At 43.2% G+C, this 144,179-nt stretch overlaps 1 protein-coding gene across 4 annotated transcripts; it reads right to left on the minus strand.

Annotated features, from left to right (window-relative positions):
* Positions 1 to 1,717: 1,717 nt before the first annotated feature.
* On the minus strand, positions 1,718 to 75,555 carry PIK3CG (phosphatidylinositol-4,5-bisphosphate 3-kinase catalytic subunit gamma). Of its 4 annotated transcripts, none has more exons than XM_063448098.1 (11): positions 75,511 to 75,555; positions 40,078 to 42,093; positions 36,541 to 36,606; positions 34,221 to 34,446; positions 32,425 to 32,528; positions 18,907 to 19,053; positions 14,551 to 14,641; positions 13,317 to 13,447; positions 9,037 to 9,148; positions 6,229 to 6,386; positions 1,718 to 3,152 (listed from the first exon to the last, which is right to left on the minus strand). In XM_063448098.1, the coding sequence occupies exons 2-11, from the start codon at positions 42,079 to 42,081 to the stop codon at positions 2,871 to 2,873; spliced, it is 3,321 nt and encodes a 1,106-aa protein (XP_063304168.1). In that variant the 5' UTR covers positions 42,082 to 42,093; positions 75,511 to 75,555; the 3' UTR covers positions 1,718 to 2,870. The 4 variants fall into 4 exon arrangements, with proteins under 4 accessions (XP_063304168.1, XP_063304169.1, XP_063304167.1 ...); XM_063448099.1 differs by lacking the exon at positions 75,511 to 75,555 and adding an exon at positions 69,015 to 69,086; XM_063448097.1 differs by lacking the exon at positions 75,511 to 75,555 and adding an exon at positions 52,620 to 52,706.
* Positions 75,556 to 144,179: the final 68,624 nt, after the last annotated feature.

Here is a 144,179-nt window from a genome sequence, read left to right on the forward strand (position 1 = left end):
CATACCCGACAGAAGCGCACCAAAGACCGACACAAGCAGCCCTTTAGCCGGGCATCAAACTCCTGGCCCCAGAAATAGTCCTAGCGAGACTAACACACACTGACAGTGAACACCTAGTCGACTGGCTCCTAGCAGGTACCTTATCTGACGAACGAACCCACATCTGTGGCTAAGAAGAATGAGATTAGCTGTCCCGATATCACCCTCACCCACAGAGCTTATGGAAGACACGATTTTCTAAAACTGTCATATAACACCAACAGCATACCCGACCCATCAGTCACCCAATATGACCATTGCTATGCCACGTATGCCCTATTTGACAACACAACGTCTGACTTATCTCTCTAAAATTAAAAATTGTGTGCAGAATTATTGTTAGCCACGTTGAAACTGTATATGATTGTTTTGCCCTGGACTGCTATTGTGGCACCAAGGGCCCGTTTGTTGTTAACCGCACAGCAAAAATAAAGAATTAAAAAAAAAAAAAATCACATATTTTAACAAATATGGTGATTTGATTACACTATATGGCCATACCTTGATGAGCTCACCATTTCATCAAACTCCCCTTATATTGGTGAGAGATAAAATGCTAACTAGAATACTTATAGTGTAAAACTGCTTCCAGAGGCTTATAAATGATAGTTGTACAGCGTAGTTGAGTGCAATACAATTCTTACTTAGACAATGGCAACCAGTCCGTTACAGTGTAAAACAAACATGATAATGCAATATTCGGGCATTATATAGCACATTAGTACCTGGCTGTAAAGGGGTCAGGCTACCAATAACATATAGAGCGAAACATCCTATCTACGGCTGACCATTACATATTGTCATATTGTTGTAAATGGTTTTTCTTTTTACTGAAATGTAAAAGCAAACCAGAATACACCTCCTTTTGGGTGTGTACTACAAAGTGCTAAAATAGATAAACAACAGCAGCTCTATACACTTATGTGGAAATATCCTCTTATCCACATAAAAATCCAAAAATATGTGAAGTGGTGTAAGTAAGAACCTACACCTTTAAGTGGAGCGCTAAAAATGTGCATAAGTGAGGTAAACTTACCCCACATAACCTGGTTAAAAGCTTTGCTTGAAATACATATAAAAGAAAAAAAAGACAAGAAATACAATATAGTGCAGATGGTACATGGAATGAGATAAAGTAAGTGATGGTGAAGTCAGAGCACTGACATTTAGAGGAGCCTGTGTATGAATACTGGCTCAATAATAAAGCTTCTATGCTTTTATGGCAGTGTGATGGACCGCCTGGCACCCCGACCCGGTACCTCTGCCAATCGATGCTCCTAGTGCTCACCAAGGACTCCAACAGACACCATAAGCACCGTCGACCCCACGAACCGCCGCAGCTTGTATGGCCAGTTTAATGCTTTTACTTGCCAACTCCGTGACTTTTCAGGTCAGCCGGTAGGTTGAGGGTCATATCTATCACCATGTACTTGCCCCTATCAGAAATCTTTTACACTGGCTTCCAGGTATATTAGTAATTAGGCCCTGTTTGAAAGAGAGAGAGAGTGTGTGTGTGTGCACGCTCAATTAACCTGACTCTTTTTACTTCATGCCCCATTCCTAATTTTATTAAAAATTATCAAGTCACATTTTTTAAATAATATGCATTCAAAGGTAGATCCCATTCATATTACGATTGTGGTGAATGTATTGAAAGGAAAAAGAAATAAAAATCATCCAACAATTCCAATATTTTATTTTATAATGTAATTAAAAAATACAATCTGAATAAATTAAGGGTTGCAAAACATTAAAATACAACATAGATTTTATGGATTAGATAATAATTATACAGTATGTTCACCTGCATTTTATTACCCATCAAGCTTTGCACTAGGTATAAAGAAGGTTGCTAGAAGAAGGGTCAGGCAATTATTTTCATCAATGGAATATTTTACATTCAAGTGGGATGTTAGTATAAGAAAAATCAAATGCATGTGACATTTTGTTCTAACAATAAAAGGAGGCACTTAGAAAGTAGCGAAGCAGGTGGAAATATCTGCTATGATTTAGTATTTGAACACTAGATGAAACACAGACATAGGTAATGTGCACTGTAAAAATTGGAGTCATCTTTTAAACAAAAGTAGATTATTATGGGTTGAGGAGAATGACGCACAAGAGCAAGTGTTCAGGAAATGAACATTTCGTTCTTTCTTTTTAACCCTTTGGGTGTCAGTGGTGTTAGAAGAATCGAAAATGACAATTCTTTTCAAAAGTTAATTCTTTTCAAGCACATACCTTATGCTGCTGTGAATTGCCTTAAACAAACAACCGGATTGCCAAAAAGTGTCTGAAATAGGTCAGTTGAAAAGGGTACCCATTTTGGCTAATTTTAGCATGTTTGTGGCCTAAATTTAAAGTTGGTAATAAATTCATCACTGTTTACTGTTTATTGAAGAAATCCCCAGATTTTACCATAATTGAGCAGGGCCACCTACAGCATGGTATGTTGTCTACACCATTCCCACTGCTATCGACTACCTCATACACAATATTTAGTCAACAAGATGATTATACAGGAGATGTCCATTCCACGTATAGGTTTCAACTGGATAATATATTAACCGTATTAATACCAGATAGGTTTGCAATATGTTTCAAACCATGTGCTGTATATTTGCCCGCTCGCAAATTCTAGACAGCTTACCAAATCTGTTTGCTTTATCAACAGTCACGAAAAAGTTAAATACCTTCTTGCTCTTTTTCTTGAGAAAACAATACAACAACATTTTACAAATAAGTTACTGTAACAAAGAGTTAGAAGTAAAACGTAAAGTTGTTCTGTATGTTTTAGATCTCATTTGTGTTGGTAATTGTGCCAATCTGCTTTAGGCAGAGTGTTTTTCCACTCCTTGTTTAATGCCAAGCACAAGGTGAAGGAACCAGTTAAATTGCACTGTCCAGCCTTTATCCCTGCAAACCTCTATTTGATCAAGAAAATGTTTTTTCGCACTCTCTTCATTTTTTCCAATAGTCAGTGAGTCTCGAATGTATTCAATGTCCTCTTTACTTGTTAGTTGAGGCATGCCGGTCATCAGCATCATGGAAAACAGGATAATCATGAGGTTTGAGTGATGTCGAAGGGCCAAGTAGGCTTTTACACAAACATCCTATAAGACAGAAAATTTAATTATTGCAAAAACAATTTTCATTTGTGTCATTTATGGGGGTTAAGTCAAAGTGATATTGCTGACTGTTGTTATAGCTGGAAATAGAATTTAACAGTAACAGGAAATATTGAATAAACCAAAAATAGTTAGGATCTGAATAAGTCATTGAAGCAATAGCTAAAATGCTTTTTTTATTGAAATTGTGGCTGCTTTATGGCTACTTTGTGCTACTAAATGTTGAAATTGTCTGGTCACGTCTTGGTTTAGTAAATTATCATATGTTTCATATGATCTTGCCACACTGATAAGAATAGTGGAATGTTGGATAGAACTATTGCTTTCCATTCAGTTTGAGTGCCAGCTGTCTTTGTCAATCTAAGCTATATTTTCAGTTTTGCTTTCATGCCCTAAATTTGAAATTCACTTTGAATTCCGAACAATTCACACTTAAAGGACAACATGAGAAATGCTCTTGTGTAAGCCGAAACATTGCCATTGCACTCCAGTAAAGTCTGCATTTTAGACATCCTGTGTGTGCCGGGAACTCTGTTCTCTACACTTAAAGGACAACTGTTTTACATACAAAAATGAGAAAAACTCATCCCTACGTTTAGTATATGACAGGATCCTTCAGCCACATACACATTGGGTCAGACAGTGTTTTAAAACTGACAGTTAATCTCTATGGTCTTCCCTGCTTCACTCCCTGCAGAGAAGCAAAGCATATCATGGAAAATAAGCTATGGGTTTTTAAAACACTGTCTGACCCAAGGTGCATGTATATGGCTGAAGGATTCTGTCGTATACTAAAGATAGAGATGAGTTCTTCTCCTTTTATTTTTTTTATCCTGCTAATCTTATCTGTAACTGGAGGCTTTCTACGTGGTGAAATTGCATTCAGTGTTTGTGTGATGTGCACTAGACTGTGTTGAGGTTAACAGAATACTTTTAACCTTAGTTTGTTCCTTTATTAATTTACTAAATTAGCCCACCTTTTAAAATAATAAAAGTTATAATAAATAAAAATATAAAACAGGGGCGGGGCCGGACCGCCAGCTGGATGGTCGACAGCGCGACCAGCTCCTGCAGCCTAAGTCTGAATAGGCTTAAAATAACATGATTCTGGGCTCAAAACCATCCGGCAACGGGGGCCCTCAGCGGGCAGAAAGCCCTGAATCTAGGGTGAGGCTGGCCGAACGGGCTCCAGTCCCCTAGAGGAGGATCCCTCACTGACACTACCGAGGCCTACTCCGGCGGTGTGCGGGGCGGACGGCCGCTGCCCTGCCGCCTGCCGTTCAGCGCTCAAAGTCAGGCCCGCGGTGAACCGGCCCCATACCCCCCCCCCCCCCCATGGACCGGGGGGGTGATCCCGGTCCTCACCCTCAAGAGCCGCAAAACCAGCAAGGCAAAACAGCAAGGCCGCCAAGAGCCGCACTACAGGCACTGACGCCAAGATGGCGGAGGCCATGTGGGAAGGTGCTGAGACCAGGGCCTGCACAGACTTCTTACCCGCAGCGGAAGTCCATCGAGCGGACCGCAAACACCTGCAGCACAAATCCTTACTGCAGCCATCCACCCGCAGGTACCCTCGAACCCCAACAAGTCACCCACCTTCGCTAAAGCCACCCTCAGAAGCCTCCAGCGGGGTCCCGGTATTTCCTCCCTCCTCAGGGCAGGGAAACGAAACCTCACGAACAAGCTTCAGCAGCACGCAACCACCACTGCACTGGGGAGCTTACCTGCACAGGTAGAAGCAAACAAGCCATCGCCCAAACCCCTCTTGGATCCTCACAGGCAGCGGGAACACAGCAGAGAACCTGCCCTGCACCCAGCACGAGAATAATACCAGCCGCACTGACTACCTCAGCCCCAACAAGGCATCGGCTGCCCCCCAGGAGGAACAGGAATCAAAGCCAGGCATGGTACCCTATGTCACACAGCCATCTGTGCCCCATTTGAACTCTCACATATGTATGCTGGACTATTTAAATCTGCCTAAATTGTGGGGAAAATATGCTTTTAAATTTCTCTAAGCAGCCTACACTAGCTAATGTTGATTACAACTGTACGCAAGACTAAACGTTTGTCTAGCTTTTTCACCTATATCTCGATACAGAACGAAATTTTGCAAGACCCAAGTTTATTCTGTCTACCAGATAGAAAAGCATGTTTAGCTATATAGACCAGCAAATAATGTTTTTTCACTTACTCTTTAAGCCATGCTATATACTATGTTTATGCATGCCATATACATCAATAATCATAAGTTACTGGCTGGTTGTCTATCGACAGTATGTGCAACTTCTTAGCTTGATCAACCTAGCGATTGTATTAAAAAAAAAAAATTGTGCGATTATGCATGCCACAGTCAAACTCTTATATACGCTGTTTTACGTTGATACACGCTGTTGTGGCATTTGAAATAACTCTGTACCCACCCGCACTACAAAAATAAAGAATTACAAAAAAAAAAAATATATATATAAAACAAAACAATAAACTCACCTACAATTCAGCACCTGGACAGTCTCCTCTTGGCAGCCACTCTACCATTTCTGAATGAATCAATTGTGATGATATTGGGCCAATCCAATGCTTCTCATAAAGAAGCATTAAGGACCTACGACACATATGATCACCACACTTCACCACTCAAATTATTCTCATAGAGCAGCATGGAACCAAGTGTTTCTCATAGAGAAGCATTGAGAGTGTTTGGCATCACCATGCTGACTGTGATGATGCAAAATGTGATGATCTTTCAGTTTTTGAAGGTCTCCATGAGAAAGTGCCTTGTGGAAGCTGTCAATCAGTTTTAAAATGCCAGAGAAAAAGGGACATTCTCTTTGCACCAAAACTATGTCATTAAGATGAAATAATTGTTTTACTTAAAGGGTCCCTGAAGAAACAGAAGATGTTTGTACTACATTCTATCGTAGAATCTGCACACATTACAAAATATATTTCCTTGCAGAAAAGAGAACCAATCCTTTCTTAATATTAAGAATAACTTTATTTCAGTCTAATAACAAGCCACACACTGGCCGTTTTGCCAATAAAAGAAAAATGTCCATACCTGGAATTTATGAAAATATAGACTAGTCTTCTTTCCAGAAGTTCCCATCACATAGAGGAAGTCTGGGGTTAACACAAATGGAACTCTCTCTTTGTTAATTCCTAGGAAGCTTTTGTAGTTGCCAAGAATGTGACCGAAGTCTATATGGAAGAGGTTGCCTGAAACAAATGATGACACAATAATCACAACCAGTTTAAGTACTACCTTAATAAATTGTTTGCTACACAATAATACTTGCATCACAAAACTCGCTCATGCGAGCTGAGAAATACATAACAATCTGAAGTAATTTCTACTGCTACTACTGTCAGAAAGGTTTGTTCTGAGGTATTTCCAGTACATAAAGATTATGATTACACCCATCACCCAAATACATTAAAGGGTTGCTCCAAGCATCATAACCACTACACTATGCTGTCGTGTTAACGATGCTAGGAGCACCCTGGTGCTGTCCTTCAGTAATGGAGTTCTCCCTCTTACTGGACCAACCACCAGAGGCGAGCCTCCTGAATCCGAGTGACGTGTTCAGATGCCAATCCCATGGGCCATTCATTTACTGAGAGGATCAGTTGAGCACTTTCAGCCAATGAATTACACTCTGTGCAATCTAGAATATTTTGGTATGTGCAGTGATTCAGACTGAAACACTGTATGTACAGATGCCAAGCACCATTACTACTTCAAAACACTGGAGTAAACTACTAGAAGATTTAATCTGACCTAGAGTTCTGAATTTCAACCTTTATTCTTAGACAACTCTATGTCCCTGTCTGGATGTATCAGACACTAGGTAAAATGGAAGGCCATTTCCATGATTTAGAATGGCTTAATTAGGCTCCCACACAATCACTGACTCACTCACAGACACACACTGACAGACACACACAATGACGTAGACACACACAAACTCACTCACTGACACACAGACACACCCACTCACAGACACACACACTGACAGGCATACACAATCACTCAGACACACACACATTTACTGACAGACACACTCACTCTCAGACACATGCTGACAGACACACACAATCACCCAGACACACAGGCTCCCTCACAGACACACTTGAAGACACACAGGCGCCCTCACAGACACACACAATCACGCAGACAAACAGGCTCCTTTTTTTTTGCCGCCCCCTGGAAAGTGCCTTGTTTGCCTTGCAGCAAATACGTCACTGCACACATACACACAGTCTGCTGAATACTCACACACATACACAGACTGCTGAATACATACAGACTGCTGAACACATAAAGACTGCTGAATACACACACACACATACTGCATTGAGGGGTGCAGTGTATGTGTTTGTGTGTAAGGGTGTGGAGTGTGTGTGGAGTGCTGTGTGTGTAGGGTGCTGTGTGTGTCTGAGGGGTGCTGTGCGTGTGTGTGGGGGGTGCTGTGTGTGTGAGGAGTGCTGTGTGAGAAAAGTGATGTGTGTGTGGGGGGGGTGCAGTGTGTGACGGGGGTGCTGTGTGGAGGGGAGGGGTGCTGTGTGGGAGAGGTGCTGTGTGTGTGGGTGGGGGTGCTTTGTGTGTGGGTGGGGGTGCTGTGTGTGTGAGGGATAGGGGTTCTGTGTGTGTGGGGGGAGGGGTGCTATGTGTGGGGGGGAGGAGTGCTGTGTATGTGGGGGGGGGGTGCTGTGTGTGTAGGGGGTTGTAAAGATGCATAAAAAAATCTTTACCCCCCCCCTCTCTTCTTCTTACCTTTGGTGAAGGAGGGGGGGGGGGGACAGCACGCCCTGGTTGTTTGGTGGTGGTAAGTATGTGTCTGGCTGCAGCTCTCCTGTCATCCCGCGCAATGCTGTGTGGAATGTTGCCATGGGAATGCGCGGCAATGCTCCACACAGCCTGCTCATGGGAGGACAGGAGAGCTGCCTCCCAGGTCCTCCCGACACGAAAGCAGAGTAGGCGCCTGCCGTTTTGGGCATTGATGCCGACCAGCGCCAACCAGCCCCCCCCGCCCGGCAACCTATGGCTGCGTGCCCACAGAGAGGGCTTGTGTCACGCGTGCCATAGGTTTGCCATTACTGCTATAGACGGTAAGCTCGTTTGAGCAGGGTCTTCTTCAACCTTTCTTGTAATTTTTTGACCAGGGTCTTTCTTGTAATTTTCCTATTTATAGTTAAATCCCCCCTCTCATAATATTGTAAAGTGCTACGGTATCTGTTTGCACTATATAAATGGCAATAATAATAATAACATAAGATATTAAATACCAAGAGTGGAACATAAATACTGAAAAAATATTATTGAAATGTCTATAAAACAGACTAAATTATAAGGCCTTTAAATAAATAAGCTGCCCCCACACATTATTCTAGGTTTATAAAACATCTAGATTTTTTGCACCATGTTTTTCTCACATTTCTTTGAGCTCATGCTCCCTTTTGACCCATATTTAATTTTTGTGTGGTTGTTGCTTTAGAAACAGTGTTACACAATAGAGCAATAGAAATATGTCATGTTGCAATCCGTCACTTTGGAGATCCCATTAGAGAAGACAGATTTTGTTTATAAAAAAAAAAAAAGGAAATGTAGAATATTTATTCAGTGTTGTAGTCAGAATTCCACGATCAGCTAGATGCATGTCACTCACCCATCACCCAACCTAGAATTTTAAATAATTTATCATATACTATAATTTATCTTAAATATTAAACAATCTTCTACTAGAAGGCACGTGTATGAGAGTATCGATTAATACATTTTATTTTCCCAAAAATAGGCCTGTCTAGTAACATTCAAGCAATAAAAATGGGTTTCAAACACTATTTCCATTAAAAAGAAAATTCTTACCTGTTTCAGTTATCATTATATTGTCATTGTGTCTGTCACCAATTCCAAGCACAAAGGTTGCAACACAGTAACCAGCACACGAATAAACAAATCTCTCGACTGCTGCATTAAACTATTGGGAAACATAACATAGACGATATAAGCATGAGAAACCAGCCTGAAATGGATGAGAATCCAAGCATGTTCACTGGTTGAAACGTGCAACAAATAATGAAAACAAAAAGCTGAATGCATCAACTAACTTAGTACTTGATTTAATATTTCCAAACAATTTCATATTTTTAGATAAAACAAATAAATGTAAAATAATTTTTTCATGTTAACATATCAAAGAAATGTCAAAATATTAAAAACATTTAACATTTAACTAAACACTAAGAACACACTCTGAACCACGACAGGGTGCTGCTTAAAGCAGCGTTTTATGTGCGAGGAGTATCCCATCTAAAAGGCACTTTATATCAGTGCCAATTTCTATGAAAAATCTGCACTTTTATAATGAAATAATGAAACACTTCCCTGGCTGTCAATCAAGCTGCCAGGAAGGTGTGATTCTGGATTTCTTTAGCTCCCCTGAGCTAATGGTAATGGCAGATGTGCTCTATCCCCACATACCTCCCCTCAGATCTCAAATCAGAACAGCATTCACTTTTAACGTCTGAACGCAGTACTCATTGTGAGCACGCGCACTGACGGAAGCGTTAGAGGCTTCTCAATGAGAATATTTTCAAGTGAAGAGACTGAAATGGAAGGGCTTGCAAAGGATGCATTATTTTTTTTTGACCCCCCCAGATTACACTATGGAAACAATCTCATTAGAATAATGCATGTTAGTAACATGATGAACTGATTTAGTTTGGAAGCTTCCGGAGTCAGAATTGATGCAGTAATAATGCATCATTAGGCAGCATGAGGATTGGGGACATGTAACAGGCACAGGTAACGGGACATTTTTATCCTTACTATTTGATATTAATTTGCATTTTTATACTTGAAAAGCAATCAGCATGAAATAATGATTGTCAATGTCCATGCATTTTAATAGCCGCTCTGTTCAGAATTGCTCTGGCTGTGCATAATGAATGTGAAAAGCTTTGCTGTTTGAAGATCTCCAAATTCAGCATCACTACGCACAGCATGATGACGCAGAATTCTGCTAAAACATGTGATACAGAAGCATTAGATAAGAGGTATATTTATGACTATTTTAAAAGTTTTCTATAAAATAGGGGGGCTGAAAATCAAAAACAATGCGTTACAACTTGCTGATTCCAAGAAAAATATACCTTTCTGAGTCAACAAAGTTTTATTTCCCTTTCTTTGGCACAACTGAAATTAGTTTCAATTTTTATTTTTGTAATTCTTTCAGTTCAGTAGCAGAACGTGTTGATGGCTGAATTGATGAACATACCTCTTTCACTCTAAATTACTATGTAACTAACTACAGAGCCATTGGTATATTAATTATTATTATTATTATTATGTTATTATTTATATAGCGTAACCAGGCAAGTTGGACACACAAGAACAAAGGGGTTGAGGGCCCTGCTCAATGAGCTTAAATGCTAGAGGGAGTGGGGTAAAGTGACACAAAAGGTAAAGATAGTATTAGACTAGTGACAGCTGCAAGAGAGGAATCTGTCGGGAGCTGTTAACAGTTTAATTGATATGCTTTTATGAAGAAGTGGGGTTTTAATTATTTTTTTTTTTTAAGGAGTGGAGACTGGGTGAGCATCTAACGGAGGAGGGAAGTGAGTTCCACAGGAACGGTGCAGCCCTGGAGATGTCTTGAAGGAATCAGAGGTGGGAGTACGGACAGAAGATAGACGTAAGTCTTCAGCAGAGCGTAAGGGCCTAGACGAGACATATTTGTGTATTAGGGAGGATAGATAGGTGGGAACATTATGTAGAGATTTTATACTTGAAAAGCAATCAGCATGAAATAATGATTGTCAATGTCCATGCATTTTAATAGCCGCTCTGTTCAGAATTGCTCTGGCTGTGCATAATGAATGTGAAAAGCTTTGCTGTTTGAAGATCTCCAAATTCAGCATCACTACGCACAGCATGATGACGCAGAATTCTGCTAAAACATGTGATACAGAAGCATTAGATAAGAGGTATATTTATGACTATTTTAAAAGTTTTCTATAAAATAGGGGGGCTGAAAATCAAAAACAATGCGTTACAACTTGCTGATTCCAAGAAAAATATACCTTTCTGAGTCAACAAAGTTTTATTTCCCTTTCTTTGGCACAACTGAAATTAGTTTCAATTTTTATTTTTGTAATTCTTTCAGTTCAGTAGCAGAACGTGTTGATGGCTGAATTGATGAACATACCTCTTTCACTCTAAATTACTATGTAACTAACTACAGAGCCATTGGTATATTAATTATTATTATTATTATTATGTTATTATTTATATAGCGTAACCAGGCAAGTTGGACACACAAGAACAAAGGGGTTGAGGGCCCTGCTCAATGAGCTTAAATGCTAGAGGGAGTGGGGTAAAGTGACACAAAAGGTAAAGATAGTATTAGACTAGTGACAGCTGCAAGAGAGGAATCTGTCGGGAGCTGTTAACAGTTTAATTGATATGCTTTTATGAAGAAGTGGGGTTTTAATTATTTTTTTTTTTTAAGGAGTGGAGACTGGGTGAGCATCTAACGGAGGAGGGAAGTGAGTTCCACAGGAACGGTGCAGCCCTGGAGATGTCTTGAAGGAATCAGAGGTGGGAGTACGGACAGAAGATAGACGTAAGTCTTCAGCAGAGCGTAAGGGCCTAGACGAGACATATTTGTGTATTAGGGAGGATAGATAGGTGGGAACATTATGTAGAGATTTGAAAGCAAGAACCAGAATTTTAAATTGAGCCCTATATCTTACAGGAAGCCAATGTAGGAACTGACAGAAGGGTGAGGCGTGGGAGGTGCGGGCGGACAGGAAGATGAGTCTCGCTGCCGCATTCATTATGGACTGTAACGGCGCAAGTTGGGAGCACGTAAGACCACTGAGCAGCGGATTACAGTAGTCAAGGCGAGAAAGGACAGTGGAATGGACCAGCACCTTAGTCGCATCTGGCGTTAAGTAGGGTCGGATGCGCGCAATGTTTTTGAGATGGAAATGACAGGATTTGGCAAAAGACTGAACATGAGGTGTAAAGGAGAGGTCGGAGTCAAAGGGAACAGCTAGGCAGCGAGCCTGCGTGGTGGAGCTGATGACAGCACCGTTGACTTGGAGAGAGACAGACACAGGAGTAGCAACAGAGGCAGTCAGAGACACTAGTCAAGAGGGACGGGGAGAGATCAGGAGAGGACAGGTAGATTTGTGTGTCATCCGCATAGAAATTATATTGGAAGCCAAAGGCGCTAATGGGTTTACCAAGGGAGGCAGTATGGATAGAGAACAGTAGGGGACCAAGGACTGAACCTTGGGGGACACCAACAGAGAGGAGGTGGGGAGAAGAAGCAGAGCCAGAGAAAGAAACACTGAAAGAGCACTGGGAGAGGTAGGAGGAGCATCAGGAGAGAGCAATATCATGTAGACTGATATTACGGAGGATGAGAAGAAGCTGTTGATGATCCACGGTGTCAAAAGCCGCAGACAGGTCAAGGAGAATTAGGATAGAGTAGTGACCACGAGATTTTGCAGCGAGTAGATCATTGGATACTTTTGTCAGTGCAGTTTCCACAGAGTGCTTAGCTTGGAAAGCAGACTGAAGCGGGTCTAGCAGAGAGTTGAACTCGAGGAAGACTGTCAATCTCGCATACATAACTCTTTCTAGGATCTTGGATGCAAAAGGCAGTGAGAGGTGGAGAAAGAGAAGAAGACAGAGTAGGGATGAGATGCGAGGGAATTGGATCTATGGAGCAGGTGAGAGATCTCTTCCCTGATTGTAGAGATCTTGTCAGTGAAGTGAGTTGCAAAGTCTGAAGCAGTCAAGTTAGAAGGGGGAGGAGGAACAATAGGGCGAAGAAGAGAGTTAATTGCTGTGCTCCATGTATTATGCCTATTATAAATCAGTACTGTATTTGTAAGTTAGAAATATATTTATAAAGAGTAGCTAGAAGAGTAAAAGACTAAAAACCGCTTGTATTACGTGATTGTTTTTAAGTGACTTACTGCATATAACAAGAATTATGTTTAAGTATTCAGAAATGAAATGACAGATCTCTGTAGTATGACAGCGTGCAATCAAACCTGACAGGTACTCAGTATAACACTAACTTCTCAAACAGCAAGAGTGTTCTTTATAAATAGCAAGATATATCCAGTTACCTTATCTTCTAGAGGACATTTTTCTTTTAACCATTGACTAAGAACTTCATCTTTAAATGCCCCAGTGTTGCCAACTGTGCTCTGCTGAATTTGGGCAATGGTTGTGGCATCCTTTACTATTTGGATCATTCCTACAAATTAGAGAAATATAAAAAAATGACAACGGACAAGGCAAAAGGCAATTTGTCATGTTTTAACTGATACATAACATAGTTCTCAATTGAGGCATTAAAGCACAAAGAGATGTTCCACAACAAACCTAAGTAACATAAAAACAATGCAATACAGTTAATGAGAACAAAGCCCTGAGGCCAGATGGTATTCTCTCAAGGGTACTTAGGGAGTTTAGTGTGAAAAGCATTGGATTAAATTCCTTTATGAGAAGCACTACCAGCTTATAATGGCAGTTGCCACCCATGTGAATCTCTCAACCTGCTGGGTTAGAGGTAAGTAATCTTTTTTTTTTTTTTTTTCTACAGTAAAGAGGACCCAGGACCCTAATTCTGGGCTGCGTAAGTCACATGTGCTGGGGTGCAACTAGCCACCAGCACATAATTAAGAATATGTGCAGTGTTTCAGGCTGTAATACGGCACATCCAGACTCCAAAGTTTAACAAAACAAGTGAGCAGAAATATAAAGGGCGTTGAAGCAAATTATGGTGCCAATATAAATCACATAAAACGTTAATCACAAATAAATACTAGGTTAAAACGTGTTTATTTGTTACTAATATATGTTTTAACCTGTTATTTATTTGTGATTGACTGAGTTTTTTTGTGATTTATATTGCACTCCTTATTTTTATATATTTGTTTTTTTATCAGTGAAAGTAATGGCTCACTTGTTCTTACTAGCATTGTCAGCATTATTTCAGCTTATGTATTATTTTTAACAGATCACAATTTAATGAGATAATTATTTGATACAGTTCCACACAAAAGGTTACTGTACAAACTAAAAGTAGTTGGTTTTAATTATAAAATGTGTTCTTGGACAGAACATTGTCTTAAAGATGGAGTGCAAAGAGTAATTGTAAATTGAAAACGCCTTATCATTTTGTTCTGGGTCCACCTCTCTTTAATCTGTTCATTAATGATTTTCCCAACAACACATATTGTGGTTACACAGCAAAGTTAGAAAATGAAAAATATTTCAATCTTTAATATAAGAGTTAACTGAGCAAAATTAATGCCAACAAGTAATAGATAAGTATGAGCCATAGGTAAACAGTACCGATTTTATTTCCGGTGGAAATGCAGCCATATGGCAACAAACAAAGGTCCAGTGATTCAGCTTCCCAAATAGATCCCATGATTCGAAGAATCTAAAAACAGAAATAATATGTGATTTAACTGGCTAAATGTAACTACTGAGAGATACATACTCATCCTGTTCAGAAATTACTATGTATGCACAGTAAATATTTTTTCATAAATATCCATCCATTCAGTTTTAGCCTTTAATATTTTTGCTTTTCAAATGATTTGATATTTTTGGATAAACGTAAGAAATAACGTTTTCAGAATATTAAAATATCAAAAATATATATCTCCCCAACTGATCAGCATGCTCAGGGTATGGATTTCCTAAAAAATCTGAACCTACCTCACTTAGACGAGAACTCTCAAGAACTACTTGTCGCCCCTATCACTGAAAAAGAAATTCATATAGCCATTGCGTCTCTTAAATCTGGTAAAGCTCCAGTCCCGGATGGATATACCGCCGAATATTATAAAACTCTAAAACACCAAATCAGTCCCACACTTAAAGCCCTTTTTGACCAAATCTATGTGAAGGGACTCTCAAAGGATTCACTTATTCAGGCACGCACTGTGCTGATACCAAAACTGGGTAGGGATGTGGAGGATTTGGCGTCGTATCACCCTATATCGTTGCTCAGTTTGGCCCTTAAAATTCTCACTAAACTCATAGCCTTAAGAGTTCAATCATTTTTGCCCAGGGTCCTTACGGGTCACCAACTGGAGTTTGTGGTGGGGAGACAGATGGTCCCAGGTGCCAGAAGGGCGTTGGCGGCTGTGACAGGTGTTATGGGGGGGGGGGGTGGGCTCTCCCTCACTTTCCCTTATCAGCCTTGATTTTGAGAAGGCATTTGATAGCATCACTTTCACACATAGGACGGGCCAATTTCTATAAACCAAACCAAATGCAATGGAGGACTTAATCTTCCAAACGCCAGTGAGTACATTATGGTGGGTCAACTCCGGCATGCGCTCGATTGATTCAATCGCAGTCAAGATCCTCAGATCTAGCCTTGGACTCCTTTCTGGCGCAGCCGGACTCCCTACCAGTACTTTTACACAAACCACACAACCTGCTTTCTGATTATATTCTCTCAAAACCCTCTCTTGGCTGTCCCGATTAAGGCCCGGAAGATGGCTCAGGCAAGCTTGGATGCTGTGTTGCATACACCTGCCTCTGCTCCGGAATCCTGAGTTCCAGGATGGATCCAACACAAATCCATTCACGATGTGGTCAGGGCAGGGTCTCAGGTCGTTGAATTCCTTTGTAGATTTTGACACAGAAAAATTTCTTACCATGGGTTGCCTGAGGGAGTGCTTCCCAGACCTTTCCATACCCTGGTTTGCATACTTTCAAGTACGACATTGTTTTTACACTATAAGTCAGCGCCTCATGGTCTCCGATTGGAGTAATTCTCTGGATCATCTTTTATGCACCACAAATCCAGCATTTTAGTCCATCTCTAACCTATATGCCCTTTTACGATACACACCCGATTGGAACACACTATAAACGGGTTTGGGGAAATGGAAGATTCACTTCCCTGATATCACACCTGAGAACATCCTAAACGCACACTAAACTCAAAGTCAACTTCTCCCCATGATTTCTTATCGAAACATGTTCCTGAAAACCACACATTACGCATATTTTACCCCGCATAGACTACATCTCATGGCAAGGCAAGGCTCATGGCTCATCTACATGCTTTAAATGCACCCACACCAAAGCGGATATGTATCACTGTCTGTGGGAGTGTCCCATGATTCAGAACTTCTGGAGAGAGGTTGCGCAATAACGAACAACAAAATGGCGCCCTTTACCATTAAATTCCAGTTTCCTATTATTGGGACTGTTGCCTAATAGATGCTTCTCTATAAACATAACAGCAGTGGGATGCAAAACCATTCTTCAGGTTTGGAGCCAGCCGGGTACTCCACCACTTACTTTATTCTTAACCAAACTCAAATTCCTTTTTAAACTGGATTGGCTTTATACCCTAGCCAATAAGGAACTTCTGGTAAAAAAAAAATTTCCTCACGTGGAAATTATATATTTCTACGCTGGACACCTTCTTCCAATCTAGAATTAGAGCAACTTTGGAGTACTTGGCATGGTTCTCGACCGAGGTCGTGGCAAGACGGGACCCATTGGGTGTGCTGCCCAGTGCTACTCATCCATAACTCCATTTACTGTTCTTGGGGGGGGGGGGGTGTTTAGTGGACCGGTAATTGTAAATAGTTATTGACTTTGGAAAAGTCTGGAGGGAGGGAGAGGAGGGAGAAAGGGAAAGATCAACATATATATATTCATGGGTTGCAGAACAATCAAAGCAATGTGGATATAAAGAGCATACTACTATTAGAAATACATATATAGAGCAAATGTATTAATTGTAGTAAAGTAGTTACATTCTCATGACATTCAGTATAAAACGGCATTATGACATGTAACGCTGGTTACTACTTTAATTGGTATACACGGTTCTTTACTCACTCAATGCATACGGATGCCGATCACATCTCACATGCATATTACATCCTATGACAACAATACACTACCAAAGTCATTGAATAACATTGCTACAAACACAGCCCCGCTCCTACATAGTATGTTAAATACATTACTTTCTAAGATTATTTATTTTCTGTTATTGATCTTCTTTAAAGGATCACTATAGGGTCATGAACACAAACATGTATTCCAGACTCTTTAGTGTTTAACCCACCATTTCGGGGGCTTACACAAATCACTGTTTATTTATTGTGGTCAGTACCCTGAGGACTAATGTCTGCTCCAAACATGGATTAAGATATGACTTATAAAGAGAATGTTAAAGGAACACTATTGGGAACACTATTGGGAATAAAAACCTGTATTCCTAACGCCATAGTGTCCCTGTCTATATAATCCCTTGGTGCTGTTTACCTCCCCACCTCCCACCTTCTCTATCTTAGAGGAGGCATGGTCCCCTCTGTCGATGTCAGTCCATTGTTCCTCATTGAGCAGCATTGGGGAGCTAATGCACAAACAGGGAAGCGCTGCACTCTCATTCAAGCTTCCTCGGTCTCAAGTTGCTGTCAGTATGACAGCCTCTAGCGGAAGCTTCTCTAGGTACTGTCATACTGTCATACTGATTGCCACTGCAAGTGGACTTAACTCTGCAATGTAAACACACTGCAGTTTCTAAAACACTGCAATGTTTTACTATGCATGGTTGAAAGGACAGACCATTTCATTGAGATGACGTTTTCTGGGTGACAATAGTGTCCCCTTAAGGGTTTTCTTATGGTAGCCCTGAAGTCTTCTGGTCAAACTAATATTCCTTATGCCAGCTGCAAGGTAGGTAAAAATAAACCATCACAAGAGTATTTGTTACATGCCACCCGCTGCCCTGTGCGAATTCCACATTAACGCTCACTATGCTGGCATGACTAAGGAAAAGAACAGCCCCACTTGTTTTGCTTTAGCTGTTTATGATCATTGTTAACCCCTTCACTACCCAAGCACATTTTGATTGAAACAAATATTATCAAAATGGAATGCATAACTAGCAAATAAACACAACATATCACAGCAATCTTGTGTATATATTGCTTTGAAGACAAACTTAAGATTGTAATTATGTAAATTTACCCCAATTTTTTTTTATTTTTTTTTTTACTTATTTGTTGTTTGTCATAAAAAAAAAATATTTGGGAAATAAAATTCAGTAGATATGACAAAAATAGATAAATAAAAATGATCAAAATCTATCTTGCTGATAGATATTTGTAAGGACACTGAAGGCATTATCAGCAGTATAGCCTACTGAAAATGGCAACAGAATGTAAAAATAAAGCCTGAATTTGAGCATAATGCCCATATACAGTAAGTACAGTTAATCATTTATTTCTAAAATAAAGGTATTTAACACTTCTATATCAATCTTTATCAATCTGGACAGCAAATGTAATCCTGACAATGAAATTGTAGCGTCCATTCAGTACTACCTCTCCATCACCGTAAGAATAACATGATCTTGTGAAACTTCCTTTACTGTTTGGAAACAGGGGTTCAGCTTAGATTTTCAGAAAATGTACAGGCATTATATATGAGTAAATAGTAGCTTTTGGCAGAGAAATTCCTTCCTCTACAGGCCGGTAATCATTACTAGAGTAAAAATGAGGGTTTGTAAGGCTTTATGGACTAGATTTAATACTGCAAAATATAAAATATAAAATATAAAAACATTTAAACTCGATTTAGGTACTGAAGGGATTAAAGTTACTAAAGTAATCTGAATTCTGTATGTTTCATTGAACCAATAACTTTAAAGACATACAATACCTGCAGAATAAGCATATCCTGTCGTAAGTCATCTCCATGCTTAAATATGATGCCAATGGTTTCATTGGTTAAAGCAGTTGCATCAGCACACTTGAATTCAAGCCACAGAGGTTTCTTTTTAGAAGCCATAACCTTGCACTTTTCTACCTGTGTAAACAAAATAATAAATGTATAAAATAATTTAAAATAACAATATAAGAGAGCGCATATAGGAGTGTAAACACTAAAAATAATAATCTCACAATCACATATAATAAAAGAATAAGCAGATACACATGAAAATATCCCTAAGTTTCAATTATCTTAAATGTCGAAAACTAAGCATCAGTGCTTAGGGAATAAGCCCCTAATTGTAAATCACCTAGAGGTTCCACAAGGTCAGATAATATAAATAACAGTATATACAGAGTCCTTTTCTGAGTTAATTAATGCTGAAAAAAACTGTCTAAAAGACCAGTGTGTCCACAAGAGGGTTTATGGCTACCTGCGCAAGCTGTGACGCAAGATAATAGGAGTATAGATTAGGTAGACCCAAACCCCCTCTATCCTTTCTCCTATACAGAACTTGGCGGGAAATTCTATGCCTCTTATTCTGCCAGATAAAGTCCCCAATCGATCGTTGCAAAGGGACCAGTTGGGTTTTAGTGATGCGGATGGGAAGAGCCTGAAATAAAAACAATATACGTGGCATGTTCATCTTGACAGAATGGATGCGGCCTATCCATGAGATGGGTCTATCTGTCCACTTATCAAGGTCACCCATTAGGGCTCTCATCATCGGGGCGTAGTTAGCGAGGTATAGGCGATCAGGGTCGGCAGTCAGGTGGATTCCGAGGTACTTAACGGAATGCGCCTCTATCTTGAGTCGATACGTGTCCTTGATCCGTGTGATCTCTGCGTCCGTGAGGCAGACCGGGAGAGCACTAGATTTCTGAATATTCGCCTTATTACCTGATAGCTCGCCGTATTCCGCCATGACCCTCTGTAGTGCCAACATGGAATCAATAGGATTCGTAATAGTCAGGAGGACGTCGTCTGCATAGGCTGACACTTTGTATTCGTCGGCTCCCGCCTTGACACCTGTAATATCCGGGTCTCGTCGGATGGCCTGCAGTAGCGGTTCTAAGGCAAGCACAAATAGGAGGGGGGAGAGAGGGCAACCCTGCCTAGTTCCGTTGTACAGCCGAAACGGAGTCTTAGGGGCGCCCGTTATTTGGATCTGCGCTCGAACATCATGATACATCGCTCTCGTCACCGTGACATATTCGTCTGGAAAGCCCATAGTCTTCAATACCGGGAAGAGGAATTGCCAACGCACCCTATCGAAGGCTTTTTGGGCGTCAATAGACACCATCAGGGTGGGAGTGCCGGTTGTCTTCTGTTTCCATATCAAGTCAATATTCCTCCTGGTATTTTCAAACAGCTGCCTTCCTTGAATAAAACCGACCTGATCGGCGTGTATTAGGGTGGTCAACAGGGGGTTCAGCCTGTCCGCTTGAATCTTTGCTGGGATCTTCAGATCATGGTTAATTAAAGATATGGGCCTATAATTTTCCGGGAGGAGCGAATCCTTTCCCGGTTTGGGCAACAGGACAATGGTGGCCAAAGACATATCAGGATCCAGCCGTCCCCCCTGACGTAGATGTGTGAAGAGTCGGGTCAATTGAGGTATAAGTTCGTCCCGAAAGGTTTTGTAATAGGTGCCATCGAAGCCGTCCGGTCCAGGTGCCTTATTCCCTTTCAGGTGCGATATAGCTTTGTCAACCTCATCTTCCGTAATCTCAGCAGCCAGCGCTCCTGCAGCATCTTCGCGAGTGATTGTATAAAATCTTATAGAAGTCTTCAAAGACCTTCGCTATCTCTGCGGGTGTTAGTTTCGTCGTGCCATCTGGATGCCTAATAGCAGTAATATGGGCCCTATCCTGTCTAGGTCGAAGAGTCCTGGCGAGAAGTGTGTCCATTTTGTTGGCGCTTTCGTAATAAGTTCGCTTGGACCATACCATGGACCTGGCCGCGTCATCCAGTAACAGCGTAAGTATGTGTCTCCGGACTGCTTCCAACTGCCTATATATTCTCTCTTCCGGCGCTGTCTGGTGTTTCTGTTCTAGGGTTCTCAATTGTCTCAGGAGCTTTTCCAGTGTCTGGTATTTCAACTTCTTCTTCCTGGTGGCCAGTTTAATTAAGTTCCCCCTTGTGACAGCCTTATGAGCTGCCCATAGTGTGCTCATGTGAATATCTGGGGTGGCGTTCAATTCGAAATATTCCACTATCCCCTTACGGATTTGTTCCCGTATCTCTTCATCTCGCAGCAATGACGCGTTCAGCCTCCACGTCCATGGTGAGGCCACGCATAAGTTGCCCAGTGTGATAGACACATCCGCGTGATCGGACCATGAGATGTTACCAATTGTGGAGTCCGCGATCCTGGACATGCCCGATGCATTGGCGAGGAAAATGTCGATACGTGAATACGTGCCATGGGGGGCCGAGTAAAAGGAGTACGCCTTATCTCCTGGGTGGTGAGCCCGCCACACGTCCACCAGTCCTAAATTGACTATGAAATCTCTGAGCAACCTGTCCTGACCGCCCCTGCCCTGAGACCTAGGGACGCCAGTGCGCGAGCTCCTGTCCGCGGCCGAGCACGGGGCAGCATTAAAGTCTCCACCCATGTACACTAGGCCATGAGGGAGTGCAAGGAGTTTATCTCGAAGCGTGGACCAGAAGGCAGGCTCCGGTTGGTTTGGTGCATATATGTTTATCAGGTGGATTACATGAGAATATATGGAACCTGAGACGATGACGAAGCGACCCTCTGGGTCTGCGTCAAGTGAGCTAACATTTAGCGGACAGCTGCGCCGGACGAGGATCGCCACCCCATTGCGCTTGCGATGGGACCTGGCTTCATACGATCCTGCGAAGGTGTGGTCCCTCAACCGAAATTGAGCCTGTTTGGGCAGGTGAGTCTCCTGCACAAAAGCTATATCGGATTTCAACCTATTCAACTCTTTGAACATCAGCCGGCGCTTGCGAGGCGCATTAAGACCTTTTACATTCAGGGAGTGTACCCTAACCGTCATCTCGCGGAATCGTAGCCCCGGCAAAATGCACCCTGTCCGTCATCCCTATGATCCCCGGCAAGTCATCAAACACATCCCTCCGCCGAGCCCCCACCAGCCCCCCTACAGGAAAAAAGATGAGAGAAAGAGGGGAAGGAAGAGAGAGAAGAAGAGAAGAGAGAGAGAAGACAGCGTCCAGACTCGGCCTGACGCCAAGAAACTCTGGTCTTACCAAACGCCAGAGTGTTATGGGAACGTGTTCCCACCTTCCAGCCACGGTCAACGTAGGGAGGAACAATGGGATATTGAGCCCCTAACCACAGGCGCCCTCTCATAGCTACACCAGCTTCAGTAAAAAGCCTTCCCCCGTTCGGTGACCTTAAAGGGTCCCCTGTCCCAGCGGTGACCTTGCCCAATTGGCGTATAAGAATCGAGCTTCCCCTCAGGGACGGCCAAGCCCTCGGTATTAAAGGCCTCAGGCGTCGGGAAAAGACGGCCTGCATAGGTCTTATATATGAGTTATCGTAGTATTCCCCGTCACCCCACCCTCCCACCCCCCAACACATTTGTACAAAAGAGACATCAGATAGAAACGGCATACCCCAGGGTGATAAACAACTTAACTGAAATCAAGATATACAAACTACAATTTGCAATTTACAGTTTACAATGTACAATAAGGACTATGCATGGTGTCCCGTGTCGCCGAGCGCGAGGGTCCAGACAGGAGTATCACACTCAGCGGCAGCGATACCACAGGGAAGAGTTAATTCACATTATGGCGGTGCCCCCCGCTATACCCCTTATTCCCCTGCTTCTCAATAGTACGGGAGGGAAACTTGACCGTAGTTCAGACTCACCCGGAATGAGCAGGGACCCCGGACCCCTGGCCGTATAGGACATCCCACGGGTTCACTAATTTTCCACAGCAAAAAGGGGAATATCAATCCTAGCTGGATAAGGCGAACTAAACCCAAAGACAGATACGGGCCAATCAATTGGCCCATATCTCCTCCTTAAGGTAGGGCATTTATGCCCCGGAGCAGGACATCGAGCCCAATAAAAGGGGTGCTATGCAGCGTTGGTAGCCTCGTCACCCAACAGCCCTTGTCAACTTTGTGTTCCACTCGGATATACAAGATACTGCTATCCCTGTAGGAGTCCCTCCCGTGCAATAACACTGTCTAGGGTCCGAACAAAAGACATATTAACAATAGGCTAGTCAGATAGACGGACTCAACATCCCCTCATTACGTTATTGCCCGCTTTATGGTGCGATGTTCGGTGAGTCTAGTTTCTTATGTTTTATTTTCACCATATTACTTTAGGTGTATTCCGAAGGTGAAGTGCAAACTGGGGGAGGGGGGGAGGGGAGGGAGAGGAGGGGGGGAGAGGGTGGGGTAGGAGGGTGGGGGAAAGGGGGAGGAAAGGGAGGGAGGGGGGGAGGGGGGGAGGGGAAGGTAGGGGGGAGACACATAGCGAATCTCCGCCACTCCCCGCACCATTATCCCCACAAGGAGGAAGAACATTAGGGCACAGACGTCAAATTGCAGTATGTACGCGTCGGGGAACCGGAGGCCCTCCCGGAGAAAAGAGGGAGGGAAGGAGGGGTGCAAACCCCCAGCCCCACGACCCCCATCCGCCGCCCATGTACAACCACCGGGTAATAATATTTAGCAAAGTTCACATAGAGGCCGCAGCCAACAGAGTCCCATTTCGCCATCAATAGGTAGCTCCTGAGAGGTGGGGCATTCGCCCGTCAGTGGCACCAGCTTCGGTGCAAGGAATGGATAAGAACCACAAAAAGCCAACCAAAAAAAACAGTCCCCTTTGAAATCTCCGGCCGCCACACCACATAACCATAGCCAAAGGGTCAGGGAGTCCAGAACATTAAGAGAAAATCATAGAACGTTGTCAACTCAATTTCCTTAACAAATTACGCAAATATGTTTTCGTTTCATTTTTTTTTTTTTGTAAATAATAACAATTTTTGGTTGTTTTTTTTTTTTTTTTTTTTACATTTTTACATTATGATTGTGAACTTTTTATGTTTCTTTTTTCATTTTCTATATTTGCATTAACGTTTAACTTATCTTTTTTTTTTTTTGTCGGATTTTTTTTTTTTTTTTTTACATTTTTCCCTTTTATAGTGTGTGGTGGGGGCAGGGAGGGAAGCACGTAAAATACCGGACCGACCCAGTTCCCGATCCCCATTCCCCAAAAAAGGACCCACCTACCCAAGGAAAAAGGAACCCTCAGACCCCAAACGTGGAAAAAAAACTCTCTCCGGTCCTCAGTGGTGGGATGGACATGAAGAACGTGGCTCACACGTGAGCGAAAACAGCAAGAAAAATCCCGAGCCCACCCAACACAAAGGCGGAACCCCCCCAGCAAAAAGGAGAAAAAGACCCCAGAGTGAAGGCCGTGGAATACGATACCAACGAGTTGTCGTCATCGGCGGCTTCGCGGGCCCACTTCACGCCAGTCTCCAGGCAGTTGTGGAAGCTCTCCCGGATACATTGCCACCGTCGGCAGATCAGAAGGTGTCTGGATCCCGAGACCCTGGAAGAAGCGTTTCGGATCTCCACCAGGTACGAGAACATGCGCTCTCCCCTCCCGAAACACCATCAATTTGAAGGGGAATCCCCAGGCATATTTAAGGCCTGCTCCCCGCAGCGCTCCAGTAATCGGCCGCCAGTCCCTCCGCCGCTGCAGAGTCGAAGGGGCCAGATCCTGGTAAAGGGAGATCACGGTCCCATCATGCCGGATCGGTCCCTCTCGGCTCCTCTTCATTAGGGCCTCCTTAGTGCGGAAATGGAGAAAGCTGAGGACCACATCCCTGGGGGTGTTTGTTTCGGCCCGCTGTGCACGCAGTGCCCGATGCACTCTCTCCACATGCCATTGCTCCTCCGGGATGGTCGGAAGGAGAGGCCGCAATATAGAGAGCACCAGCCCCTGTAGATCTTCCTCGGGTTCCTCGGGGAGTCCCCTCAAGCGGAGGTTGTTCCTCCGGGACCGATTGGCCAGGTCTTCTATGGCCAAATCCATGTCCACGATATGGGCCGTCATCTTATTAACCCTGTCCACCGCCTCGTTATGGGCCTGTGTGGTAGTTTCCATGCGGTCTTCGAGCTGAGCTGTGCGCTCATCCAGGGCTCCGATATCAGCCTGCAGGACGGCAGTCGATTTAGCAATTTCGCTGGCGAGGTACGCCTTTACCTCAGCCAGTTTAGTCAGTACTGCCTCCTGATCCGTGGCAGAGGCCCCTTTGGCAGCGTTAGGGGACGCGTGCGGGGATCCTCCGTCGCCATCTTGGCTCCCGGCCCTGCCATGCCGCTGCGCCGTTAGAAGGTCCAGAACGGAGCCTCCGGACTCCGTTGTCCTCCTGGGCTGTTTCTTGGAGATCCTCTTCTCCATAGTAAGGGGTCACAGGGGATATAAATTCGTTAGAAAAGGCTGCTTTAGTAGGCTTTGAGGGCGCCCTCAGGACGGAGCTCTAGTGAGACACGTCTAGTCTCATCGACGGTCAGACCACGCCCCCTCAACGACTTGTTTTAGAGACAATCCCAGTAGGGAGTTAAGAATATGTTTGCTCCTGGCACAAGTAGCTATTTTTGTTTTCCAATTCACATCAGGAAGATTAAAGTCACCCATGATGATAACTTCCCCCTTCATTGTCATTTTAGCTATTTCTTCAACTAGTAGATTATCTAACTCTTCAATTTGTCCTGGGGGCCTATAAATCACACCTACACGAGTTACTGTGTGATTACCAAATTCTAACGTAACCCAAACGGACTCTATGTTCGCCTCACTAACCTTTATTAGGCTAGATTTTATGCTATCCTTCACATACAGGGCCACCCCTCCCCTTTCTTGCCTTCCCTGTCTTTTCTATATAAAGAGTACCCTGGTATTGCTATGTCCCAGTCATTTTTCTCATAATACCGTGCCTCAGTAACAGCGACTAAATCTACACTATCAGTTGCCATTATTGCCACAAGTTCATGGATCTTATTCCCTAAACTGCGAGCATTTGTAGACATGACTCTAAGCTTATCATTTTTTAACACACTTGCTACAGGCACCTTCTGTCCTTGTTTTGGGGGACAATTGGATTGATGTTTTACAGCTTATTGTATTTTTCCTGGTGAGTATAATAATCCTATTCAGGCAGTGTTTACATTACAGCCTAGGGATACCTCCACTGGCCACTCCTCAGATAGCTGCTAGAGGTGCTTCCTGGGGCAGTGCTGCACAGTGTTCCCCTCTGCATGGAGACACTAAAATAAATCCTCATAGAGGTGCATTGATCCAATGCATTTCTATGACAAGATGCTGAATAGCCAGGGCTGTGTTTGGCTTGTGCGGCTCTGCCCCTGAGTTGCCTACTTGACTAGCTTAGTCAATCCAATGCTTTCCTATGGGAAAGCATTGTGATTGGCTCAGATCAACACTTCTTATAATGTCAGCCAAGCAAGCAGATCAGTAGCAGAGGCAGCAGCAGCAGACTAGAGTAAAGGTAAGGTTTTGCTATTTTTAGGTAGGGGCAAATGGGGGTCAGGGGAGCTAGATGGTGGTTTTAACACTATAGGATTAGGAATACATGTTTGCGTTCCTGACGCTATAATGTTCCTTTACGGGTAGATACTCCTAGAAAAACCATTTTAGATTTAAAAGGTAAAACAGGAGCTAAAATGGGGTCTTGTATGTTTGTATATACTTTTTTTTAGGAAGCGTGATAGAGTACAAAAGTTAAAAAACAATGGGAATAGAGAATCCTAATGTTTTATCTTTATTCTCAGAAGGAGTGAGAAGTGCTTGTCCATCTTAAAGGTTAACCTTATCAATGGATTACTTTAAAAGTTGATTATCAACATTAGACACTAAAAAGCAACTATTTACCTTTTTAGATAAAGGAAATTTGTAGGTATTTTAATTCAAAAAGAATTTGGTTTTGTAGCCACCACATACACTAGAAAATCAGTGTTTTTATTTTCTTCCTAAGGTGCACATTTCTCTGAAAAGGCAAAATTTGAATTTAAAATGAGATTTAGGATAAATGCCCCAGAACAATTAAACTGCAGTGGTTCTGGTGAATATAGTGCCCCTTTAACTCCTCAAGCCATGATTTTTATCAGTAATGTAATGGGAGCAGAAGAATTGCCTGTAGAAGGTTTCTCATGGTTTTCCATCAGTTCATTTTTAGCCTACAGCAGGCAAATAATTGCCTGATGGAAGACTTCTATGCTGAGAAATGATTGACGGATTAAGGGAGAACATTTCTTTATATAGATTTATTCTAAAAGCTGTATGGTTACCAGCACAATATAGAGATAACATTTTAAATAATTCAATTTTACACCAGCATTTATGTCAGGTAACCATGAGGCAGAAAAAATTCTAAGGTGCTCCCTGCTCCCCAATCCACAAAAATGCATATTAATAAGTATAATGAATTTATTAACTGGACATTGCAGGCCTAAAACATATAAAAAGCATATATTCATATTTAATGACTGTATGAGCATAGTGAGTATGTGCACCTGTGTGATTGCAAATACAGGGTAAAGGGCAGGGCCGGACTGGGGATACAAAGCAGCCCTGGAAAAAAAATCTATGCCAGCCCCATAAGTCATTGCGCCATATATTGTCGCAATATATATATATATATATATATATATATATATCTTTTTCTAATATAATATATTGGTCCTTTCAGAGTAAAACATTTAATTATACAGTAAGCATACTCACATGCAGACACAGACAATCTCACTGACACACACAAGCTCATTGATACACAGCCTCATAGACAAACAATTTCACTAATATACATAAGCTCATTGACATAAAAACACAAGCTCACTCACTAGCAGGCGCACACACACACACACACATACACATGCAAGCAAGCTCACTAGCAGGCGCACACACACACACAGCTTAATGTAGTGGTTCTGGTGTCTATAGCCTGTCCCTGCAGGCTTTTGAATGTAAACACTGACTTTGCAGAGAAAAGGCAGTGTTTACATTGCTTCCTAGTGACACCTCTAGTGACAGACACTCAGACGGTCACTAGAGGCGCTTCCTGTGTCAGTGCGGATTGGCTGAGATCATCAAGCTTGATGATCTCAGTCATAGAGGCAGAGACCAGCACGATGTTGGAAAAAAAAAAAGGTGAGTAAAACACTATTTTTAAAAACACACACAGACACCACGACTGACACACACACACACACACACCATGACAGACAAAGACACACACACACACACACACCATGACAGACACACACCATGATACAGACACACCGTGACACAGACAGACACACAGCATGACACATACAGACACACACAGACACACAGCATGACACATACAGACACACACACACACAGCGTAACACAGACAGACACACACACAGCGTAACACAGACAGACACACACACAGCGTAACACAGACACACACACAGCGTAACACAGACACACACACAGCATGACACAGACAGACACACAGCATGACACAGACAGACACACAGCATGACACAGACAGACACACAGCATGACACAGACAGACACACAGCATGACACAGACAGACACACAGCATGACACAGACAGACACACACACAGCATGACACAGACAGACACACACACACTGCATGACACAGACAGACACACACACTGCATGACACAGACAGACACACACATACTGCATGACACAGACAGACACACACACACTGCATGATACAGACAGATACACAGCATGACACAGACACAGACACACACACACCGCATGACACAGACACACACACACACACACCGCATGACACAGACACACACACAGCATGACACAGACAGACACACACACACCATGACAGACACACACACACACACCATGACAGACACACACCATGATACAGACACAGCATGACACAGACAGACACACAGCATGATACAGACACACACACACCGCATGACACAGACACACAAACAGCATGACACAGACAGACACACACGCCATGACAGACATACACACACACCATGACAGACACACACCATGATACAGACACAGCATGACACAGACAGACACACAGCATGATACAGACACACACACACAGCATGATACAGACACACACACACAGCATGACACAGACAGATACACAGCATGACACAGACATAAACACCGCATGATACAGACACACACAGCATGACACAGACACACACACACAGCATGACGCAGACACACACAGCATGACACAGACACACACACACACACAGCATGACGCAGACACACACACACAGCATGACACAGACAGATACACAGCATGACACAGACATAAACACCGCATGATACAGACACACACAGCATGACACAGACACACACACACAGCATGACGCAGACACACACAGCATGACACAGACACACACACACACACAGCATGACGCAGACACACACACACAGCATGACGCAGACACACACAGCATGACACAGACAGACACACACACACACACACACAGCATGATACAGACACACACACACACAGCATGACACAGACACATACACACACACCATGACACAGACACATACACACACACCATGACAGACAGACACAAACACACACAGCATGACACACACACACACTTCCACTGACATACATATTTTTTAGTACCTGTGGGCAGGGGCGTACCTAGAGCATTTGGCACCCGGGGCGGACCCTGAGTGTGGCAACCCCCCCCCCCCATAATAAAAATGTAAGAAAACACCCACATATTTTTTCAATGTTTTCAATAATATTTATTGCACAAATTTGTAAACTGCTTGTAAAATTTGTAAAATGCGCCAGTTTTGTAGAAGGGGGAAGACCATTGCTTTTGTAGAAAGGGGCTGGTGAGAACCTTCTAGAAAACTCCTGCCCTGCCCCTTTCTACAAAGCCCCTTGTCTCGCCCTTCATATAAAAACCCTGCACCCCGATCACATAAATTTCAGACACTCCCTACACATAAAAACCCTGCACCCCGATCGCATAAATTTCATTCACTCCCTACACATAAAAATCATGCACCCCCCCTTAATAAAAAACCCTGCACACCCCCTTAATAAAAACAAAAACGTGCACAACCCCTCTTAATAACAAAAAACCTGCACACCCCCTTATAAAAACCATGCACACCCCCTTAACAAAAAAAACTAAAATCTGCAGTGCACATCCTCCCTTAATAAATAGAATACTGCAACCCCCTTAATCAAAAAAACCCTGCACCCCCATTATGTAAACCTCCCCCTTTAATTCTTTAATCCACAGCCCCCTTTAATTAATCCACACACCCCTTAATTAATACACCCCCTTAATAAATCCTCACCCCCCCTTAATTAATACACCCCCCTTAATTAATCCTCACTCCCCCTTAATTAATACACCCCCTTAATTAATCAACACACCCCTTAATTAATACACCCCCTTAATTAATCAACACACCCCTTAATTAATACACCCCCCCTTAATTAATCCACACACCCCTTAATTATTACACCCCCTTAATTAATCCTCACTCCCCCTTAATACACCCCCTTAATTAATCCACACCCCCCTTAATTAATCCACACCCCCTTAATTAATCCACACCCCCTTAATTAATACATCCCCCTTAATTAATCCACTCACCCCTTAATTAATCCTCACTCCCCCTTAATACACCCCCCTTAATTAATAGACCCCCCTTAATTAACCCACACCCCCATTAATACACCCCCCTTAATTAATCCACACCCCCCTTAATTAATACACCCCCTTAATACAACCCCCTTAATTAATCCACACCCCCCTTAATTAATACTCACTCCCGCCTTAATTAATCAATACACCCCCCTTAATTAATACACCCCCCTTAATTAATACACCCCCCTTAATTAATACTCACTCCCCCCTTAATTAATACACCCCCCTTAATTAATACTCACTCCCCCTTAATTAATACACCCACTTAATGAATACACCCCCTTAATTAACACACCCTTAATTAATACACCCCCTTAATTAATACTCACTCCCCCCTTAATTAATCCACACCCCCCTTAATTAATACACCCCCCTTAATTAATACTCACCCCCCTTAATTAATACACCCCCCTTAATTAATACACCCCCCTTAATTAACACACCCCCCTTAATTAACACCCCCCCTTAATTAATGCAACCCCCTTAATTAATACTCACTCCCCCTTAATTAATACACCCCCTTAATTAATACACCCCCCTTAATTAATACTCACTCCCCCTTAATTAATACACCCACTTAATGAATACACCCCCTTAATTAACACACCCTTAATTAATACACCCCCTTAATTAATACACACCCCCCTTAATTAATACACACCCCCCTTAATTAATACACCCCCCTTAATTAATACACCCCCTTAATTAATACTCACTCCCCCCTTAATTAATCCACACCCCCCTTAATTAATACACCCCCCTTAATTAATACTCACTCCCCCCTTAATTAATCCACACCCCCCTTAATGAATACACCCCCCCTTAATTAATACTCACTCCCCCCTTAATTAATCCACACCCTCCTTAATTAATAGACACCCCCCTTAATTAATACTCACTCCCCCCTTAATTAATACACCCCCTTAATTAATACACCCCCTTAATTAATACACCCCCTTAATTAATACACCCCCTTAATTAATACACCCCCTTAATTAATACTCACTCCCCCCTTAATTAATACACCCTCCTTAATTAATACACCCCCCCTTAATTAATACACCCCCCCCCTTAATTAAACCTCCCTCCCCTTTAATTCTTTAATCCATTATCCACCCCCCCCCTTTAATTAATTTAGCCCCATCACATAAAATGACTACTTACATTTTATTGAAGTAGTACGCCACTGCCTGTGGGTGGGCAGACTGGTAGCTGTGCTGGCAGCCGCAGGGAGAACTTGAAAGGCGGCCGCAGGGGAAGCTTTTCATGAGGCCGGGAGCAGGCTCTTCTGGGGGAGCAGGCTGTTCTGTCTCTGCTCCCCCTCCCTCGCGCGCTAGAAAGACCGGGGCCGGAATATGACGTCATATTCCGGCTCCGGTCTCATTAAGCTGCGCGCGAGGGAGGGGGAGCAGAAATAGGCTGGTGGTAGAGGGATTTTTGTCAGTCTCAGCCAATCCTATGGGGAAGCATTGTGATTGGATCAGGCTACCACTTCTGCTGATGTCACCAGGCAGTGGGCAGGTCTTAAGAAAACCAGGACAAAGCAAGCAGCTCCAGACTTGAATACAAGTAAGGTTTTACTATAGTTATGCAGGCATGAGGGGACCAGGGTGGCTAGATGGTGGTTTTATCCCTATAGGGTCAGGAATACATGTTTGTGCTCCTTTAAGATTTACAAATGGGGGAAAAAAATGCATGTCTTAAAAAAATAAAAAATAAAAAAAAAAAAGATATGAAATGTCTTACCACCAGTAAACCAGCTCTAAGACCTGGATCATAGGGAACTCGAAAACTTTCTGGAAGCTTTGAACCTTGTAACTTTTCAAGCTTTTGTCGGAGTTGTGTAATAACTGAAAAGAAAGTAAAAACCATAGAGAGGAATAATTAGGTAGTGCAAACAATCTTGTAACTATATTAAAATGTCACTAATGTAAGTAAATTACAGAGGGGTTATATATTTAAGAACTCTCCCTGTAACCTGTGTTTATGGTATTATTGTCCTCCCAGTAGATAGACACTCTTGTGTACTGCAATCTAGCTGAGAGTGTATTCAAGTGTGCTTGCACAATATGCCAGTAGAATATAAACATATATTTATATATATAAACATATATAAATGAAACACTTTAGCTAAAACCATGCACAATAAACAAAATAGCTAGTACCCTAGTACTTGCTGGAATTTTGATATGACATAATATAGAAGAATATGACAATGAAATATAAATCTTTACGGCATATCCGTACCATGCCAAATAAACAGATTTAAGGATGTAATCTGTGGACATGTACAACATTCTTAATCAAACCGGGTCTTGGAAAGAGATAATTAAAATGTAAAAGTTATTGTTCCAAGAAACAAACACACAACATGTACACAAGGCTTGAGACTGCATCCCTGCATTCGGCTGTCCATCTGTCTGTCTATCTCAGGGCTTGGCAAAAGGTAGATCACCAGATATTGTAGAACTACAAATGCCATGATGCTATAGTACAGCGTTAAGGCTCTCCCTCTCCCTTGCTCTCCCCTGCCAGCTGGTGCTATCCAAACTCTGGCTCTGATGTGTGCCTTCACAGACCAGAAGGGAGATCAGAGAGCTCCCTCACAGGCCCACTAGAACTGAAATGCGTCAGTCCACAGGGGAGGGAAAGAGGACCCGGGAGCTCTAACTTGCAGCCCTGCCATGTGATCCTCTCAGGAACTCAGAGCATTGCCACAATTAAAATGGCAAGGCTTCCGCATCTCACAAGAGTGAACTCTAGCCACAGGAGCTGCGGGTTAGAGTTCACTCACCACTAGGACTACCAGGACTTGCCTTGTAATGTCCCCTCAACCTGAGTAAAGGTAAGAAGGGAGGGGAGATATAAAGATTACTTATTTAATAAAAATACAAATATACTCAGATATTTTATACATTAATTGCACAACTCACACACACACACACACACACACACACTGCACCCTTCAGACACACACTGCACTCCTCACACACAGACACTGCACCTATCACAAAAACACACACACTGCACCCCTTACACACACACATTGCTCCCCTCAGACACACTCATTGAACAAGTCACCAACAGACACTGCTCCCCTCAGACACACACATTGCACTACTCATATAAACACGTTGCTCCCCCCTCACATACACACACACATTGCAGAACTCGCACACACATTGCACCCCCCCCCCCCCCCCCCACACACACACACACTACAATCCCTATTCCAGGCCATATTTCCTACTACAGCCCCTATCCCAGCAGACCTCAGGTAAGTTGTTAAACGGTTTGACTACTTACTCTGGGAGGGCAACACGGCACTCCTGACACCACAACCAATACAGAGGGCTGCAGTGGTTATTATGCCTGGATTGTTCCTTTAAGAAGATGCACTACTACAATATCTGGAGATCGTCTGTTGGCCCTCCTCTGGTCTTTCTTAACTGTTTGCTGCATGACATGTCTATCTTAACTTCTTGAATCTTTTTCTTATTCCTACTAAGTTGTTACTTTTTTACAGATAGAACGGAGCATACCTTGTGAAGTTACATCATATTTCTCAGCAGAAACCAATTTGATCTCCATGGTGACTTTATGCAGAAGCTCGGTTACCTGAACCTGTTTCCTAAAGTCATTTAGCATTGCGGTGCCGCAACCTCTTAGGTATGCTTCCAGGATCACAGCAAACCGCTGCTGATAATGCATTGACTGGGCAATCTCACTTCTCAAAAACCAAAACAAGAAGTGGCCTATCCGTTTACTCTGAAAGAAAGAAACATGTTCAAATGGTCAGAATTGCTTAGTGCCTCAATAAATGTGTTATTTTAGGTCTGCAGTGCCACCAAAATTATCAAACTACAGCAGGACTGCATGATTATGTTCTATAGCTCACTATTAGCTGTTTTTTTAACTTAACAAATATTTCAATGTCATGTATATTATAGAAATACAAGTCACATATATCTCCAAAACTAAACAAATCATAAACACTTACTCGACTTTAGAAGTAGTAAGCTGAAAACTAAATGCACATGCGATGGGGAATTACACTAACTAATAATTTATTGCAATCTATTTATTATTGAGTATTGACAAATCATATGTTGTTACATGTCTACAATATATATTAAGAGATACAAATTGGATTATAAAGCCTTATTTAGCAAGAGAAGAAAACACCCCAAAAACTATCAACCGTCCTCTCATCCCGTGAAGTAATGTATAGGTATACCAGGTCCAGAAATACTTTTCCGTTTTTTTCATCTGTGACATTGACTTTATCCAGTTCATGCAGCAGGACTAGCTTATTGAAGTATAGTACTAGAAACAACATATTTAGGGCTTGATTTACTAGACAGTGATGTAGTGTTGGTTTTGTTTTTTGGGGATGTTGCTATAAAGGTGCAAAGTTTGTAAATCAAATATCTGCTAGCTGATATAAATTATCTGCAAAACAAAAACAATCTTAAAGTGAAAGTGAGCTATAGAAAACCTTAAAAATGGTCCATATGTACTAGGCAGTGTTGAAGTTTTATGGCTTTTAAAAAAAAAAAAAGTAAATTCGGCAAAGGTTATTATGGTTAAATATACCCTGTGAATTCCCCAGCAGGGAGCTGAGGAAATACAAATTTTCACTTATTAAGTAGGCAAGACGTTTTTTCCATTAGCTTTTTTCTTTTAATTTGAGTTTTTTTATTAAGGCATAAAAGTAATACATTCTGATGAGAGCATAAGTACCATAGAACAGTATGTCACAGGTAACACATAGTTAAATGATTTGCACACAGATGAACAAGTCGTCGTTTATATTATGTATGATAAGAATATCTTGTTGGATGTTGAAGAGAAAATGTTTAGACAATAAACCTAGTAATTATAGCATGCATCAGTAAATTCAAACTATGTATAGCACACAGAGGCTGCTGAGGAGACATAAACTACTCTGCGTAGGCCCAGGGCATATAGATATTTGGTAGAGAACACATAAAAGTAAGAAACATAACTAGGGTATAGGTTTAGGGCCAGAGGATAGGTCAAGCTACCAACACAAGGGGTTAATCAGGCTATACCAGCTCTAGGCAAAGCCGAGTAATTTATGGAAATAAATTTGGTTGCCCCGAGCCCCAGTAACATGAATAATGGAGCTGTAGGAGTTGGTAAAATGCCAGTTCCATCCTACGAGGCATCCTGAATGCCCCAACTCAGCTGCCTCTGTTCTCCAGTCAAGCAAGCTGTCTCTCCAGCCAAGCAAGCTGTCTCAGGTGCCGATGGAGCCACTCAAAGTTTTATCCGAGTCCAAAATACTGCACACACAGCCCGCTGATTCTAGTGAGTATATTCTCAGAGCATTGACATGGCTCCTCTCCACATGGCCACAAAGTCATCTTGTAAAATACAGTCGCAGAACACTCCCAGGCAGGACACTCACTCCAGGGCTTCAACCAGGTGTCTGCCAGTAACAGGTGAAAACTGAAGCATAACCACTTCAATCTAGTAAGAAATTGCGGAAGGAAGAGTAATATAACTCGATATTGACAGATAATCTTGTAGGAGCTCATGAGCCATGCAGCTGTCCAGCAGAGCAATCCGGATCCACCCCCTCCATTAGCAATGCCTTATAGAGGGGCGGGACATTCCCTAACTATAGAAAAAAAATCAGATTGACTACAACAGATTTATTTGTTTGGAAAAACAATTGTTATATATCATGGATATAATATATCAGAGCATAGTTTAACATATAGTTGTTGGGGTCCTATTTAGCTATGACAAGTGAATACTCTTTTACGTAGTACATAGTGTATATCTTGCTGCAGCAAAAATGTTACAATATATTTTTCTTATTTTGCATATTACCCTTAATGCACGTTTCAGCAGGAATCTGGAGAGAGCACTGTCATGATACGGTTCAAACTTTACAGCCTGAAAGTAAGAAAAAAATGGTTTTAGCAAAACTTAAATGAGAAGTCTTTCCAAGATATGTGCACTGTCAGCAATGACAAATAGGCTAGTAATTTAGATACCAATCACAGGTTACCTCTTTTTACGGAGGAATGTGTGTAACAAGGTGCTTAGGAATGTGTGCAACAAGGTGCTTGAGAGTGAAACGCGTATTGGCCATTTTAAAGGACTTTATTGAGGACTTTTTTACAAGACATATTCATTTTGTTTTTATTTTCAATAAATTTGTTACTTTTAAAATTCTACTCAAGTCCTTTTTTGGAGCCTCCAAGGAATCTTCATAGGGGTAGTGCCATCCCCATTTGGATTGGTACAAAATGTATATACCTAGAGCCGGGACCCATAGGCTCAGGGCCAGGTGAGCACCACATTTATTTACTCATACATGTGTTCTTCCATTGCCAAATCTACACATTGGCCCATTCTCTTTTATGTCTTTGAGAATTATTCCAAGCCGAAGTAGAAGGGTGGTGCTACCATAATAAGCACACAAGCCGCAATACGGAGCCAGTGTTTCCATATACAGGCTCCTTAAAATGTGAGTGTACAAGTTCACTACGATATCATTGCTATTATTGCACTGCCACGTTATATACCATCTGCACTATCTTGTATTTTTTTCTTGTATTTTTTGACATGTACTTTATACTGCACTATTGAACGGAATAACGTTTGGTAAGCCATATATGTGTTTGAGCGCTCCACTTATAGGTGTAGGTCTTTGTCACTTACACCGCACTATAATGTAGTAATTTAGATAATTTACAAATGGGCTAGTAACTTGTAATTTATTTGTTAATTTTAAGATTGTGCTTTTGTGGAGTGCTCAATTACATTACAGGTTGAAGATTACTTACAGACACCAAAGTGAATTGATAAGGATTGCAGGTGACAGGTGTGTCATTAACATATTGTATTCAATACAGACATAATCCCTTGTTGCTGTGCGTCCAATTTGTCTGGTTACAAATACGTGTCTGGGGCTGATACCAAGCAACAAAGTCACAATCAGAGGTCTATGTGAATTTTGCACAGACCCCAGAAGGTGACAGAGCCACTTTAACAGTGGGATAGTGATCACTTCAACATGGCTTATCAGCGGATGTAATATGTTGATAATGACCAAACATGGGATTTCTGTCCGTCCCCCCCCCCACCCCCCATTTTATTTGGTCAAGTTTTCTTTCATTTGTCTAATAAAATGCCTTTAATACTCACTTTATTAACAATCAGCCAGATTTAAAATTGCACAGAGGGGTGCCTGCTTTTTTAAAATGGATAATTTCTCATTGCTTTGGATGCGGGAAGGAAATGACAGCCTGTCACTTACTCCCAGACATAGAGAGCGCTGAGCTGGAGGGAAAGAGGTACAGGCATCAGGGTCCTCTCTACATTAGTTCCACCACTGACAATATTATATGTGATACGAAGATTATGTGTTTAATAAGACTTCAGTCGCCTCAATGTCTCCCTACTGGTTATTTTTGTGTAAATACTTTTCATGGTTTGATCTGTAGCAAAGTCTGCAAAGTTACTGCTTAATTTGTACATCTAGTGTTACTTAATTATTATTCAGCTACTCACACATATTAATATACCTGAGAAAAGTTATATTTAATCTCTGAGGAGATAGCACACTTTCAGTATTTAATTCTCAGTACACAATAGCCTGATATTTTTTGTAGATTCAGTGTTTACTCATAGAGCTATCTGTAAGTACTGAGGAAGTTGAAGACAGAACAAATACACAAGACAAGACCCAAACATAGCCCAAAAACTCTCCACTGCTTCTGCAAACTTCATACAGGGGTTTTCACTAACTCCACCTCTTCCTATTTTTGACTTCTAAAATCATCAGTCCCTATATCTAATGCACCATGGAAATGTAAGTTTGAAATGAAATATACAGGAACCAAAACTGCACATAAATTATTAAGCTAATTTGTGCAAATGTATTACGGAAGAAGATTAGGTAATGGTTATTTTATTATTTTGTAATACCACTGTTGTAATAAAGTTCACATTATCCAATATTTCTTGGATCATCCTGATTTCTTTGTGGAACATCTTCCTTGGTGGGGAACATACCACCTAAGCATTTTGGATTGACAAAACCATTGTTTGCGCTCATTAATGTGAGTATATATCCTACTGTTTTACTTGTATTTTTATATATACAGTAAGCACTATATTTTATTTTCTGTTGTTATACCTACGGTGAGGATTTTGGCCTGCAAATATATTTGGGGTCAATACAAACCATTGTCTGAAAATCTATTCATAAACAGGACTATGCATGGGACACAAGGGCATGCATTTAGACTAGATGAAATGAGATTTAGTCTAAGGCAAAGTAAAGTTTTTTTTTTACAGGAAGAATAATAAGGATGTGGAATTCTCTGCCTGAAGAGGTGGTTATATTATAGTGTGTACAGCAACTGGATGAATAATATAATATTCAGGGATATCATTTTCAATTAATGGGGTAATAGCTTCTTAATCCAAGGAGAGATCTGACTGCCCTTCTGGAGTCAAGAAGGAATTTATTACTAGTTTATTGCAAATTTGGAAGCACTTTTCAGAAGGCAAAAAACTTGTTTGTTTTGGATCAACAGCAAAAATAGATGTGAGAATGGTTACAGCCTTGTTTTTCAGTTGCTAGAAATACAGATGGGGGCTGTTATTGGGACATCTGATGCCCCCACCTGTGTGCATCTGATAAGTGCTCAAAAAAGGGGAGTGATCAGGTAACTTGTACTGCAGAGGTTTTTAATAAATGTTTTGTCCATTGGCTGCTAGCATTGACAGCAGGCAAATAATTTGGATTTTTAAAATGTGGGACCTAATTTTAGGCATCCTGACCCAGATTTTAACAATCTAGATCTGGTAGCTGTAATCTAGACGTATTTTCGATGATGGCCGAAAAATTGAGGTTAAATACAATTCCTGGTTAAGCATGCTATAGTTCCTTTGTCCAAAAAAATTGAAAAAAAAATCTGTAGTTATTATATAGGAGGGAAAATATAAACAGGCTTGCCAAAATATAGGTAATAACATAAATTATTTACCCTAGTAGTTCATAAGAGTTATACACCTGATATAGAAACTGGAGAGAACTCATTCACTCATGGTTTATTGAGTCTTATAATGATACTATCTGGGAAAACCACAGTGGACAATAGCAGTGTGAATTTATGAAGCCTACATATGGTTATCCATATGAATTGCAATTTATTGATATCAATAGTTGAACTGTGAAACACTTCCTGTTTAACAAATAACTCAATAAGGTGTTTGTTATCAGAACAATAAACAGAAGAAAGGGAAGTAAATATGAAAATAAAGAACAAGCATGTATTAAACACGTATAGTTATGGAAATAATAACTCTTGATGAGGAACTAAATATATAATGATGCAAAATGTGCTCTACCTGCACCAGCTGTAGAAGATAATGAAGTACATCGTCATCTGGTAGGCTATCCAACTTCTGAACAGCCATAGCTCGTACATTTTCATCCGAAAAATTGCAATCTAGAAGTTGAATTGTTAGTCCGACATCTAGGGAGCAGTCATCCCATGCTTCTCTTTTACTTAACAAATGGTATGTTTTTGCAACAATTTCCTGCTCCCCCCACTTGACAGAACTAAATAATTTGGGGTATGCTTCTGGATGTTTAATAATTTCATATCTGAAATGCCATAACAGTTCTTGATCCTCTGGTGACAGTGGATGCAATGGGTCAGTGGCTATAATCTCCTCTAGCTGCTTACGTAGTTGATTAGGCATTTCAGTTCTTGCCCTATCTTGCTCAGAATCAAACACAGGCTTGTGCTTAGGCAGTGCAACTGGGTGACAATATTTGTCCAGGCTTATGGAAATTGCCATAGATGTATCCTTGTCAGGATTTGTTGCAGAAGTAAGTTTATCAGCATTGATGCTTCCTTGCTCTTCCCCTTTACCTGGTATCTTCCACATGTGAAGGACATACTCTCCTTGCCTTAATAAAAACCTGTGGTCAATTAACAACAGGTTTACATAATAAAGAAGTTGATTTTTACATTTTGAGTCTGAACTGCTTGAGTCCGGTGACTGCATATTTGTCTTATTCGAGGGTGTAAGAGCCTTACCACAAAATATCTGTAGATTCAGAAGAGCCCCTTTTGGTAAGTCTTTAATTTTAATATCAAACTCAAGCCATGTATTCCAAAGAACTTCTTCAGTAAAAGGCTTGCACGTAGTCCTTCTTTGTGCAAGTACCTGTTGGCTATGCTGAATATTAGCTTCCACAAAAACAATAATCTCAGTATTCCTTGGCAAAACAGGGATATCAATTCCAATTATTTTTACCCTAAACTTTCTGTTGCAGTCCCAAAGGGATATTGTGAAAATTTTCTCATGATCTTTTCCATCAATGGTAAGTTGCTCATGATAACCTGTGACCCCAGTACAATCATCAACTAGTGGCCACTCTTCTTTATGGACCATGTCCTCTGTTGGATCAGGGGGGGTATCCAAAACAAGATGTATTTCGTCCCCATTTTTGATGCACTGTCTTATCCAGTGAAAATCTTTAATTGGGGAATTTCCTATGATATATTCATCTCTTCCACAAACCCGGAGGACAAAGTCCAGCTCACTGTGTTCTTCAGAAATGTCAAGCAAAGACTTCTTCTTGGCCATCTTTGTAAAGAAGCTCTGCAATATTACATCTGGTGTGTCGTCGATAGACACTCTAATTGTGTGACTTGTCATTCCTTTGTGTATAATTATAAAAATGCTATTGGAAGAAATCTTTCTGCATAAATACTCAGGAAGAGCTTTTGAAGTTACCCAAGGGTCCATGGAATAAAGCCGAGCATCTCTCTTTGCCAGTTCAATCATTCGAGGTGTGACTAGTCGTCGACGAGTAAATTCTAGTTCATCATCATGAACATTGCTTACGTCCGTAACGTCATATCCAATAAGATAATTTAATTGCTTTTGGTACTCTAGCGTTTCATCTGATGTTTTCTCTTTTTGGACAACATAAATCTTTCCAACAGTTTTCTGTAAAACCTTCCAGTACATTATGCAGTCTAATGTTTGTATTACCTGGTGCTTGTCATATATTTCATACCATTGTCCCTTTTTCTGATATTGCAGGAGGAACTGGTCTGGAGCAAGTCTGTGGTAAAAATCACTGTTGTGGCTTTTCTCAATAGCATGCATCCAGACTTGTGCTTTCATCTGCTCAACTGTACAGTTGCCTGCTATTTCTAGCAGTATCGTGTCCGCTGCTTTGTTATTTTTATGGTTAGTAGGTAAAATGAATTCTATAGGAATCAGTTCCATGGAGAATACGTTACTGGCTGCTGAATGAGGTCTCATTTTTCTTCTTCTACGTTTGTTTTCATCCCTCAGAACAACAGGCTGGTCATTGTTCTCCAGCTCCATGCCAGATGCAATCTAGGAATACAAATTAAGAATACAAATTAGAAACACAGTTTTTGTGAAAAAAACATTTTCATAACATGTCTCACCAATACATTTCCACGGATGCTAAAATTTGACACTATCATTTGCAAAGAAGGTGGCACTATCATATAAAGGAGCTGCTTTTGAACCATTCTGCACATGAGGTACTCATATGAGAGAGGTTGTGAGCGACCTGTTAAAAGTGGAACATGCTAGCATTAAAGGAACACTCTAAACACCAAAAAAAAACAAACACTGTAGTGGTTATGGTGACAGAGGTGCCTTGGCACCCCACAATTCAAAGATTTAAACCATTAGTGATTTGACTTCATACATTTGGTCTGGTGGGTGCAGCTCCCTGACTTCACTCAACATGAAGTGGGAGTTGGGAGCTTGATGTTGCTAGACTGAATTTAAAACAACAAAAATCAACATATTTGTTTTGTTTATTTTTTAGATAAGTTTTGTGTGTTGTGCTGTTTTACATACATAGTAATTATGCTATCCATTCTGACAAATGTTTATATTAGCAGGTAGAGTTAGGTCTACATGCTCCTTGGCAAAATTCCATGCTGATAATATTATGTGAACAAAAAAATATCACATGCAGGATAAAGGGAATCCCATAAACAGTCCACTTTAATCTTTGTATGCTTTTTTTAAATAAGCATATTTGCACATACATTGAAGTTACCTTTTTGCAACAAGATTTCTAAACATTATTCATGCATGTACTCCAGAAGTTTTATTTACCATGCCTTATTTTAACTGAATAGAGTCTATGCTGAACAATTGACTTAGTAGTAGGAGAAACACCTACTTTTTTTTTTTTTAAGTTTTTCTCCCAATCTATACATTTGCTAGCAAAATGTCTAGCACAATGTAAAGATGAAGAAGTGTCATTCTCTATCCGAAGAGCATGGGTGATTTGGGGCCTGAGATGTTCCCCTTAACCCAGAATGGTTTTGTTTACTGTATATGCCTACTATACCCACACTATGTTTGTTAAATTTATTGTCTATACTGTACTATTTTGACTCTAAAACTTTTAATAACAATTTAAACATGAAGAAAGCTAAAAATAAAACTCACATCCAAATTCACTAACTGATACCTTACCAAACTGATTGCAGGTCAACATGCAATTTCTCTTTGAATCTAATAAGGGTTTGCCTTATACCCTATATAGGCTACCAGAACTCATATCAGTTACAAAAATGAAAAGAGATATGAGAGTGGCTGTTTATTATTTTAATTTATTTTAATTTAGTTCTGTTGCTTAAAGGGACACTATAGTCATCAAAACAACTTTACCTTACTGAAGCTTTTTTTGTGTATAGATCATGCCAGCTACACCTCCCTTGGCTGTGACTGACACAGCCTGCAAGAAAAAAAAGGTTTAATTTTCAATTACAGATTTAATTTAAAGTTTTTGTATTTCCTTCTCTGTAAATTTAACTTTTGTTACATACAGGAGGTTCCTGCAGTATCTAGAAAGCTATTAACAGAGCAAGTGATAGGAAATTCTAAATTAAACAGACTGTGCAAGAAAAGGAAGTGTAAACATTAGATGACTCTTTATAGGAAATGTTTAGGAAGGCTGTGTAAGTCACATGCAGAAAGTTGTGACTAGAGCAGTATAAATAAAGTGATTTAACAATTAAACGTTAGGTAATTGAGCAATACTGCATGGGGCATCATCTATACAACAAAACGGCGTCATTAAGCTAAAGTTGTTTTGGTGACTACAGTGTCCCTTTAAAAGAATGGAAGAGCTGTCTCTCACGCACTGATGGTCTTTTGCTTTTGAAAGGTTTGTAGACGGTGAAAGGGTTAAAAACTACTACTGTTCTAACTACAGACATGAGTTTTAGTATCTGTGTGAATGGATATGCATGGTATGTGCAAGGTGCAAGAATGATGTCACTAAAGTGCTAAAGAATTGGGCCTGAAGAATATCATCCTGGACCATATTTCAAAGTGTGAATAGAAGTGTGATATCAGATTTTAGTTACTTGCCCGGCCCCAAATAATGAAAAGGTGGAGGCGGAAGCTATTCTCTGCTTCATGTCATATAAGGGCTAGCTGTCAGTGATAGTCTGAGAGCAGCAACGTAATTGTCCAGCCAATAGCTGCCCCAATCCCTGTTATGAATTGGAATGGCAGTTTAGCAGTGATGTAGTACCTTGCGCCCATGGAAGTGGTTATGTTACCTACAGTGTTCCTTTAAATGCTAGAGTGCCTGTCTGAGTTTGCTGTGCCCTTATTTAGAGCCTCTATTGACTCTCCCTTGGATGTCACAATGTTCATAATAAACCACTGAAATGAAACTCTGTGTTTTCTTTTCACTGTGTGTACAGGTAAAAAGTTACAAAAATGCACATCTAAGTTGACACTTGGAAGCAGAATTACACATTATATTGTTCACTAAGTTTCTGTTGGGAATGTAAAGGGTTTAATTCACAACTTTTAGGCCACAGAGTAAGGAATTTTAAAAGGGAGAGGTTTAGGATAGAGAGACATATCACCGGTCCTAGGAATGGCCTGGCTTATTGTACATACCTCAAGTGAAGTGAAATGAAAGAACTTACCAGAAGGGAAAAGAATAGTCACTAACATTTCAAAGGTCATGACATCACAGACATGGGCGGCACGTGTATAGTCATTTTGCCGCCCCTGTACTATTTAACTAGCCTGCTGTTAACTAGTCTGTATATATATATATAAATAGGGCTAGGGCTGCACTCCCCTGAACATGCATACATTATAGGGTGCTGCTGGGGCCAATTTATACAACATACAAAATACACAATCCGGCGCACTCGCTTATTCACTAAACAATGATTTAAAATCTCACAGATTGTAATAGTTTTATTTAAAAACACCTCACCTAGGCAAAAAATAATGGGGGTTTAGTTACATTATATGATCATACATTGCATAAGCCGGCCACGACAACAATGCACAACATTCTTGGCAGGTTCTATCCTAGCTGCCTAATGCCTGTCCTTATGAGATTAATACACTTACTTGGGAAATTTTACCTCCTGTATATATATAAGCATGCTGTGCTACTGGACCAACAGGGAATCTAGTAACCCCCCTCCCTGGCCACAGGTAATAAACATAATTATACATTTTTATAAAAACTGCTCACAGCCTTTATTCAGCAAACACAAACGACATGCACTACACAGACACTGCATTAACTACACACACTGCATTCACTACACAGACACTGCATACACTATACACAGGGCATCCACTACACATACACTATATTCCCTGCATCCACTACACAGGCACTGCATCCACTACACAGACATTGTGTCCAATTAGAGCAGGCACTACCATAAGGCGGCTTAAGGCGCACCCGTCAATATCTGGATTGCGGGTGACCGGCCGGAGGAGACTGAACAGTGCTCCTCCTCCTGCCTGTCTACTTCATGTAGCTTGGCCGAGTGAACCAAGCCACTGTAGAAGATCTTTATCCTCCTCATTTTTCACCTCACAAATACATATTTTTTTAATATATATATAAATAAGTAAATATAGTATACAAATCCTGGGAAGTGACAGCTCCTCTTTAAAGGAACACTCTGAAACACCATAACAACTACAGTGCAATGTAGCAGATATTGTGCCACTAGTGCCTTGGCAATCCCCCAATGTAGGTGATCAAAACATTTGCTAACGATTTGACTTTTTATCTGAGGTCTTCCAGGTGCAGTTCACTTCCAATATGGAGAGCTGGAAGCTTCCATTAGGACAGGAGTCCTCAAACTGTGGCCCTCCAGATGTTGCTGAACTACAACTCCCATGATTCCTTGAATTACATAGCCAGAGATTCACTGGAGTTGTAGTTCAGCAACGTCAGTGGGGGCCAGAGTTTGAGGGCCACTGCTTTAGGAGCTACCTTCAACTCTCTTGACCTAAGCCAGCGGTAGGCAACTTTCTTCAGTTCATGAGTTCAGTTCATGTCATGAACTACATTATTATTATTGCCATTTATATAGTGCCAACAGATTCCGTAGCGCTTTACAATATTATGAGGGGGGGCTGTAACTATAAATAGGACAATTACAAGAAAACTTACAGGAACAATAGGTTGAAGAGGACCCTGCTCAAACTTGCTTACAGTCTTTAGGAGGTGGGGTGTAAGACACATTAGAACAGGAAATAGTAATTAAATAAGGTGGGAGTGAAGCAGAGCTGGAGGAGAGAGTAAAGTGCTGTCCTATAGAAGAGAGCAAGAGACAGGTATGTAAGGTAGAGGTTACTCTGGGAGCTTTCCTAAAGAGATGGGTTTTAAGGCACTTCTTAAAGGATTGAAGACTAGGGGAAAGTCTGATGGGGGTAGGCATGCTATTCCATAGGAAGGGAGCCGCCCGTGTGAAGTCCTGTAAGCGCGAGTTGGCTGTACAGGTGCGAGCAGCGGTCAGGAGGTGGTCACAGGCAGAGCGGGGGGAACGAGGAGGGGCATACCTCTGGATCTGTGAAGAGATATAAGAAGGGCTAGAGTTGTTCAGGGCTTTATATGTATGGGTTAAGACTCTGAATTGACTCTTATAGGATACAGGAAGCCAATGCAAGGACTGGCAGAGGGGTGAGGTGTGAGAGGACCAACTAGAGGGGAAAATCAGTCTGGAGGCGGCATTCATTACAGACTGTAGTGGGGCAATGCGGTTTTTGGGGAGACCAATCAGGAGAGGGATACAATAATCCATGCAGGAAATTACAAAATCATGGACAAGCTCCTTGGTAGCATCTTATGTAAGAAAGGGGCGGATGCAGGCTATGTTTTTAAGTTGGAATCTACAGGATATGGCAACAAACTGGATGTGAGGCTCAAAGGTGAGGCCAGAGTCAAGTATGACGCCAAGACAGCGTGCTTGCAAGGATGGACTTATGTGGATATCATTGACTTGGAGGGAGAGTGAGAGAGGAGGATCAGTATTAGGAGGAGGAAAGACAAGGAGTTTAGCTTTAGAGAGATTGAGTTTCAGAAAGCGCAAGGACATCCAGTCAGAGATGGAAGAAAGGCAAGCAGTGACACGTTGCAGGACAGCAGGGGAGAGAACAGGGGAGGAGAGATATGTTTGGGTGCCATCAGCGTACAGGTGGTAGTGGAATCCAAAAGAGGCTATAAGTTTGCCAAGAGAGGCAGTATAAAGAGAAAATAGAAGGGGACCAAGGACAGAGCCTTGGGGGACTCCAACTGAGACAGGACGAGGAGAGGAGGTATCCTTGGAAAAGGAGACACTGAATGAGCGTTGGGAGAGATAAGAGGAAAACCATGAGAGGACAGAGTCACAGAGAGCGAGCGACTGAAAAGTTTGAAGGAGGAGAGCATGATCAACGGTGTCAAAGGCAGCAGAGAGATCAAGGAGAATTAATATGGAGTAGTGATTGGATTTACCTGCGATTAGGTCATTAGTAACTTTGATAAGAGCAGTCTCAGTAGAGTGGAGAGGGCGGAAGCCAGACTGAAGAGGGTCAAGGAGAGAGTTGGAATTGAGGACACACGGGTAAAGACAAGCCTTTCCAAGAGCTTTGAGGAAAAAGGGAGCAGGGATATGGGACGATAGTTAGAGGGGGAGGACAGATCAAGAGATGTTTTTTTCAGGATAGGTACTACAGTGGCATGTTTAAGGTCAGCAGGGACAGCTTTCCCAGCATTATAGGATATGTAGTCCACAACATCTGGAGTGCAGAAGGTTGCCTGTGGAGCTCTATTGGATTGCTTGTTTGCATAAAAAACATCTGCACAATATGATGCCAACAAATGTAATATAATTTTATGATGTATTCCCTTCACTATTCACTATTTGTTGTTAGTCTATAAAGTTGCTTAATAATACAGAACCTCAAAACAAGTACATATACAATTGAATCAGACTACATACATTCCATATACAAAAAGAGAAGTCCTGCGCTTAAGCAGCAAGGACTACAACACACATCAGCCCCAATATATAGTAAAAACCAAAGAAAAGAAAATGTTACTTGTGCTTTCTCCTTAATCCCTATGTATATTTAGACAAATGGAGGTCATTTAGTTGCTCCAATGGCCATTGGAGGGATGCCCGCCTGCCAACGTCAAGGCAGACCCCCCTAAGCGGGTCCTAACACTGACCCTTCACAGCATCCACTAAACACACAGCATCCACTAAACACACATACACATATTCTGCATCTACTATACACACACTGCATATATTCCACTTTACAAATACTGCATCCAATATACAAGCACTACACCTACTATACACACATTCTGCTTCCCTTACACCAATACACTGCATCTCTGCGCAACCCAAAGAGGAGGTTGTGGCCACGCCAAGGGAAATTCGGCCCTGGAGAAATGGTGATAAATTTGTTTTACTTATTTCATTTTTATTATTTTTTTTTGTCAATCTTTCTTTTATTAAGGCATGTGCAATAGGGTACAGAACAAAAAGAGGGGAAATGCATTAGTGATATACAGATAGGGGTTAATACAGCGTTAATTACATTTCCTGCTAAACAATGCCTAATTTTTTATTTTTATGTAGGTTAACGAGTTTAGGTTCACATTTGGTTTTGAAACGAGGCTTGCTATGCCACGACAATAAACACAGGCATCTCAAGAAGCGTAAGACTTTGAGGCATACGATAGTACTGCGCATTTTTTTTTTTTTTAAACAAGAAACAGGCTGAGACATATAATGTCACTTAACAAGAGAACAGTTAGATTGTGTGAAACATCTTGTTTGGATTGACACTGGTGTATGCAAATATAATAATTCAAAGTAAGGTAACAGACTAAACACTATGTAATTCCCTGAAACATTCTAAAGGCGAACAATCTGTTAACTGTGAGTTATGCCGAGTATCATGCTTATAGTGGGAAACAACCTGACCTGTCCTGCATAGCTATACTACAATGCTGGGTTACACGTAGAGTACAAAGAGTTAAAGGTATGAGCTAAGCAGTTCGTTATACAACTGTTACCTTGCGTTCTAAGCTTAAATATGAGAGGTCTAATCAAAGCAAAATCAAATAATAATAATCAAGTGTATCTACTAGCAGGTAGGTGCAAAACAAGGTATGGTTTGTTGGTCACAGTTCAGCAGGGGCACATGTGGCCAGGTAGGTATCTGGGCTGTAGGTCGTCGTCAGCAGTGATAATGTCCCTGAGGGTGCCAGGCATGTAAGCTGGGGCCTTGCCCTACAAGCTGTTGAAACTCATCCCCTTCAGCCTATGCCCACCGGGTGTACAGACCTGTCCATCTTGAGGGTGGCCTGCCCGGGGGCGTCGTTGGTCTGAGTGTGGAGCTTCGTGTGAGCTGGGTCATGAGGCTTCCATGGTGCCCTTAGAGGTGAGTTCTGTCGCGGGTGTGATGCATGGGAGTGTGGATGACCCCTCTTGAGCTGTGGCACCGATCGCTCCCGGTTTCCAGCTGGGTCCAGTCTTCGAGAGAAGTGTGGCTGGGGAGACTCCCGCTTTTGTCGTGAGGCTGGGTTGGGCTTTGGCACTCGGAGAGGTGTTCCTGAGTGTCGGTGGTGTCGGGCTCCGGTTAGCCGGGGGCTTCTCTGGCACGCTGGCGGGCTGTATAGGGCCACTGCTGTGCGGGTGCGGGGAGAGGTAATCCTCCAGCCCCAGGCTGGTGAGCAGGCCTGCATCACTGTGCCACAAACCCGGTGACTGCCAGAGTCCGAGTTTACTCCTCTTATGGGAGAGCCGGGGGGTCTGGTGTTGTGCTGCCGCTTACGGCGCTGGGACCTCCGCCGATGTGGGAGATGCGTACGGGCTTTAGCCCTGATGGCCTTCAGCCCAGGTGGGCTACGTGGAGTAGGGATTTTCGGTTGTGGGACCGCTGTGCCCGAGGACACCCTCCTCACTCCCTGTCGCGTGTGCCCCGACTCACCAGCGTGCAGCTCGGATTGTGGGCTGAACTGGGCTGACTGCATGCGCTGATCCAGCTTCTCCCAAAACCGGAGAAAGGTTTCTTCAAGACGTTGCAGGATGTCTGTGTGAGTACTGTGGCTGGGCATGCAGTTTTGAGGCTGGCTGCGAGTGTGAGGTGAGTCTATAGCCGCCATCTTGAACGTGCCACGAGGCGAGCTTGTTTAGGGCCTTGCTTCTCGCTGGCGGTAGAAGTTCTCCACTGCGGTTCTGAGTGGTCCAGGATAACCCCCACTGGACCGGGGGGGGGGGAGGTGAGTGGGTAAGAGGCTGCAGTCGCCGTACCTGTGCCCGGAGAGCGGCCGTCTCCCCGTGGCTCAGACCCTGGTAGGCCGCAAGCCTCGGTGTGTCCGTTTGGCTGTGCCGGAGCTTGGAAGAGGCACCGATCGATGCAGCAGCCTCTCCTAGTCTCAGTCGTCGCGGTTTGCCGGCTGTCAGCCACGATTTTCATGCAGAATTCCCCGTTTTATTGTCCCCAAACGTGGGAGCTCTCGCCCGACACGTCTGGGCTGCTTGATTGCTTAGCTCCGCCCCCCATTTTTATTATTTTATACAAGGACGGGGGCTAAATGACAAGGGGAATCAATGCTGTAGTGTTAAGAATACAGAAATGTATTTCTATGCTACAGTGTTCCTTTAAAATCACTGATTTTTTATTTTAGAAAAGAAGAGGGGGTGAGTGGGGTGTTGTAAATAGCTGAAAATTGGCCCAAAGTATATAATTTATAAAGTGACTGACAGTGAGTACAGATGGAGGCTCCCATTTGCTGGATAGCTAGGTATGTATCTTTACATTTCATTTTATTTTTCAAACCTCACAAATAAATATTCTTAAATATAGGATGTAAGGAATATAATATTAAAAATCTTTTGAAGTGCCAGTTCCCATTTAAGGAGATGATAAAATATTGTATTATTATAGTTTTTAGTATGTAAGATACCACGGCACAATATACACATGCTTTATTTACACTGACTGAAATCACATCCTAAATAAAGAAAAGAAGAATTGCACTGATTAAAATAATTTCTCTCCCTTTTCCAGCTAAAAAAAATGAAAATTACATGATCTATACATTCTGCCGTTTACATCTTCCTCTTTCTCTATATGACTGGACAGGGGCATCTTCCTCATTTTGTACGACTAATGGTAAAAAACAAACAAAATCTAGTCTAGATCCATATGTATAGGGCTTATTCGGTAAACTATGAATTAGCCAAAATAGCCATGCTAGTTAATTTTTACAGTGTGATAATACTGACCTTAAGTTTGTCAATTCTGCTAACTTTTGATCATGTAAAATAACCTCAGTATTGTACATTGCGTGAATGGCACGTCTTCGCAAAATGATATGTATTCATATTAACACAAACACAAAAATAGCATGACTTTCCTATTGTGGTGGTTGGACTACAACTCCCATTATTCTACAACATCTGGGGATTGACCAATTACCCAGTACTATTGCAGAGCACTAACGTTAATGTCTGTAGTGTCTGATAGCAGCTGTGAAGCTGTTATCATAGTGTGGGTGCATGTTCATTATATATTGTAATGTAAATAGTAATGGGGTAAATACCCAATTCTAGATCTCATAAGGTCTTTTGGATTTTAAGCCAGTTCTGCGTACTAAGTAAGTAACAAAGCATATATATATTTTTAAAATCCTCATTTAGAAGTTAATTAAGAATTTAGAACATGCTTCTGTGAATACCAAACTGCAGCGTGTATAGCTGCGTGTAGGACTGTATTTATCATATTATAATGTGTATGTATATATTTATAAAACATACATTAGAATTTTCATACATGCATCTATGTAGATCCACAGAGATCCATATTCAATATAATGCAAATATAGTTTAGTAAGTAAACACTATTTTTTTTTTTTTACTAAATATAAATTTGTCTATGTCTGGAAAAAAAGCAGTTAATTGAAAATCTTGGACAAGCGCAAATCAGTTTCATCAGCTAGTGACAGAGTATAATTAGCAAATTTATGTCGCTATCTTTCAAACAAAAGCATTCATCAGAAAGCAAGACGTGAAAGCATATTGTCTAAAATCACATCAAAACATAATCAAACACAACACTGAAGACAATGATCCAATCAAAAACAAGCATTATGCATCTTTTGCCAGTTAATATATAACTTTGCCATATTGTACTATAAATCTGACTGCAAATCATAGTAATGCCTAAATTGCAAAAAACAAACAAAAAATGTCAATACGCGTGCAAAAACACAATCTTTCCATTTATAAAATTAAGAAACATTATTTACATTGTGAAATACATTTTCTGTCTATGCTACATTTCAATACATAAATGTACTTTATAACATTGCTTTATTTTTATCCTGATATATACTTTCTTATTTTGCTATATATTTTTTTATTGAGAAATTCTCTTGCCAGGCATATATTGAAATCCTGAAATAAATGTTCTGGCAGTGTTATAACTTCATCTTGAAATAACAGCTGAAACCTTGTATTATAGAATCGGCAACAGTGTTTTAACACCCTAAGTCTCAGAAAGCAGGCCTATATGCATTAATGAAATATTACCTGCTAATGCGGAAGAGGTAAGGCTGCTGAAGAAACATTTGTTTAGAATTTGCAGACTACTCTGTGCACGTACTGTTCCTTATCAAAAGTGTGTCAAGGCTAGATGTTCTGCTTTATTTCTTGCCTTTTAATCCAGCAACAGAGGAAGTGTTGCTGCTGACAGGAAGGAAGCTTCAACCACATTGATTATTCATTTGATTACATATTTAGAAATGCCAATGGTTTGCTTCCCGTAGAAACAGCAGAAGCATATAGGAATAATTATCCATCAGTTTATGAATACTCTAAAGAGGAAGTTTAATCAAAGTATAAAATATTAAAACGTTAATGATTTCACTTAGTGTGTTTTTTGTTGTTGCTATCATTATACGTCAGTGTTGACTCTAGGGGCAATATATAGAGTGGCACATAACATGCCAGAGTCAAAACTGGGGGTACAAATAATTTCCACAGGGGGTAACATGCCACCATTGCCTGTATGGCATCAGCATGCTTACTGGCATCAGACACCAAATTTGCACAGAATTTAGATTAGAAGCTAGAACAGCACTGTGTATTACTGTTTCTGCAGGTCTGTTATCAAGCTAAGGTGTCAGACTAGGCTACTGAGCCAAGGCTAGTGGTGCTGGGAGGAAAGACTGGCTCTCTGCTATATTTCCCCTTAGGAAAAGGGACGGACACTGGATGGAATAGATCTTATATCCCAAGCTTTGAACCAGTCTTTCTGGCTCTGCTACAGTGTCTATCTTACAAGACCCACAACTCTAACCCCCTCTCTCCCAGTAATCCCTAGATCCCCCAACACTGATATTCTGTGAATTGGGGTGAAGGGGGCAGGACAGTGATGTGCCTTGTGTTTTGATCTCTGAGTTTACCTTGTGTATGCAGCTGTGCAAATGCATGGTTGAAGATAATGTTAGAAGTGGTTAGGGCAGTGCTCAACAAATCAGAGGTGCCAGGTTGCCATGGCGATTCTGAATTTCACCCTGGCGTCTGGGTGTTTGTCATCCCATTCAGCGGAGGCGGTCGGCCCAAGGAGCAAGGAGGCGGACAGCCCAGGGAAAAAAGAGGCGGCGAGGGAGCAGTAATATTCCTGCAGAGTCTGCGTGTGTGTCTGTCAGTATCAGTGTGTGTGTGTGTCTGTCAGTGAGTGTGTGTGTCTCAGTATCAATGTGTGTGTGTCTCTCAGTACCAGTGTGTCTGTCAGTGAGTGTGTGTGTCTGACAGTGAGTGTGTGTGTGTCTGTTACTATCTGTGTTTGTCAGTGAGTGTATGTGTATCAGTTCCAGTGTGTGTCTGATAGTGAGTGTGTGTGTGTCTGTCAGTGTATGTATCTGTCAGCATTAGTGTGTGTGTGTCTGTCATTGAGTGTGTGTGTGTCTCAGTATCAATGCGTGTGTCTGTTAGTACCAGTGTGTCTGTCAGTGAGTGTGTGCGTCTGTCACTATCTGTGTTTGTCAGTGTGTGTGTGTGTGTGTGTCTCAGTATAAGTGTGAGTGTGTCTGTTAGTTCCAGTGTGTGTCTGATAGTGAGTCTGTGTGTGTCTGTCAGTGTGAGTGTCTGTCAGTATTAGTGTATGTGTATCTTTCTTTCAGGGAGTGTGTGTTTGTCTCAGTATCAATTTGTATGTCTGTCAGTGAGTGTGTGTGTCTGACAGTGAGTGTGTGTCTGTCAGTGAGTGTGTGTATGTCTGTCACTATCTGTGTTTGTCAGTGTGTGTATGTATCTCAGTATAAGTGTGAGTATGTCGGTCAGTTCCGGTGTGTGTCTGATAGTGAGTGCATGTGTGTCTCAGTATCAATGTGTGTGTTTCTGTCAGTACCAGCGTGTCTGTGTGTGTGTGTGTGTCTGACAGTGAGTGTGTGTCTGTCAGTGAGTGTGTGCGTCTGTTACTATCTGTGTTTTACTCACCCTTTTTCACCAGTGGTGTACTTTTATGTAATGTTTGTGTTTGAATTCAGCAGTGTGTTTGTATGTAGAGTTGGCTTTTAACTCACATGATGACAGGAAAATGATGGACTGTTAGAGAAATAGTAGCAGCAAGAGCATTTGCAAAGAGAACAAAGCTAGCTTTAATAAATATTTGATAGCCAGTCAACTCAGGTTCTGTTTCCTTGCATCCCTCAAAACAAGCATATATAAATGAGAATTTAAAGAAACACTATAGGGTCAAGAATACCAAATTTGTGATGAAAAGTCATGTTAGGTGGCTGCCTTTCCCTGTTCCCCTAAATAAATACAAAACTCACCCTTATTCCAGCTCCGTTTCTGATCTGCCTCCCTCACTGAGATCATCAGAATGGACGTTCTCAGCCAAGCCAATGCTTTCCCATTGAGAGGCTATCATGCATGTGCGGTAAAACACCACACTGCTGTGCCAATCAGCATCTCCACATAGATATGCATTTACTCAATGCATCTCTATGAGGAAAGCTCAGCGCCTCCATGTAGAGCATGGAGACGCTGAACATCAGTGCTACACGTTGTGAAGCACTGACCCAGGAAGCATGTTTAAAGGACCACTCTAGGCACCCAGACTACTTCAGCTTAATGAAGTGGTCTGGGTGCCAGGTCCAGCTAGGGTTAACCCATTTTTTAATAAACATAGCAGTTTCAGAGAAACTGCTATGTTTATTAATGGGTTAAGCCTTCCCCCAAATCCTCTAGTGGCTGTCTCATTGACAGCCACTAGAGGCGCTTGCGTGATTCTCACTGTGAAAATCACAGTGAGAGCATGCAAGCGTCCATAGGAAAGCATTGTAAATGCTTTCCTATGCGACCGGCTGAATGCGCGCGCAGCTCTTGCCGCGCGTGTGCATTCAGCCGACGGGGCGGAACGGAGGCGGAGAGGAGGAGGAGAGCTCCCCGCCCAGCGCTGGAAAAAGGTAAGTTTTACCCCCTTTCCAGAGCCGGTCGGGAGTGGGACCCTGAGGGTGGGGGCACCCTCAGGGCCACTCTAGTGCCAGGGAAACGAGTATGTTTTCCTGGCACTAGAGTGGTCCTTTAATGGCAGTCTGAGTGACTGTAACTAATGGTGCTCCTATGCAGTAAAGTAAACACTGCATTTTTTTCTGAAAAGTCAGTATTTACATTAAAATGCCTGCAAGACAGACAGAAGACTTGAGTGCATTCAAAGCGAATTTCAAATTTAAAGCCATAATAAATAAACCTGTAATTTTCCATACTCAGTTACATCTGCACATTATAGAGTAAATGAGGAATGGCAAAATATATTTTAATAAAATCATTATTATTGTTATTTTTGTTTGTTTTGTTCAATTGACCTATTTAATGGGCAAAGGCTTAGAATTGAAGTTCCATTAGCCTTATGTTAATATTTCTCTGTTTGCATGGCAAACGTATTTCAATTGCTCATAGTTCTTTGAAGCTCCAGTATCTTCAATTTCCTTTTCATATTAAAATATGGTTTATTCATTGAAGGAGCTTGTCAGTACAAATTTAAAATAGAAAAAGTGGCAATTTTAAGAATGGGCCCTTCCTGCTTCTACTCCCTTCGTAGCAAGAGACTCCCAACACACGCTGCTTTTTTTCCTACTCCCTTTGTATATTATTTTTATGAACAATATTGTTCTGAAAATGAAATTCTGATCAGTATACTTACTCTTTTTGGTTAACTTTCCATTAATTTACTGTAATTGGCTGCTATATTTACTGTCCTCAATACATATATTTCAAAACCAAGACAAGCAAAGGACCAATGCTGTATCAGACAGACTCATGTTCAGTCAAATAAAACAAGAAGTACAGTTTTAGCAAAGGGAATCCTCACATGCATTTGTTTCTGGGATTCAACTTTTTTAGAAGACAAAACATTGCACTTATGACCAGAGTATGATTAATTTGTCTCAAACCAAAGGCACTGCACCAAGATCACTTCATTGAGATAAGGTGGTTTAGGCGCCTTTAAAGCATATTTACCAATATAAAAGCTTATTCATTTCAATAAATTAAATATAACTCATAGTTAGCTCACGAGTAAAAAAAAAAAAACCTTATTGACACTGATTCAAAATGAAAAGGTAGAATTCTTCCAAATTGAGCCCAAAGCATTATTGAGCTTGTGTCCCTTCTCCAGCACCGTGTAAACAAATGATACATTTCACATTGTTTTGCCATTGCCATGGATACAAAGAACTTCCTCTTTTAGTACTGTGTTTCTAAACAAATGCGTTACTGATATTTCCTGTACAACTTCAGCAACTGCATAGTTTTTAATATATTTTGCCAATCATCAAATAGGAACTATTTGGGTGAAAGGAATCTAAGAAATTCACACATGGTTGCTTGTCACGGGTATATGTGACCCAAAATGCAGAGTAAAAATAATAAATCTAAACAGAGAAACGCATATACCGGGCCTTAGAGTGGCAGGACTGAATGTTAAACAGAACAGTACAAGACTAGCCAAGGTCAGGATAATAGAAAGCAAAACAAACGAGAGAACAGACAAAGGTCAAGGACAATAGAAAGCAGAATAGTTAATGTAACGCCATGGTCAGATGAGCCAGAGAAAATCATGAAGAAATGCACTCTCAGATTAACTAGACACTTAGACACAGTGACAGGGCACAATACAAATACAACTTTGAGTTTAAACAGCCCTGAAATAGCCCTTAAATAGGATGACAATGATTGGTCAGAATTAACCTTGTAGCACCAAAACGTGTGTGATGTCAATGACGCATGCACATTTGCTTCACTAGCATCATAATCGGTGATGGGTTTATTTAAATGCGGTATTATGTAGCAGCCAGCCTTCATCTAAACGCAATATCGTCTGGGAGATGCAAGACGAACGGACTGGAGGAGAATCTGCCATCAGGTAAGTACAGTAGGAGGACTTCTCCTAGCATGACCGTGTCAATTGGGCACGGTCAAGTAGTTGCACCTAAAATTACTGTGACATTACTAAACTGTAAATTGTTGAAAATTCACCAAAGAACTGCAAAATTTCCGACTACAATAACTGAATTTTCACAAATTCTCCAAGTCAGTCAGGTTTTCAGCTGGGCTTTTCTGACCTTGAGTTTGTAATCCCATAGTGAATTTGAATCAATCACGCTTTAGTTCATATCCTAAAAGTATTATTTATTAGTTTTACAATCTCACATTTTTTTCTATATATAATTTTCTCTATATGATTAACTGTATTCACCCACACATCACATAAAGTTCACGGCACCATTGATCTTCAAAACATACATGAAATTTCCTTTCTGACCATTTCCTTACAAAGCATGCCTTGGGACCATGATGCTCAGTCCCCCTAATGGAAAATTTACTTCACAAACATCTAGGGTACTCACACAACTCTGCGATCTAAAAGCAAACACAGCAAAACTGTGTTTATCTTTATGAATCTCTTAAACGTGTTTGTCACTTTTAACTCCCACCCACATCTTCACTCTAGCTTAGACCAATGTTTAAAGATTATTCAAAGTTAAACAGATTTTATTACAGGAAAAAGAAAATTTACCGAAAACAGATGAAATAAAGAAAATATACTGGTTGTTAGCAGAAAAAAAATATGCATTGTTAAAATATTGCTTTATTTAACGGTGTGAATTTTGCCACAATATAATTTATAGAACATGTTAGGGTTAGGGCATTGTACAGGATTAATGACATTGGCCTTAATTTAATTCTATCAGTGAATCAGGGATAAACAGTAGATAATTATTGACTGTTTAGTAAAATTTATTTTTAAAGAATTTCGGTTTGATTTAATGTAAGTCAAAATTCAAGCACCCGCACCTAATTAACCGGTCAGTATCTCAAGAAATAACCTTTTTATATTTTAAATAATTACTTTTGACATTGGCATAACTAAGACCCAATTGACACCACCATCTGAACATCAATCTCACAGAAACCTCCAATGTCCTGCAACCTCCTTCTACAATTCCACCCTCTCCTCTCAACTAGACATCATGGCACCTCCTACATTTAAACACAGCAAGCACCCCCAACAACAACCTTGGCACACCAAGCTGACTCGATATCTTCAAAAATGCTCCAGAACTGCAGAACGATGTTGGAGAAAGTTTCACTGACTTTCTCCACTATAATTTTTTTTTCAATTTGACAATCTCCACTATAAATTTATGCTAAGCTCATACAGCTTGGCTCTTTCCTATGAAAAAGTAAATTACTTCAATACCCTCATAATCACACTCTTCCGCGAACCCAAACGACTATTTCACACATTTAACTCTCTTCTTCGCCCTATTGTTCCTCCTCCACCTACTAACTTGACCGCCTCAGACTTTGCAACTCACTTCACTGACAAGATCCCTACAATCAGGGAAGAGATCTCTCATCTTTCTTCTTGCCATAATACAGACAAGGGGCTGTTGGGGGCTGGCAGCGAGCGTTTACTTACCTCTCCTGCAGCTCCTGTCAGCTCCCTCCTCCTCCGCGCCGGTCCGGTCTGCTTCCTCTGCAAGTCCCAGTGTAAGTCTCGCAAGAGCCGCGGGGTCATAGCGTTGCCACGGGTTACACTGGGACTTGCAGAGGAAGCAGACCGGACCGGAGGAGGAGGGAGCTGACAGGAGCTGCAGGAGAGGTAAGTAAACGCTCGCTGCTAGCCCCCTCCTACACAGCCAATGTCACTGGACCACCAGGGAATGAGAGCCCCCCTCCTCCCCCCCCACCCCCCCGCCAGCTAACAAGCAGGGAGGGGGAAAGAAAAAATAAATACAAATTTAATAATAAAATATTAATAATAAAAAAATAATAATAAAAAAATTACTAATAAAACAAAAAAATAATATTAAAATAATAATTTAAAAAATAATAATAAAAATGCCCACCCCCCACCAAGGCTCTGCATCACACTCTGCATCACACACACACACTGCACTCATACACTCACTGCGCACACACACACACACTGCACTCATACACACACTGCATACATTCACACACTGCATACATTCACACACTGCACTGATACACACACTGCACACATACACACACTGCACTGATACACACACTGCATTCATACACACACTGCACTCATACACACACACTGCATTCATACACACACACACACTGCATTCATACACACACACTGCATTCATTATATACACACACTGTAAATAAATATTCAATTAATATAATTTTTTTAGGATCTAATTTTATTTAGAAATTTACCAGTAGCTGCTGCATTTCCCACCCTAGTCTTATACTCGAGTCAATAAGTTTTCCCAGTTTTTTGGGGTAAAATTAGGGGCCTCGGCTTATATTCGGGTCGGCTTATACTCGAGTATATACGGTAAGTTTAAACATTATAAGTGTTTAGGAAGGCTGTACAAGTCACGTGTAGGGAGTTGTGACTAGGGAACAGAGGCGGCTCTCTAATTAGGCGGTTTAGGCGGCCGCCTAAGGCCTCGCGCTGGCGGGGGCCTCGCGGCCGCCTAAACCACCTGTGAGCAGAGTGTGTCAGGTCCTCGGTCAGTGACCGAGGACCTGACACCAGGAGGGGGCCCGGCGGCTTGCCCGGTATGCCGCCGGGTGCGAGGCCCCTCCTGGCTGCCCGGCCACCATCGCAGACACTGGTCTGCAGCTCCGCAGTGTGCAGAGCTGCAGACCATGTGACTCGCGAGAATTGGCCAATCAGAGCGTTGCCGTGGGTTACCACGGCAACGCTCTGAAATCTCGCGAGATTACATGGTCTGCAACTATGCGGAGCTGCAGACCGGAAGCAGTGGCCACCGGACCACCAGGGAACCCACTGGACCACCAGGGAAAGGTAGGCTCTCCCTCCCCATCACCCCCACCACACTCAGCCTCACCCACAGCATCACCCCCCACCACCCTCAGCCTCACCCCCCACCACCATCACCCCCCACCACCCTCAGCCTCACCCCCCACCACCATAACCCCCCACCACCATCACCACCCTCAGCCTCACCCCCCACCACCCTCACCCCCACCAGCCTCAGCTTCACCCCCCCCACCCTCAGCCTCACCCCCCCACCATCACCCCCCACCACTCTCACCATCACTCCCCACCACCCTCAGCCTCACCCCCCACCACCATCACCCCTCCCCACCCTCACCATCACCCCCCACCACCCTCAGCCTCACCCCCACCATCCTCAGCCTCACCCCCCACCATCACCCCTCCCCACCCTCACCATCACCCCCCACCACTCTCACCATCACCCCCCAGCACCCTCAGCCTCACCCCCACCACCATCACCCCTCCCCACCCTCACCATCACCCCCCACCACCCTCAGCCTCACCCCCCACCACCATCACCCCCACCACCCTCAGCCTCACCCCCCACCCTCAGCCTCACCCCCCCACCATCACCCCCCACCACTCTCACCATCACCCCCACCACCCTTAGCCTCACCCCCCACAACCATCATCCCCCACCACCCTCAGCCTCACCCCCCACCACCATCAGCCTCACCCCCACCACCATCACCCCATCACCCTCAGCCTCACCCCCACCACCCTCAGCCTCACCCCCACCACTCTCACCATCACCCCCCAGCACCCTCAGCCTCACCCCCCACCACCATCACCCCTCCCCACCCTCACCCCCACCACCATCATCCCCACCACCCTCAGCCTCACCCCCCACCACCATCACCCCCCACCACCCTCAGCCTCACCCCCACCACCCTCAGCCTCACCCCCACCACCATCAGCCTCACCCCCCCACCATCACCCCCCACCACTCTCACCATCACCCCCCACCACCCTCAGCCTCACCCCCACCACCATCACACACCACCCTCAGCCTCACCCCCCACCACCATCACCCCCCACCACCCTCAGCCTCACCCCCCACCATCACCCCTCCCCACCCTCACCATCACCCCACCACTCTCACCATCACCCCCCGGCACTCTCAGCATCACCCCTCCCCACCCTCACCATCACCCCCCACCACCCTCAGCCTCACCCCCACAACCATCACCACCCTCAGCCTCACCCCCTACCACCATCACCCCCCCACCACCCTCAGCTTTACCCCCCACCACCCTCAGCTTTACCCCCCACCACCCTCAGCCTCACCCCCCACCACCCTCGGCTTCATCCCCCACCACCCTCAGCCTCACCACCCCCCCGCCACCCTCATCATCACCACCCCCCCACCACCCTTATCATCACCACCATCCCCCACCACCCTCATCATCACCACCACCCTCAGCATCACTCCCCCCACCACCCTCAGCATCACCCCCCTCACCACCCTCAGCCTCACCCCCACCACCCTCAGCATAACCCTCCGTCACCACCCTCAGCCTCACCCCACTCACCATCACCCCCTCCTTCTCACATTACCCCCTCTCACTCTCACATTACCCCCTCTCACTCTCACATTACCCCCTCTCACTCTCACATTACCCCCCTCACTCTCACATTACCCCCCTCACTCTCACATTACCCCCCTCACTCTCACATTACCCCCCTCACTCTCTCATTAGCCCCCCCACTCTCACATTAGCCCCCCCACTCTCACATTAGCCCCCCCCACTCTCACATTAGCCCCCCCACTCTCACATTACCCCCCCACTCTCACATTACCCACCCACTCTCACATTACCCACCCACTCTCACATTATGCCCCCTCACTCACACATTACCCCCCTCACTCTCACATTACCCCCCCTCACTCTCACATTACCCTCACTCTCACATTACCCCCCTCACATTACCCCCCTCACTCTCACATTACCCCCCTCACTCTTACATTACCCCCTCACTTTTACATTACCCCCCCTCACTCTCACATTACTATCACCCCCCGCTCCCTCTCGCCATCAACCCCCCGCTCCCTCTCACCATCAACCCCCCGCTCCCTCTCACCATCAACCCCCCGCTCCCTCTCACCATCACACCCCCCGCTCCCTCTCACCATCACACCCCCCGCTCCCTCTCACCATCATCCCCCCCGCTCCCTCTCACCATCACCCCCCTTTCACCATCACCCGCCTCTCACATCACCCCCCTTTCACCATCACCCGCCTCTCACCATCACCCCCCCCATACACACAACACACTTCAAGCAGCTACCCCATACACAGGGTCTCAGACAAAAACGCAAACATGCTCACAGAGACATACATTCACACACACAATGATACTCTCTGTCAGACACACTCTCAGGCACATACACAGGTAGACAGTGCATCAATGTGTATATGTGACACTTTTTTGTTAGTGGGGCCTCATGTTTGCGTTTCGCCTAAGGCCTCATAAAGTCTAGAGCCGCCTCTGCTAGGGAAGTATACCCAAATAAGTGTCACATTGGGTGTTGTATTGATGTGGTAATTGCATTTTCACATTTATTTGTTATTTGTACTTTTATGGTGATTGGGAACACCTGTATACACATACACCCTATATATCACTTGAAGCGCCTATACACTTTCTATCTCTTTGAGTGTTTATTTCCTTCCCTTGACCTGTATTATTCATTTTTTTACACTTCCATATCTTCAAAGAGATGCTCTGAGCATGAAAATCACTAAAACTTAATGTAGTGGTTTTGGTGCAAAGACTCTATCCCTTCAGTCTAAAAAATTTTAACATTGTAGTTTTAATCAAATGGCAATGTTTACATTGGTCAAAAAAAACGTCTTTAGTGCTCTAGTGAAACAATTATGGTGAACAGGCACTCCAAGTGTGTGACTGGGTGCAAACAAGTTACTTTTGACCTATTTCCTCAAAAAACAGCAATTAGAATAGGGGTGGGGAACGGCCAGGCCAGCCCTTGTGCCATATAAGGCCCTTGAACAGTGCCGGACTTGCCCACTGGGAGACCAAGACATTTCCTGGTGGGCCGCTGAAGCTGGGGCCGGCTGAGGGATGCAGGTGCTAAAATGTTTCTTTTTTTCTCTTTGCAAATTGTTTGAAAACTGTAAGAAGCAGTATCACAAAGTCGCTAATTATTATTATTATTATTTTATTATTTATATACAGCCAGAAAATTCCGTAGCGCTGTACAATCACAATGAATAGAAGTGCAGGCCGCCGAGATACCGTATGATGTCATATCCCAGTGGCTGATAATCATTGTATGCAGGAGAGAGAAGTTGAAAGTTCTCACCACAGCTGCAGACATAATGACAACCCAGGAAACCATTGGGCAGCAGCAGGTAATTAGACTATTCAGAGAGAGCATCTGTTATTTGTGTGTGCCAACGTGTGTGTGGATCCTTGTATGCCTGTTTGTGTCAGTGTATGGGCAATTGTATGTGTGTTTGTGTCAGTGTGTGTTAGTGTATGTGTGCCTGGGTAATTGTATGTGTGTTTGTGTCAGTGTGTGTTAATATGTGTGTGTATGGGTTACTTTATGTGTGTCTGTGTTGGTGTCAATTTGTGTATGGGTCAGTGTGTGCGTGGAGTGATTAGTATGAATGAAAAAGGATAATTTAAAAATTCTGTAGTTTTACCGAATTTACAGGATCTCTGAAGGTGAGCTTGTCTGTAGTAAGCATGTATCAGTGAGCTTGTTTGTAGTGAGCTTGTGTCAGTGATGTTGTTAGTAGTGAGCATGTGTGTATCGGTGAGCTTGTCTGTAGTGAGCATCGCAAAGAGTTAACTGTGCTCCAGACTGACTGACACAAACCTGGTAAAGTTGCGAGTAGCAAAATCATCGAAACTAGCAAACTTCACACACCTCAAAGAGACGCAGTTCCAGCCATCACATGGTGAGGTAAATACTGTAAATGTTTGACCAAATATAGCAGGCTAATTTTCAAGCTGATAATTCTGATTGGCCTGCGAATGATTTTCTAAATATCCAAATGGCCCTTTGCAGAAAAAAGGTTCCCACCCCTGAATCAGAGTCACAACACCAAATGTTACTTGAAAGTAGATTTATACCACTAGAGTGGAGTCTGCAACATTTCCACCAGCCTCACTTAACAAAGACACTGATGGCTCGAATCATTGCTGAGTGACTGTTGGAATAATTCTTCTTTCAAGTAGCATTTGTTGTTGTGATTCTAATTGCTGTATTTTGCCTCTGGTGCTTGTCATTTCACTTCACTCATTTCACAAATGGTGTTGCTAAACTCTTTCAATTATTTATTTATAAATTATTTTACCAGGAAGGATACATTGAGATTTCTCTCATTTTCAAGTATGTCCTGGGTCCACAAAACATTCATGATCCTCTATGAAAGGCATCTGATTGGCTGAGCATAGTAATTGCCCACAGATCCAGTAGATCATGTGTGGATTGGACAGTAGGTCACTGATTGGCTTTAATAGAAATCATGCATCAGGATGATCTCAGAAAAAGAGAGCCAATTGCCAGACAGAGACTGCCTGAAAAAGTTACTAGAACAATGGGCGAAACACGTCACAAAGAGATGCCAATGGGAGGAGGAGCTAAGAATTGAAATTGCACAGAACCTGGTAGTACCTTACAAAAGCTGCCGTTCATCACGGTTATTCATGTGTTTGTGGAATTACTAGTTTGGTATTTCCATCACTGTTTAAAGTAAGCAGTTTTTATTTGTATTTTATTCAAATTTGAAGTGATACTGTGCCATTGCGGGTTCCTGGTCTTGTCTCTCTCCATGGTTTATGCTTAAGAAGATCATATTAACATACTGCGGATATCAAGCTGTGGGCAGCGCTGTACCTGGTGCGAGGCTGACAAGGCATTTGCCACCCCCCTAAAGCCCTGGCAAATGCCAGCTACTTACCCTGGGGGACCAGAGAGCTTGCTGGCCACCTCAGGGGCCGCTGAGGCTGGCAGTGATGCCGTAGCCAGAATATGACGTCACTCCGGCATTACTGAGAGGCGTGCGAGGGAGCTGAGCAGGAGGATCAGAGCTTCCTTGCCACCCGCCTGAACTCTGCTTCTGTCTCCCCGACCGCCTGCATGCCCAGCCAGCAGCAGCCCCACTGAACAAGAGGGGAAAATTCAAAATGTGCGCAAAAAAATATTTGTGAGTGTGTTAGTGTTTGTTTGCTAGTGAGTGTATTAGTGTGTGTTTGTTAGTGTGTCTGTCAGTGAGAGTGTGTGTCTGTTAGTGAGTGTTAGTGTGTGTCTGTTAAAGAGTGTAAGTGTGTGTCTGTTAGAGTGTGTACCTGTTAGAGTGTATGTGTGCCTGTTAGTGAGTGTTTGTCTGTCACTGAGAGTGTGTGTCTGCCAGTGAATGTGTATGTCTGTCAGCGAATGTGTGTGTCTGACACTGAGTGTATAAATGCCTGTCAGTGAGTGTGTATATGTGTATCTGTCAGTGAGTATATGTGTGTCCCAGCGTGTGTGACACTGAGTGAGTGTGCATCTGTCAGTGAGTATGCATGTGTGTCTTGTTAGTGAGTGTGTATGTGTCTGTCTGTCAGTTAGTGTATATATGTGTCTGTCGGTGAATGTGAGTGTGTGTGTAACTGTGAATGAGTGAGTGTGTATGCCTGTGAATGTGTATGTTTCAGTGAAAGTGTGTGTTGGTTAAACAGTGTGTGTGACAATGACTGTGTATCTGTAAGTGAATGTATGTCAGTGCGTGTGTCTGTCAGGAAAATAAATTTGGAAGGGCGGGGGGTGGGAGGGAGGGGTGCCTGAGTTTTGTCATGCCAAGGGCAGCACAAAGCCAGAATACACCACTAGTTGTGGGATCCATTGCCTTTTAAAAGGAGCTTTACTCATCCAGAGCTAGGGTTGATAGGGCTCTGGTAAATATTTTTACAGAAATATTATTGATGGTTGATAAATATTAACCTAAGTGCAACACTTCTAGTTTGTTTGTATTGTATGTCACTCTTTTTGTGATTGCTGCTGGGTTCTCTATACACTGGTTTTCATTTCAACCACTGCCCACTTTTTGAATATTACTTTGGACTGCTATTAAGGCTGACTGGGCTACAGAGGTCACTGGCCAAGGCTCCTGGTACTTATCACTCCTCACCAGCCTATTGATGCTCAAAAAGGTACATCATAAGTGCTGTAGGTAGGTGTCAACACTGTCTAATGCGAAACTTGGCCCTCGCTGAAGTAAAGACTTCTAAAGTGAGACAAATAATCAACAGGAAAAATATCCATCTACAGATACATTTCAGTTCCAGAATAACCAACATTATTCATATACAAAAGTAAATTTCTTCAATAAAAAATGTACCGGTAATTAAAAAAAAAAAAGTTAGGAAATGAGACAATAGGAATTAGGATTTAGGATCTGGTTCTGTCCAGTGCTTTATTCCTCTCTATTGCATCCTCCATCTCTTCCTTTCTTGAACATTTACACCAGGGTTAACCCCCACTAGGAGGGTTTGCAACTTTAGGCTCCACTTGTTTTCTTCTTTTTTCTTTTCTTTTAATTAATAATATTAGAGACAATAGGAAAGTTTCATAAAAAAAGAGCTGGCCAACAAAGACATTATATCGTGACTCTGTACCTCTAATAACTACCTTAGTCTAATGTATATATTTTAAGGAGGTGATCCCACTATTCAATTATATCTCTTGTGCAGGAGAAATTGATCTTTTGAAGTGCGTACCACCCAGAATTTATTTTTATTTTATTTTTTTAAATATTGTTTTTAATTCTTTATGGAATTGTAATTTACTGAGATAAATAATGTATATTAATAGCAAATTCCCAATATTCCAAAATGAATATACTAATCTTAAACACTGTGATTGGAGTGAATTATAGTTTAGGTATTTGCATATCTCAGACAACAGGTATGTTGATAAAGCCCTGTGTGGCGAAGCGCGTTTTGGCTGTTCTTAATTTATTTTTATGTATATTAATAAAGGAATATTGGCTTTTTAATTTTATGTGTGCCATATACCTTTTTCTTATTATTATTTTTAATTTCTAAAGATACTATTTTATTAAATGTTTTAATTATTTGAACCTGGTCATCCAATACATTGCAGCGTTCATCTGCCCAAGAATCCTAGGTGGGGATAGTACCCACTGAGCAGTATATAGTCAGTTCTATACTGACCTGTCTTAAAAAAAATATACAGTAAGCACTATATTTGGTTTTATCTTCTCCCTCTACCGAGGACCTCTTCCGCCTACCTACACTAACATCCTACCAGTGGGGGATCGACGCCACTGAATGCCAGTCATACCCGAGCTGGTTCTAGCTCTTTAATAGGTGAGTGTAACACCACCCTGCTGTAAAGTTTTATTTCTTCCGGTCTATTGAAAATCTTTTTATCTTTTCTATCTTTTTATGTTCACATATCTTAACCCGAGCCAAGACAACTCAACCATTTGAAGATCTACAACCGACCCAGACTTACATAATATTCAAGCTCCTGCAGGTCAACTTGACCCTCTACCTGTTCACTCAGTATCAGGACTATTGCAAATATTTTGCTTTGTTTAATATATGTAAGTACATTCCTATAGTTTAATATTCAATATTCTTTTTTTTCAATCTAGTATGTTCCTCTATATATTAGGAGACATAAGTCCCTCCCACCCCCAGGGATGTATTTACCACAAGGCAAACAAGGCATTTGCCTAGGGCGGCACTTTCAGGGGGGCGCCAAAAAATGCCACCCCAAGCTCCTAGACAAATGCCTTGCTTGCCTTGTGTTCTTGGGCTGTCCACCTTACTGTGAGTGAGTGAGTGTAGCTGTCAGTGTGTGTCTGTGAGTGAGTGAAAGTGTGTGTGTCTTTCAGTGAGAATAGGTGTACCTGTGAGTGTGTGTCAGTGTGTGTATGTCATTTTATGTGTATCTGAGAGTGTGAGCCTGTCAGTGAGTGGGTGTGTCAGTGTGTGTCTGTCAGTGAAAGTGTGTGTTGGTTAAACAGTGTGTGCTTATGACTGTATGTGTGTGCCAATGACTGTGTATCTGTCACTGAGTGTATATCAGTGCATGTATCAATGAGGGCATGTGTCTGTCCGTCAAAAAAGTGGCCTTGACACAAATTTTTTTTTTTTGGGGGGGGGGGGAATTTAGATTTTGGGGGTGCCCGAATTTAGTCGTGCCTAGGGCAGCACAAATCCAACATACACCACTGCCCACCCCCTTCTTTAATATATATATATATTTTTTCCAAATCATAGTTACATTTACAATTATTCATGCAGCATCATGGCTTTTCTCACTGAATACTCTTAGCACCATAATTACTGGCCTGATTTTAATAATATAGGTTATTTATGTAACAGAAGAAATTTAGATTTTAGAGATCTACAACTTTCAGAGGTAATAAAATAGGTGCCTTGATCTAAATAAAAATTTTAAATAACTGACAATTCTGAAGGGCAAAACTCTTTGAAGATCTCTGGATAGAAATGTTTTACATTACAAATAGATAAGGATATTATTCATGATTGTACATGGTAAAAATAAACAAAGTAATTTCCATAATACGCAGTATTAAATTGCTTTACACGCCCATGAATGTATAGTGGATTTCAGTTACCTTTTGAAGGTTTCTTGTGCAGCTCAGTGAAGATTGTTATCGTATTAAAGATCCGAGTGAGGACGCTATACCACTTACTTCCTGGTTACTATTACATGCTTTGTTAAATATATTCATAGCTACAACAGCTATTTCCTTTTAACCCAATTGGCACAGGATGAGTGTTAAATTTGCTGCACTCACCACCTTTAGTTCCTTAGAAGTTTATCCTTAGAAGTCTTCAAACACTATTAAAGCATCAAATGTAAGTTAAAAAGATATCACAGATAATTTTGATTTTCACTTAGAATTAAGTCAGATTCGTTTAGGAATAACAATTTAAAACTTTCATATAAAATTTAATACTACAGAATAAAAAAACAAAAAACAACCAATACTTTTGCAGCAAGTACCGGTAGATAACTTAAATTATAAGTAGTAGCCAAATATATTTTCCCATCTCATAACATACCTCCCAAGTGCCCCGATTTAGGAGGGACAGGCCCTGTTTTGGACCAAAATCCCTCTGCCCCTCTTTTCTTTCCTAATCCCATATTTTTCTAGGAGCTCCATACTGTTGGTGTATCTGACTGTATAACAGAGCTCCACAGCAATAATTCTAACAGTAAATACGATAAATATGATTAGAATTCAGTCTGTGTAACTAAAATACATTGTTTTTATTTCTCTTACATTACATTTGAGTTGCATAAATTGTTATTAGTAAGTCACCAAAAATATCCACAAAACAGCCCTACCCCTAGACCCACACCCATACCCCCAAAATTATAGTCTTCCTCTTTGTAGCACTGTGACAGGGGGCCCTTGAGGTGGCCATTGGCTACCTTAGGGTGCACTCGATGTGGCGTTTATTTAGTAAGACAGAGTAGGCACCTGCTTACCCTACATGGCAGGTTCCTACTCTGCCGATATATGCTGGACCGGGAGGGAGATGAGGCAGGCACCTGGCGGCAATGGAGGCCAATCTGGCAGTTTCTCACTCCACCCTCACGCACTCTTTGTGATGCTGCGAGCCGGAATATGATGTAATTCCGGCCCCGGCATACTAAACAGCGCGCAGGAGGAGTGAGGATTACACAATGGACCCCAGGGAGAGGAACTGCAAGATTACACACGGGACCCCAGGGAGAGGTAGGGAGTCTGGATGGGCCTCAAAAAATAAAATTAGTTTGTCAGAGTGTGCAATGTGTGTGTGTGTTTCTATGTATGTATGTGTGTGTATGTCAGTGAGTGTGTCTGTCAGTGAGTGTGACTCAGTATGTGTGTCTGTCAGTGAGTGCGTGTGCATCTGTCAGTGAGTGAGTTTGTCTGTCAGTGTGTGTGTGCCTATCAGTGTGTGTGTCTGTCAGTGTGTGTGTGTCTGTCAGTGAGTGTATTTATGTAACTGTCAGTGAGTGTGTGTATGTATGTGTGAGTGTGTGTTTGTCAGTATGTGTCTATCAGTGAGTGAGTGTATGTATGTTTCTGTCACACATGTGAGGATGTGACAGAAGGAGGAGCTGGAGAGACACAAGGAGGAGCTGAGGAAGAGACACATGGAGAGACTAGGGTGTTGGGAGAGAGACATGGAGAGACTAGGGTGGTGGGAGAGACACATGGAGAGACTAGGGTGTTGGGAGAGACACATAGGGGTTAGAGAAACACATGGAGGGGCTGTAGGAGGTGGGAGAGACACATGGGTGTTGCGAGAGACACATGGGGGTCTGGGGTGGAATAAGACATGTGGAGGGGCTGGGGGAAGATTGAGATACGTGGAGGGGTTGGGGGGAGAATGAGACATGTGGAGAGGCTGGGGGAGAGAATGAGACATGTGGAGGGGCTGGGGGAAAGAATGTGATACGTGGAGGAGCTGGGGGGAGAATGAGACACGTGGAGGAGCTGAGGGGGGAGAAATCAGCGCTGCGGAATCTGTGTGCGCTTTATAAATAGCAATAATAAATAAAATAAATGAGACATGTGGAGGGGTGGCGAGGGGATAGATGAGACATGTGGGGGGGGGGGGGGCACCGGGCCCAGTTTTTTCTAGTTACGCCTCTGGTCTTTAATAGTAAATATGTATTCTATTGGTGAATCACACAGGTTTACTTGCTAAAGTGAGAATTGTGTGGAATTTAAAGTAAATTTAAAATTGAAAGGGCAAAATAGCTTGAAATAAAACATACTCCAAGTCACCTAACCTTCTAGTTTGGCTATTTGGTCTAAAATATGAAATTCACTTTGAATTTGTGACAATTCTCACTTTAGTAAATAACCCTGACAAAGTCTCTTTAGGTAATGGAATTTCCTTTAGGGGTGTGTGAACCTCTTCTAATCTGAATTGGGGGAATGGATATATGCCTACTATATCTGCTCTGGTTATATATTGGTGGGCACTAGATTAGGCAGTGGCTTATTTTTTTAAAATACTATTCTGTTTATCAGACCTCCCATTGGTTCCATTTCCACTTCCTGGGATCTGCATTTGATACTCATGTCTTAAACGACCTTCTCTGAGCCACTGTTGGAGACTTCTGAAGACTTGTTGGCAAACCACTATTCATTTTTAGTTCAGCGCTTGACATCTGACATTACAATAGCCATCCTTGACAGGGGGGATGTATCTGCCATTGTCCTATCAAGCCAGAATATCCTAGACATTAATGTTCTCAAAGCTCATTCCACCATTCTAATCTAGGACACCTAAGGCTTAGGTTGAGGACATCTGCAGGTCAGGCACGTCGATACTCAAAATGCTACTTAAAGGACCACTATAGTGCCAGGAAAACAAACACCCCCCACCCTCAGGGTCCCACTTCCGCCGGCCTGATCACTTAACTTTCTCCAGCGCTGGGCTCCCTCGGCGCTGGGGAAATCTCCTCCCTCTTCCAACGTCAGCGCTGAATGCGCATTCAATCAGTCCATAGGAAAGCATTTCTCAATGCTTTCCTATGTACGTCAGCGTCTTCTCACTGTGATTTTCACAGTGAGACAGCCACTAGAGGCTGGATTAACCCTAATGTAATTCTGTGGACACAAATGACAAGATTGAGTGGGATCTGATCCTTCCCTTGTTAAATAAGAGTTATCATCTATGGATTGATCATTATTATACCAGTATTGATTTATTTAAAAGGTATTTTGTTTCGAAACCCTTGCATGTGCCACAGTGCTTAAAACACGCAGAAGTTTCCCCCAAATCCTAACTAGCGGCAGATCAGCTTTGCGCAAGGATGAGGTGCTGGCCCTTCAGTTCACAGATAAGAAACATGTGTACATGCTATCTACAATGCACAACGAAAGTTCAGTGCCAATATCTGTCAGAGGAAGAACTGAGCAGCTGTAAAAACGTGCACTGTAGACTATAGCTTGTATGTGTGGGGAGTAGACTTGGCTGATCAATGTATATACAGCCTTATCTTGTGAACCGAAAATGTAGGACCTGGTACAAGAAAATTTAAATCTATTTAAGCCAGGTTGCAATTTTCAATTCCCATATGCTGCATAAAAAAAGCAGTTATAGTGAAGCGATACTAATTTATGATTTTATGTTGAAACATTTGTCTATTTTATTTAGCTAGTTCCCCAATACTCCATCTTTGGAATCAAAAGTTGTCCAAAGCACTTGCCTTCCTGAATCTCCCTCATACTCTGTAAAACCACCATCACCACAGAGAAAGTGTCATGTTTGCATATAGAAATGCTTTTTAAATGAATCCAGTTATTACTGCGCAGAAAATCCCTGTGTTAATTTTACAAGTTGGAAAGAGCATCTAATATATTTTGCCATGCAGAGGTGGCTCTAGACTTCTTGAGGCCTTAGGCGAAATTCAAGCATGAGGCCCCACTAACACCCAAAGTATAAAATAATAGGGTGGTATTTTGTGTGTGTGTAAGAAGCATTCGCTATATTGAAAGGCGGTCTTGCAGTGCTGGATACAGAGTCAGTCTCATTCATGTTCAGTAAGTCACATGGCAACAGAGGCGACTCTCTAATTAGGCGGTTTAGGCGGCTGCAAGGCCCCAGACAGAGCGATGCCTTAGACGGTTGCCTAAAGCGCCTAATTAAAGAGCCGTCTCTGTTGCCATGTGACTTACTAAACAAAAACTGAAAAACGCACATCAGGGTTATATGTCCTGTGAAAATGGAATTTATGTATGTGAAAAAACACAAATGAAAAGTAGTTGCCTACTTTTTAAAATGTTATGCCATAATGGTGGGAATGTTATTTCCCAGGCTGCCATACTCTCTCAAAAGAGATATAGGCCCAGAAAATCATTGTCAAATTTCCAGGTATGAAGACTGAAAGTGGCAAGCGCTATATTTGATCATGTAGCTTTCCAAAACCCAATAAAACCTGTAAATGGGGGGATGGGTGGGGGAGTACTTGTGAGAGTTCACTGAACACAATTATGAGTGTTTTAGAACAGTAAAACATACAATGCCGATAATATCATTAGTGAAAGTGCAGCTTTTGTGTGAAAAATGCAAAAAACTAATAGGAACACTATTTTAGGCAAGGGTTTGTGACTACGAAAAAAGACTACACATACTCCATTTTGAATACCCTAGGATGTCTACTTTTGCAAATGTTATGCCATAATGATGGCAATTTTCATTTCTGTTCTGCCATATAATCTCAAAGGCAACATAGGCCCAACAAACCAATCTGGCAAATTTCAATGTGTAAAAACCAAAATGGACAAAGCCTATAGTTGACCTGTAATTTTCCAAAATCCCATAAAAATTGTACATGGGGTTTTTGTGTGATTAATGCCATAAAAACAAATATGAACACTAACTTTGGCCAGGGTTTGTGACTTGTGGCCACTAAAAAAGACTGGGCATACCCCATTTTGAATACCCTGAATTGTCTACTTCTGCAAATGTTTGTGAGACATCGCTTAACATAAATATGCGTGTTTTATTTCAGTACTAGCTAACAATAACATGGCATTCACAGTTAAAATATTTTGCAGAACTTGGAAAAGACTTTCTAAATTTAAAATTAAAATTAGTGGTAATTGACCACGTCACTCAACCAAGAAGAGGTGGTGATAGGCGCAAAATGCTGCTCAACAGGGAAGCCAACTGGATACACAAATTGGATACGGTAGCCCCTAAGGGACTAAATGAGACTATACCTTATCATTCATTTATCTAAATATGCTCCAGTTTGTTTTGAAGAGTATTGTTTTTATAATTCACTATACAACGTTATATGTTTTAATGCTTGAAGTTGTATATAAATTTAGCATCAGTATCACTTTAACATAGACACTACTTGCACTTTAATTGACCACTTTATCTAATCTTCCTGATACAATGTATATGATGGCACTTTATAATAATTAGGATGTAAGTCTACATCCGATCACTATGTTTTCACCATATAGTACTTATTAGCACTTTAGTTTAGTTGCACACAGCACTAAGGCACTTTGTCCAAAATAACATAAAATTGATAAAATAGACACAGTATATGTTTTATTATCATTGCATTTAATTATACACGTGTGTAGAGTCCTTTCCCTTTAAGAGCTGTTATTAAGCTCGTCTGTGGATACAGAGATACAGAGAACGATGCTATAACATTAATACAATCATTATTTTCTAATGATTTTTAATGTCCATGAGTCTGTAAATTTATTTCCCCCATAGTACTATAGAAAGCCGATGGTTGTTTATAGGATGCCATGGCCATTTTGTGAATATCATAATCTTCCAGAATAACATTTTCAGGGCTTTCAAATGAGAATTACTGTGAACATAGCTCTTTTCTCTTTTTTTAAATGGCTCTAATATCAAATGCAGATATATCTTTATATTAAAGAGGAGATATGAAGTAACCATTATGCCCTTTTAATGGGGAATTAGTCCACTTTTGTCAGTTTCCCCACGTGAAAGTGGTGTATAAAACTGCACGCCTAACTCTAGCATTGTTAAGTCAGTTAGGTGGTTTACAGTTCAGGAAAAACACCTGCCGGTTCTTTTCATCTTCAGCATTTGATAGTCCCCAACAAGCAGGGAAATGGGCGTGTTAACCATGACCAATGTTCAGTAACCAGCTACTATTAATATACAGCTAACAACACACATTTTTGTAGAATGCTATATGCATCATTTACTGCTAATATAAAAAGGCTGCAAATCGTGTTACTGGTGCTAAAAATACAATACTGCAACCACTGACCTGTCATCTCTTGCAGTGTCTACATGTACACTACTATATATTTAGTACAAGAAGCTAATCAGCTAATACATCAGTAAAACATCCAAACATATGCTCAGCGAATCCAGTGCAGGTTGCTGTAATAGAAGCTGATCAGCTGCCATTGATTAGCTAATGTGGTGTCATCAGTGTGCGACTGTTTGTATGGAGAGTCAGGGTGATCATCCCAGCAGCCCTTCCAGTAAGAACACAAGTCACTAACATAGAATACATTATTACAAGCCATGTTCCAAACATTCCATGAACTGATACAAAACATGCATATTATCACCGTCAGTGTGACTTACTGTTTTTTTCTTCACAGCAGATATCGGTCCTTTGCTTCCTTTTACCCAAGCCCTTCCGTTTGTGTAATATTTACTTTATTAGAGATTAGAAGGTCACTGGCGCCATCTGCAGTTTTTCTAAAATATGTACACTTCTATAACTAAAGTAAATCATTTATTAGTGTTCTTTCGTTTTACAAAATTATTATTAAACTTAAATGAATACTCCAAGCACCATAAACACTACAGCTTGATGTAGTGGTTGTGGTGCCAGGAGTACCCTGGCGCCCTTCAAGCGTTATCTAATGAACTGTGGTAAAATGGTTTGGCATTTTAGCTGAGTACCCAGATATACATAGAATTTTGTTGTTCCTTGGCATGGCAGGTACCCTTTAAACCAGGGGTCCTCAAACTACGGCCCCCCAGATGTTGCTGAACTACAACTCCCATGATTTTTTGAATTACATAGATAGCCAGAGAATCATGGGAGTTGTAGTTCAGCAACATCTGGGGGGGCCGGAGTTTGAGGACCCCTGCTTTAAACCAAGCATGTTAAACTTGCGGGCCACACTTGCCATAGGGCCACTTTGTGTTGTGGCTGCCACCAGCGGCAAGACAGGAAATATATTTCCTGTCTGATTCTTGTCTTCCCTCCCTCGGCCGATCGTGTGCTCCCGCAGGCGTCTGGCCTGCTTGAGCAGAGAAGAGCAGGGCTGGAACTGGAAGACGAGCGGCCCAGCTTAAGGTAGGGTAAGAGGGGCTTTGGGGGTCCATCCTGTGTAGTGTGCTAAATTGGGGAGGGGGCAGTGTATTAAATTGGGGAAGGGAGTGGGCAGTTTATTAGTTTGGGGGAGAGAGGCAGTGCATTAAACTGGGGGAGGGGTGGGGCAGTGTATTAGAGTGGTGGAAGGGCGAGTGTGTTAAATTGGGGTGAGGGCTGTGTACTAATTTCTGGGAGGGAGGGGGTCAGTGTATTAGAGTGTTGGGAAGGGGGGCAGTGTATTAAATTAAAGTGCTGGGAGGAGGAGCAGTGTATTCAATTAGAGTGGAGGGAGGAGGGGCAGTGTATTAGATGAAGGGGCAGTATATTAGATTGGGTGGAGGGGTCTGCATGGGCTGAGCGCTCCCCATGGAGATGCTGATTGGCCGTGCAGCTTTTGCCACACATGCCCAAAAGCCTCCCAATACCTTTCTATGAGAAAGCATTGGATTGGCTGAGATCAAGTTTGATAATCTCAGCCAAAGTGAAGAATACACTCATAGGACTTCAAAATCAACAAGATAACATCATTTATTTTTTACAGCTGTGCAACAGCATACATTCACCATTTCAGTCCCATTACTATTCTTAATATATCAAGGTAGCTAGACTGAAACATTGTTTATATGCACATGCACGCAGGGCCGGTGCAAGAATTTCTGCCACCCTAGGCAAAGATCCATTTTGCCGCCCCCTCATGTCACTAACTCACTGACAGACACACACTGGCAGACACACACATTCACTGACAGATACACAGACACACACACTCACTGACAGACACACGCTCACTGGCAGACACACGCTCACACACTGATATACATACACTCACTGACAGACACACAAACAGACACCCACTGACATGCATACACACACAGACACTTAATGACAGACAGACATACACTCACTTACTGACAGACACACAGACACACACTCAATGACAGACATACACTCACTCACTGACACACACACAGACACTGGTGCAAGGATTTCTGCCGCCCTAGGCAAAGATCCATTTTGCCGCCCCCTCATGTCACTAACTCACTGACAGACACACACTGGCAGACACACACACTCACTGACAGATACACAGACACACACACTCACTGACAGACACACACTCACTCACTGACACACACTCACTCACTCACTGACACACACTCACTGACACACACACACACACAGACACTTACTGACAAACAGACATACACTCACTTACTGTCTGACACACAAACACACACTCACCGACAGACATACACACACAAACACAAACACTCACTGACACACACACTCACTGACATACATACACTCACTGACAGATACACACACACACAGACACTCACTGCCATACACCCACTCACTGACAAACACAGACACTTACTGACAGACAGACATACACTCACTGACAGACACACAAACACAGACACTCACTGACATACATACACTCACTGACAGACACACACACACACACACACACACACTCACTGACAAACATACACTCACTCACTGACACACACACACAGACACTGGTGCAAGGATTTCTGCCGCCCTAGGCAAAGATCCATTTTGCCGCCCCCTCATGTCACTAACTCACTGACAGACACACACTGGCAGACATGCACACACTCATTGACACAGATACACAGGCACAAACACTCACTGACAGACACACACACATACTCACTGACAGACACACGCTCACTCACTGACAGACACACACAGACACTCACACTCACTCACTGACACACACACACACAGACACTCACTGACATACATACACTCACTCACTGACACGCACACACAGACACTTACTGACAGACAGACATACACACAAACACACACTCACTGACAGACATACACTCACTCACAGACACACAAACACACACTCACTGACATACATACACTCACTCCTGACACACACACACACACCTCCCTACTGGGGTCCAGTGTGGGGCAGCTCCTCCAGCGCGCCGTTTAGTATGCCGGGGCCGGAATGATGTCACTCTCAGCGCCACCACCTTCGGGCGCCTTGAGGATCGGCCTGGCGCTGGGGGCGGCCAAGAGCCGCTCTCCCAGCGCTGTGGCTCCAGACAGGGGGAGCCCACCTGGAAACATCCCACCAGGCGCCCCTAGCAGGCCAGCGCCCTAGGCGAATGCCTAGTTCGCCCTAACGGTGGCGCCAACCCTGCATGCATGTCTTCTTAAAATAAATTAGCTGTTTTGTTCACTTTGAAGCCTGATGAGCGAGGACCTCACAATCATATGGATGGCATAGCCATCCACAGCAGTGTCAGCAGGGGGAGTGCCTACAATGACAGGTAGTCCCCCTACTGCCTGTAATAAAATAAAAATAAAGTTAAAAACAGTTTAAATTTAAATTATATATATATATATATATATATATATATATATATATAAATATATATATATATATACACATACATACATACATACATACACACACACACACACACACACACACACAGTCTAGGTATATTTTAATATTAATATATATATACACATCCACTTAGTCACAAACACTGGCCAAAATTGGCGTTTAAATATGTTTTTTGCATTTTTCACACACAAACAAATATTAACTTAACACTAACTGTGGCCAGTGTTTGTGACCAAGTGGCTACTAAAAAAGACTGGACATACCCCATTTGCAATACCTTGGGTTGTCTACTTTTGCAAATGGTATGCCATCATGGGGGTAATTCTTATTCCTGGACTACCATATGGTCTCAAAGGCAACGTAACCAATCTGGCGAATTTAATGTGGAAAAAATATATATATTTAACATGCTATATTTGACCCTGTAACTTCCCAAAACACCATAAAACCTGTACACAGGCGGTACTGTTTTACATGTGAGCCATCAATTAATACAAATATGTGTATTTTATTGCAGTAAAAGCAAACAGTATTATGACATTTACAGTTAAAATGTCACGTAGAACTAAATATTTTTTTTAAAAAAAATCTTATTTTCTCCCATTTTTTACATTTTATTCATATAATAGTTTCATTCCTAAATATTTGCTGATAAATGAAAGCCCTGTTTCCCTTGAATAAAATTATATATAATAAGTGTGGGTGCACTTAATATGAAAGACGTGAATTATGGTTGAACAGACACATAGTCAGTTTCCAGATTTTGTTTACGTTTTGTTTTGATCACAACGTGTACATTTGGCACAGTCCTTAAGAGGTTAAATAGTTTATGAAAGAATTTTCAATAAAACAGAAATGCTAGCAAAATAAAAACGGCTTGCCATAATCACAATGGCAATGGTCATTAAAACCATTATGGTATATGAATGTCGAGCAAGAGAGTAACTAAGAATGAAGAAAATAGAAAATGTGAAAGAAAAAAAAAAAGACAATAAGGAAATGCAACCAGAAATAGGGGAGACATGAACAACAGGGAATTGAGTGTGGTTTTAACATGGCCCTACTTGGTCCAGTCACATCACAGACTCAGGGATTTTCTTATTTTGAATCTATTGGCAATTTAGCAGAAAAATCCCTGATTTGATCATTTGTAACTTTGTGACTGCCAATTAGGGAATAATGGGCATCCAAATTTCGGAAATTAAAAACATTTTCAGACGCATTTTGGGCAAAATAAGATTATAAAACTAATGAATTGAAAATAAAACAAAACAAATTTTCAACACATTGATATGTTTCATTTTAATAACAATTGTCTGCAGAAAAAAACAGTTTGTGTTGAGTTGCATGAAATGTACAGAATTGATTTAGCTGTAATTGAACAAAGATTGATTTTCCCTGGACAATCATTGCCTGTGGTTATTGAGTAGCGTGCCATGCAATTATTTTCCAATAGCATAGCAAACTGCTCCATATATATACAGATGCCTTCCACATACTCTGACCATGACATAGGGTGTGTAATACATGTGGAAAATTGCTCCAGCTCACACCTTTTGCATATGTTTCAAGTGAGGACCAGACCATTATGGTCACAGGGGAAGAACACGGTCAGACTGCGAGAAATAATTTCTTGATCTTGTTGATAGCACACATCTATCACACCAGCATGTATTTTCTGAATTGTTTTCTCTCCAGATCACCTGCCTAGATACAGCTATGAAGAGGCCATGACAACTTCCCAATCCTCAAACCATATCTTGGGAGGTTGAGAGGACGTGGCATAAGTACCAGGCGGATGGAACACCTAGAGCCTTAATTGCTTTCTTAAAAGCTCTCAAAATAGTATGTAGAAATGAGAGGAAATGGTCAAAATCTCATGCACGAAGGAAGGACGCATATTTTTTTAGCTGCGCAACAAAATACCACGGAAGTAGGAAAACCAAATCTAAATCGCACGGTACTCTACTGCTTGAATTATTCATGAACCTAAATACAGAACACAGTGACTGACATATGAATGCAACAGATAAAACACAGAACTCCACAACTACCGGTATTTGCAAATTTACAATCAAACCTAAATGAGTGACAGTGTTCCGAAAATACTGGAAAACAAGATAAATATATATTTTTTAAAATCCCAATACACTCCACTAATTGGAAGAGCAAACGGAAGAGGGGCAGTGACAGGGGTTAGTGGGGGTGGAGGGGCAGTGACAGAGAGTAGAAGGGGGGTGGAGGGGCAGTGAGTGATAAGGGGTAGAAGGGGCAGTGACAGGGGTTAGGGGGGGGGTGGAGGGGCAGTGACAGGGAGTAGAAGGGGGGTGAAGGGGCAGTGAGTGATAAGGGGTAGAAGGATCAGTGACAGGGGTTAGGGGGGGTGGAGGGGCAGTGACAGGGAGTAGAAGGGGGTGGAGGGGCAGTGAGTGATAAGGGGTAGAAGGGGCAGTGACAGGGGTTAGGGGGTGAAGGAGCAGTGACAGGGAGTAGAAGGGGGGTGGAGGGGCAGTGAGATATAAGGGGTAGAAGGGGCAGTGACAGGGGTTAGGGGGGGTGGAGGGGCAGTGACAGGGAGTAGAAGGGGGGTGGAGGGGCAGTGAGTGATAAGGGGTAGAAGGGGCAGTGACAGGGGTTAGGGGGGGTGGAGGGGCAGTGAGTGACAGGGCGTTGGACCAGTGGGCGCCCTCTCTCTTCAGTCTGCAGCTCTGCCGGGAGTGAGCTGCAGACCACATGGTGAGTCTCTCGATCTCCATTCAGAGCGTTGCCGCGGCAACGCTCTGACAGACTGGAGATCGTGAGGCACCTCAGTCTGCAGCTCACTCCCGGCGGAGCTGCAGACTGAAGGCTGGATCTCCGTCACGGCAGACTAACAGGAGGGACATCACACCCAGCAGCTTTGTGGGCAAGCCACCGGGCCCCCTCCTGTGTCGGGTCCTCGGTCATAGATCTAGTCAGATATTAGTCTGTCCTAAGGCAGTGCAGCACGGAGGTGTGATTAGGGTGTGCCCAGGCACACCCGGCACACCCCGTGCGCACGCCTATGATCCTGACTTTAATTAGCCAGCCTAAATAGCGTTCACATATTGGAGTGAACATCTAGAATAGAAACAAAAGCATCTCCCAGTATTCTGCAGACTTAAGCATTTATTAACTCTTTAGCAACCTCATTACTTTGGCCATGTTTTAATAAAGCCTTTACTAGCGAGGACATCTTTAAGTTAATGTCTAGTCAGAGAAAAGCCGATTAGCTTTTATACTCAATCTGATCATATATAACTCTTCTCATTGGTTTGAGATTAGTTTATACCACTGCTTCCTTGAAGATTCAAGCATATATTAACTATTTGGTAAACCGCATTACTTGGCTATATTTGAATAAAGTCTATATAAGAGAGGACAGCCTTGAGTTAATCTCTAATCAGAGAAAAGCTGATTAGCCTTTGTATTCACTCTGAGCACATATAACCCTTTTTTTCTTTTGAGATAGGTGTACACTTGTCAGTTGCTCTTAAAACATATCCAGCCTATATCCACGTTCAGAACAATTAACCTTCTGTTATGTTTTGAATGAGGATATTCTATTCCATTTCAGACCAGGTAAGAAGCCACCTGGACTGTTAGTCTGTGCACAGGGCTGTGCAGGAAAGGTGCTCCAATACGCAGTACAGAGAAGGTCACAAGCAGAAGGATAGTCACTAGTAAGCCGAAGTCAGAGGAATCCAGAGGTCAGGATAAACTGAGAGTGGAGCCAAGGTCAGAAGCCGGGGTCAATCTGGAGAAAAAGTTCAGGAGACAAGTAAACAGGAACTACACACGATCAGAGTCAAAGAACTGACCTAGTTCCCAGTGCGAGACAGTGCCTAAATACCCAGTTGATGAGCGATCTGCCTCAGGTGAAGCACAGGTAATAGCCACAGAAGAAGTCCAACCCCCAATGCAGAAGACATAGCCAGTTATAACAAGGATATAATTACTCAAAATAACAGAATCTGCTGTGGCTTAGAGACAGTATAGCAGGTCCAGGACATGAAGGACCCAGGGGCGACCACGCCTGGCCATCTGGATTTCACGGTGAGAACCGTGACAGTACCCTCCCTTTAAGAACACCCTTCGGTCGTGAACAGGTTCTCTAGAGTTGCAGTACACCTCATCATCAGTTTTACTATCACTAAGATAGTCCTTATAATCAAAGTCCCCAGAATGTAGTCCCTTAACAGCATGGGGCTTAATAGTACCAGCTTCTGGTACCACGTCTAGGTCTTCGATGATGCGGGTGCTGGTGGTAAGTACTTCTAGTACCTTAGCAGGAGCGGAGTTCGTGGCTAGCAATGCCTTCTCGAACATTTGTAGATCCTTTTTGCAGACTTTAGTACCATTTGAGGCAAAGGTACAATGCGCAGGTAGGTCTTCTTTGAGCTGGCAGGAATAAGTGGTGGTTTCAACAGAAGTATCTTTGGGAGGATGCGCAGATGTCTCTGGAGCAGAAGGTAGAGACTTCTCAGGGGTACTGGTTATATCGATTGCCATAGTCTGGGTGCCCTTTTGTGTCACGGAACATGGACAGGCTAGACAGTCACCTTGGCGGTTTCCAGGATGTGTTGTAGGAATGACAGGATGGGTCCATATGGTACCCAATAGAAGAGCCTTAGGCCTAGGTAGACAAGTAGGGCAGAGGGAGATACAATGCCATCTTTCTCCACAGTATAAACAAAGGCCACAACCTCTCCTTCTGTCTTTTTCCTCGGAAGACAACCTGGTGCGGATGACACTAATCTCCATAGGTTCCTCTTTGTCTATTGAAGTCTCCCTCGGAATCGGATCATAAAGAGGCAACAAGGAGGTGTGGCGTTGGTACAGGGTCTCCCTGTCTCTGGGAACCTGGGATCTTCTAGGACGTGGAGCAGGCTTTGTCACAGTGGTTTTGCACTGCGAGTCCACCGCAGTCGTGAAGGATTCCCAAGTGTCAAGGACAGGACTCTTCGCCTGCAACATCTGGTGAGCCCATTTTTTGATTCATCCAGACAACAGGTTGATAGCCGCATGGACCATGATGAAGTCTGTGGCATATGTCTGAGGCTCTAAGGAAAATAACACCTCGCAATCCACCTTGAAGGACAGGAATGACGTGCGGCTACCATCAAATCTCTCAGGCATTATAACGAATGGCTTTGAAGAAGCAGGTTCCGGGACTGGGCGTACTGTGCCTTTAATGATTAGAACTTCACGCTGCAGCTCTGAAACAGTCTGGGCCAGGCTGGATACTTGCTGTGCAAGGGAGGTGAGCAGCTTACACATCTCTGCGGACTCAATGATGGTCAGTTCTTTTCGTCACGGCTTACCTTGGTTGGAGTCTGTAGCGCAGATATGTTCGCTCACACTGGCATACATATAGGGGTCGCAGCTGCCACCAGACCCGTCACTCCAGGGGGCCTGGCCGCCTTGCAAACCCCTGCGCCCGGGTACCAGCTGCCATGTTTTGCAGCCCCGGCCCGCATGGTAAACCGCCGGGGCCGCCTTTCAAGGGGTCCATTGGGTGACCCATGCGGTTAGGGCCACCTGATGGAGATGGATTTTCAGGGGGTCCGGTAACGCTGGGTTCTTTAACTGCGCGACAGGGCCCCCTGTGATGACATCACACGCTGGGAGGAAGTGACTGCCCCGGTCACTCCTCCCACCATACACAGAGCCCGCGCGGGAGGAAGGACAGGGAGTCAGAGTGGGAACTTTGACTCCCACCAGCCTGAGCCACCACTGGACCCCAGGGAAAGTCACCCTCTTGCACCTGAAAGGTAGGAAACAGGAAGGTGACTAAAATATTTTGTATATGTGTGTGCTTGTAGGTGTCTGTCTGTCTGTGTGTGTGTGTGTCTGTCTGTATGTGTGCCTGTCTGTTTGTGTCTGTTTGTGTGTGTCTGCCAGGGGGGGGGAGAGGGAAGCGAAGGATTGGGAGGGGGCCCATGGATTCTGTGTACACCACTGTTTGCTCACCCTTGCAGGTAAACACGGCCCAAGGTGACCAGGTAAGAAGCCACCCGGACTGTGAATCTGTGTACGGGGGCTGTGAAGGTAAGGTGCTCCAATACGCAGTACAGACAAGGTCACAAGCAAAAGGATAGTCACGGGTAAGCCGAGGTCAGAGGACACCAGAGGTCAGGATAAACGGAGAGTGGAGCCTAGGTCAGAAGCTGGGGTCAACCTGTAGAACAAGTTCAGGAGACAAGAAATCCAGAACTACACACGATCACCAGAGTCAAATAACTGACAAAGTTCCCAGGGTGAGGCAGTGCTTAAATACCCAGTTGATGAGCAATCTGCCTCGGGTGAAGCACAGGTAATAGCCACAGAAGAAGTCCATCCCCCAGTGCTGCAGACATGTCCAGGTATAACAAGGATATAATTACTCAAAATAACAGAATCTGCTGTGGCTTAGAGGCAGTATAACAGGCCCAGAACATGAAAGACCGACCCAGGTTCAAATCCCATTTCTGGCACCTGTGGCGCGACCATGGCTGGCTGTCTGGATTTCATGGTGAGAACCGTGACCCAGTCACACACACAACAACCCTACTCACAGCCTTTAATAACACAGAAATAATTCTCAGATGCACACTCTAATAAATTGTGCTTTGCACGCCTATAGTCACTGAAATCTTTTCTATATGACATTTAGTTAAAGGGACACTATAGGCATCAGTACAACTTTAGCTTAATGAAGCAGTTTTGGTGTATAAATAATGCACCTGTAGTCTCGCTACTTAATTATCAGCAATTTAAGAGTTAAATCACATTGTTTCTTTTAATAAAGCCCTAGCCACACCTCCCCTGGCTGTTATTGACAAAACCTGCATAACAAAATGGTTTAATTTTCAATCAGATGTTAACTTTTTTTGTAGAAGTTTTCATCTGCTGCTCTGTAAATTGAGCTTTAATCACATATAGTAGGCTTCTGACGGGTCTACAATGCTATTAGCAGAGCAAGAGATAAGACATTTTATATTAAACATAATGTGGAATAAATGAAGTATAAACATTAGATCGCTTTTTAAAGGAAGTGTTTAGGAAGGCTGTGTAGGTCATATGCAGGAAGGTTGTGACTAGGGCTTCAAACACAAAGTGATTTAACGCCTAAATGGCAGTACACCAAAACTGCTTCATTCAGCTACAGTTGTTTTGGAGCTCATAGTGTCCCTTGAACGTACAATGTACAGGTCGTACACTTTCCACAATCAACTAAACCTTTGTGATCTAAATTCCTCAGGGAGACACTGTTGTACACCACATGAATTGGGCTTCTTTTATATGCATTCGTAAAAGCCCCATTTGTAAAGAAATGTTGATGCTTATCTTGCTTATTTTGAAAGCTGAACTTATCTTTTAAAAAGTACTGACTTCATATTTGTTTAATGTTATTTCAATTGTATATACTTAAAATAGGTATAAAGCAATAAAAAGTGGAAAAATATAAAATTAAAAAAAAAAAAATATCAAAAGTTGCCTATATTGGGATAGGATGAAATTAATCTTGGTAAAATAAATATTGAAAGTATCTTTGTAACTTTTGTATCTGCTGGTGATTTGATTCATAGTGTACACATAGTAACACTTTACATAAAGTCAGGGCCGTCTTTAAGGAGGGGCAAAGGGGGAAGTGTCCTGGGCCCAGTTACTCCTGGGGGCCCTAAGGCAGCTGCCCCATGGGCCCCCTGCAGCACCTGAGGTAATCAGGGGCCTCGGCCCTTTAATACTGCTCTGGACCTGGCCCCTGTAATATGTGGCTGAATACATACTCACAGCTAGCCCCCGCACACAGTGCCCTGTGATCCCTTTTCTTCCCCGTGGCATGCTGGGAGGAAGTGAGGTCAGATCGCCTCCTCCTCAGTGCCGCTGGGGAGGAGGCACACACCACATGGAGGCATTGTGGGGGAGAGGGACTGAGAAAGCTGATGGCAGACTCCCATCAGCCTTGGCCAGCAAGCTCCCACTGGACCCCAGGGAAGCCATCCCTCTGTACCCAAAAGGTAAGGAGACAGGAGGGTGGCTAAATATTGTTTGTTTTTTGTTTTGCTTATTTCTGATATCACTTTTATTCAAGTGTTGGTGTTTGTAATGTAACATACAGGGAATAAGTACATGTTAAAAATCCTAGAAGAACCTGGCAGTTCCCTATTAAATATAATTGTAAAAAGTATGTATTTTAACATATTATTGCATCAAGTGTTATCAAAGGCTGTACACCATTTCCAAATGTCACTTTTGCCAAATTCTGGACCAGGGTATGTAAGAACAGAGTTGAGACATTATATTGGCCAAGGTTGCTGGGAGTTGCTGTCCAAGAGCTGCTAGAAGGCAGAGATTAAAATATGTAAATGTACACATGTGTGTGTGTGTATCTGGCTGTGTTTGTGTCAGTGTGTGTATCTGGCTATGTCCTTGTGTCCTTGTGTGTATCTGGCTGTGTTTGTGTCAGTGTGTGTATCTAGCTGTGTTTGTCTGTGTGTCAGTGTTTCTGTGTGTATGTAAACCTGTGTATGTGTACTTGTGTGTCAGTGTGTATGTGTACCGGTGTGTGTGTGTATGTATGTGTCGGTGTGTGTAAGTGTGCATCTGAGTGTTTGGTAATGCATACATCCCATCATTTTAATGCCAACACAAATACACTCCTATATTCCATCTCTAGCACTGTATACATATACACCCCTGCATTTATACCTTTATCTATGTGTGTATCTGAGTGTGTGTGTATCTCTGTGTGTGGATGTGCCAGTGTGTGTGTATCAAAGTGCTTGTATCTGTTTGTCAAAGGGTGTGTATCTGAGTGAGTGTGTGTGTATGTATGTGCCAGTATGTGTCAAGGTGTGAGCATGTGTCAGTGTGCTTATGAGTGTATCTGCGTGTTAATGTGTATATGTATATGTGTTATAGAAATCACACAACATGCAAACAGACCCCTGCAAACACAAACATTACATACAAGCACACCAGTTTGCTGAAACACCAATACTACACACAAATGTACATATGCATTTAAAACACACTACATCCAAACACCCCCCTGCATGCAAATACAAACATTACATGCAAACACATTCCTGTATTAAAACGCTAAAATTATATACAAACACCAACTCTACACACAAAAGTACACCTGCATTTAAAAGCCAACACTACAGACAATCACACATCCCTGCATTCAAACGCAAACACTACACACAAGTACACCACTGCATTCCAATGGTAACAGTACATACAAATACACCCTACATGCACACATGCACTCTATACAATAACATGCTGACATTCAATTGCACAAACACTGCTCAAAAATACAACCCTGCAAGGATGGTAGATCCCCAGCTGGCATAGCATCGCAGGAGTTGTATGACAGATGGGGATCTATCTTTACTCTTTACTCTTGTGCTACAGGGCAGGCCTGAATTTATTTTTGCCCCAAGGCACTCTCTACATTAGTTTCGCCTCTAGGTTGAGGTGGAGGGAGTGATTGCATGCCCAGGGGGCCCAAGCAGATGCTTGCCCAGGGTCCAATCAATATTAAAGACGGCCCTGCATAAAGTAGATAGTATGTTTGTGCTTATCCTGTTCTCAGTAGACAAGTGTAGTTGTTATATAGGCGGGAAGGGGGAGAGAGAGAGAGAAAGAGGAGCGGGAGGGATATGGGGGGGGGGAGGGGGATAGGGGGGCTGGATCTAGTAAAAGTGCAAGTATTAGTATGCAGAAGGTGTAAACCAGATAGAGAAGTGGAACTAGAAAAAACTATATATAATGGAATAAAAACTTCCAAACATCTAATACTATATATATATATATATATATATATATATATATATATGCATACATATATACACATACACACACACACACATACACAATATGAGTTAAGGCTTGAGAGCAGGCTAGAGTGCAAATGAAGATCAACTAAAATTGAAATATTTTGATATACAAAAATTAATCCGCAAACTTACATTACACAGATATTTTAACAAGCTAAATTTACCCACACGAAGGGAAGAATATAAAAATTGGTTGAGTTTTAAGGATCTCTCTATGAAAGATTTAGAAACAATTTGAATATTAGAATCGATCCAAGTGGAACACAACTCACCGACAAAACAAACAAATATTATACACTCATCATTTAAACCCACTTCCTCCTTTTATTCAAGTCAGGAACAAGGAGAATAGATCAGGGTATACAGCGAATTGGTATTCAGAGATATTAAACATCTATGTACCCAACAACAACAAAAAATTGTGAAATCCAACCTCACACATAAGGAGAATAAAGCCCTGAATGCTCTAAGAAACAACATAACGATCCAAATCAAAGAAGCGGACAAAGGAGGAGCTATAGTCGTACAGAATATGGAAGACAATAAGAAAGAGGCAGACTACTGGAAGACACCCCCACCTATAGAAAATTGAAAAAAGATCCAAACTAGGAATATAAGAACGATCTGCTGTGATTACTAATGGAAGCAAACATAAGAGGAGTCCTGAGTCAAGAGGAGTTCTATTTTCTATACCAAGAACGTCCAGTAACAGCAATCTTCTACCATCTGCCCAAAATTCACAAATATCAAAAGAACCCTCTGGGCCATCCCATTATATCTGGAATAGCATCATTAACCAGTAACATGTCCACTTATTTCGATTTATTCCTACAACATATGATTACACATCTGGATTTTTATTTGAAAGACACGACTCATATGCTCCAACTCATCTCCAACATAAAATGGACAGCAGACTGCTTTCTCATCAGTCTGGATGTCACCTCTTTATATACTAGTATTCCCCACTACATTAGTAGAGAAGCAGTGAAATACTTTTTACATCTATTCAATGAATTCAAGGAGGAGGAACAATGCTTTATACTGGACTGTATTGGTTTTGTTTTAGAACACAACTTCTTTCTGTTCAAAATTTCCTTTTACCTCCAAACCACTGGGAGTGCAATGGGGACAAAACTAGCACCCTCATATGAAGCTTAACGATGGGACGGTGGGAGAACCAGTTTACTTGAAAAAATAATCTATTCCTTGACAGTATCTGCCTTTATAAAAGGTTCATAGATGACACAATTCTTATATGGAAGGGAGAAGAAGCAGAACTCCTCAGATTCATAAACCATGCCAACAACATGAACCTCAGGTTCACCCATGTGGTCAGCCAAAACAAACATTAAATTTCTAGATTTCAATATTTTTATAGATGAAAACTGGACCCTCCAAACAAGCAACGACCCAAAAGAAGTTGATAAGAATGGTTTTCTGGATGCCAGGAGTGCCCATCAACCAGGATGGATTACAAATATTCCAAAGAGCCATTATTTGACGGTAAAAAGAAATTGTAGTAGACCTCAGGAATTGGAAGAGGAATTTCAGAACCTCACAAACAGATTCATACAAAAACACTACAATCCCCAACTTCTGAAAAAGGTACAACAAGAAGTCCACAACATGACTAGAGAGGAACTCGTCTCAACAAAAGGGGAGAAGAGGGATGTTGTGTTCCAGAAATATAAGGATCGAACATTTCCTATCTTTGTGACGACATACAATTCATCAGGAAATGATATCAAGAAGATCACATGGAAACATTGGCCCATTATCACCAAAGATAAATGTATGGGTATTTTGGACAATACACGACCGAAAGTAGTGTTTAGAAAGAATCAAACAATCAAGAACATAATTGCCCAAGCTGGGTTAAGAATAATGAAAAAAAAACTAGGTAATTTGGGCATAAAAGGTGTATTCAGGTGCGGAAGGAAAACTGCATCATATGTCCACTTATTAGACAAAAAGACAATAAGTTCTTCTCCTCCAGCCATAATGGTGAAAATAAGGAATATTAAATCCAACAATTCATAAACTGCAATACTACCTATGTCATTTATCTACTGGAATGCACACGTGGTAAACGGTATGTAGGCAGAACATGCTCAAAGCTAAAAACAAGAATATATGAACATGTACGTTCGATTAGAAAGAAGTGCCTAAACCATGGAGTTCCGCTACATTTTCTGGAGAAACATAACACTGACCCAAAAGATCTAAGGGTTAAAAGAATTGAAACTATTCCACCTACAAAAAGAGGGGGAGATAGATTTGAAATCTTAAGACAACGAGAGACCTGTTGGATAATTAAGCTAATGACACTAGAAAATAGAGGATTAAATGAAGAGCTGGATATAGCTGCTTTTTTAGGTTTGATTTCCTTCTAGTTCCACTTCTCTATCTGGTTTACACCTTCTGCATACTACATTCCCCCCCTCCCCCCCCCCATCTCCCGCCCCCCTTTCTCTCTCCCTCCCCCCTCCCTCCTATATAAACAACTACACTTGTGTACTGAGAACAGGATAAGCACAAACGTACTATCTACTTTATGCAAAGTGTTACTATGTGTACATTATGAATCAAATCACCAGCAGATACAAAAGTTACAAAGATACTTTTAATATATCTTTACCACATATATTTGATATATTTTAAAATTTTATATTTTTCCTATTTTTATTGCTATATATCTATTGTAAGTATATACAGTAGGGAATTGAAATAATGTTAAACAAATATGGAGTCAGTACTTCTTAAAAGATATGTTAGTCTTCCAAAATGAGCAAGATAAACATCAACATTTCTTTACAAATGGGGCTTTTACAAATGCATATAAAAGAAGCCCAATTCAGGTGTTCAACAGTGTCTACCTGAGGAAGTGAGCGCACGGCTCACGAAACATGTAGGAGCGAGTACACAGTGAACACCGACAGCATCACTGCATTGGACTATCCGAGTGCCCGTATCACGATCCTCAGTTTCCCATACACTCGCGCAAACCGTAGAGGAAACAGGTTCTGCGAGGACGTTTTTGTGATAAACAATTCCTCTTATCAAGGGAAAGAAACAAACATTTTGCACTTTAACTATACGGAAGCAGTTAATGTGCACATTTCCTAGGTAAAGTGTGGAAAACTCTTTATTCCGCACTTTAACAGAGCAAATCAGTTAATCTGCAGATTAACTAGGTAATGTGCACATTAACTGATTTCTCACTTTAACTGTAACATATAATTCTACTGCTCCCCAACAAACAACCAAACATGTATTTTATTTGTACACTCTGCCATGGTACTGCAGACACAAACTAAACTGAAAACTGGAGAGACCGAGCTCGACTGTAAAGCCTGCCTACTGAGAAAACTGTTAGGTTAGTTAGCGCAAAGTCTTCAGTTTTCTTGGTAGGAGGGCTTTACAGACGTGGTGAGAGAGTGACACAGCACATGTCCTGATATGTCTCACTTTAAAAAAATAGAGCGAAAAACAGGGTCAAAGAGAATACTGAGAACGGACAACAGCCCCAATAGGTTGCCCTTCACTGGGTCCTTGCTCAGATCTCAAGCTGCTTTTAGCTCATCTTTTGCCATTACAGAAAGAACCATGGCCATTTGCATGTCAGACTGATTCCATCCGAAAGGGCAGAACAGATTCAGAATGCAGGCCAGCTCTCTCTACCTTGTTGGGTATCATCAGTGAGGTATAATTCTCTAAGCACCGTGAACCCCAACGTGGAGATCTAAACAGGGACCCACCAAAGGGCAGGCTATGTGAGCTGTTGTCCATTCTCAGTATTCTCTTGAACCCTGTTTTTTTCTCTCCCTAAGTTTAAAGGGTTATCCAGACATGGACCTTTTGTTCATGGTGCCTAGAGGGATATTGGGTATATCTCATTGACAATGCCTAACAAGATTGAAACGATCATCTGGGGTTGCTGTATTCTCTTGCACCCTGTTTTTTGCTTTTTTTGAAAGAGTGACCAATCAGGATGCATGCTGTGTTACTCTCTCACCACATCTGTCACTCACACTCTGTTTCTCCAGAGCCTGCCATCTATCTGGAGTGACAGTCATGGCAGGGGCAGATCCAGAACCTAATCTCAGGAGGGGTACTGGTAGTGGGATGTAGTGGGGTGACAGGGGCTGTAGTTGGGTTACTGGCTGTAATTGAGGGGGTGGGGGGGTTTGGAAATTTAGTGGGGCATTAGACGCTGAAGTAGGTGTATGGCTGCAATTGGGGGCTTACTTATTGCCTTAGTAGCAATGCCACTATCTGGAGTGTCCCCTCCGCTTGCTCCCTCAGTTCCTCTGCAAACTGAAGTCTCAGTCAGGTAGGCAAAGTGTCACACGTTAGTTGTAGCTGCACTATCTGCTCCTCTTGCATCTAGCCCCTTCCATCCATGTTTCTTCTTCCCCCCTTTCCATCCATTTCTCTGTTTACCCATCTATTCATGCCTCTGCCCCCACTTTTAGCTATGCCTCTCCCCATTTCATGCCTCTCCCCTTTCCGTCCATGCATCCCCCCCTTCTGTCAATGTCTCACCCCCCCTTCTTTCCATGCCTCTCCCCGTTTCATCAATGCCTCTTCCCCCATTCCGCCCATGCCTCCCCCCCCTTGCATGAATGAAATGGAGGAAGAGGCATGGATGGAACGTCTTCCCATCCATGCCTCTTCCCACTTACCGTCCACGCCTCTCCCCCCTTATGTTCTAGCATCTCCACTCCCTTCCATCCACACCGTCCCCTTCTGTCCATGCCTCTATCCATGCCTTTTCCCCTTCCTTTCAATTGAGGTGATAAGAGCTGTAGTGGAGGGATAGGAGTGGGGGATAGGGGCTATAGTAGTAGAATTAGGAGCTGAAGTAGGTGGATGGCTGCAATTAAGGGCTTACTTACGGTCTTAGTAGTAATGCCACTGTCTCGAGTGTCCGCTCTCCTTGCTCCCTCACTCCTGGAAATTGCAGTCACAGCCAGGTAGGCATGTCTCTTCTGCCCCCCTTCTATCCAAGTCTATGTTACCCACCCAGCATCCATGTCTTTCCCTCCCCTTCCATCCGTGCCACTCCCCCCACTTCTATCCAGGCCTCCCCTTTCCATACATGCCTTCCCCCCTTTCATACACAACTCTTCCCCCCTATCCATCTGTGGCGGACCGCCTGGCACCCCGACCGGGTGCCTCCACCAATTGATGCACCTATTGCTCACCGAGTACTTCCAAACACTCCACCAGACACCATCAGCATTGTAGTCCCCACTTCCAGTGTTACAGCTTGGCTGGGGTCTCGCCATCTTCCACCCACCCTGGACCCAAGAGCAGGATCCAGTTTCCAGTGGGTAGACCTCTCCTCCAAGAGAGTGTAGCAATATGCTCTTAAAAGAACAAGTGATTATAATCCCAGGGGAGTATACTGATATAGCAATCCCCAGGGTAGATACAGCTGTTTCCCCCACACATGAGATAAGACTCTATGTTGAGGGTAAGCAGGAACTCGTTTAATGGTAGCCACAACTGGTCGAATATGCAAGTTCCCATGCAAGGAGTACTCCCACCTGGACCTTATGGAAGACTACAGTACAAAGTTACAGACCAATGGCAAAGTTGTTCAAGCACATGACACTCCCATACATAATCATACAATCCCTCCTCTCTTTATTCTTTATTTGGAAAGGAGAAGAAACTGATCTTATAGAGTTTTTGAATTTTTTTAAACTTTAACACGTGGGGAATCAAACTCACGAGCAATTGGAGTAAAATAGAAGTTATATTTTTAGATCTTTTAATATACATAGAAAATAATACTATTAAAACTAAGAATCACTTTAAAACAGTAGAAGCTAACAGTTATATAGAAAGAGACAGCTGCCATTTCTCACCATGGCTAGAAAATGCTCCGAAGGGCCAATTCCTAAGAATTCGGCGAAATTGCACTGATCTGAATGTTTTTAAAGTTCAGTCAGATAAGATTAAACGAGACTTTTTAGAAAAGGGATACGAAGAACAGAAATTAGAAAAAGCAAGAGAAGAAGTGAAAAAAGTAGAAAGAAATAGCCTTTTAAAATATAAGGAGAAAAAAGAAAACGAAATGAAAGAAATCCCCTTCATATGCAATTTTAGCACTGATAATTTTAAAGTAAGAAAGATAGTCTCCAAATTTTGGCCAATCCTATTACAGGACCCTACTGTAAAAACATTCCTTCCTGACAAACCAAAGTTTATACATAGAGGGGTAAATAATTTACGCACCACCCTGACATCAAGTTTCATAAAAAAGAAAAGAATAGGAAATTCCTTTTTAAACTCCGATAAAGGATTTTTCGGCTGCGGCCAATGCCTAGCCTGCAAAAGAACTACTAATAAGAAGCCACACATAAAGACTTTTTTGAATAAAGATGGCACGGAGTACACTATTAAAGACTTTTTAACTTGCCATTCGAATAATGTTATTTACGCACTTAGATGCCCTTGTGGCTTATTCTATGTGGGAAAAACCACTAGAGCCCTACATATTAGAATAGAGGAACATGGCCGGAATATTACAAAAGGCTTTGAAAATCACAGTGTCTCATCACATTACAAATCGGTCCATAACTGCGAGTTTAAAAACACTACATTTTTAGGCATAAAGAAAGTAGACAAAGATTGGAGAGGAGGTAATTTTGATGCAAAAATGAGTAAACAAGAAATGGAGTGGATTTTTAAATTAAATACTCTAATTCCGAATGGGCTGAACGCAGATTTCGAGATGTGTCACTTTCTTAAATAGATTAAACAGTGTTCCGCTCCTCCTCTTTCCCCTGTGCCACACACATAGATTCTAGGTTTCTTGCCCCCATTTTTTATAGACGGTTTTTTATGGATATATACATAGATGGACTTATATTTAAAGGTGGTATAGCCTTCTAGATTTCTTATTACCTATACATAGAGATTCAAGTTATAAATTCCGTCTTGGGATAGGAATCTTATCCATCTTTTGACTTTATTGTATGTCAGCCTTTTCCCTTATACCCAGCACCTTAAGTGGTTTATTTTATCTTATATATGTGTCACACCTACCTGCCCTAGAGCATCATAGATTCAGCACCTTAAGTGGTTTATTTTATCCTTTTATTTCTAACTCCTTTTATGCCTTATACTAGTCCCTTGCTACATTATACCTATACAGAGCACCTTAAGTGGTTTATTTTATCCTATATATTTTACCAATTACTTTAGCACTTTATAGTGGTTGATTTTATATATGTCCTATACCTACCTTTTTAAGATATTTATAGATTTAACTCTTTAAAGCGACCTATTTTTACTTATATGGACTTCTGACCCCCTCTATGCCTACGACTGATTCTCTTGCAGCATCAGATCTAATACCTAGCACCTATTTGATTCGTTTTAATAAGTATATCGGTAACATTTTTATATCTGGAAGGAACTTTCTCTCAGCACTTTAAAGCAGTTTCTCTTTAATCTGTATGTATTCCCGATTTCCTCTATGTTTTCTACACTAATTTTAATATCATATCAAGTTAATTAACTCTAAGCACTGAAAGCGATTGATTGTAATCCCCTTAACACACATAATCTGGTCTTTTATGGGTTATAAAGAAGATACACACATATTAGAAAACTCAGACTTTATTTATACAGCATATACTCAAGTATCAACCGGATAGATCCTTTGTGTAGTAAAAACTCCAGTATCTGGTTATGTTATGAATATAGAACAAAGATTTATGTGTATAAAGTTATAAGGAATAAAAAGAAAAACATGATCGAACTTTGATGGGATGTATTTTCCCTCTCTTCCTCTATAACTGTGCCGATACGGATGCATCCATGAGTTGAACCGCAAGTGGAACGCATGAAAACCGGATATAAGCGAAACCGGAAGTGACGTACACGGAAGTACAACTGCGAAAGAGGCTTGACACGCAGGGCATTGCCGTTACCATGGCAATAGCCCGCGAGAATTAAAAAGCCCGCACACCAATTATTCAAGTAAGAAGAAGGTATATAAAGCAGGAACCTGTCCAAAGAACATTACAAAGATTTTTTATCCAGCTGAGGAAGCCTATTTGGCGAAACGCGTCCTGGAAAAGACTGTAACTATTGGACTTTTTATTTTTGCCTATATAGTGTGTATTTATATTTATTGTTTGATACTTTTATACTGATATATTTTTAAAAAAAGTGATAGTCAAATAAAAATTACTATTTTTACTGAGACACTATCTGGCAAATTTCGTTCCTGCTACTAAAAAGAAGGATTGTGGTCCTTAACCACATATGCTGTACCATTGAGCCTAGTTGAAGGCTCTGGTTTTGTGAGTACCCCATTCTGAATTACACTTATATAAGTCATTTACCAAAGGTACTACACTATATGTGTTCTATGTCCTAGATTGAAAAAGGAAGAACAAAAGCCGCCCAAGAAGGGAGAGGGTCGCCTTTACGGACCCTATAAGCGCATGAACTGAGCTAAAACATTTTGGCTCTTTAAAGTGTGAGTGGGAATAATCTTATATACATACTTGAAAATATACTTTACAGTGTTATACTATGATATATTCTTTGTGTTTACACTTTTAAGGAATCGTATATCAAGGTTAAGATCTCAAAAGAGAGAGAAAAAGGATATTTCAGGTATATCCACTTATTCCCAAGATTCTCTGTATTTTTCTTACTTTATATATAAACATAGCGCTTCACCATTTCCCTAGATTGAATCCCTCCTCTCTGCCTAGGAGATAATTGAGTCAAGTACTGTATTAACTCCATTATCTCCAGACACAAAAACACACATTTTTATAAAACCCCCAAAATACCCAAAATACCGTAAAACACACAAAACCCTCACAATAGTTACATCCCCTGATCGTCAACACAGTCAATGTTCTTACCATGGAGTTTGTTCCCCTCATCCAGACGATTTCACCGAACAGTGCCCTTCTAAATTGTATAGAACCGAACGCAGGCGATGATGGAAGTCCAGCGGTGTTTGGGAGTTTGTGTCCGATTTTAGTTCCATGAGATTCTCCCTGCATTGTACACTGCCCCTGGGGAGTAGGACCGACTGTCCCTACTCCCAGTAACTCCGGCTGTAGTTGGGGATCTGGGTTGGCTGCCCAGCATTCCTGTAGGGCCGGTGAAGAGACTTCGATCCCATCTACACCTGCCAGTTGGGGTTCCCCTCAGGACCAGTTTATGTGGTCCCCTACTATTGCAGCTGATAGTGAAGCAGGGGATACCTCCAGGGCCGGACTGGCCCTCCGGGATACCGGGAATTTTCCCGGTGGGCCGCGGCACCTGGGGCCGGCAGGAAGACCTCATATTTTATTTTAATTATTTTTCCCTCTGACTGTGACAGCTTCTGTCTGTCTGAGGTAATTCAGAAGACAGGTGCTGGGGGCTGGTGGGGCTGCATCAAGGCTGCTGACGGCCGGAGGCAGCACGGAGTCTCCCTTCCTAATTTCCAGGCAGAGTCTGGTTTTCAGCAGAACACGGTCCAACTTACCGGAGATCCCATCAATGCTGATAGAACAGGCAAATCTCGGTAAAATTTGTAACTTAGAAAACCATGGAAAATTCCTGCTTATTGTTCCACATTTAGAACATTGCCCCAGAATTACTGTAACACTGCTTACTGCCTCCACTTTATATACAATCATACAGAACTGTATACACAAACCTACAACACTGTACACTCTGTATGCACACACTTCCTAAACAAATATGTAGCACTGTACACTGCCCTCCGACGTATACACACACGATCATTTTATATACAAATATAGAGCTTTGTACACACTGCCATGGGCGTAGGAACCCAAAAAAATCTGGGGGGGATAGCATTTTTACTCGCCGGGTATATTCTTATTCCGTAAACTAGGAGTTGTTTATCCCATTGTACAGCGCTACGGAATTTGCAGTCGCTATATAAATGATTAAATAATAACATTAAAGGGTCACTACAAGGAAGGGGTTTTACTTACCCGGATACAGCGCCGGGATCCTCCTGATTAGAACCACCCCTACCCTTCCCATGAATATTAGAACCACCCTTACCCCTTCCATGCACAAAAGAACCCCACCTACCCCTTCCACGCATATTAACCCCCTACCCCTTCCATGCATATTAGTACCCCCCTAACCACTTCCATGCATATTAGTACCCCCTAATCCCTTCCATGCATATTAGAACCCACCCTACCTCTTCCATTCATATTAGTACTCCCCTAACCCCTTCTATGTATATTAGTACCCCCTAACCCCTTCCATGCATATTAGTACCCCCTAACCCCTTCCATGCATATTAGAGCCCACCCTACCCCTTCCATTCATATTAGTACCCCCTAACCCCTTCTATGTATATTAGTACCCCCTAACCCCTTCCATGCATATTAGTACCCCCTAACCCCTTCCATGCATATTATAACCCACCCTACCTCTTCCATTCATATTAGTACTCCCCTAACCCCTTCCAATAATTTTTCTACCTCCCCCCTCCTCCCATCCATATTAGTAGCCCCCCTAAACTCTTCCAATTATTTTTCTACCTACCCCTCTCCCCCTATCCTTATTAATAGCCCCCCTAACCCTTTCCAATTATTTTTCTGCCATGTTAACTAACGCCAGTGTGCCACCGTGTTTACATTAAAAGGCCTGCAGGGACAGGCTATAGACACCAGAACCACTACATTAAGCTGCAGTGCTTCTGGGGACTGTAGTGTTTCTTTAATGTGAGGTAAATTAGAGATTAGTGCCACGAATAATATGCTAGATTGCCTACTTACAACCAGATGAGGATGATGATGGGCTCTAGCTGCAGTCTGGCTCCACTGGTCTGGTGTAGAACAGGCTCTCTGGAGGCTGTTTGTAACTGGTCCCAAAAATCAATGTTCTGTGAGAACGGGAAGCAGCTCCATTTTTTGGGGGCCCTTTACACAGCTCAAGGTCTGGGTCCCAGGGTCCACCTTCACGTTCCACCAATGAGTTTGTTCACAGGGGGTGGAGTGTGTAGGGGATGTCCTGATATGTGTGTAAGGAATGCATTGTGTGAATCTGTGTTTGTATGTGTAAGGGCTGCAAGGTGTGATTCTGTGTATGTACGGGATGCAGTGTGTGCGTCTGTAAGGGGTGCATTGAGTGTGTGTATGGGGTGCATTGAGTGTGTGTAAGGAATGCATTGTGTGTTTCTGTGTGTGTAAGGATTGCATGATTGTGTGATTGTGTGTGTGTGTGCACGGGGTGCATTGAGTGTGTGTGTAAGGATGAATTGTGTGTTTCTGTGTGTGTAAGGGTGGCATGATTGTGTGAGTGTGTGATGGATGTCAATCTCTCTCCCTCGTCACTCTTTCTCCCCCTCCCTCCCTCGTCACTCTCTCTCCCCCTCCCTTGTCACTCTTTCTCCCCCTCTCTCCCCCCTCCCTGTTTCTTCCCCCCCTCCCTGTTTCTTTCCCCACCCCCTCCCTGTTTCTTTCTCCTCCCTCCCTCCCTGTTTCTTTCTCCCCCCTCCCTCCCTGTTTCTTTCTCCCCCCTCCCTCCCTGTTTCTTTCTCCCCCCTCCCTCCCTGTTTCTTTCTCCCCCCTCCCTCCCTGTTTCTTTCTCCCCCCCCTCCCTCCCTGTTTCTTTCTCCCCCCTCCCTGTTTCTTTCTCCCCCCCTCCCTCCCTGTTTCTTTCTCCCCCCCCATCCTCCCTGTTTCTTTCTCCCCCCCTCCCTCCCTGTTTCTTTCTCCCCCCCTCCCTCCCTGTTTCTTTCTCCCCCCCCTCCCTCCCTGTTTCTTTCTCCCCCCTCCCTCCCTGTTTCTTTCTCCCCCCCTCCCTTTTTCTTTCTCCCCCTCCCTGTTTCTTTCTCCCCCCTCCCTGTTTCTTTCTCCCCCCTCCCTGTTTCTTTCTCCCCACTGCTCCCTCCCTGTTTCTTTCTCCCCAACCCTCCCTCCCTGTTTCTTTCTCCCCCCCCTGTTTCTTTCTCCCCTCCTCCCTGTTTCTTTCTCCCCCTCCCTGTTTCTTTCTCCCCCCCCTCCCTGTTTCTTTCTCCCCCCTCCCTGTTTCTTTATCCCCCCTCCCTGTTTCTTTATCCCCCCTCCCTCCCTGTTTCTTTATCCCCCCCCTCCCTGTTTCTTTATCCCCCCTCCCTCCCTGTTTCTTTACCCCCCTCCCTGTTCATTTATCCCCCCCCTCCCTCCCTGTTTCTTTACCCCCCCTCCCTGTTTCTTTATCCCCCCTCCCTCCCTGTTTCTTTATCCCCCCTCCCTCCCTGTTTCTTTATCCCCCCTCCCTCCCTGTTTCTTTATCCCCCCCTCCCTCCCTGTTTCTTTATCCCCCCCTCCCTCCTTGTTTCTTTATCCCCCTCCCCTCCCTGTTTCTTTATCCCCCCCTCCCTCCCTCCCTGTTTCTTTACCCCCCCTCCCTCCCTCCCTGTTTCTTTATCGCCCCCTCCCTCCCTGTTTCTTTATCCCCCCCCTCCCTGTTTCTTTCTTCCCCCCTCCCCTACCTGTGTTGTAGCGTGGCCGAGCTCTGTACTGTCCGCGGCCGGGTACAGGGAGCTTTTGTTTCCTGTACCCGGCGGACTAACAGGAAGTGCACACTCAGTGTTCACTTCCTTTTAGTCCGGCCGGGTACAGGAGACAGATGCTCCCTGTACCGGCGGGCTATACAAGGCTCGGCCACGCTACATTGAGGGAGTGACAGGAGGGAGCGCTGAGCGCTTCCCTCCTGTCAGCCCCTCTCCTCTGGCTGCGCCCGGGCGGTGCGCCCTCATGGACGCACCAGCCCGGGCAAAGCTGCAGCTGCCTGAGGCTCTCTGCAGAGCGCTCGGGCGGCTGCAGCAAAAGGGGGGCCGGCGGAGCTGGGGGGGATTTCCCCATTACCTGTCCCCCCGCATGATTTGCTGGGGGGGATGCGTCCCCCCCATCCCCCCCGGTTCCTACGCCCATGCACACTGCCTGCCTCTTTATACATAAATGATTCAGCTTGACACTGATTTCATGAACAAAAATACAGCTTTCTTGTTTCATACAGAATACAGCATAGTACACCATGACCGCACTTTAGGTCAGCTTTTCTCACCAATTTTGCTTTAAAACATGCGTGATGGTTAAAGGGGGTGGAGGAGGGGGGTTGAAATCTTTTTAGGGTCCAAAATGTCAATCATATAAATACTTGGCTCAATAAGCTGTTAGCCCACAAATTAATGATAAAACACTTCAATTTTCAGGTTTTTTGTTGTACAGATATTGCTGTAAATTAAATTAATTAATTAGTGAGCTTGTGTGTGTCACTGAGCTTGTTTGTAGTGAGCGTGTGTGTGTCATTGAGCTTGGGTGTTTGTGTGTCTGTGAGTTTGTCTGTAGTAAGCTTGTGTGTGTGTCAGAGTTTGTCTGTACTAAGTTTGTGTGTGTACCAGTAAGCTTGCTTGTGTCAGTGAGACTTTTGTGTTTGTGTCCGTGAGCTTCTCTGTCTGTAAGCCTGTGTATCAGTGTGCCTGTGTCAGTGAGACTGTCTGTGCCTGCATTTGAGTATACTTATACTGTATACTGTATAATTATTTTTATTTTTTTCATTTAAGGGACCGATTTGTTGAATTAAAAAAGAAACATACCAATAATACATTTTATTTATATATAATTTATTATTTTTATGTTTCTTTTTTTAATTCAGTGATAATGTTACTGATTGATTCATTCATAGTAATTTAATTTAGTACTTTATAAACCTAGCGTGTGTGTATGTGTGATGGGGCCACAGGTAATCCTCAGCTTAGTTACATATATACCTCAATCAGAGTAAAACTCCTTACAAGCTTTCAGTTCACAAGCTGTATTAACTTGCAATAAAGTGTGTTTTTCTTTGAATCCTCTTTTGCCCTCTTTTACAGGCCTACTCGTACGTTGGTTTCGGCACACCTCAACCAACTTTGCTTCTCCTTCTACATTCCATTACGTATTAGATAAATTCCGAGTACAAGTTGGAAGGCCATTTGGCCTGAATTTGTGGGAGGAGTTATGATCCTATATAAACCCTACCTACTTACCTTTGTCGTGTAAGCTGTTTGTCCCCACCCACCTACACCCATCTATATTAACAATTCACCTTTGTGGGCCCTCTTTTACAGGCATACTCGTACGTTGGTTTCGGCACAACTCAACCAACTTTGCTTCTCCTTCTACATTCCATTACGTATTAGATAAATTCTGAGCACAAATATATATATATATATATATATATATATATATATATATATATATATATATAGTATACAGATCAGTGCACTCGCTTATTAACTAAACAGTGATTTCAAATCATAAAAAGTACTACTTAAAAACACCTCACCTAGGCAAAAAATAATAATGGGGGTTTGGTTACATTATATGATCATACATTACATAAGCCTGCCAACTGCATCAAAGTACCCCATTCTTGGCAGGTCCTACTCTAGCAGCCTAATGCTTGCTCTTATGAGATTAATCCACTTACTTGGAAATGCTTCCTTACTGGGACTCTCTGCAAGTCAAGGCTAAATAGGATCCTGGAATGAGACACCTGTGACAGGGAGGGGTGCAAAACCCAGGGGTTGGCCTAGACCCCTATAATTATAAACAAGGTCAGGAGGGCTGCACTCACCTAAACATGCATTTATTCATGGATTTATTACTGTAATAAATCCATGAATAAATGCATGTTTAGGTGAGTGCAGCCCTCCTGACCTTGTTTATATATATATATATATATAAAAATGTTGCAAAATCGTGACTTCCCATGACTCCTAAACTCTGGTTCTGCAAAGGCCTCCCACAACAGACCAGGGCCTTTTTAATCCTCACTCTCGGGTCTGTCGTACTCATACTCAGCCATCCAGGGGGTATGCCGAACTGTATACCACCATAGGGTAGGTGTCGTCTAGCCAAAGCTCCTTCCATGCCAGGCTCTCGAGTTCTGTCACCCACTCATCCAGGAGCTGCTCTCCCAGGAGAGGCATTCACAGGGCCACTCGTATCTGCAACCACTGCTTCTCACTGGCCCTCCAGGGCCTCATGTCAGACTTCCTTCTGGGCTGCATCCCTCCAGTCTGGATCATCCTCCTCTTCGTATAGGAATGCTGTCCGGGAACTAGCTGGTTCCATACTGCTATAACCAGGGGCGCTGTATGGGTACTAGCGTTGCCCTCAATTATACATCCAAGAACGGTGTCTCCAGGATGCTTCTCCTCGCACTAGGAAGCCATCCCACCACTGCCAAACAGATGTGGTGGACCAACTGGCACTCCGACCGGGTGACTTCGCCAATTGATGCTCCTAGTGCTCTGAGTACTTCCAAGCACCCCACCAGACACCATCAGCATTACAGCTTGGCTGGGGTCTCGCCATCCTCCACCCACCCTGGACCCAACAACAGGATCCAGCTTCCAGTGGGTAGACCTCTCCTCCAAGAGTGTAGCAATATGCTCAGTTCAGGGGTTTGGGAATTTCCTGGAAGTCATAATCTGACCGACTGCACGCATGGTCCCATGCCCAAAACAGTTCCACAGAATCAGGGCTTGCGGTCGGTCTAGTTCGATAGTTTTGAAAACTAACAAACTACTGAACATAGTCATTGTTCTTACCTTGGAGCTTGTTCCCCTCATCCAGACGAACGATTTCACCGAACAGTGCCCTTCTAAATTGTATAGAACTTAACACAGGCAGCAGAGGCGGCTCTAGACTTTATGAGGCCTTAGGCGAAACGCAAACATGAGGCCCCACTAACAAAAAAGTGTCACATATACACATTGACGCACTGTCTACCTGTGTATGTGCCTGAGAGTGTGTCTGACAGAGAGTATCCTTGTGTGTGCTAATGTATGTCTCTGTGAGCATGTTTGTGTTTTTGTCTGAGACCCTATGTGTATGGGGTAGCTGATGATGAGAGGGAGCGGGGGGTGATGGTGAAAGGGAGCGGGGGGTGATGGTGAAAGGGAGTGGGGGGTTGATGGTAATGTGAGAGGGAGCAGGGGGTGATAGTAATGTGAGAGTGAGTAATGTGAGAGTGAGGGGGTTAATGTGAGAGTGAAGGGGGTTAATGTGAGAGTGAGAGGGGGGTAATGTGAGAGTGAGAGGGGGGTAATGTGAGAGTGAGAGGGGGGTAATGTGAGAGTGAGAGGGGGTAATGTGAGAGTGAGAGGGGGTAATGTGAGAGTGAGGGTAATGTGAGAGTGAGAGGGGGGTAATGTGAGAGTGAGAGGGGGGTAATGTGAGAGTGAGAGGGGGGTAATGTGAGAGTGAGAGGGGGGTAATGTGAGAGTGAGAGGGGGGTAATGTGAGAGTGAGGGGGGGTAATGTGAGAGTGAGGGTAATGTGAGAGTGAGGGTAATGTGAGAGTGAGAGGGGGGTAATGTGAGAGTGAGACGGGGGTAATGTGAGAGTGAGAGGGGGGTAATGTGAGAGTGAGAGGGGGTAATGTGAGAGTGAGAGGGGGTAATGTGAGAGTGAGAGGGGGTAATGTGAGAGTGAGAGGGGGTAATGTGAGAGTGAGAGGGGGGTAATGTGAGAGTGGGGTAATGTGAGAGTGAGAGGGGGTAATGTGAGAGTGAGAGGGGGTAATGTGAGAGTGAGAGGGGGTAATGTGAGAGTGAGGGGGGTTAATGTGAGAGTGAGGGGGGTAATGTGAGAGTGAGGGGGGTAATGTGAGAGTGAGGGGGGTAATGTGAGAGTGAGGGGGGTAATGTGAGAGTGAGGGGGGTAATGTGAGAGTGAGGGGGGTAATGTGAGAGTGAGGGGGGTAATGTGAGAGTGAGGGGGGTAAGGTGAGAGTGAGGGGGGTAATGTGAGAGTGAGGGGGGTAATGTGAGAGTGAGGGGGGTAATGTGAGAGTGAGGGGGGTAATGTGAGAGTGAGGGGGTAATGTGAGAGTGGGGGGGTAATGTGGGTGGGGGGTAATGTGAGAGTGGGGGGGTAATGTGAGAGTGGGGGGGTAATGTGAGAGTGGGGGGGGTAATGTGAGAGTGGGGGGCTAATGTGAGAGTGGGGGGGGCTAATGTGAGAGTGGGGGGGGCTAATGTGAGAGTGGGGGACTAATGTGAGAGTGGGGGGCTAATGTGAGAGTGAGAGGGGGTAATGTGAGAGTGAGAAGGGGGTAATGTGAGAGTGAGAAGGGGGTGATGTGAGAAGGAGGGGGTGATGGTGAGTGGGGGGAAGCTGAGGGTGGTGACGGAGGGTTATGCTGAGGGTGGTGATGCTGAGGGTGGTGGGGGGTAATGCTGAGGGTGGTGAGGGGTGATGCTGAGGGTGGTGGGGGGTGATGCTGAGGGTGGTGGGGGGTGATGCTGAGGGGGGTGGGGGGTGATGCTGAGGGGGTGATGCTGAAGGTGGTGGGGGGAGTAATGCTGAGGGGTGGTGAAGCTGAGGGTGGGGTGAGGCTGAGGGTGGTGGGGGGGTTATGGGGGATGGTGAGGCTGAGGGTGGTGGGGGGTGATGGTGGGGGGGGTGATGGTGGTAGGGGTGAGGCTGGTGGGGGTGATGGTGGTGGGGGGTGAAGCTGAGGGTGAGGTGGTGGGGGTGATGGTGGTGGGGGGTGAAGGTGAGGGTGGGGAGATGGTGGTGGGGGTGAGGCTGAGGGTGGGGTGATGGTGGTGGGGTGAGGCTGAGGGTGGTGGGGGTGATGGTGGTGGCGGTGATGGTGGTGGGGGTGAGGCTGAGGGTGGTGGGGTTGATGGTGGTGGGGGGTGAAGCTGAGGTTGGTGGGGATGAGGCTGAGGGTGGTGGGGGTGATGGTGGTGGGTGGTGAAGCTGAGGTTGGTGGGGGGTGATGGTGGTGGGGGGTGAGGCTGAGGGTGGTGGGGGGTGATGCTGAGGGTGGTGGGGTGATGGTGGTGGGGGTGAGGCTGAGGGTGGTGGGGTTGATGGTGGTGGGGGGTGAAGCTGAGGTTGGTGGGGGTGAGGCTGAGGGTGGTGGGGTGATGGTGGTGGGGGGTGAGGCTGAGGGTGGTGGGGGTGAGGCTGAGGGTGGTGGGGTTGATGGTGGTGGGGGGTGAAGCTGAGGCTGGTGGGGGTGGGGGTGAGGCTGGTGGGGGTGAGGCTGGTGGGGGGTGAAGCTGAGGGTGTTGGGGGTGATGGTGGGGGGTGAGGCTGAGGGTGGTGGGGGGTGAGCCTGAGTGTGGTGGGGGGTGATGGGGAGGGAGAGCCTACCTTTCCCTGGTGGTCCAGTGGGCTCCCTGGTGGTCCGGTGGCCACTGCTCCCGGTCTGCAGCTCCACAGAGCTGCAGACCGTGTAATCTCGCGAGATTTCAGAGCGTTGCCGTGGTAACCCGCGGCAACGCTCTGATTGGCCAATTCTCGCGAGTCACATGGTCTGCAGCTCTGCACACTGCGGAGCTGCAGACCAGTGTCTGCGGTGGCCGGCCTGGCAGCCAGGAGGGGCCTCGCACCCGGCGGCATACCGGGCAAGCCGCCGGGCCCCCTCCTGGTGTCAGGTCCTCGGTCAGTGACCGAGGACCTGACGCACTCTGCCAACAGGCGGTTTAGGCGGCCGCGAGGCCCCAGCCAGCGCGAGGCCTTAGGCGGCCGCCTAAACCGCCTAATTAGAGAGCCGCCTCTGACAGGCAGTGTTCAGGAGTTTCTGTGTCCAATTTTTAGTTCCATGAGATTTATGCCCAAACACTGCTGCCCGCGTTCATGCAAACAAGATTGGACAGTTTGACATCTTACCAGCAGGGCCAGATTAAAAGCCTAGTGGGCCTGGTGCTGACAATTATGATGGGGCCTAATTACAGAATTTTATCGACCAAAAACACTAAAACAGTCATACATCTCAAGTATCATGTATCTGATGGAGATGGTGTTGGAGGGAAACTCAAAAGATGCAGCTATCAGAAAACACATACTTTATGCTAATCTCTCTTTCATTTACATCTTTCTAGTAAATCCATACCCCCTAACATCAGTGTCCAGTGAACCAGGAAGTCAATGGGCGGGGTAAAAGGGTGGGCCACTGTCGCAAATCACGTGACCAGAACTGCCAAAAGTGGCGAACATACCCAAAAAGAGGGCATGTCTGTCCAAAGTATTGGAAGGCCAGCCTGGCATCAGTGTCCCTATGTATCACAGTGTCAGTGCCCCCATGTAGCCCAGTGTCTCAGTGTCCCCATTTCTCCCAGTGCCCCATGTCTCAGTGTGTCCCGTGTCATTAGGATACTAGGGGACACTGAGAGACATGGGGACACAGTAAGACATGGGGACACTGAGAGACCAAGGGACACAGACACTTGGGGACACTGGAAGACATGGGGGCACTTGTGGATACAGAAATGGGGACACTGAGACATTTGGGGACACTAGGAGAAATGGGGACACAGACACTAGAAAGGGGTTTTACAAAGTTTTAAAACTTGTGCAAAACATAAAAGAAAAAACATTTTGGGTGGGAAAGGATGCCAAACACAGGGTCAGCCCTGGGTGCCAAATGCTCTAGGAAAGCCCCTGACTCCAGGTAAGAAATCAAGACACTTACAAACAGTTTGACTTCTTACAATGGGGAAGGGGTTCCCAGGTAAATGCTGGCACCATAACCACTACAGTGCTTTGTAGTGGTTATGGTGATTGGAATTTCTACTTTAATTACTTCATAATAAGGGTGCTATATAACAAAACGCATGTATCTTTCATGTTAAATATCAAACTTAAAGGAACACTATAGTCACCAGAACAACTACAGCGTATTGTATTTGTTCTGGTGAGTATAATCATTACCTTCAGGCTCTTTGCAGTAAACACAGTCTTTTCCGAGAAAATTTAGTGCGTGCATTGCAGCCTAGTGATACCTCCACTGGCCACTTTTAGATGGTTGCTCTAGGTGCTTCTTGGGCAGTGCTGTGTAGTGTGCAGAACTGCCATTCATTCAGTGTCTAAACCCTCTGCATTGATACACAGAACTTTTCTCATAGAGATGCATTAATTCAATTAATCTCCAAGAGGAGATGCTGATTGTCCAGGGATGTGTTTGACTCTGTCCCTGATCTGCCTCCTTGATAGTCTCAGCCAATCCTATGGAAAAGCATTGTTATTGTCTCAGAGAATCACTTCTGATTATGTCAGTCAAGCAGGCAGGTCAAGGGCAGAGCCAGCAGCTGCACACTTGAACAAAAGGAAGATTTTACTATATTTATGGGGGGAAGGGGGAGGCAGGAGGGCAGGGGTGATTTTAACACTATATGCTCAGGAATACATGTTTTTTGTTCCTGAACCTATAGTGTTCTATTGCGTATGGTTTAAAATATAAAGAATGAATAAAACTGGTATCAAACTATGTTAAATGTTGATTTGTAGTTTGTTTAGCAGTTCTCAATTTGTATTTCTTAGTTTTGTGCCTGGTGTCTGGAAAATGAAAAAATAAAAATAAGAAAGGAAGAGAAATTATCTAACACTTTCTAGGAACAAAGAGCTTGTTAAAAAGGCCTCTAACATTAATAATGCATTGCTTTACTCCATATTCATGACTGTAAGAGAAACAAAACACATTCCATAAAGTGATTAATGGAACTGGAATTTAAACTGAATTGGCAAAGCTTTGCAGATTGTTCAGTTACTGCAGAAAAGTGAGTCTTTCTTTGCGAACAAAATGCTTAGCATTAGATTGGAACATTTACAATTTGGAAATAAAAATGCCTAGATGCAAAATTTCATAACCAAGTCAACTTGCATACAGAGTAATTATCTGTATAGTAAAAGTATAATTCATTTATATTTACTGTATTTATCAGAAATTAATTACAAATGTAGATAGTGCATAAAAATGATTTTATGGAACTTAAATTTGACAGGCGGAACAAGGGTAATTTGTCAATTTTGTGCAAATGTTTATTCACAGAATCGTAATCATTGGCTGAGAGAGGTAAACTGACTCTCTCAGTCAAAAAATTACCAGCAAGTTCAGCATCTGGCTCTGAAGCTCTCCAGAAGCTGAATGCACTTCAAAGCCAATCTTAAATGAGACCATGTGACCTGCAGGACACAGTAAAAGGGCAAAATGTTGCAAGGGAAACTGTCAGTGTACTGGTGGCATCCAGGGCCGCCATCAGGGGGTGACAACGATGATGGGCCCGTGCCCCACATGTAGCAGTGGAACTGCCGCCGGTGCAGCTGCACCAGGGCCCGCATGCTGATTGGGTCCACCGGGTGGCCCAAGCATTTAGGGCCACCCGATGATGCTTGGGCCACCCGATGGGCCCAGTCAGCATTTGGCCATGCAATAGCGCGACCGGGCCCCTTAAAAAAAAGTAGTGCTGGGAGGAAGTGAGATTGGAGATTTAGACATACATAAATTGCCAAGATGTACGCAGCCCACCACTGCGCCAAAGTACTCCAATTACGGTGGGTCCTAACTGCCTGGATATGCATGACTAAATAAACAACAATAAAACACACACAGTACTTACCTGCAAAGAAAGAAGCAGAGTAAATGAGACCACTGCTAGTAGGAACAGATTGAAACAAATAGGATTAAATGGCAAAGGAATGGGTGTGGCAACAAAAGACAAACATTGAAAGGAATCCAGTAGACTGGGAATTCCAGGAACGGAATAAAGGAATGAACCCAGTAAACCCAGCATAAAGAAAATCAGACATAGAACAGAAAACAAGAAAAACCAAACAAGAACTGTAAAAAGAGCACTGGATACCAGAAGCCAAGGCCAGACGTCTGAACAGAACAGAATAGGACGTGACAGGAGGCTGGAGATGGGGTGTGAAGAACTCCCTCTGGCTATCTTTCCCCCTGTCGTTCCCTTCCTTACCTGGGGAGAACTTGGTGTCCTGTTCCCTGAACTAACTGTGTTCCCCCGGCTCTGTATTCATTTTTTGCATGCAACTGAACTTTGCTGTTGGAAATATATTCAGTCACTTTACCCACTACTCGAGTTCCCTCCTGCCCCTTGTTTTATTTCCTTTTCAGACTTGCCAGGAGAGGGCTATTTGGAGGGAGGATACTTTAGACTATATTGAACAATCGCTCCCTGAGAGCCAGGGGGAACCCCCATTTGTTTGTCTGCAGGAGCCCCCAACAGTTGACCGGCAAAAGCATTATCTACTATGGAACCATTTCGGACATGGACAACGAGTACGGCCGATCAGAACTTTCGGCTGTGGCAATTTGGCTACACTGCATGGATCTGAATGCTATTTGGACAACTTGGGCACTCAGATCAGAGCTAACCAGGAATATAATATATAGGGGTGTTCCTGCCTGTTTGCATTTTGTTTTGGGGTGTTTTATATGTTGTACCTCATGTATCTGGGAGATAATTAGTTTAAGCAAAGGCCAACTCACTTATATCCCAGACACAGAGACGTCTGGGCGGGTTTACTGTTTCATGAATAGGGGTATATAGCCAGGTAACTTGGCCTAATAAAACCACTGTACCTTCCATCAAGTCTCGACTGATGTTTGGGCATACCGGAGCTCTAGCACTATATTCACTTAAGCCTTGCGGGAACTACGAGAATCTGGGACAGACGTACCACTCTGGGTACAGGCGGTCTGTCACATGGGGGCCTGACACACACTGATGTGATCCAGTCTTCTCTCCTGTCCTATTCCAGTGGTAACAATGTCTATTCCCCACAAACCTCTCTTGTCTAAAGAAGCCTGGCCAACATTATAAAAGCCCCTTTAAGATAAGCAAAGTCCATATGACAGGCATTTTCTGCCATGTTAGAAAGGGTAAATGTAATGGACACGTCTCTTTTCAGCCTATTTAATTATGTAACTATGTCTAGAGATGAGAGAGAAAAACAAACAAACAGAGAAAAAATGGGGGGGGGGGGGGGAGAGAGAGAGGGGAGGGTGTTTATATTTTTTTTTCTTTTTTAAAGTGCTTTCTTATGAAATAGACACTTTAGTCAAACATGACTAAGGTAGACATCTTAAAACCCCCAAAAGCATTTCAGCAAACAAAAGTGCATTAGGGGTCTGGACCATGTAGTTCCATTTGTAGCAAAAAAATGCTTCAAAATGCTAATTTTATTTATGGTTCCCAATGTAACTAAATAACTTTCAATTTGTAAGAGCGTTTTTCTTTTCTTTTTTTTCTCAAACATTTCCTTTTTCTTCCAGGAAAAAAAAAAACAATTAAAAAAAAAAAAAAAAAAAAAAAAAAAGTAAAATTTCCAGAAAGTTTAAATTTCTCTGTTCTAGTTTTACAATGTAGCCTATACTTTTCACAACTAGGTTACGGAAAAGCCATTTTCCTAGAATAGCATCGGTAACTATAGCAGTTGTCTGGCAGAGGAATGTGAAGACCACTATAACATGAATTCCAGGCAGCTCAATGAAATGCATGGGGAAATCAAATTAAACCTATGATGTGAGTCACTGAGCAGATCTCAGGGAGTCCCTGTTATATTTGCGGAGTGCTACATTGTGTTTGGCTAGCTGCACAGCCAGCCAAAGTGGAGGTGCAGCCAATACGGATTGGTTTGTTTTACACCGTCTTCCAGCTGGATGGGAAGCAAGGCATTGTTAATTTGTGGCTGAAATATTTATTTTTTATGTTTAAACTTTTTGTTTTAAATCGCTGTTTTGAAACCTATAAATGCTTTTTTTTCTAGATTTCAATGAGTACACGACAGGGGCGGACTGACCACTTGGGCAGATCGGTCATGGACCGAGGGCCAGAGGCAGTCAGGGGCCCGGCTGCCTGAACAGTCATACTCTCTCTGGCTGGGGAGTTCAGAGATCTCCCCAGCCAGAGAGGCACAATTTAACATGATATGTGTCCTGTCACCTACTGAGACCTGGCAGCAATCCTGCTCTTGCCAGGTCTCCTCTATCCTCTCTGCACGGAGCTCCGTGTGAGGGGAGGAGGCGGAGCCCAGGAGAGGGGAAGTGACATCACTTCCTGCCTCCTCCTCTCCTCTCCTCCTGCAGAATATACTGAGTGAGCAGCCTGGCACAGTCAGCAGGTATGTAAATCTCCCATGCCCCCTCCACCTCAGCATCCATCTTCCTCAGCCCCATGCCCCCTCCACCCACCTCAGCACCCACTTCATCTCCCATGCCCCCCTCCACCCACCTCAGCACCCACTTCCTCTCCCATGCCCCCTCCAACTCAGCACCCACTTTAGCCCTATGCCCCTGTCCAACTCAGCACCCACCTCCCTTAGCCACATGCCCCCCTCCACCCACTTCAGCACCCATCTCCTGCTTCACTCACCTCATCTCATATGCCCCCCTCTACCTCAGCACCCATCCCCTCCACCTTCACTCACCTCAGCCCCCCTCTCACCCAGCACCCACTTCATCTCCCATGCCCCCCTCCACCTCAGCACCCATCTCCCTCCACCTTCACTCACCTCTGCCCCCCTCCACCTCAGCACCCACCTCAGCCCCATGTCCCGCACCACCTCAGCACCCATCTCCCTTAGGTCCCACCTGGGCCCCATGCCCACCTCAGCACCCATCTCCCCCATCACCCACCTCAGCCCTAATGCACCGTTCGCCCATCTCAACCCCTATCCATCCCTACACCCATCACAGCCCTCACTGCACCCACTACAGCCCCTATACCTTCCTGCACCCAGTATACCACCTATCACTCTTCCATTCTCTACAGCCACTATCTCCCCATGCACCTACTATGGTCCCTATGCCCCCCTGCACCTACTAGAGCCCATATCCCCACACACACACACTGCAGCTACTATCCACACACACAGCCTTAACCCCTTAAGGACCTAACTTCTGGAATAAAAGGGAATCATGACATGTCACACGTCATGTGTCCTTAAGGGGTTAAAGGGACACTCCAGGCACCCAGACCACTTCTGCCCATTGGAGTGGTCTGGTTGCCAACTCCCACTACCCTTAACCCTGCAAGTGTAATTATTGCAGTTTTCTAAGTGTGCTATAACATAGCTGGACGCCCTCACGCTAGCCGAAGCCTCACTGTATGCACACAATCCCACAAGCAGCATCCCCACACATGGAAAACAACATGCAGCCTCCCTACACAAAGCCTCCCTACAGTTATCACAAGCAGCATTCCTACCATTGCAATACTGCATACAGCCTCCTTACACACCCTCACACACACACCATAATTACAACCATCTATATAGCACAAACATATTCTGCAGTGCAGTACAATAGGTAAAAGACAAAAAAATTTACACAACACGTTGATATACAGGAACACATCACAAGCAGCATCCCACACACTGAACCCCACAAGTCGCCTACAAACGTTTGCAGGTTACTTGTATGGACTTGTATGACTGAAAACAAATGTGGGAGATGCTGCTTGTGATGTCACCAGCAAACACAGGGGAAAAAAACTTTGCACCAGAAGGGGGCCCTTGGTCTCCTATTGCCCGAGGGCCCTGTGAGTTGTCAGTCCGCCCCTGGTACACGATGATAATTTAGTGTGACCCAAATTCTAGCCCACACCTTAGAAAGCATACTTAATTTGGGAGATACACAGGAGGCAGCATCAGTTCCCGATTCTTAAGGAAGAATTATTGAATATATATTTGTGGCAGTTGGATATGTGTGAGTATTTCCACCCAGGCCCGGCGCCTCCATAAGGCGGCTCAGCCAGCCACCTTAGGGCGCCAGAGCAGGGGGCGCAAAAATCAGAATCCCCTGCCTCTGTCTGGGGACTCTGAGTTTTCAAATTACCTCTCTCCCTGCAGCCAGTGGATTCGGCCGGTCTCTCCTGATAATGTCAGGAGGAGGGGGCGTGACTTCCATTGCTCTTCTCCCAGGACTGCTTCTCATCAGGAGAAGCCAACTTCACTGACTGCAGACTCTAGATCCTGTCCCACCCCTCCCTGACACAAGGTAAGCCTCAAGGAGGGGGAAGGGGGTAATACACTAGTTTTTTTTATCGCCCTACTCAGCCCCTGTCGCCCTTACCCCCTCTCAGCTCCTGTTCCTTTCCTCAGCCCTGTTGTCCCTCTTCCACAGCCCCTGTCCCCCCGTCTGCAGCCCTTGCCCCCTCTCATTTCCTGCCCCCCTCCTCAGTCCCATACCCCCCACCACAGCCCCCATATCCTCACTACAGACCCATAACATCCCCACTACAGCCCCTTTCCCCCAATTGCAACCCATATCACCCACACCACAGCCCCTTTCCCAAATTGTAGCCATCAACATACTTCAGCCTCTATTTCCCCCATTACATTTCCTAACCCCCCCAATTACAGCCCACACCCTCCACTACAACCCTTGTCCCCCTACTACATCCCCTAACTTTTCAATTACCGCCACTACAACCCACTACCAGTGTCATTCCCGAGATTAGGCTCTGGATCCACCCCTGCTCTGTTTGCCTGTGTCTGTATGACTATACACCTGTGTATGTATGTCTTTGTATGCATGTGTGTGTGTGTCTGTATGACATTGTACCTGTATGTGTACATTGTATGGCTGTGTGCCTGTACTTGTTTGATTGTGTGACTACATATCTCTGTGACTGAGTACCTCTATGGTTGTGTGTTGCTATATATTGATGTCTATATCACATGGGAAAAAGACACAAAATGCGCTGAGGGGAGAGAGCCACAGAAAGTGGCTAAGGGGGAAGAAAGAGACATGCAAAAAGAATGGGGGGTGGGGGCGAGATATACTACGGGGCTGGAAAAAGAAAGATACACAAGGGGGGTTATAAGAGACACACAAGAGGATAACAAAATATAAGGGGGATTACAAGACACACAGGTGAAGACGCATTTTCTTTTTAAGGGTGGGCGGCAAAATGCATCTTTGCCTGTGTAGTCAAAAATCCTTGCACTGGCCCTGGTGCCACATCTGCTATACCCACATAGGGCTACACATTCACTGTTTTATTTCAAGAGTCAGCTGCTTCCTACTAGGAATCATATGTATTTTTCTTTTGCAAGTACCAATTATTTTGTTATTCTTTAGAGTACCGTTGTTCTGACCGGGTCTCACCTTCAGCAATACCATAGCATACTTTTACAGTAGGGTTTTTACAGTAGGCTCCCATTAGAAGCCCTTATTGACTTGTTATTCTCTAACTTCTGTATTTTGATGGATAGATTGGGCACGCATTAAAAAAAAAACCCTGGGTATGGTCCATCTTTTTCTTTTTAAAGAGTTTAAAGGAGCATGTAATACGAATTATGCTTTGAAACCTTACATGACAGAATATTTGCGAATCACTTTGGTGTTGGTTTAAATTTTTTTATTATATATACTTTATCTCATATTTTTCTTTAGGATATGGTTTCATTTTGTGGATTAGACACTATTTCCAGGTAGGACTATTGTAACAATGTAAGAGGTCCTCTCAGTTCTTAGTAGTAGCGATTTGTAGATGTAAGCCCTGGTTCTTTCATACTGGCTTAGGGTACTTTCTTTCTTAGTACCTGATCGACTTCCTATTGCATGTATTATAGCCTGTATACAGTCATGGAAAAAAGAAAGTACACCCTCTTTAAATTCTATGGTTTTATTTATCAGGGCATAATCATCTGTACCTTTGCAGGTCTTAACAGTAGGTAAATACAACCTTAAGATGAACATCCACACTTGACATATTACACAGAGTAATTTTAAGAAAAATAAAGCCAAAATGGAGGAAGCTCTGAAAAACAAAGTACACTTTATGATTCAATAGCTTATACAACCACTTTTAGAAACAATAAAAAAACAGCATTAGTTACACCACTTACAAGTCATTGGAGTATGCTCATTTTTGGAAATATTACACTATATATATATATATATTTATATATATATATATATTTGAAGGCTTGGCCTGTAGTTGTGGGAGGGGCTTGGTTTCCCTATAAAAAGGCTGCCAATCCACTCCCACCTTACCGTTAATGGTCTGGCGAGTCTGAAACGTTTACTTCCGGTTCAGACCGCCATCTTGGATTTTTTCTTACCTGTTCCTCGTGGTCTCCTGGTCCAGTGCTCTCCTGAGTGGTCCGGTGGTCTCCTGGCTCTCCTTCCCGCTGCCGGCGCCCCCACAGCTCGTTCGTTACTTGCCGGCGAAAAAAAACGCAAGTTAGGCCCGCCGTAAAGCAACCACTGCATACTTCCCGGCTTTACACGGCGGAGCCCCGTTCGTTTCAACCCGCGTTTGGTACTTTTAGTTCGAATACAGCACGCCGCTCGGCTAAATTCCCCTAGCCACTCGCAAATGTTCATATCACTTAAACTAACGAATGCCAGCATTCGGTTATACACATAGCAATTTCTTTTCGTTTCAAATTACAATTAAAATATATCTATTCGTATGTATCTACACTCCATCTAGTTCGCGCAACTACTCATGAAATAACACAAATTTCAACCAGTTCTCCAGGGGAATTTCGCCCCTACTGGTCACAAACGATATTACAGTCACTCATAAATTCTACAAATGTACATAAATGTTCAAACCTATATTGGTGTCCTGATTTTCTCTGGCATTTTCCCACAGGTTTTCCTTACCAGGGAGTCGTACTAGGATTTGTGAATTCTGACATCTGTATCAATTGTATTTTCCTTCTAGGTTGGTTGGAATTTAAATATGATTTAAGTAAAGGCCAACAAAACAAAACATATTAAATTAGTTAAATGTGTAATTTACTCTTCTAGGTTATCATTCATCGGACGGTAGCTTTTACAAGCAAAGAAGCCGTCACTTTCTCTCGGTTAAATCCCCCTCGGCAGAGTATCGGGTAGGTTCTGGTTTTAGGGCCCACGATCTGGCCAAACCACTACCTTATATTCAGAAATTTATATATCATCTTACATGATGACATAACTGAAATTATAAAATCCTCTCAGCTGATAATAATTTCGGCATCTAGAAATTATCAGCTGAGAGGATTTGTCCCAGACCAATGAAGAATGAGAAGACTGGAAACACCCACAGTATTGATTAATTGAACATTGGGACTAGCCCTATTTAAAGGGATTGTATTAAGGGGGCAGTAGGATGTATGATTTTACTGCTTGCAAGATTGTATGTGGTTATTTTTTATTGCGGTCCCTGATGAAGTTCATGTCTTGAACGAAACGCGTAGGACCTAATACCGCATTTCTAATATTGATCTTAATGGTGTTTATTTTACCTTTTATATAATAAAAAGATTTGGAGTTTGATCCTATTCGGAGTCCCGTGTACCTTTCAGCTATTCCGTATTGGAAGGGAGATTACTAGCCCCCCATACCATCAGGGAAGGCACCCTATGAGCGCTTTTATTTACATCATCTCGTGAGTGCATTTATTACTAGCGCAAGATACATTGTATTTACTGTGGTGTTTATATCTGTTGGTTCTTTTGATAAATTGGAATAAGATGTACACTGAGCTATTCTACAGGTACTTTGCAGGCCTCAGACCCCCAACTTGTGCAGTATGCTCATCAGCAACACACAGCACTAATTTCTGCCCAAATATGGCAGAGGTCGAGCAAAACCAATCAGCTACAAACCTCCAAAGACATACTAAAGGTTTGAAAGATAAACTGGGAAGGGATATTGTTTTTTTAGGCAAATCCCAAGTGTGTAATAATTTTAATGCAGGCAATTGTGGTTTTAGCTCTTGCAGATTGATGTATGTATGTTCACACTGTTTTAGGGCCCATTCCAGGACAATGTGCCCAAATAAAGCTTTCCCTAAACCCTATCTCACGTGCGCGAACCTCAGCTTATTCACCATTTTGCTACATCTACACCCATCACGACATTTCAGTGACTATCTCATAACAGGACTGTCGGAGGGCTTTCACACAGGGTTAATACATTTACCTACAGGCACACTGGAATGTGACAACCTACTATCCACACTAGATGACCCACAGCTGGTACATAAACTCATCATGACCGAGGTGAACCAAGGGTTCTTGCTGGGTCCTTTCCTTTCACCACCTTTCACTTATTGGAGAACCAATCCCATTGGGATTGTCACAGGGAAAAACTCACTTAAACCTAGGCTGATCATTGATTTATCTGCACCACATTCCTCCACGGTCCCTAGCCTAATTCACTCATACCTTCTGAAGAGTTTTCACTGCATTACGCCACTATCGACCATGCAATTGGTGCTATCATTAAAGCAGGCACAGGGGCATGGTTAAGTAAAACGGATGTAGTGAATGCCTTCAAATTGCTTCCCATGCACCCTACACTTTGGCACCTTCACGGCATTAAATGGGAAGGGTTATATTATTTCTTCACCCGTCCTACTTTTGGCTCCAAAAGCAGCCCACGTATTTTTGACACATTTGCAGAAGCTTTATGTTGGTTGTTACTAAATGTGTGTAAATGCCCCTCAGTTATTCACTATTTAAATGATTCCCTCACGATTGAGAACAACACACTTCCACCAACAAGTTTAAAACACATGTTGGCGTTGTTTGAATCACTCACTATCCCAGTCTCCCCACTCAAGACTTTGGGGCCCGACACCCAGATGCAATTTTTGGAAATACAACTGGACACCGTACACATGCAGGCTAGCCTCCCTCATGAAAAAATTGAGCGTATCCTGGCAAGCATTGAACACTACCTACGACAAGGTTGTTGCACAAAAAAAGAACTACAATCATTGCTGGGATCGCTCAATTTTGCAATGAGAATCATTCCCCAGGGCAGATCATTTATTTCACACCTACTATCCCTATTTCCAAAATTTACCTCGGACACGTCAAGTATTACATTAGATGACCACGCAACCTCCGATTTACGTATGTGGGGAATTTTTCTCACTTCTTGGAACGGGAGAGCCATGTTTATACCACCTCACTCTGACACTTCACCTACACTATGGACAGATGCAGCAGCAAACACAGGATTTGCAGCTATCTGGGGAGACTGATGGCTTTGTGGGCCATGGCCAACCGAGGTCAAATCACTCCCAAAATTCACAGAGACCTCAGCTTTATTCAAATTGTACCCCATCGTGGCGGCAGCCATTACCTGGGGACCACATTGGTCCGGTCACACGGTTAGGTGCTATTCTGATAATATGGCTACTTGCCATATTGTCAATAAAGGCCGGTCAGCATCACTGGTAATTATGAGACTCTTAAGACGACTCACATGGGTAGCAGCCACCTGTCAATTCTTTATCACATGTATTCACGTCTCAGGGTGCACAAACATCGGTGCTGATCACTTGTCTCGATTTCGTTTTCAGGAATTCTTCACGACACTACCCACCGCCTCCAGACTGGCAACTCCAGCCCCACTTTTCAAAGACATGATAATGGGTAAAAAGCTTTGTTAAATCACGCACGTCACAAATTTGCACTTGTCACTTTCTGTAAATACTAGGAACACTTACGATAGAGCATTTCACATATTCAAGAAATTCATCACTGATTTCCACATCCACGACAGGTTCACGTTAGAATCAATATTGGGTTTCACTTCCTTTTGCCACATTAACCTTAACTATCATTTAACACGATAAAACTATACCTTACTGGAATTCAACATCACATGCTTATCCGACAACCCAACGCTACAGGTTTCCTGTCCTCATATCAAATCAAGACAGTACTGAAAGGCATTAAAAAATTGGACGCACATGTCCCCTCAAAACGCCTACCCATAGACAACAACATATTCCATGCACTAGTCAATTTGTTAGATTCCTCTCCTTTTGAGCCCAGGACGAATATGGTAATAAAGACAGCTATATATTTAGCCTTTTATGGCTTCCTCCGACCCAACGAATTCAAGACTAAGACCATTACAACCCCCGACTACCTAAGAACTATGGACTTGGGGAAACATAACGACCATTACCTACTAATGTTAAAACAATCAAAAACCAGCACCATAGGTCATACTATTACCATCCCCTTGTACCCTACTCATAACAAATGGTGCCCTGTATAAGTTTTTGACACTTATCTTCACTCACTCCACAAACAACCGTTACAACCTTTGCTCGAACTGCATGGTAACGTTCTGACTACAACAAAGTTTATGCTTTATGTACGTCTACTATTGACCAGACTCGGCTTAAACCCTAGTCATTACTCAGGTCATTCTTTTCAAATCGGGGCAGCATCTACAGCTTCTGCTAATCACATACCCCCGCACATCATCAAGACAATGGGACGCTGGAAATCCTCAGCCTACACTCTCTACATACCCAATCCGGTAAAGAATTAAGACTAGTAGAAAGATGGTGGCACTTGTGCAGAGGTCAGAAAAAAGACCGGTGGACCAGTGTCACGATGCCCTGTAATAACTCTCCCAGAAGGGAATAACCCTTAATTGAAAATAATTAGGAGGAAAGGAGGGGACTAGAGAAAGTCCCTGAGGTGGAGAGTTATAGTGAAAAAATGGGGGGTCCCTACCTTTAATAATCCTAAGGGGTAAAAACAAACAATAGAGAAAGAACAGGACAGGTAAACCAAAGGTAAGGGGTAATACTAGCAAACATGGGACAATTAGTGTCACAGGTCCTCCTTAAAATTGGGAGGTTACCTGATGATGTCCTCAGCTAGATAGGTTCCCCTTAACCCTAGTGGAGGGATCAGAACTGGTAGGTAGAGCTTGCTACAAACGGAGGAGCAGTAAAGGGAAAAATCCTCTACCAGGGGACACACACAGGGTCCCAATGTACACCTTAACAGGACTACTGAATGGAGAGGACTGACCCTAAATACCTCGGCACTATATGAGAACCACTAGTGCCTACTGTGACCAGAGTCCCTATAGCTCCCCCAGACCAAAGCCCTTGTAGTGCAGAGCAGCGAGAGACCTCTAAAGAGGGACACACAAGGTCCCAAGTGACCTAAGCAGGAACGCTGAGAGAAGAGGTCTAAACCTAAATACCTCGGCACTATATAGGAGCAACCAGTGCCTACTATAACCAGAGACCTCAAAAGGGGGACACACAAAGTCCCAAATAGCTTAAGCAGGAACGCTGAGGGAAGAGGTCTGGACCTAAATACCTCGGCACTATCTAGGAGCAACTAGTGCATACTGTAACCAGGAACCCTGCCTGTCCTAATAGCTAAAAAATAAATTAAATTAAATTAATAAATCAAATCCATTAGTGCTACCAAAAAGAGTGTAAATAAATAATAAAGTAAATCTAGCTCGACGCGCGTTTCGGCGTGTCAGCACGCCGTCGTCAGGAGCAATGAACTGTTTAGATTCCCAGTGCTGGTTTAAATACCTCTCTGTATAATTGTTCCGTGAGTGTTGACGGCTGTGTATACCACGTGGTCCGCCATCCTAACTCGGTGCTCATTGGTCTGATCCTGGTGCTAATACCTCCTCTCTATGATGATTGGACTGACTTGTTTATGTTCCCTCCTCTTGCTAGCCGCGTCATATGACGCGGTCTCAATCAAGCGAGGGGAGGAGTGGGGCTTCCATTCATTGGTGCTCGGCCCTCCTGTCATCTTTCGGACCTGCCCCATTAGCGTCATATGACGCGGTGCTCGGCATAAGCCGTGAGTGCTAGTAATGGGGCAGTGGGCGGTATGAAGGAGTGATTTAACCCCTGCAGCATTAATCTTAAGGCTGTATATGATGGTCAGTTTACACTGTGTATAAGAGAGGTGCTGGGTGTTTATGGTGCTGAATGCATCCATAAAAAAGCAACCAGAATGTGATCAGTGCTGTGTACCATCTATGGAACAAATAATGGTAACGAGGTGTAACATCTATAGTGATGATTATAGAGTAGCAGAGGTATATCCATACGGGAATCAGCACACAACATCCCTTAGTAACAATATATATACAAGGTTTACGTGTGTATTATTTACAGTGACTAAGTTTGTGTCCCACAACAGGACTGGTGGGAATCACCATTATTAAAACATCCAAAAATGAGAGGAGGATGGAGAAGACATTAGAGGAAGGCTGAGAAGGAGAACCCCTCATTCAGACCTGCCGGGGAGAGGGTTTTGAGTTTATAAATCCAGTAGGATTCACGTTGTCTAAGTTTCGTGTCCCAATCCCCCTTCCGTTGAGTCTGTGGGATGTATTCAATCCCTATGAATTTTAGCTTATTTGCCGAGTTTTGATGATGGATTTTCAAATGACGTGAGATTGGTGTTTCCAGGTGTCTTCTGACTGAGTTGACGTGTTCCCTGATTCTCAGTTTAAAGGGTCTGAACGTTTTGCCCACATATTTCATACCGCATGAACAGGTGAGTAGGTAGATTACCCCTTCTGTCCTGCAGTTAAAAAATGAATGTACAGGAAAAGTTTCCTTGTTGTTGCTGTCCGTAAAATTCTTGGACTTTAAATTGATGAATTGACATGCACTGCAATGTCCACATCTGTACGTCCCCTTGGGTAGGTAATTGTTCCCTCCTTTCTTTAGGGGGGCAAGGTGGCTCTGTACCAAGGTGTCACGGAGATTTTTACCCCTGCGTGCCGTTACAGAGGGGAAGGTGGTGACTACCTGTTTGATCTGAGAGTCAGAAGTCAGAATGGGCCAGTACCGCTTAAGGGTGCTCATCATAAAATCCCAACCTGCATCATAGGTGGCAATGCAGCGGATTAGTTTCTGATCTTGCCCTAGTGTCTTGTTGTCAGTCAAGAGGGACTTGCGTTCAGTGCTGATTGCTCGGCTATAGGCCTTGCGTAAGACCCTATTGGGGTAACCCTTATCCTTAAAAGCACGTCTGAGTTCCCATGCTTTGACCTTGAAGTCGTCCACAGAAGAGCAGTTTCGCCTTAATCTTAGGTATTGCCCTATTGGTATGCCCGCTTTGAGGGGGCGAGGATGATGGCTATGCCAATTCAAAAGGCTGTTGGTAGCTGTGTGCTTTCTGAAGAGGGTTGTTACGATGGCCCCTTCGGAAATGGATATAGTAATGTCCAGAAAATTAAGTTGTTTACCCCCTATCTCACTGGTGAATTTGAGATTAAGATCATTCTTATTTAAAAGGTTTACAAAGGTTTGGAAATCTTGTGCAGTGCCGGTCCAGATAATGAGCACGTCATCTATATAGCGCTTCCAACAGAAGACCATTGCCATGAAATGGCTCAAATGTGGAGCGGACCTGATATGGTTTTCCCAGGTGCCGAGATAGAGATTTGCATACGATGGAGCACAAGATGTGCCCATCGCAGTCCCCCTAATTTGTTGGTAAACTGTACCATTGAACAAAAAAATATTCCTAGTAAGGATTGTTCTAAGTATATTAGAAATAAGTTCAATGTATGCAGACGGGGATTGTAACTCTTGTTCCAGAATGGTTCTTATGTTGCTAATTCCCTGTGTATGGGGTATAGAGCTATATAGTGACTCTACATCCAGACTGCATAGTAGTGCCTGGTCTGGGATGGAGATGTCCTTGAGGTGGCTGAGCATTTGTTTTGTGTCCCTTATGTATGATGGTAACTTGGAGACAATAGGCGACAAGATCTTATCCAGAAAGATGCTGAGATTCTGAGTCAAGTTGCCACATCCAGATACGATCGGTCTACCCGACGGGTTGTCTAGGGATTTATGGACCTTAGGTAAACTGTAAAAAGTTGATAATACTGGTTGTCTTACTAACATGAATTCAAATTCATTTTTGGTAATCAAATTGTCAGTTAGGGCTTGATTCAACATAGTTTTAATTTCGGCAAGAAATTGAGTTATAGGGTCGTGTTTTAGTACTTGATAGGTCTCCCTATCGTCTAGTAATTTCTGTACCATCCGTATGTAATTCGAGTGATCCATCAGGACCACATTACCGCCCTTGTCTGATGGTTTGATCACCAGTTGATCATTTTCTTTGAGTTCCTTTAGTGCTGTTTTTTCTATCCTAGTGAGGTTACCAAGGGGCTCAATTCCAACAGTCCCTAGTTCAGCTTCTTCAATTGCCCTGCACACCATTTCTAAAAAGACCGTAATGTTCTTATAGTCCTTTATATGAGGTGTGAAGCGACTCTTTGGTGTGAGGTGGGTAATTGGGATATCGCTGACATTGGGATTATTAGAGTCAAGAAGTTCAACTAAAGCGTCCAGGCAGTCCATGTCCTTAATTGTCAGGCCTAGGCTGGATGCTTTGAGTTCTTTTTTATGCATATGGTATTTGTGTAGGGCCAATTTACGGGCGAATAAATGCAGGTCTTTTGTCCAGATGAATTTATTAAATGCAGGTGTAGGTACAAAAGACAGGCCTTTAGAGAGGGTTTTACGTTGGGTGTCAGATAGTACGATTGAGGACAAATTAATTATCCTTAAGTCATTAGTTATTAACGTCGTTGTCTCCGCTGACCCCTGCCTCTCAATGCTTGTCTCGTTCTCGGACGTTGGAGTTCGTCTGCCTGTCTTAGCCCTAAAAAATCAACACCCTTCCTTAGTATGCTTTTTGGCTCAATTGGTATTGGGTTGGTGGTTGTGGATTCCCCCTCAGTGTCAGTAGATTCGTATTCGGAGGTACTAAAATGGTCAGAATCAATTCTTACTTTTCTTTTTGTCTGGCGATAGACTCTCCCTGTTTCAAAGTCTGTAGTGTCTCTTACAAATTTGTGATGTTTCTTGACTTTGATTTGATATGAGAATCTATCTAAATTGGTCTTCAGTTTAACCTCTAGGCTTTGAAATTGGGGATCTTCCTTAAATTTCTGAATATTCTCAATCTCAGTATCCAAAGTCTTTTGAATATTGGTCAAATTTATGGTCTCGTATTTACACACTATGGACATGAATGTTGAGGAGCACATTGCTGCTGCATCTTCCCATTCCCGTGTAAAACCCTCTATCTCAATATGTCTAGATGGTGGGACTAGGACTCTCAAACCCCTTGGGATAATCTTTTTGGAGATGTATGTCTCAAGAGTGGAGATCTCCCAACTTGTTTTAATTTGTTGTTTAAAGATTTTGGTTAATTTATTAAAACCACTTTGTATATCCACAGGGGGTGGAGCCTGTAAGGAGGAATTAGTAGAGAAGATGCTATCAGCATCTGAGCACCATTGTTTGTGGTCTATTTTATTAGTGAGAAAACCAGCCATAAGTACCAATATTCTATCTCAAATCCTAAAATAACGTCCTCTCGTAGGTAGGATGAAAACAGGGCTAAATGTGGTGCATAACACCTGAAAACAGAAAGTAGAAAGATGGTGGCACTTGTGCAGAGGTCAGAAAAAAGACCGGTGGACCAGTGTCACGATGCCCTGTAATAACTCTCCCAGAAGGGAATAACCCTTAATTGAAAATAATTAGGAGGAAAGGAGGGGACTAGAGAAAGTCCCTGAGGTGGAGAGTTATAGTGAAAAAATGGAGGGTCCCTACCTTTAATAATCCTAAGGGGTAAAAACAAACAATAGAGAAAGAACAGGACAGGTAAACCAAAGGTAAGGGGTAATACTAGCAAACATGGGACAATTAGTGTCACAGGTCCTCCCTAAAATTGGGAGGTTACCTGATGATGTCCTCAGCTAGATAGGTTCCCCTTAACCCTAGTGGAGGGATCAGAACTGGTAGGTAGAGCTTGCTACAAACGGAGGAGCAGTAAAGGGAAAAATCCTCTACCAGGGGACACACACAGGGTCCCAATGTACACCTTAACAGGACTACTGAATGGAGAGGACTGACCCTAAATACCTCGGCACTATATGAGAACCACTAGTGCCTACTGTGACCAGAGTCCCTATAGCTCCCCCAGACCAAAGCCCTTGTAGTGCAGAGCAGCGAGAGACCTCTAAAGAGGGACACACAAGGTCCCAAGTGACCTAAGCAGGAACGCTGAGAGAAGAGGTCTAAACCTAAATACCTCGGCACTATATAGGAGCAACCAGTGCCTACTATAACCAGAGACCTCAAAAGGGGGACACACAAAGTCCCAAATAGCTTAAGCAGGAACGCTGAGGGAAGAGGTCTGGACCTAAATACCTCAGCACTATCTAGGAGCAACTAGTGCCTACTGTAACCAGGAACCCTGCCTGTCCTAATAGCTAAAAAATAAATTAAATTAAATTAATAAATCAAATCCATTAGTGCTACCAAAAAAGAGTGTAAATAAATAATAAAGTAAATCTAGCTCGACGCGCGTTTCGGCGTGTCAGCACGCCGTCGTCAGGAGCAATGAACTGTTTAGATTCCCAGTGCTGGTTTAAATACCTCTCTGTATAATTGTTCCGTGAGTGTTGACGGCTGTGTATACCACGTGGTCCGCCGTCCTAACTCGGTGCTCATTGGTCTGATCCTGGTGCTAATACCTCCTCTCTATGATGATTGGACTGACTCGTTTATGTTCCCTCCTCTTGCTAGCCGCGTCATATGACGCGGTCTCAATCAAGCGAGGGGAGGAGTGGGGCTTCCATTCATTGGTGCTCGGCCCTCCTGTCATCTTTCGGACCTGCCCCATTAGCGTCATATGACGCGGTGCTCGGCATAAGCCGTGAGTGCTAGTAATGGGGCAGTGGGCGAGATGAAGGAGTGATTTAACCCCTGCAGCATTAATCTTAAGCACTGGGAATCCAGCACTGGGAATCTAAACAGTTCATTGCTCCTGACGACGGCGTGCTGACACGCCGAAACGCGCGTCGAGCTAGATTTACTTTATTATTTATTTACACTCTTTTTGGTAGCACTAATGGATTTGATTTATTAATTTAATTTAATTTATTTTTTAGCTATTAGGACAGGCAGGGTTCCTGGTTACAGTAGGCACTAGTTGCTCCTAGATAGTGCCGAGGTATTTAGGTCCAGACCTCTTCCCTCAGCGTTCCTGCTTAAGCTATTTGGGACTTTGTGTGTCCCCCTTTTGAGGTCTCTGGTTATAGTAGGCACTGGTTGCTCCTATATAGTGCCGAGGTATTTAGGTTTAGACCTCTTCTCTCAGCGTTCCTGCTTAGGTCACTTGGGACCTTGTGTGTCCCTCTTTAGAGGTCTCTCGCTGCTCTGCACTACAAGGGCTTTGGTCTGGGGGAGCTATAGGGACTCTGGTCACAGTAGGCACTAGTGGTTCTCATATAGTGCCGAGGTATTTAGGGTCAGTCCTCTCCATTCAGTAGTCCTGTTAAGGTGTACATTGGGACCCTGTGTGTGTCCCCTGGTAGAGGATTTTTCCCTTTACTGCTCCTCCGTTTGTAGCAAGCTCTACCTACCAGTTCTGATCCCTCCACTAGGGTTAAGGGGAACCTATCTAGCTGAGGACATCATCAGGTAACCTCCCAATTTTAAGGAGGACCTGTGACACTAATTGTCCCATGTTTGCTAGTATTACCCCTTACCTTTGGTTTACCTGTCCTGTTCTTTCTCTATTGTTTGTTTTTACCCCTTAGGATTATTAAAGGTAGGGACCCCCCATTTTTTCACTATAACTCTCCACCTCAGGGACTTTCTCTAGTCCCCTCCTTTCCTCCTAAGAATTAAGACTAGCTTTCTGTGACTTATCTAAATAAAGAGTATTGTTCACCGTATTATGTCTTATGGTATTTTATTTTTGCCCACTTTTTACAGGCCTACTGCTCTGTCGGTTTCGGCACACCACAACCGACTAGTTCCAACTCATTGATATTATGGTTATTATATGCTAGATTTCTGTATACGGCTATAGTGCCCCGACTACAAATTTGAAGGCTTGGCCTGTAGTTGTGGGAGGGGCTTGGTTTCCCTATAAAAGGGCTGCCAATCCGCTAACACCTTACCATTAATGGTCTGGCAAGTCCCCCCACCCGCCACTCCCTCTATTACAAACACCCTCTAAGGTGGGCCCACTTTTTACAGGCCTACTGCTCTGTCGGTTTCGGCACACCACAACCGACTAGTTCCAACTCATTGATATTATGGCTATTATATGGTAGATTTCTGTATACGGCTATATTGCCCCGACTACAAATATATATATATATATATATATATATATATATATATATATATATAATTACACAAGATCTAGAGCACTCACGTATCCACTAAACAGCAACTTCAATGTTGACAGATTTTATTAGTTTTTTTTTTTTTTTTTTTATAAAACAAACAAACCTAATCTAGGCAAAACTAATGGGGGGTTTAGTTACATTATATGATCATACATTGCATAAGCCTGCCACAACGCCAATGTACCCCATCTTTGGCAGGTCCTACTCTAACAGCCTAATGTCTGCTCTTATGAGATTAACCCACTTACTTGGGGAAAAAAATCCATCTGGGGCTCTGTGCAGTACAAGGCTAAATAGGGGCCTGGGATGAGGCACCTGTGACAGGGAGGGGTGCAAATCCAAGGAGTATGCTAGACTCCCAAATATATATATATATATATATATATATATATATATATATATATATGAAACCAGGGGGCTGCACTCACCTGAACATGCATTAAAAGGGTGGCTGCTGTGGGGCAATTTATACAATACACAAGATCCAGTGCACTCACCTATCCACTAAACAGCAAATTCAATGTATATATATATATATATATATATATATATATACATATACATACACATGTACAGAAAAGGATTATACTCCTGATTTTGTTTGCAAAGTGTATGTGGTGTAAATAATACTGCTTTATTTGTTCAATGCTTTCACAATACCAATCAAAATTTCAGTCAGTTATCAGGACTTTTTTATCAAGACCTTGTGCAGTGTTTCACAACATCAGTTAACCCCTTAAGACCGCAGGACGTACTATGCCGTCCTTATTTGGGCGGCTCTAAACGCCGCAGGACGGCATAGTACGTCCTGGGCGGTCTTACCCCCCACGTGGCCGGCGGCACATGGCCACTGCAGATCGCGGTCGGGGGGCATGCCTGGCCCCTCAGGCAGCCCCCCTGTGCCTGGGGACCGCGGTCTGCAGCTTCCGATCGCAGTGACAGGCTGTCACTGCGATCGGTATTTACCAGGTGTCAGACGATTTTAAAATCGGCTGACACATGGAGCCGCGGCATTTTCAATCTGCAGATCGCGGTCGGGGGACATGCCTGGCCCCCCAGGCAGTCCCCCTGCGGTCAGTGACCGCGATCTGCAGAGTCTGATCGCAGTGAGAGGCTGTCACTGCGATCTGAATGCAGAGACAGCCTCTCCCTGCGATCTGATCGCAGTGACAGCCTGTCACTGCGATCAGAGTTACTATGGGTCAGCCTATTGGCTGACCCATAGTAACTGCAGGCAGGATCCCCCTGCAGATCACGGTGGGGGGCATGCCTGGCCACCCAGGCACTCCCCCTGTGGCCAATTACCGTGATCTGCAGGAGGTGATCACAGTGACAGCCTGTCACTGTGATCACTGATCCTGTGTGTCAGCCAGTGATGTAAAATCACTGGCTGACACTGTCTCTGCCCCTCTGCTCCCCTCTTAACCCCTTAATGTTACAAAATTAAAATAAATTACAGTTACACATCAAATGTACTTAGATCATTTATATATATATATATATATATATTATATATATGATCTAAGTATATATATATATATATATATATAGAGACACACACATTTACACATACACTAAGTGTATTTTAATATTTATATATATATATAATTATATATATATATATTAATATCAAAATACACGTAGAAGGATATTGATTAAATATATACATAATTATATATATATATATATATATATTTTATAATAAAAAAAATATAAATACGTTTAAAAAAAAAATAATTAAAAATATATATATGTGTGTAATTTCGTTCTAACTGTATTTTGATATTAATATATATATATTGATATAAAATACACGTAGAACGAAATAATATATATATGTATATACCTAAGTATATACGTATACATCACTATATGTATACCTATATATAAATAAAAATAATTGTAAAAAAATTATATACATATATATATCCACACACGTGTATATATAATAATTTTACATATATATTTATGTAATAATTTTACATAATTAGGTATCCTAATTAATTACAATTAGCGGGACCTGCCTAACAACCCAGGCCGAAAGTATAGGGAATTTAATTTGCTAGCACTATATTTAACCCTATAACTTTCCAAGACACTATAAAACCTGTACATGGGGGGTACTGTTTTACTCGGGAGACATCACTGAACACAAATATTTGTGTTTCAAAACCGTAAAATGTATTACAACAATGATATCATCAGGGAAAGTGAAATTTATTGCATTTTTCGCACACAAACGGCACTTACACTGACGATATTTTTGCTGTAATACTTTTTACTGTTTTGAAACACAAATATTTGTGTTCAGCAAAGTCTCCTGAGTATAACAGTACCCCTCATGTACAGGTTTTAGGGTGTTTTCAAAAGTTACAGAGTCAAACATAAGGCTTGCGTTTCAGTTTTTTCACAATGAAATTCGCCAGATTGGTTACGTTGGCTTTGAGACCGTATAGTAGCCCAGAAATAAGAATTACCTCCATAATGGCATACCATTTGCAAAAGTAGACAACCACATAGAACTAAGAATTTTTTTTAAAAATCTTATTTTCTCTCATTTTTTTATATTGTATTCATATTAAGTTTTTTTTGTCAATCTTTATTTTATTGTGCAAATCATGAACATAGCAGGCTTGTTGCGCCACGACAGCGGTACAAGCCCAATTTAAACTTACATGAGGTAACAGTGCCGTGGTATACAGATTCCTTGCACATTTTTGTGGGTATAAGTGAATACATGGTCATCGAGTATGTCTACTGAAAATAAGCAGAAACCAGCTAACTATCAAGAGAGAGTGTTTTCTCTAGGTTATCTCTCGCAAAACTGAAAACATTAAAACGATGAATAAGCTAAACATAACTTTGGCATTAATTAAGTTGTCCATCGTTGGACATATGACATTGAAACAATGTGAGAATAATATTCGCAGGGCGCTTAGCTGCGGCATATGAGGGGTGAAGCTGATGTGGCTGTGGGGGGCAGTAGTTGTCCGCATATCGTAGGTGACCTAAAGCTCGGTCCTGGAACATAATGATGCGCCATGCATGGGCGTGCATGTTATTTGTTCTATGCTGAAGGGAGCTGTACTGCGTAGTGTGGGCCCTGCTGTATAACCCTGAGATGAGCTGGTGGCCCTTGCGTTCTGTCTACCCTGTTCCCGTCTATAGCGAGTAGTTTAGCGTCCCCTTGTGCCGGTCAGGTAGCGCCTGTAACCCCGAGGGGAAGCTCAGGTGGGGCCATAGATAAATGGCATGAAAGTGCCTTTGGATGCCTGTAATAGTGTGGGTGCTCCTGAAATATGTCCAAGATTCAATACGTTTTAACTTGTTTAGGAGTACAGTGAGTAGCGGGTCTAGTGTATATGTGGTATTGCATAAGAAGCCTTTAAGCTGTAAGAGATTGTGTGCACAACGTATGTCAACATATGCGTGAGCAGGAAGTTATTAGGCACATTCTAGTGAGGTTAGTGAAGAAGAAGAAAAATAAAAATAAACTATTTCCGTGATTGCAAAATTAACACTTAAAATGTTCTCAACTGTAACATGTGTAGAGTCTTATGCAAATGGTCGACGGTGGGGGGCATGCCCTAAAGTGAGTCCCACAGTACCGGGCTCCAGTTCATGTAGTGGCTGCCGCATATGGGTTTGCAGGTGGTCGTCGAGGGACAAATTCCGGTGCGGCGGCTGCGTTCCTCCCTAGTGTGCGCGTGGGTCCAGCTGTGTCTGGCGCTGTAGTGAGCGCAGTCGTGGGGAGGTTCGATAGTCCCAGTGCCACCGTGGCCTCCTGCATGTTATGGACCATGTGAGAGCTGCCTCCTCGGTCAACCAGAAGGGTGCGCCCTGGTCCCCAGCGGTACCGGATTTGGTGTTGTCGTAGGAGGGATGTGAATGGGCCCAGGGATCTCCTCCACGCCAATGTCCCCCTTGAGAGATCAGAGAAAAAGGAAAGTACCATCCCCTCGAAGGTAAGTGTCGGTTGGCCTCTAACTGCTGCCATGATTGCTTGCTTGTCACTGATGGATTGAAACCGGACTATGAGGTCCCCTGTGGCGGTTTGTGGGGCTCTCGCGGACTTTGGTAGGCGGAATATGCCATCGAGGGTGATCGCCTTGGCTGTTCTCGGGGTCACTAGTGTGGTGAGAAGCCTTCTGGCCAGATGTGGTAGTTCCGCCTCTGGGACGGAGTCCAGGACTCCCCTAAGTTTTATGTTGTTCCGGCGAAGTTTATCCTCTTGGGAGGCAAGTAGCTGCTCGTGGAGCAGGGTCTGCTGCTTTAGGCCATGTACTGCCGCTTGTAATTCTGCAATCTGCGTTGTGTGATTATTGGCGGTGCCTTCCACAGCTCCCAGCCTGACTGTGACAAGTTTAAAATCTTCCCTGAGTAGGGCCACATCTGCAGCTATCTTTCTATGGTGGTCTGCCATGAGTTCCCCCAAAGCCTCCATAGTAACTGGGGTGGGTGCTTTCATGGGTGGCTGTGCCTGTACCAGCGTTTGTACCTGTATGGTCTCGGGCTGTGAGGGGTCCCCATCCTCTCCTTCAGAGGTCCCATCCGAAAAATCGGAGCATCCGCCATGCATAGCCGCCATGTGCGCTCCGGTTGCGGCCTGTGCCTGCCGCCACAGAGCCCCGATATCCATGCTCTGTCGGGGTTTTTCGGCTTTCGCCTTTTTCGACCCATTGAGGATGTGTGGGTCTCGATGGCTGTCTGGAGAGGTGATTTGATCCTTTTGCTCGTTTGTATAGGGGGTTTGTCGGCTCAATTATCGGGAGCCCCGCTACCATGCGACCGTCCGCTTTGCCCGCTAAGCTCCGCCTCCCTATTCATATTAAGTTATGTTCCATACCTAAATATTTGATGTTAAATGAAAGCCCTGTTTCCCCTGAATAAAATTATATATAATAAGTGTGGGTGCATTTAATATGAAAGAGGTGAATTACGGTTGGACAGACATATAGCGCAAATGCCAGGTTTTGTTTACGTTTTCTTGGGATCACAACTTGTACATTTGGCTGCGGTCTTAAGGGGTTAATGTTTCAGTTCGTCTTGATAAAAGTCCTGATAGACTGAAACATTGACTGGTATTGTGAAACATTGAACAAATAAAGCAGTATTATTTACACCACTTACAAGTCCTCAGAGTGCATTCCTGTTCGGATATTATTTGATCGGCTGGAGTTCTTTGAGCACCGAGGCAGAAACAAAACTGAAGACAGCCTGTACGAGAGCCTAGAGTTTGTATTATATATATATATATATATATATATATATATATACACACACACACACACACACACACACACACACACACACACACACTTTCTAGTGGATCTCCTGGCTTATGTTTGCTCCTAGGGGGTGGCTACTTGTGATTTCTTAGGATGGAAGTACTGCCTATACAACCAAAGACCATGTTGATGGTGCTGTCTTTTGTGTCTCAACTAAGGACATTTTAGTTGCTTAAGCCTGGTTTATTTACCTGACTAGCTGTTAACACAATTACAGTCAGAGATCTAACTTAATTACAAGTAAAACAAAAGAACAAAGGAAACTATTCCAGAACACAATCATTTAAAAGTCCTGAACGATATGCATGCATTTTTGCACTTTTGTAAACAATGGTTTTAATTAGATTAAGAGAGGAACAAACAATGACTATGTAGTAGGTTTCTAGGTGACTAACAGATAAAATTCCACAGAATAGACTTGTTTCAAAGCAAATAATTAGCATAATTTACACATGCAAAAACACATGTCCACAGACTAGCTGGAAAGAAAGAAAATGTAAATATTCAAGCCAATACAGCATGCTTGGTATGTCATAAAAGAGATTTACTAGCGCAATAGAGCCAACTAGCATCCAAACGCTGGGGCGCATTCCAAAGTGCCTTAATAACATTGCATTGTATAGCCTCATTGGAATATGTTGGAAAATTAGGCCACCCAAAATGAAAAATAAAACTATCAATTGAGCTACTGTGATGTAATTCCAGTAAAATACAAGTTTAGCAGGCTAAGATTGCCACAAGGCATATGTATGTATATGTGTTTGTAGTATCAGTTAGTTAATTACACGTAGCTAAGATACTGTTATCACTGTACTGACCAGGTGCAGGAATGTAAGAACTGGAATTACGCGTCCCTCTCCTTTGTATCAGATGAGCCACGTGGTTAGACCGGATGGATGAGTTTAGACTCTATTTATTAAATAGGTTAAGGGTATGTGTGGGTGTAGTTAATTGTGGGAGGAGCTACAGTGCTATATAAGGAATGTACTCTATGTATTCAGTACTCAGACTTTGCTGTATTTTGGTGACGCTAGTCCCTCTGAGTCCCGATCGGTGATCCAATAAAGAATCTCTTCCTTCCTGAAGAAACCTGTGTCCATCTCTCTGTGCTTGGCTTCCGTCAGTTTCTCCGGTATCATTTGGTGCATTGGCCGGGAAGCTCATCGTTCAACGGTAGCTGAGAGGCAGAGGCGTGAGACGGTCTATCTTTGCCCACGTTCTCTACGGCTGCACCCCTGAACTTCTGCGTGGACCTCCCTTCGTCTCGGCGCCACTGGTCTGTTGTCCAGGAGATCATCGGCCTCTACGTGAGAAGTGCTGGGGTGTCCCCGTCGATGAGTGTGAACTCAGGTTCAGGAACGAGGAGGTAAGACAACTGCTGTTTTAGACGGCAGGACCCACTAGGGGTATACCGATTGTGCGGTAGGCCCAAAGGGGTTTTGAATCAGTGTATCTGCCCCCTCTGTCGGAGGGAAGGAGCGAAGGCGCACCGCTCGATCGAACGCTCTTTAGTCAGACCGTTTGATTTGGTTAGTCAGGCGGGGTCCTGGTGTAAATAGCCCTAGCCGGACACCGGTGTCTTGTCTAGACTAGCGTTCTAGGGTGTATATTACGTTCGCTAGGTCGGAGGGACCGGGAGACTAAGCGGCGCCTGTGTAAATTCGGTTCGCTAGTTCTCATCCTATCTGGGCTAAGTGGGAAGGCGTGTAAATTTGGAACCCACTAGACTTTTGATAGTGCGACTAAGAGGCGCCTGTGTAAATTCGGTTCTCTAGCTCGCTATATATGTGGTGATTGGGCAGTGTGGCTAACCAAAACGGGTGTATATAGTTTTAGGTAGTCCATTCAAGGTACTGGCCAATAGTTTAGTTGGGAATTGTAAATGTGTTAACGATTGTTTTAGTAAAGTGTATATCTTGTTAGATAGCGCGAGCTCAGCCGTCTAGCGAGAGTGTTAATAGTGTGTTGCTGTATTATAGTGCACGGTACCATAACCCTGTATATTTACTGACATTATATAATAAGTACTAATCATTGTCGTCCATTGCATGTTTAACACCATAACCACTAATAATTGTATTGTGACCTTAACTTGTGCTTTGACCTATGCTAACCGTACTGTAACCGCTATTTGTAAAAGACGATGTTACTGGGGTGTGTTATAGACGGGTAATTCGTATATAGAGAATTATAGCGTGGGTGACTGTATAGTTACGCCAAAGGGCATAATATTGATTATATAGTGACTGGTGTAACAGCTGTGTGTGTACGGGAATTCCCTGAGTGTTTATTGTTATTGTGTACGTTTCACTTGGTAACCGTACCACGTGGTGCTGTTGCCAGAGGAAACGGGTGTGACTGTTGAATAGTACGCGTGTATAGTATTCGTTGTCGACGACGTTCCATTGTTAAGTATGGGTGCGTCGCAGTCAACGATTCCGGATCCCTTAGGATGTATGGTTAAGAATTTTAAAAAGGGATTCAAAGTTTGTGATTTTGGGGTAAAGATGTCTCCTGTACGTTTGGTCACTTTGTGTACTAGGGAGTGGCCTACTTTGGTTGCGGCATGGCCGCCACGTGGCAGTTTGGATCCAACTCTGGTACAGCGCTTACACGTGGCTGTATCGGGTAGGCCTGAACTTTACGGCCAGTTTTCTTATATTGACTGTTGGAGACAGGCCGTAAATGACTCGCCAAAATGGCTCCAGACATGCCACGAGGAGCAGTGTCGCCTCATGGTAGCTAGGACTTGCTCGTCCACTAGGACTGGTGTTAGGCCCATTTTGGACACGCCCCCTGAGTCCGAGATCCCTTTGCCGCCCCCTTACTTTCCGTTAAGAAGAAGTGACGCAAACGCAGGAAGTCCTGCACCCCTCCCCTCATTACCCTCATCCACTTCCGCTTCCTCCTCCAGTACAGGATCCACCCCCCCTCGTACTAAATCTCCCCTTCCGGAACCAGAATCCACCCCCATTAGAAACGAATATCCTGATTTGGCGCCACTTCAGACTTCCGGTCAAGCTTCATCTAGCTCGGCTCGAAGTGTTTTATTTACGACCTTTTCCCAAAACCGACCTCCCACATCCCCATACCCTATCTCTCCCCGACCGGAACCCATGACTGACGCCTCTCTACGTAGCCCCATCCAAACCCGACAGTTGACTGGTGCCCAACAATTAAAGCACTATCAGATGCCTCTTCGTCTGAATCCCGGGTCAGCTTATATCGATGCCGCAGGTCAAATGGCACACGCTGACCCAGTCTTCGTATATGTCCCATTTACCACAACCGATCTTTTAAACTGGAAGACCCATAATTCCTCGTATACTGAGAAACCACAAGCTATGACTGATCTGTTCACCTCAATAGTACAGACGCATAATCCGACATGGGCTGATTGCCAGCAGTTACTAATGACTTTATTTAACAATGAGGAAAGGACAAGAATAAATCAAGCAGCCATTAAAGCATTAGAGGATAGAGCCCGTGCTTTGAACCAAGCCAATCCAGCAGCATGGGCCGCGACACACTATCCCAACACCGATCCCGATTGGAACGTAAATGGTGCTGATATGGTTCAACTCAGAGCCTATAGAGACGCTATAATTGCTGGCATGAAAGCCGGAGGAAAGAAAGCCATTAACATGTCGAAGACAGTTGAGGTGATCCAGAAAAGCGATGAAGCGCCCAGTGTCTTTTATGACCGATTATTGGAGGCATACCGCTTGTATACCCCCTTTAATCCGGAAGACGCAGACAATTCCCGAATGGTTAACTCCGCCTTTGTCAGCCAAGCATACGGAGATATTAAGCGCAAGCTACAAAAGTTAGAAGGGTTTGCAGGTATGTCCATCACCCAACTAATGGAGGTAGCAAATAAGGTCTATATGAACAGGGATACAGAAAGTAAGAAAGAGGAAGAGCGCAAGATGCGTAAAAAGGCTGATATGCTAGCGGTAGCGATCGCAGGCGTAGATAAACGGGGCCCAGATAGAGGCAATAATAGATGGAGTAGGGAGCCTTTGAGTAGGGATCAATGCGCGTATTGCAAGGAAGAAGGGCATTGGAGGAACGAATGTCCGCAAAGAGAGCAGTACGAGAGAGACCAACCCAGGGCAGGCTACGGAAACTTTAGAGGTAGAGCGAGAGGTAGAGGAGGCCCCGGAGGGAGTAATGGTTATAGAGGGAGTAATGGGAACAGAGGAAGTGTTAGGGAAGACAGGTATATTCCAGCAGCGCAAAGGTCCCGCGATAGAGAAGGTAGGGACTTTGTAGGATTGGCTGACACTGTCATGGAGGACTATTGATACCGACCGGGCTCCATCCCCCTTGGTCGAGCGGAGCCTATGGTCGATGTATCAATAGGGGGGAAAAGGAGTGCGTTCATGATCGACACTGGTGCTGAACATTCAGTGGTGACTAATCTAGTTGCTCCTCCATCTGGAAGGACTATTACTGTGATAGGAGCAACTGGAAGAAGTGCTGAAAAACCGGTTCTTAAAAGTCGACTCTGTACATTGGGAGGCCACGTAGTAAAACACCAATTCCTTTATATGCCTGAATGTCCAGTCCAATTGCTGGGACGTGATATGCTATCAAAATTACAAGCGCAGATTACGTTCCTACCAAATGGAACAACATCCTTAAAGTTTAATGGACCTTCAGGTATTATGACTTTATCCGTACCAAAGGAAGAAGAGTGGCGACTTTATACAGTGTTGACTAGCCAAAACCCTAGGAGTGATGAGACATTGTTTAACATACCAGGAGTTTGGGCAGAGAACAACCCACCAGGACTGGCCCGCAATATTCCACCAATAAAAATTGAACTGAAACATGGGGTTTATCCAGTGAGCCTAAGACAATATCACATTCCGCAGAAGGCTAAGAAGAACATCCAATCCTATCTGGATAAGTTCATACGGTATGGTATCCTAAAATTCTGTACTTCCCCCTGGAACACCCCATTGCTGCCTGTTCAAAAGCCCGGTACAGATGAGTATCGACCTGTACAGGACTTAAGAGCAGTCAATGATGCGGTTGTTAGCATACATCCAGTTGTACCCAATCCATATAACCTGCTTGCTTTAATTCCGGGCGGGGCTACTTACTTCACAGTCTTAGATCTCAAAGATGCCTTCTTTTGCCTCCGAATTGCCGCAGAAAGCCAATGTATTTTCGCTTTCCAATGGGAGAACGCTGTAACGGGCTCAAAACGCCAAATGACTTGGACAAGACTGCCCCAAGGGTTTAAAAATTCACCTACCCTATTTGGTTCAGCTCTAAGTCAAGATCTACTGGATTTCGAGTCTATCCCAGGAGAATGTGTATTGTTACAATATGTAGATGACTTGTTGATAGCAGCAGTTACAAAAGAAAAATGTCAGCAAGCAACGCACGATCTACTACATATTCTCTGGAAGGCAGGATACAAGGTGTCCAGGAAGAAGGCTCAGTTGTGTTTGCCAACTGTCAAGTATCTGGGATTCCATATCTCTGAAGGTCAAAGGATTATGGGGCCAGAGAGAAAAGAAGCTGTCTGCCAAATACCAATACCCAAGAATAGAAGACAAGTGCGAGAATTCTTGGGGGCAGCAGGCTTCTGTAGGATATGGATTCCCAGCTATGCGATACTGGCAAAACCTCTGTACGCAGCCATCAAAGGTACAGAGCACGACCCCTTCTTATGGACCCAAGAACAGCAAACGGCATTTGAAGATGTGAAGAAGGCTTTGATGAGTGCCCCAGCATTAGGTCTACCTGATCACACACGACCATTCTACTTATATGTACACGAGCAAAGAAGAATGGCTGTGGGAGTATTGACACAGTACTTGGGATCATGGCAAAGACCTGTTGCCTACATGTCTAAGCAACTGGATGCAGTGGCCAGCGGACTTCCACCTTGTCTAAGAGCCGTAGCTGCAGCCGCCCTGCTAGTAGCTGAAGCCGATAAACTCACTCTGGGTCAAGAACTTTATGTACGAGTCCCACATGCAGTACAGACGTTGTTGGATTACAAAGGAAATCATTGGTTTAGTAACAGCCGTATGACCAAGTATCAAGCAATGTTGTGTGAAAACCCAAGAGTGCATTTAGAGACTGTAAACACCTTAAATCCAGCTACCCTTTTGCCGCAACCTACTGAAAGTCAACATGATTGTTTGGAAGTAATGGATGAAGTATTTTCAAGTAGACCAGATCTTCGTGATTTTCCCATCCAGAACCCCGATGTTCAATATTACACCGACGGCAGTAGTTATGTGAAAGAAGGGATCCGCTATGCAGGATATGCAGTGACAACAATAGACAAGGTGATAGAAGCTCGGCCACTGGCGAAAGGAACATCAGCACAAAAGGCAGAATTAATAGCACTAACACGAGCGTTACAATTGGCTGAAGGTTTAAGAGTAAATATCTATACGGACTCTAAGTATGCGTTTTTAACCACTCATGCCCACGGAGCTTTGTATAAAGAAAGAGGACTACTGAATTCAGAAGGCAAAGAAATCAAGTACGCAGCTGAAATCCTACAACTATTGGAAGCAGTGTGGGAGCCGAAAGAAGTCGGTATCATACATTGTCGAGCGCATCTGAGAGGAGATGGTGATGTAACCAAGGGAAATCGGATGGCAGATAGTGCAGCTAAGCGTGCTGCTGAATCAGGAAGACAGGAGTATGTGGGGCATATAGCTGCTCTTATACCAACTCCACTGTCCCAATGGACTCCAGTTTATACAGCTCAAGAAGAGGAGTGGTTAAAGACTGAACCGGGAAAGTATTTGGAGAACAAGTGGTATCAGCTAGAAGATGGAAGAATAGTCATACCAGCATCACTAGCGGTAGAAATTGTCCAAAATTATCACAACGGGACACATTCTGGGAGAGACAGTACTGAAGAATCTCTCAGGAAACATTTCTACATACCAAGATTGTCCAACTTGACTCAGGCCATTGTACGCAGATGTGTAACGTGTGCTAAGAATAATGCAAGACAAGGACCAGTAAAGCCACCAGGAGTCCAGTTTATGGGGGGACTCCCCATGTCCGATCTACAAATAGACTTTACAGTAATGCCTAAATCGGGTGGACATCGTTACCTGTTGGTAATTGTGTGCACCTATTCAGGCTGGGTAGAAGCATGTCCTACTCGTACAGAGAAAGCAGGAGAAGTTGTAAGATTCCTGCTACGAGAAATAATACCCCGATATGGACTACCCTGTTCTATAGGATCGGACAATGGTCCAGCTTTTGTTCATCAGTGCCTACAACAACTGACTCATATGCTTGGTATAAAGTGGAGGCTTCATACTGCATATAGACCCCAGAGTTCTGGTAAGGTAGAGAGAATGAATAGAACTATAAAGAACCAGTTGGCTAAAATGTGTCAGGAAACCCAACTTAAGTGGAACGTTCTCTTACCCATAGCTTTATTGCGAATCCGCAGTACCCCTACCAGAAGGATGGGCCTCTCTCCTTTTGAAATCATGTATGGGCGACCACCTCCCGTACTTGGTAACTTAAGGGGGGACTTGAGTCAGTTGGGAGAAGGAATTACCCGGCAGCAGGTTGTAGAGTTGGGTAAGACTATGGAGGAGGTACAGAAATGGGTACAAGATAGATTACCTGTGAATATTTATCCCCCTGTTCATAGTTATCATCCAGGAGACCAAGTGTGGATTAAAGAGTGGAATAATGTACCGTTAGGGCCCAAGTGGAGAGGTCCTTATGTTGTTCTTTTGTCTACCCCTACAGCGATAAAAGTAGCCGAAGTAACTCCGTGGATACATCACTCCAGGGTTAAACCAGCAGCAGTCGATTCTTGGCAAATTACAGCAGATCCAGAGAATCCCTGCAAGATCCGGTTGAAACGCACTACTCAGTCGGAGTAACGAGGAATTATTGTGGATTACAAATTTTATTGTTACAGGTGTGAGTGAGAAGGCCATAATAAAGCCTGTCCGCTTACCAACACATAGTGTATAAGCCAGGAAAGTCTCGAAGGGACACCTGTGAAGACGAGCAGAACTCCATTCCCTGCAGCCCTCACATCCTGGAAGCTGAGGTTCCATCGCACGGACGAAGACTGAGGATGACGGCGAAAGATGTGCTTTTGATTGTGTTTATTTATATGTGTTTTTATATTCAGGAAGGTAGAGGTACCGACACTCCTAGCTGTGAGGTATGCATTAAGACTACGAGAACAGGTAACCATATTTCCCAAACCCTAATTTGGCATTCACAATACGAATGTAAAGGAGAGGTATCAAGATGTAGATACCTAAATATAGACTATAGTGTGTGCCATTTAGGAGTAGGAGAACCTAAGTGCTTCAGTCCAGAGTATCAACCTCGTACAATTTGGTTGACTCTCAGGAATGGAGATCCTCAGGGGACCCTAATTAATAAGACGGTGTTAGAATCCGTACATTCTTCGGGTGTTCTGCTATTTGATGCATGTAAGGCGATATCAAGTGGTAGAAAACCGTGGAATGTATGTGGGGATCTTAGATGGGAGAGGACGTATGGGTCTAATGATAAATATATTTGTCCCAGTAGTAAAAATAAATATGTGAGTCCTAGATGCCCAAATAAAGACTATAACTTTTGTCCATATTGGTCTTGTGTGGGGTGGGCGACTTGGGGACAGACAGTAGATAAAGACATGATAGTGACTAAGTTGCCGACTAGCCCTTATTGTAAGTCTATGGAATGCAACCCAGTCCATATACTTATTAATAACCCCGACAAGTTCCTAGATAAGTATGGAAATTTATTTGGGTTTCAGATATACGGGACGGGTTTAGATCCTGGGACATTATTGTTTATAGGAATAGAGACTGATACGGTATCCTCCCAGACTCATCAAGTATACCATTCCTTTTATGAAGAGATGAGTATAGATAATAAGATCCCCCATAACGCTAAAAACCTGTTCATTGACCTAGCTGAAAGTATTGCCGGTAGTCTTAATGTTACCAACTGCTATGTGTGTGGAGGTACTAACATGGGAGACCAATGGCCTTGGGAAGCAAAGGAGGTAATGTCCGGTTCTGAGGCAGTTGACCAACTAATATCTACACAAGCCGATTATCATTTGAGTGTTAGAGGTAAATCTGAGTGGAGATTAAAGACCTCCATCATAGGTTATGTTTGCATAGCAAGGAAAGGAATAATGTATAATACTTCTGTAGGAGAATTAACTTGTCTAGGGCAAAAAGCTTATGATGATGATACTAAAAATACAACTTGGTGGTCGGCTTCAAATGTCTCAGAACCATCTAACCCGTTTGCTAGATATGCCAGTTTAAAGGATGTGTGGTTTGATTTATCCATCACATCTACCTGGAGAGCCCCAGCAAATTTGTACTGGATCTGTGGTAAGAAAGCCTATTCGGAGTTGCCACAGGACTGGGAAGGGGCATGTGTGTTGGGTATGCTCAAACCATCCTTCTTCTTGTTACCGATTGAAACAGGTGAGACTTTAGGTGTTAAAGTGTATGATGTGAATCATAGGAAGAAAAGGGGACCCTTAGAGATAGGCACCTGGGAAGATAATGAATGGCCTCCCCAGCGTATCATAGATTATTATGGGCCAGCCACGTGGGCAGAAGATGGTACCTTTGGTTATAGAACCCCAATTTATATGCTCAACCGTATTATAAGATTACAGGCGGTGGTTGAGATTATTACTAATGAGACCTCACAAGCACTCAATCTTCTAGCGAAGCATAATACCAGGATGAGGACAGCAGTGTACCAAAATAGATTAGCCTTGGATTACCTTTTGGCAGTAGAGGGAGGTGTATGTGGGAAGTTTAACCTGAGCAATTGCTGTCTTCAAATAGATGACGAAGGGCAAGCAATAGCTGAGCTTACTAGCCATATGGTTAAACTAGTGCATGTGCCTACTCAGGTATGGAAAGGGTACAATCCAAGTAGTTGGTTTGGTAGCTGGTATGAGTGGTTTGGAGGGCTTAAGGCAGTGGTAGGTGGAGTCCTACTGATTTTACTGTTGTGTCTACTCCTACCGTGTCTTATACCCTTAGTAGTTAGGTCTGTGCAAAGCCTGATAGGAAGTATAGCAGAGAGGAAGGCTGCTGCACAGATAATGGCGATATATAAGTATAAGGCTCTAGATCAAGGAGAACCAATGCAGGAAGATGAGTGTTAAAAGATTCACATCATAAGATAAGTCTGGTCTGGTTCATGGTAACCTGAGGTATATGCAAACCAAGGTTAAGTGATGCCTCAAGTAATTGTGAAATATCAGAGGCATCAAAGGGGGGAATGTGATGTAATTCCAGTAAAATACAAGTTTAGCAGGCTAAGATTGCCACAAGGCATATGTATGTATATGTGTTTGTAGTATCAGTTAGTTAATTACACGTAGCTAAGATACTGTTATCACTGTACTGACCAGGTGCAGGAATGTAAGAACTGGAATTACGCGTCCCTCTCCTTTGTATCAGATGAGCCACGTGGTTAGACCGGATGGATGAGTTTAGACTCTATTTATTAAATAGGTTAAGGGTATGTGTGGGTGTAGTTAATTGTGGGAGGAGCTACAGTGCTATATAAGGAATGTACTCTATGTA

This window comes from Pelobates fuscus, chromosome 3, assembly GCF_036172605.1.
Source record: "Pelobates fuscus isolate aPelFus1 chromosome 3, aPelFus1.pri, whole genome shotgun sequence".
In the NCBI taxonomy this organism is placed as follows: Eukaryota; Metazoa; Chordata; class Amphibia; order Anura; family Pelobatidae; genus Pelobates; species Pelobates fuscus.

Excerpts from the sequence above, each read along its gene's own strand:
- PIK3CG (XM_063448098.1), bottom strand. The coding sequence starts at position 42,081 with ATGGAGCTGGAGAACAATGACCAGCCTGTTGTTCTGAGGGATGAAAAC. Across the intron at positions 32,529-34,220 it reads ATATGATGTAACTTCACAAG|TTATTACACAACTCCGACAA; the intron begins GTATGCTCCGTT and ends CTTTCTTTTCAG. Across the intron at positions 14,642-18,906 it reads AGGATATGCTTATTCTGCAG|ATTCTTCGAATCATGGGATC; the intron begins GTATTGTATGTC and ends TTCTGTTTTTAG.